Raw genomic sequence first — 144,179 nt, forward strand, 5'->3', positions numbered from 1 at the left:
TATCTTAAAGGAACAGTAACACCAAAACACCATTTGTGTTTTAAAGTAATGAAATAACATGTACTGTTGCCCGGCACTGGTAAAACTGATCTGTTTGCTTCAGAAACACTACTGCAGTTCATATAAACAATCTGCTGTGTAGCAATGGCAGAAATTGAAAAAAAGGCTATATGATACAGGTTAAATAGTGGATAACAGATAACACCATTATGTTCTACAGAGCTTATCTGCTATCTGCTGTCACAGTCGGCACCCTATATCCAGAACCAATGCTAAGCACCCTGTTCTCGGCTCTTGCTTCTGCCTTTAACAACCGCCTTTCACCTCGGAAGGAGCCCTCGGCTAATCGGATGCCGTCAGGTCTTATTAAGAGAGGTGCCAAGCTAAGGGTTCTGGACAAGCAATGGCGCACGAACGTAAAGCAAAGTCTTTTGGGCAGAAGGTCACAGTACAAGGCGTATGCAAAAGGTGTAGTCAAATCAGGCCGGGTCGGTGCAGACAGAGTACAAGCGGAGTCAGACAGGCAAGGGCCACACCAGGAAATCAATCAGGAGGGATACGGATATAGAAGAGTCGGTTACAGGCAGGGGTCAGGATACAGAAGTCAGAATCGTCAAAAACAGCCAGGGGTCACAACAGGTATCAGATAACAGAAGCTTTTCAGCACAGAAGCACCAGGAAACTCACAGAGAAAGATCCTATAATGGGCAAAGAATACAGGGCAAAGGTCCCTTTAAATATATTCAAATATATTTAAATATATTCACCCCTAAGACAGAGGACTTTGGCCGGCTGACAAAGCAGCACCATGCGGCGGGCCGCCCCACTGGACCACCAGGGTGAGTTTTCATTACATCTGCTGTGTAACTTGAACCTTTTCTCCTTTGAATGGCTGCCCCCATTGCTACACAGCAGCTTGTTTATATAAACAATAGTAGTGTTTCTGGACAAACACATCAGTTTTACTAGTGCAGGGCAACAGTGAATTATATTAGTATTACTTTAAAACTATTTAACTTTTTGATGTTCCTTTAACAATGGACTGAATCCCTTTCTCAAGAAGTGTCTTGCAGGGTTTGGTAACTGACATACACAACCAACAAATGACCAGTCAGTTCTTCAGCTTGTAACTTTGCTCTTGCTCATGTTTTAGGTAAACTTCGTGATTGTCTTTCTAACAGATTGTCAGGAAATGGCCTTTGAGGCACAGGTTTAGGGATTTGCTTGCAGTATGAAAGTTGCCCATTTTTTTATATCTTTGGCCAATAGAACGATCAACACCAGTTGCATATACTAAGCCTGAATAAACATTGGCCACATGGCCTTGGCAAGCCCTAGTAAGTGGATACAACTCAGAAGCCTCAGCAGATTATCAATATTAGATCAAATGGATAATAACATAAGAAGCAAAAAGGTTGCCATCTGCATTTGCGTAGGAAAGAGTATCCAATAAATCCCTTCAGGGATGCAAGAACCAAAGTATGTTTGACTTTATGTGCACTGCTTGATGCAAGAATAGCATTTAAATTATCAGCAGAACTAAATTGAAAAATGTAGATTTATGCAATTTGTGATAAATGATTCTGTAAAAATAGTTATATCGTACTTCTAATTTATGTATTTAATTTGTTAGATTTTTGGAGTGTTAAACTAAACACTGTTCTATTGACAACATTATAAAGTTCAAAGCCACATGCAAGATTGGTGATGCTTTTATATAATATTGGTTGAGCATTTGCAATACTTTTACAAGCATTTTCATCCAGCCATTCAATATGCTATGGGCACTGTTTTTTGATAAAGTAAAGTTTTGCAGCACAAAGTAAGATTAGAATTTGCAAAAGCACTGTACTTGTTACAGTATGTTTCATTTATTAGCACGAGTCTTCTTTTTTATCATTGCAAATTTCTTTTAAATACAGTTAAGGGGTCTTCCACTCTGCTTTTTGCAACATGAAAGAAAATATTCCAAAAACCTTTGATGGCACATTAGTGCAAAGTGCAATTTCCACTGCCCCCCCCCCATAATTTCAGCATCATTGCAATCTCATGGGGTCATGGCAAATTTACAGATTTGTAAAACATACATATTATACAACATTTTCAGTAGTTTAGGATTGATATTACCTGCAGTGTTTTAATTCAAGTGAATCATGAAGCTTCCATTTCATCAGAAAGCTTCCATTTTATCAGAAGATGGGGGCAATAGTATCACCTCTTTAAATGGTAGAGCACTATTAACATTATGAAGCCTAATTATGAGCCAAAAGCCCAAAAGTCAAAGCCCGCCTTTTTAGTGCCAAACCAATATCAGTGTAGCCACTATTAAAATCACTTTAAATACTATTTCAGATTGTCCTGTCACAATATGTTCATATCTATTTTACATTCTCAAAGAGAGTTTATTGATTGCATCCTAATGCCAAGTTTTACCTATGTTAAATTTAAATGTTAATATTTTTATTACCAATACACATGCTGATTTCCTTCAGGTGGTTTTCTATTTTGTATAAAGTATGTAAAATGTATCTTTAAGATACACTATGTTTGCATTATAGATATATATTAATGATGCCATGAATTGTATGCTGTACATAGTATAATACACTGAGTTAAAAATGTTATAATAAGTAATAGGAACCAAAATGTTTCTAATAAAAATATGCTTGTATCTATACCTGTCGGATTCTTTAGCTTGAAAGTTATTTTAATTTAGCTCTGAACCTTTGCACTTCCACACACAAAGAAATCGCAGTGAAATCTTATTTTAATTTCCTTTTCTGGGAATACATACGTATAGGATTGAGCATAAGAGTGCACAAAAGGCAATAAATGATGAAAACACTCCATTGTGATAACATCAGTCCCTAGCAGCAGATGAAAAAACAAGTCTAAAGCTCAAAGCATTTTAAACCTGATTGTTGTACCTGACAGGAATGCCTAAAATGAAGGAGTGCATATAAATGAAAAACTTTTATAATTTCCTATTGTTATATGTTAGACATTTTATTCACTTGTTACTTTCAGAACAAACTATCCTCACTCACAGTTGCTCTGCTTCAATTTTTGGAAGGTGCTATAAACCTGTCACAGTATCCCCTTCTTCCCTTCAATTATGATCCTTCTGGAAGTCGTAGCATGAGCTTCTTGTAGATTTTTCCTTTATGAAGTCACAACTGGAGACCCATGGTCAACATAGTCAGTGTCATAGATTGATCATGTATTAAAGTCCTCTATGAGATCAGTTAGCTTGTCTTACCTGTTAAGTAGCCTCTAGCTGCCCCATAGAGCCCAGTATTAAACACCAGCCTATCCAGTTTAGACCAATAGTTGAGTTTCCCTCCTAGTAGTCTTGTCCAGCTAGTTAAAATAGAACAGGGGTCACATTGGACTCTCTTACCCAGACTCTTACTCTTACTACAATTCTCTTGCTATTGTGTAAAAATAAAGACAGAGGACTCCAGGGGTTCTTGAAAACTGAACTAAAGTAAAGCACCATATGTTTATACTCACAGATCAAATGAAGAAGTATTTGTAAGATGCTGATGTCTGATTCATAGGTAGAGCAAGGTTCTGTGACTTCACTGTGGAGAGAGCCTAGTAGGTTTAAAGGTTCATATTTAGGGTCAATAAGCCTAGTGATCTGGATTCCCTACAACAAAAATGGACCAGGGAGTAGAATATGACCCCTAATTACTTTTCAGTACTGCAGTCCCTTCACTTTAGGCTGGTGTAACATCCTGCTTAGAGTTGAACCTGTGACCTGTAGGTTGCTGTGCAGGCTCTTATACTGCAGCTTTATATGAGCAGACAGCCAAGGTCTAAGTTCATTGGTACCCTTGTATTCCCTGGTAGGCATGGTGAACTAATCTGGCCACAAGTGATCATTATTAGCCATTGGTCTGGCTATATAACCATCTGCTTTGCACTGACCCGCTGCCTGTTATAGATCAAACATGCTCTGTTCCCTGTGATTGTTGTTCCGTTGACTCCTGCTACCTGAACCTGTTCACTGTAGGACTTCCTAGTTCTGATCCTGGCTAGTTCCTGACCTTGAGTTTGTAGCAAGATTCTTTTCCTGTTATTTGGTCCTGACCCAGCCTCTCTGACTACATCCAGCTCCTTCCTTACTGGCTTTCACCAAAATATATGTTTACTCCCCTTGCCTGCCCCTGTGGGAGTTTCTCGTGTGGTAAGTCCTGGAGGCAACCGATTAGCTGAGGGCCAGGGCCAAAGCCTAAGGTAGCTGTTATAGGCAGAAGAGCACCCTAAACAGGAATACAGTCACTTTCTTGGAGTTTGGGTTTGCCATGCATGACAGCTAGCAGAGCCTAGGGGAAAGCTATCTTGTGTTCCTAGAACATTCTATTATAAATGCTATTCCTGACTTGACCCAATCCCCCAATTTTCACTAGAAGGGATGTCCCTCTAGTGCAGAACTTTTTACTAGCCCTATTTTTTTCTAAGGCTCCCCAAATACATTCACCTGGGTCAGCAATGGAAGAGCAGAGAGGAAGTGCCACCCTTTTCCAATCACTATGTTACAGTGTGACTGGGAGTGTCTCCAAGATGTGCTAATAAGCTAACTTAGATACAATACAGACTTCTGCATATAAACTAATGATTAAAAAGTGCATGGGTTTAAAGCTATAGGGATCGGTAGCCCAATGGGCCTTGTACTTCCACTGTGCCAACATAACATCCGTTTGCACAAAGTGTTCTGCTGAAATTCTGTGTCAAATATGTAAACTACCACTGACACACAAAGCTCAGTGAACATTTAGCTGGCTTCTGTATTATATTGGATAATCTATTTCCCCTATTAACTACTCCTTGAAGCAACAACTAGGGAGATGGTTAACATAAGATAGAGGCAGATTTTTTTGCATTTTTACCATTTTTACTTGTTAAAAAAACTCAGAGCTCATTCTATACGCGTCTGTTTTTCCTAACACAGGCAGCAATCTATTCAAGGTGCAGTTGAACACATTGTGCAAAATGCAAAGGAAAGGATGATGTAGGCTTCTTTTTTTTTTTGCTCACTGCATTCAGCAATATACAGTAAATGACCCCTATACTGTACCTTGTAGCTCCCAGTATGTACTTTAGATTCTTGCAGTTCTGTTACATAACTGCATGCCCTTGGTACATGTGTTTTCAATTTAACTATCATTCACTTCTGAAGTTTTTTTCATCAAAAGAAAATCCCAGTCAAGATATTTTTCAAGAAATTTCACCATAAGCCATATACTGTTGTTTTATCAAACTCATAGCTTTGAAGATATGCTATCAGTTTTGATGATCCCTCGGTCATGAAAGAAAACACCTGCTGAGAACAATATCACCCTCGTCCCTTAATTGAAATAAAAAAGGAATAGAAAATTCCATTGTTTGTCAGCACTATAAACTTCTGATTCTGTAACTTTTTTCCTCAAAAATGTGCTTTACATTTAGTTATAATAATAATCATATCTTTGTTAAAAATATGTTGCCATTTGTTGTATTAATTAATACAGAACAGTGAAACTGACTAAGGATCTGATTTAACATTGTGGCTTTTCATTGCAATTGTAGGTGGTGGAGTAATCAGTTAGATTCAAGTTGTAAGGGGGTAGACAGGGTATTCAGTGTGATTGTGACTAAGAAATGTTGTGTGCAAATGTTGTGAAATAAAAATGTTGGGTCCATATACCTTTGTTTAATTTAAATACTGGGAATAGGTGTAATGTGCTAAATTAGTGGTAAGGTAATGTAAGCTTAAAGGGATCCTGGCATCGTAAAAAAATGTTTTTTTCAAAACACATCAGTTAATAGTGCTACTCCAGCAGAATTCTGCACTGAAATCCATTTCTCAAAAGAGCAAACAGATTTTTTTATATTCAATTTTGAAATCTGACATGGGGCTAGACATTTTGTCAATTTCCCAGCTGCCCCTGGTCATGTGACTTGTGCCTGCACTTTAGGAGAGAAATGCTTTCTGGCAGGCTGCTGTTTTTCCTCCTCAATGTAACTGAATGTGTCTCAGTGAGACATGGGTTTTTACTATTGAGTGTTGTTCTTAGATCTACCAGGCAGCTGTTATCTTGTGTTAGGGAGCTGTTATCTGGTTACCTTCCCATTGTTCTTTTGTTTGGCTGCTAAGGGGGAAAAGGGAGGGGGTTGATATCACTCCAACTTGCAGTACAACAATAAAGAGTGATTGAAGTTTATCAGAGCACAAGTCACATGACTTGGGGCAGATGGGAAACCAGGTCCGGACTGAGAATTAAAATAGGCCCTGGCATTTCAGGTACACAGAGGCCCAATCAGCAAACATAAAGGCCCAAACAGCCCACATAAAGGCCCAAACAGTCCCCACCAGCCCACTAAATGCTGACTTTCTATGGGACCTTATAGCAGCCCCTCTGGCATTTGCCAGAACCTGCAGATTGCCAGTCGGGGCCTGTGGGAAACTGACAATATGTCTAGCCCCATGTCAGATTTCAAAATTGAATATAAAAAAATCTGTTTGCTCTTTTAAGAAATGGATTTCAGTGCAGAATTCGGCTAAAGCAGCACTATTAACTGATTCATTTAGAAAAAATGTTTTTCCCCATGATAGTATCCCTTTAACTGTAATTCAGACTCCAGTCACTTAATGGTATAAAAAGGCAGGACACACCCATAGCGGGATTCTTCTGCTTCCTGACATCAGCTGGACAGATAGAGAAAGGTTCTCCTAGTGAGAAGTACAAGGTACAGTTAGACAAGGTAGTATGAGTAGCCTGGAAGCTGTGGCTAAGCCAGAGATAGGGTGGAAGTTACAGTGGCTACATCCTGAAGCAGGGATAAAGAAATTCAGTGTCGGACTGGCCCACTGGGATACCAGGAAAACTCCCGGTGGGCCAAGGTGTCAGGGGGCCCTTGTGCTGCTAAACATTTGGCCTATTTCATGGCCATTCCCTATTTCTATGAGAACAAAGAGGCTAAATAGATGAAAAAATAAATTATAGTATGTAAAGAATAGAGGCTAGGAGAATAGAGGTTGAGTGAGGAGAGGAAGAAAAACAGTACTAAGAGTGGGCGCCTGGTCTAAGATTAATTAGTGGGCCCCTAGTCAAAGGTTTTTGGGTGGGCCTCTGGTGTCCCAGTCCGACACTGAAGAAATTCCTACCCGGAGTAAGGCAGAGGGGTGTAAAGCATACGCCAGACTGCTAGGACTGGGAGGTGGCACATTTGGAAAATTCTTACACGGAGTAGGGCAGAGGGACAAAGAGCGTAGGCTGGACTACTAGGACCAGAATGTGGTGCATGGTTCTGGAAAGGAATGTGTGTCCATGGCAAATGGGGTTGTGTTTGCACTAGTGGAATGTTCTGCATGCCTGTCAGTGAATATGCCTGAACAGTGAGTCTGTGTGAAAACTGTGTGTTATAACTTGGATGAAAGCATGTCAGTGAATGTGCATAAACCTGTATGTGACAGCCTTGATGTGAGTGTTGTGGACCTGCAAGAACCGGTGACCACTTGAGGTGAAAAGATAACATTTATTTAATATGAGTTCCGTGGAGTCTGAACTCACAAAGAGTCAGAACCCTGAACAAAGAAATCAGAGACTTTTATAAACTTGGGAACATATGAGATACGAGTTTACAGCATAAAGGGTGTCATCATTGTGAGAGCATAGAGATAAATCTTCACAGCACAGAAAAACAAAGAACTGCCCAAATAACCAATGAAATGTTTCTTCCTCAAGGTCAAGGTGATAATGACTAAGCTATCTTGAGAACAGAATCCATCCAAGTCAGGGTGGCCCCCGGGGGAATCTGAATACACAAAATGTTATTCTTTCTCATGAGTATCTTGCTGCTGAAGAATAAAGCTATTTGTGCCTTTAAGGGTTTTCCACTCCGGTACTGAGCTTACATAGTCTTCAGTCCAACCCTTTGGATAATGAAGTGCTCTTTCCCTGAGAAACAGTAACTACCATTCATGATACAGGATAAAAGTACAATTCATTTGATTTACTTTTTTTTATAAAATGAAATTAGAGAAACAATGTGTGTGTGATGTGTTTTGCCTCTCATTTTTCAGTAAAATCCCTTTTTAGTTGATAATTATGGAGTTTATTATTCTTCTAAATGTAATGAAAGTACGTTTTTACTTCTTAGTATCATGAAAACGAAGTACGCCATATCGTTGATGTGGCATAAAGATGTCCAATTAATTATTGATCATTTCTATTTTTTCTCACAGTTGGAGGGTAAAGACATTTCATTTAGAGATGAGCAAAACAACTCAGCAAGTTTAAACATTTGTCAGTTTTAAGTGTTTCTGATCTTCTTAATTGTTTCATGAACTGAAAACTCCAGATTTATAACATGAGAGGTAAATGAATAAAGCTTCATATGATACAATAACTTCTGGATTTAACAGACATGGAATATTTGTCCTTGTACTGTACCTTTAACATCCAAACCCAGGGTCAGACTGGGCTGGAGGGACACCATGAAAAAATCTGGTCCCCCCCACTGACCCCAGACCTGATCTCCCCATGCTGGTCGCTTAATATATATTCTGAATAACATCAGACCCATAAACGAAATAGTTTACTCCAAATAAATTAGGGAACCCTCTAAATACATACTACAGGTATGAGATCTATAATCCAGAATGCTCGGAACCTGGTGTTTTCTAGATATGGGATTTTTCCCAAGCCAAGGAGTGATCCCCCGTAGGGTCAATAGGGACACGGCCCGATGGACTTGAGGCTGACTTGCAGAAATCTTTTCAGCATTGACCACAACATTTTTTGCCCTGCAGTGCAGCTCTAAAGCAACCTATGCACTCTGTAGGGGCTGAGTGAACCTCCTTGATCCCCTGTTTCCTTCTGGCAAGCTAGGAGGGGAGAGTACAAAAGAGAAGGTAAGAAAAGAGAGTGAGAGAGGGAAAGAAGAAAAAAGAAAAAGGAATAGAGGGACCTACCTACAGTAGCTTGGAGGGCAGAGGCACCCGAGGCTGAGGGATCCATACCCAAGACAAAGAGAACCTGAGCCAAGAAAAGAGCAGTGTAACCAATGACATTGTTTTGCTGTGAAGCAAAGCATAGTGTGGCAGACTATAGGCAACAAGAAACCCAATATTTACCCGCAGGGAAGGAGGAAAACCCAAACCCAAACCGTCAGGCAGAGCTCCCAGGGGAGTGTGTACAAACAGGGAGAAGGAGAGGCACGTGCAACCCCCCCCCCCCTGTGATTTCAAAGATCACGGTCCGGAACTGCTCCTAAAACCAAGTTGGCCTGCCGGACACAACGTATTGCGAGACTTGCAGATCTTGTTCCAACACCGGATCCTTCCAAAAAGCATGCAAGAAAAACTCTGTCACGTTAGACAATCAGGCGCCATCTTGGATAAGGGAATGTGAATCCTAAGAGTGTGAAAGGACAAATTAAATGGATTCCTGTAACACAGGCAACCTAGAATGGCCACATCCATGTCACGCCTCGTGAAAAACCAGCACAGGATAACCATGGCAGTAAAAAACTGGGGGTGTCATCTGCACAAACACTTGCCTAATCCCTAACTTTGCAAGATAGGGAGGAAAGTGAGGCACTCAGCCTGGTTTCACTTAGAGGGGCTATTCGCCAAACCAGGAATTGAGAAGCCAAGCTAAGTAAGACCCTGTTACAGTCTTGAACGTACGACATAAAGAAAAAAGACAAGACAAGCATATATATTCCCTTATTACATAGTAACATAGTAAGTAAGGTTGAAAAAAGACACACGTCTCTCAAGTTCAACCTTTTAGTTTTTTTTGTTTTTTTTTTATCTGCCTAACTGCTAGTTGATCCAGAGGAAGGCAAAAGCCCCATCTGAAGCCTCTCCAATTTGCCTCAGAGGGGGGAAAAAATCCTTCCTGACTCCAAACTGGAGTCCCTGGATCAACTTGTACTATGAGCTATCTCCCATAACCCTGTATTCCCTCACTTGATAAAAAAACTATCCAACCCCTTCTTAAAGTTATCTAATGTAAAAAACCCCTTCCGAATATTTAGGCGGAACCTCTTTTCTTCTAATCGGAATGGGTGACCTTGTGTCAGCTGGAAAGACCTACTGGTAAATAAAGGATTAGAGAGATTATTATATGATCCCCTTATATATTTATACATAGTTATCATATCTCCCCTTAAGCGCCTCTTCTCCAGCGTAAACATCCCGAATTTGGCCAGTCTTTCCTCATAGCTAAGATTTTTCCATACCTTTTACCAGCTTAGTTGCCCTTCTCTGTACCCTCTCTAATACAATAATGTCCTGTTTTAATGATGGAGACCAAAACTGTACGGCATATTCTAGATAGGGCCTTACAAGTGCTCTATACAGTGGTCAGACTTGAGACAGGCCTTACAAGTGCTTTATATAGTGGTCAGACTTGAGACAGCTGAACCTAAAAGGGACCTTTTTGCCTATCAAGATGGAGATTCCTGAGGAGTGCAAAGACTATAGGGCATGCTAAGCCCAGCCAACCCATGGTCTCCTTAGTGCACTTTGGAACCTGTGAGGTGGGTGTATTGTGTTTTGTTTAGGAAGTCCATTACCGATCTGCATTTGATGGGGCAGTTTAGCAACCTCACATTCCAACTTGTCAGGTAAATTGACATTCCAATATTAAGTAGTTAATGTTACATGCATTGTCATATATTGCCTTTCCTACTGCTTTGGTAGCCCTTTGAGTGTTAGTATGCCACTTAACCAGAAAAAAAACTTTTCTTGAGAATTTACCTTAACATGAAAATTGACAGGTTCTCAGTAGTTCCCCCACCCCTTTCTCCCCATCTCCAACTGGGGGTAGAATTCATTCCTGAAGTAAACTGTAACAGTCAGTGTGGATGTGGCACTTTGACCTGGCCCACTTTAGGACCGTGAACAGGTACTGTTAGAAAGGAGGACTTCCACTTCCTCTCACCATGGGTGGGCTGCAAACATGGCTTTAATAGCTTGGGCAGGGGCTAGCAGGGTTGAGAATGCTAGCCACATTTTTGTCACTAGAATGGGTGTAGGGTTTTTAGTCTCAAAGTAGTGTTGGGGTGATATACAGTTACTTGCCTGTCACTGGTGGCACAGCGGGTCTGCTGGGATTATTGTAGCGGTGGGATGTTATTTGCTTCTATCCAGGTGCTGGACTCCTGCTGAAGAAATGTGACATCCCATTGGCAATAGCACGCAGGCAAGCAGGGTAGAGCATTGCATAGACAAGTTTTGCAGTCCTCAGCCTTCTCTTTACCTCCAGGAATTAGCACGCTGCCTCTGGACTTCTGCCGAATAATGTACGTAGCTGGAGATGGACGTCGACTGGTACCGTGGGGCTTCCCTGGTTCACACCAGCGAAAGGATGGTGTCTCTGTCGCAGGCATTGAGCAGCCTGGCAATAAGAGGTCTAGTGGTGCTCCCGGAGGCGTGGGTCTTTTTGGAATCCAGTGGGCTCTCTCTACGGCAAATGCCTGGCAAATGTTAGCGTGACTGAACACTTCATTTAGCCATGTTTCCACAGATAGTTTGTCGCCTTCTGCTTTTTCTGGGAACCCCATGAACTGGAGGTTGTTGCGGCAGAGACAATTCTCCAGGTCATCTGTTTTTACAACATCATTGCTTGCATGTTGCTGGAGCTCCTGCAGTCGCCCGGGGAGGGGACCACAGATATCCTCCAGATCGCTTACCCTCCATTCGACCGCAGTTATACTTTCCCTTAGTTTCTGCAGGTCTTGTTTGATTATGGAGAGATCGAGTTTTATCTCATCTGTCTTTGTGCTGATTAGTGCAAGACATTGGTCTTTAGATGCCTGAATCTCTTGAAGGATGTCTTGTAAGGTAGTTCCGGGTCCTGCTGGCCATGAGGTGGGTGAGGGAGGAGCACTTGCCAGTGGAGTCAGCGACATTTTGCTTTCTTTGCTGGCAAACTGTTACAACTTGTAGCGCTACAGAAGCCCGTTTTTGTGCTTTGTTCTGCCCCACGAGTGCCATCTGAGGTAGTGATTGCCAGGGCAGGTCGACTATAGCTGCCTTTGTAGGTCAAAGATAGCCAAAGTTCAGTATAAATGCATCCCAGGGAGAGGAGCTCTTTAGTGTATGTCTGCTCACATGAAGCTTCAGGCCACGCCCCTGCAGATTGTTTTTCTGGTGAATTATTGCTAGTGACGGCCACTTCGCCTTTAGTAAATTTACCCTTATGAGTGCTGGCCTGGTACATTACCTACAGGGACCCTAGTTTGAGTGGCACAATGTACTCCTTATATTTCTTATCAGTAAATTCTTTAGACTTTCGACACTGTTTGAAAACCACACTGTTCAGTTTGTGTTTCAAACGCAAATGCAGATCAAACAGTTTATGTACAATTCCTTTATTGTCTGACATTGCATAAAACATTCATAATTGTGAACTTCCTAATTGTATATTGTCTAGTCCTATTAAAAAATTACATTAGAGACCGATATTAAATACATATATATCAAAAAAAAAAAACTGTCTTTGACAATACTTAGGGGGTCATTTACTAAAACACAATTTTTTTACTAGTTGAGCTTTTTGAGGCAAAAACTCAAATTACTCATTGGAGTAATTCAAAAGCACTTGAATGAAGGTTCATAATGCAGCAATTATATTATTAAGGATAGTAATTAACTGTGTTGTTTCTCTGCCCTACTTTAAAATAAGCAGTTATACACCAAGCAAATCTCTAAGCTTATAAAGGTAGCGGTTGCTGCACTGACCCTGAATGAATATGGGCTAATGAAAGAAAGCTGTTCATATGTTCAGAAGTCTCTCATAAGTTAAGGGGGCATATCATGTGAGTCTAGGACATTACTGTGTTACTTCCTTTTTTAGCTTCCTGTGTTCTTACCTTCAGTGATTTGTGTCCTGAATTTAGTGAATGTTATACTAACTGCCATAGTTGTACAAGTCACAGGAATGTTTAAGGACCAGGTTTAAAGGTGATATGTGGTGAAAAGGCCTCTGTGTTCTATACAGCAGAGATGTCCAATGAGTGCAGTACATCACACTAGTGCACACTCACACTTGGCATCATATATGGAAATCTATAAAACAGGATGCATTTTCCATGCAATAAATTATGAATATGCACAGGAATAAATTTTCACTAATAAGTATACTACATGAACCTATGTCCACTAAATGCTTGTTTTGTGAGAGGGGCTTATTACACATTTGCCCCAAAATATGGTAAGAGGACAGTTAAATGAATGAGGGCAAATCAACTTTCATGTATATGAATGATAAAGCAAAGTGCAAAGAACTTTCCTCACAGTGCTTTACAAGTTAACGCACCCTTAGAAATATACAGTAGCTCTTCATTTAATATACATGTGAATTATTCATGTAATCCATAATAAATTAGAATGACTTACATGGTAGCAAAATGTAAGTGATGCATCTGTGATTTTCTTTGATTTACTGTACTTTAAATTAATTGCAGAGGGATATGTGTCAGCAACATCTTGTACTCTTGTGATCACCTTTTTATACAGGAAATACAGAATATCACAATGCAGATTTCAAGGAAAACCAAACTGGACACACAGTCTACTATTTCCATTATAGCAGGCTTCTTTTAGATTCAATTTTAAAGATTTCTTTAAAAAAAATAGTTTTTCCCCTGATCATCAAGTGTAGAGTGTGCCAATGTCCCCCGAATCGAGAAACTTGCCTCAGACGGCAGTGCCCCACTAGTTATCAGGGGCAGCAAAAATTAAGCTCCTGGTTATTTTAAGAGCCAAATTTCTAGTCTTCAAACCAATCAGCTACCAGCGCAAACGAGTGCAATTTCACTTACTGCGCTGGCGTCACGGACCCCCATTGAACCCCTCGAACACAGATGCCATCTCGACCCCTTCCACCACAAAAAAGTAAGCACACGGGAGGGGGCAGAGGGGCCAGGATCACCCCTGAGTGCCCCAACAAAATGTTAGGAGACACTAGTGCATTAAAAACAAAATGGTCATAAAGAAAGGGGAGAGGGGAAAAAGTGAGAGAGAGACAGTGCAGGATCAGTTACAAAAGAGAATAAAGGACCACCAGGCTCACTCATAGATTGTTGCTACTGTAAAAAAGGGGGAGATGGCTGAATGGAGTCACATGTGCAAAGTAAGCTGACATATAGGTTACAAAAGACTACACACCTTAAGCATCCAAGTATATTGGCCGGTCACAGAATAATGGCACAGACCCCATTATCAGGGGGCCTGCAATTATACCCCTGGCACAAGTGGGCTGAAAAAGCCCTGGTACACAATCACAACCTGATAAGTACTGAAAGGTAATATCAACCCTGGCACAGACAGGCTAAAGTATGTAGGGAAAGTAAATATATTTAAAGACACCCCTGGCACAGGCAGATTAAACACCCTGGCACAATATATGGAGTGAAAAGGTGTGTCATAATGAACTGAACAAGGTTAAGATGTGTAGTTAAGCTACTTCATCAGACTGGGGTCTGAAAAAAATATAAGGAGAAAGGAATAATAAAGGGGAGGAATATAATGGAAAAGGGTAGAGAAGGAGCAGTGGATGCGGGAGTGGAAAACTTTGAAGGAAAGAATGGCTATACTAACAGTAAAATAGAATATTATAAGTCAGGCATGTGTTGAAAGCAGCTCCTAATAAGAAATGTAGCATTTCCAGAATACATGAGTCTGCGTAGAAATATTAACACATCAGACTCTACATGTAGAGTAGAGAAATAATATAAAAAAAACATTATAACAAAAAAGCAAGCTGCAGGCAAATATATCCATGAAAGAAGGCAATTATTAGTTCATAAAGTCCAATATTGTTTTATAATAAGCAACGTTAGTTATTAAGTTAATTGAGGCCAGAGGGGGCAAGAGTATTCAGTGTAAATATCCATGTACATTCCATCTGTAGGATACACTGGGCTCTATTGCCTCCCCTAGGGTGTAGGTGGGCATTGGTCAATAATCATACATCTCAGTGCAGGTGGTGAGTGTCCTTTATCAAGAAAATCTCTGGTGATGATTTTGTAGGATTTGTCCTTTTCAAATGCCTCTCTGAGCTGTGGTGGTTTGCCATACGATCCCTGAAGAAGGCTGAAGTACATGATGGTCTTGCCAATATAATATAGTCCATAGGGGCAAGTAGTAAAATATATAACATAGTCTGAAAGACATGTCAAGTGAACATGTAGCACAGTCAGGGCACCTAAAACACCCACAGCATCCATCACATGGAGGAGTTATTGGGTACAAGCTTGATGGAACCATGTTTTTATTTTTATTAAAAAAAAAGGAGTAAAATATAGATAATATAACATAAGATAAGACATATAGATGAGATCCGTGTCCCACATCTATACCCACACCCAAAAATCCTACTCGCAACCCACAGGGTACCTGTTTTATTTGCGGGTAACCTGAGGGTACCTGACTTGTTGCAGGACTCTAGGTGAAATGGCCAATACACTTAGGACACAATTTAGAAGATGGAACTCTGAGATTAAGGTTTTTAGTGGATAACCAGACCCTGCCTCCAACAGAGTATTGCAGGGAGTGTCACTGAAAGCTGCAACACCAGAGAGAAGAAAATTCAGAGAAAAGGAACAAGGGTGTTGACCATAAACATACAGGAAGAGGGATTTTCCTGTAAAGGAATGTGAAGCTGGGCCCAGGCCATTTGATGATAAAATGCTTTGATGAAGCAGGTGAATAAAAGTATGGCCACAGACTATTTGTAATTTACTAGTCCTCTAAATAGTTTGAGGAACTCTGCTGAGCCATACAGCTGATAGCTTAACGGAAGCCTATAAACTGACCAGCCAACTGGAAAAATAATGATAAGATCAGTAACTGTTGTTTTAAAAGGCTTTGTTGTCATTTTATGGAATATTTTCCTGTATCTGAAGGCAGCAAAAGAGTTAAGGTTTAGATGTGATGGGTGTGGGTGGGGCTTGCTTGTCTGGTACTTATTCTGATTAGGCATTTGTGCCTGTGCTATCATCATTTGGCCACAGTGTGATCAGACAATTGCCAGACATGCTTCAGGGCTTTTTTCTTATTACAGTATTGTAAGTAATTGTCCCCCTGAACTGAGGAGGAGAGCCAGAGGGCTAAAGAGGGGTGGCAGCAGAACAGCATGTGCAGCAGTTCAGGGTAACTGTGTTAACATGTGGGACATATGTTTTAGTAGAGTATTACAAGTGAACTTGTGAGTCTATTGGTCTGAACATATGCAAATGTCTATGCTGGTGTGAGGGTGTATAAACCTGCTCTATGGTGTGTGTGTGTGCATATGAAAGAGACAGTCTATGCAGGCCCGGATTTTAGCAGCAGGCCCCCCCCTAGGCCACACGGTCCTAGCAAGTGCAGGCACACCGGGGCACTATGGAGCTGTGCGTCCCCAGTGCTCCTCAGCAAGCGGCTGGGTGGTATGCCGCCCCTAATAACTTGCTGCCCAAGGCCCAGGCCATTGTTGCCTCACCACAGATCCAGGCCTGCGTCTATGTGGGTACATATTAATTTGTGACATTCAGCATTCCTTAAATCATCAGCATAAATTACATTTAAAACTGGGGTTTACAGACTTTAACTGGAGCCCAAATATACAGAAGAAAAGAGGACTTGTGCAAAGTGTGCTATTTTAGATTGGATCCTATTTTCAGTACATTTTGGAAGTATGGTATGATAAGGTAATATTCTGGGCTTAAATATCCCTGTAAATTGCCAAATCACGCAGTAATTAACCATTCAGACTGCTGAACCATTAGCTGTAGCTCATAAGTCAGCTTTATCCTCCCCAAATTAAACTTCTCCCCTATAAACTTCTCTGTTGCCATGAGGTGGACCTCACAAATTCCACCACGAGGCAAATGCACTAGTCTAATGGCACATACAGTATGTAGCTCTCCAGCTGTTTCCAAACTAAAAGTGCTAAAATCCTACTCCAAACCCCCTGGCAGGATTAAGGACAGTGCCAGCAGTGACATTACTACAGTTCTATTTTTACGGTGGATACAACAATACACAGTAAAGTACAACCACAGCAATAGTACTGTTCAAAGTATCATAGGGGACCCAAACAATTTTTTTTTCTACAGGCACAAATAGTACTTTGATTTACAATGTATTATTGTATATTATGCCTTATTACACCCTCCAAAGACATCCCTACCACTGATATGAATCTAATAGGCCTATAGCTTTCAGTCTGAGAATGGGGCAATCTTTCATCACGGTGTCAAACATCAGAGTGTCCTGGAAAACTAAAAAAAAGTTGATCCTTTGTTTACTTTCACATGTTCTAGTCCCTTTTAAATCTCCTCCTGAGTTAACCAGCCAACAATAAGTCTATGAAAAAGGAAGTTATTAGCTGGTTCCTTAGTTGTGTAAACAGATAAAAAAAATAGTTCAGAATTCCTATTTTTACCCTGCTATTATCAACCAATTTACCTCCCTCTTATAGTAAGGGTGCTTTCCTTTTGTGCTTCAATTTTTAATATTTCGTTAAAAAAATGTTTACTCCTAGTACCCTTAATGCTCTTTTCATACTCCACAGTAGCCTGTCAGATTTAGTTTTTTGCATTTTATTTGACTTCTTTGTAACTAATAAAAATTTCTGCTGTTCCAGCTATCCTAAATATCTTAAATGCTTTTTCTTACCAACCTCAGTATTAACCTTTCTATCAAACAATAATGGTTTGGATTTACTATGTATTGCCTTGCTTTTAAAGGGGATTATACTGAAATTTTAAATATATTCCATTTTCCCTTATGTGAAAAATGAAGAATAGAAAATGACAAAATGGCATTTTTTTAAATTCCTATTTATGTACATGGCTTTTATTATATTTCCCTTTAAGACCTCTTGATTTTTTTTTATGGGAGTCAACACAGCACACACAATAGAATAGTCGAATCTGTGGTCCCCTTCTTCTCTAGGAATCATAGGTTATTATCTTTGGCAGGTTTTCCACACAGCTAAAGACTGTGTTGGCAGCTTAATTTCTGCTCTGCAACCTTTGTGAGTATAGATTAGTTAGAATTAGTTAGTAAGCAATTCTAGAGGGAACACCTGCAACTTGCGTGTCATTAAAGGGGTTGTTCGCCTTTGAGTTAACTTTTATTATGTAGAGAGTGATATTCAGAGACAATTTGCAATTGGTTTTCATTTACTATTATTTGTGGTTATTTAGCTTTTTATTCAGCAGCTCTCCAGTTTGCATTTTCAGCAATCTGGTTGCTAGGGTCCAAATTACCCTAGCAACCAGGCACTGATTTGAATATAAAATTTGGAATATGAATAGGAGAGGACCTGAATAGTATGGCCAGTAATAAAAAGTAGCAATAACAATAAATCTGTAGCTTTACAGAGCCTTTTTATTTAGCTGGAACGAGTCGAACGAAAAAGGCAAATAATTACAAAAATATAAAAAAAATTATATTGAAGACCAATTGAAAAGTTGCTTAGAATACTAAAAGTTAACTTAAAGGTGAACCATACTTTCAAGTCTCCTGTACACCTGTTAGTGCTGTGCTCTAAGTCAAGAGCTGTCAACCAGACCCATGTCATGAGGGAGATAATGAACCAGGCCTTTTTGATTTCTTATTTCATGTTATCAATAGGAATTCAGGACATGACATGGGGTTGGTTGTCATCTCTGTAGGGCTGGTGTAAGGGGCAGGTTAGAGTTTTTTAAGGGTCTTGACAGATGAGTAGATTTGTCGGCCTTGGTAAATCTGTGAAACCATGGGCAACAAATCTCCCAAAAATGCCTTCCCATTGACTAACATTTGCGATAATGGCATCCTTTCACAATTAAGCTGGATTGCCATGAGTCATATGTTTTACTTGCAGCGTTCCAAATGTTAGGCAATGGGAAGGCATTTCCAGGAGATGTGTAGCTAGTGGTAGCACAGATTTCCCAAGGCCATCAAATCTCCATGTGTGCCTTTGCCTTAAGGTTGCAAAATACTCTCTTTAATTGCTGATACTTCTGATATAAAAATGTTATAAGTAAGATGTAAAAATAAGTTTTGCAGAACTACTGTACGAATTGCATTTACATATATTTTTTTGAGAGCCCTACACACTGTTTTTGTGTAACCTTCTTTTCTTAAGGATCTTTAATAGGAGACATTAGAGATTTTTATATAATGGTTTTTTTCAACGTGTCAAGGATGTTCTATTCTCTGCTTCCTGTACACACATCCTTAATATGTTGACTCACACTGATTTTTATTACTTATGAACTAAAGAGAAGATGGCTATGTTTTAGTCATTAATTAGTCCTTCACCTACAAAATTCAGCACTTTGAGGGAAAATTAAGTTTCCTGTCTGGAAATATAATTTATGGTTTCTTTACTTGTTTATAGTATCTATGCCTGGTATCCCATGCATGCTTTCCATGATCACTTTTACAAATTTAGGGATACTGTATTCTTTTTACTGCATTGTATTTGTACCTGCCAGTGCAATGAGAATGTCTCTCAGCAGATGAAAATATGGTACATTTAAAAAAAATTGTTGTTTTCCTTTATAAGAAGGAAAAGTAGTTGTTTCAAAGTCTCCATTAGCAGAACAGTACTATGGTCTTTGTGCTTCCCACATGAGGAGCACATTTATCAAGGGTTGAATTTCAAATTCATGTGAGTTTTTGTAAACTCCATTAAATTAGAATATACTCAAAATTTGACAGGGGGGCTATTTAAGAAAAAAATTGAATATCTTAAACTCAGACGAATTTTACTGACTCGAAAATTCGAATTGAATTTGACCAAACTCAATTCGAGTTTGTTATCTGCACTGACTTATACAGTAATTCGGCAGGTTTTAGGTGGCCAATAGTCAAATTCGAATTCTTAAAGGACCAGAGAATGATAAAGCTCAAAAATCAAATTCAAATTTTTTTTAAAAACTCGAATCGAGTTTGGATAATTCCTTAGTCGATTTTGACAGTTTTGACCCTAAAAAATTCTAAAATTAGAATTTTCAATTCGCCCCTAAGTAAGGAAACTTCTCATAACAAAATGGTCTAAAATTTTGTAACAGCTTATTGATTATGTCATTTTATGTACTGCTGTGATATGTTGCTTTTATTGTGTCTTTCGTTCTGTAATGTGGATTGTGTGAAACCAATAAAAAAATTTATTTTGAAAAAGAATGATTCGAAGGATTTTAATCCATAGATTGAACGATTTTTGTTCGACCAAAAAAAGATAGCCAAGCCTATGGGGACCTTCCCCATAGGCTAACATTGACTTCGGTAGGGGGTCGAAGTTTTTTTTTAAAGAGACAGTACTTCAACTATCGAATGGTCGAATAGTCGAATGATTTTTAGGTCGAAACGTTCGATTTGAAGTCAAAGTCGTAGTCAAAGGTCAAAATTCGATGGTCGAAGTAGCCAAAAAAAACATTTGAAATTTGAAGTTTTTTTTCCTCTATTTTCCTCTATTCCTTCACTCAAGCTAAGTAAATGGGCCCCTTAATTCATAGAAACACTTGGGGGTCCATTTACTAACAATCAGATTTAAAAAAAAAATTCCAGGGATCTCTAAAAATGTGTGGTTTTCTCTTTATTTTTCAAAAAAAAAATCTGCAGAAATCTGTGATTTATTAAGTATTAAAATTAAAAAACCTCTAACACAAAACTTTGGCAGGTAAAAGTTGTCAAGGTCCTAAAGAAGTCAGAGCTGCGCTGATCCTTTTGGCCCGCTTTAAATCAATTCAGACTTTTAGAGGTTTTCAGATTTTTTTTTTCCGCTAGGAATTGTCAGAAAAACTTGAATATTTTGATGTTTTCGAGGAATTTGTTCTTTATTTTTTTTTATTCAGATTTTTTAATAAAAAACATCATTTTAGAGTTTAGTCATTCCGACCCTTGATAAATAGGCCCCTTGATGTTTAAGATTTATCTTGCAGTCATCACCCCTAAGATTAATATAATACCAGCTTGCACTGGCAGTAAATAACATGTGAATGGCATTAGGTTGGCTTTTAGATATTTTTCACTTAAAATCTTTTGTGACAAGAAGTGAGGGAGGAATTACAATGGCATAAGGAATTGTCATTGTGAACAAGGAAAATCTTAATTATATATTATTAATATAAAAGGGGAAGGACATTTCAAATACCTGCAGCATATAAGTACATGTTTAAGAAAACGTAATGTACTTTAAACAATAAAAATGCAAAATAGTGAAAAGTATTTAGAACTTTTAGAAACAACCATACATGTTTCACATATTAATTCCTTAGGAAAGTGTGTCCGCAGTTAATATAAATCAGTATTTATATTAATATAAAGGTAAATATATTTATATAAATATATTTACATGAATAAAAGAAATTTGAAAAAATAATAAAGAATTGCCCATAGCATTTTATAAGACCGCATAGTTCTGATTTAGCAGTTCTCTTTCCGTCACTATGAATAATGCTAAATAAGGATTTTGATCAATAATATTTTTCTATAGATTTAATAGAAAAACAGCAAAGTTCAAATAACTATGAATTCCTAGGTTTCCTGCAAAATTCCTTATTATACCTTTGATAAAACAGTAATGGTATGAAAGGATTAACTACTTAATAACACAATAAAGACAAAGGGTAGCGTAATGCATATTTGGTGGCAAACACTAGCAATGGAAAAGAACATGGAATCTGCATTACTTAATTCAAAAGTGAACTCCTTGCTAAAGTTGATGAAAGTATAGGAAACAGAAGCCCTGACCAAACAAAGAAACAGGAAAATCACCAAAGGAAATCAGCTGCGTCACTGAGCTGAGAATTTCTAAACGACTTGCATCGACTGCTTTTGGAACAGAGCTTTAATCAACCGTCTCAAATGAAACAATTATATTTAATAGGTAAGTCATTTTGTGATGTGTGTGTGATACTTTGTCGTGGATAACCTCCATCAGTCTGTGTTTAAGTTTGTCACGTTTTACCATTCAGCATGTAACTTTTTGGAGATGAAGAATGTTAAAGGGGGGGGAAGTACAATACATGTTACATTGTTATCAATAGGTCTGGCCAAAGCAGAGTAAAGCATTTCACGTTAATGCATTTTTTTTCCCAAATATTTATCTCAAAATATACTTAGTCAAAGTAATTTAGTTTAAGACAAGTTCATTCGCATACTTTTTAATGCACTATAATGATACTGACAATGCATATAACAATAAACACTGATACAGGGATTGTTTCTTGGAAAAAAACTTACCGTCAATATATGTATTTTTTTTTTTTAGTGTGTATCTTATCATTGCTGGGCCAGGGATCTCAGCAATGCTCAATGCGCTGCCATGTAAATGCAAAATGTAAAACTGAGAATGGAGCCATAGGTTGCTACTGCTCTAATGGATACACAGGGGATGGCATCAATTTCTGTCAAGGTAAGTTTCAAAATTTTCATAAATAGAATGCATGTGTGCTTGTTTCTTCTTTACCCTAAAATATATATTTGTTGTAGTCTTTCGATTGGCTGCTGTCTATAATTACAGCACTGCTATGCCTAATACTGATTATGGTATAAAACATTGATTCATTGCTGGTTTTCCTTAATATGTAAGTTATTATTAGTATTCTGGCAAATCATGATGAAGCCAAATATTATATGCTCTTTTTTCGTTCTTCTTTTTTTTATATAAAATGGATAGGTAGATAAATACTGTAGATAAAAATATAACTAACCCATGCTGTGAGACCCTGAGTGACACTGTATTGTTACTAGTAAGTCAATGATTTTCTGAAGTAATAGCCTTTTCAAAAACAACTCAAATTACTTGCTGGCCAGCTACAAAATAAGCCAGTAGACATAGTTACTCAGCTGGTAGTTGTGAAAAGCTGGAGTGAGAACAAAGATAAAATATGAGATATTTCGAACACTGTAAAGGGAATAGTTGCCAAAGTTGTGAGCTGCTGAACCAGTACACAGAAGGAATCAGACATTTCAGACACATTCTGTACTTATCTAGGATGGAAGTCGCAGATATTTCCATGCTTTGTCTCATATTGGTTAGTATATTTTCCAGTTAAATCCACAACATTATCTCCATAGAAATATATGTTCTCCCTGTGTTAGCATGAGTTTCTTTAACCACTCCTAAAACATAAAGGTGGGTTAAATGGTTCCTGATTAAATAGACCCTAGAGAGTTTATGATTCTCTGTGATCGCCGGGGTAATATAAACTATAAGCACTTGCATGGGAGACTAAACATTCCCTGTAAATTGCTGTTATATTCTACAAATATATTAATAAATGCTAATAATATATGTATTGTACATTAACATCCAGTAAAGAAAAAGTGATGAGTGAATTTGTCCCAATAAATGCATGAATTTCCAGTGAATTCTGTGAAACGGCGAAAAGTTTGTGAATCCAGAATTTTGCTGAATGTGTCAATTTTGACACATGCTGTCTGTTTTGGCATGCCTGTTCTTGTGACTGTGTCCATAAATTAGCCCTATGGTTTTGTGTATTTTGCATATCTAAAAAAAAAAGAAAGCAGCCTGATTTAAAGTTACTGGCACAATAGTATAGGATGGGTCTATTAAAAATAGATAGAGGCAAGCAGAAATAGAAAAAGTAGACACAACAGAATAACAGAGCATAAATCAATGCCTAATGTATGCTTTAGTCTGTATAAAAAACAGTTAGTTAAACAACATTTTGAGGATAGTGTGCCTTTAATGGCAGATGGTAATGTAAAATTACAGAAACAATTTTCCAAATTACTAAGCTTTAGGAAAAGAGGTACAGTATTTGAGTCTGCCATCTGCACACTTATTGTATTCCCATTGCATTTTAGAATTCATTTTACAACGTACAATCCCATTGTAGCTTGCTTCTGGAAAAACCACTGAGATAATTATAGCCATTGAGAGAATAATGTAGAATAGTGGCATATAAAAAGAGAAATAGAAAAGATTTCACAATGCATGTTGACATTAGCAGAACTAGACATGTCAGAGTAGCCTAAAGTATGACATTAGTGACAAGACTGAGATGATGCAGCAATACAAATGATTAGGGGAGACTATTATAGAACAGACTCTTCCTGACTAAAAGGACAGTAGAAAGGTGAGAATAAAAGTCAACAAATAAACTTATTTTACAAGGGAAAGGAAAGTGTCACTTTTTCTGTTCTAGTTGTACAAGTTGTCTGGTGAAACACAATTGCCTTGAAAATAACAGACTAAATCTTACTGCGCCTCATGTACTTTTATAGCAACTACACAAATAATCGAAATTGAAATTCGTATATTATCAACAATGTTATAAATATGTAATTATGGATTAAGAGAAAAAGAGGCAAATAATAAATATGTTCTGCCGTTGGATATTTGATCATTATCTGAACCTAGGGGGTTTGTATATTACAGTTCCCCTAAGAAAATTCTAATGTGAAACAAATATTAATTTTATATATTGGTGATGCAGTGCAAGTCAGATGATCACAGGCTTCTGATGATTTCTGAGAATGATTGACTCCAGCCTAGGTATGAAGCATTAACCTTTCCAAATAGTGCTACTAATGCATTAACCTTACACCCACTGGCATTACAATATCAATTTTATTAAATGTCATCCTCCAGAATATATAATCATTTTGCTTAGATTATGTATTTATTTATGGTCCTAGGTAGGGTTTAGAATCCATTTAGGCTTCCCTAAACAGACAGGATAATGACATTGAGTAGCATGCACATACCATTGCTGCTCTTAATAATTATGTATTTCTTTACTGAAGATTTGAATATGATTATTAAATGGTGTATTTTGTGTATCTTTAATACTAAATATTTAATGAGATATGCTTCCATTATATAAAGGGTGTGGCAAAAAGAGATTTGGGTCTATGTTAGAAAAGGTGCAACGTCTGCTATAGGTCTAGTTCTTTATAGCATTCAGGTAGCATTTACTGGTCCCCTGTTCAAAAGTAAACTTTTTCATTTGGTACTTTCTTGCATTTTAAAAAATGCACAGCATTGTGTATAATAAAGTTGTACATACAAATAGACATACATATCTGCAGAATGCTATTCTCCTGGTAATCAAGATCTTTAACAATCATTCTATTCCATCTACTGCTGTTGCATTAATATTTAAGTGGAATTGATTGACCATTATGCATAATATTTTAAAATCACTAATTGGAAGTAGGCTGCCTGTGTACAAGGAAGAATAGGGTATAAACAGGGTAAAGAAGGATTTTGGTCTTGATGTCAACTGCTGATTGATTCATATTTAAGTTTGGCCGAAAGTGCATGTGTGTAATCTTGATATACAGAAAAGTCTTGGTAAATAAAAGCTAAAAGCAGGACAGACACTTGCTGGTCTAAGGAGTAATAGCAGTCTTCCACTAACATATATACCATAATTCGTACTAATAAAATATGTAGATTGAATTCTATGTTGTAGATATCTGGCTAGTGTAGTATAACTGTGTGATAGACCTTTATAACATTTTGTGTGAAATGATGGAACTAGAGATAAACAAAATTAAGCAAAATACATAGTGATGAGCAAATTTGTTCTCGGTGAAATTCCACATTGTGTCACCTGTGGATTTTGTAGCAAAACAAAAAAACACCAACAAAAAGTCACCAAGACAAAAATGTTGAAGAGAAAAGAAAATTGCTATAAAAAAAAGGCTGTTGAGTTTAATGCATTTGGACAAAAAAGTCGCCATATAAAAACAAAAAACACCTATTGACTTTAATGCATTTGGACAAAAAAGTCACAGACAAAAAAGTTGCCACAAGTAAAAACACCCATTGACTTTAATGCATTTGGAGTAAGAAAATTATTTGACACCCATTGACTTCAATGCGTTTTGCAAATTTTTTCGCAGTTTTGCACATTTTTTCACAATTTCACTAATTTTTCAGTGAAGCGAAATTGCACAGATTCGCTCATCACATATTTTCTGAGAATCAAAGCTTGTCAATTATTTTTGAAAGATGAAGTTATAAATACTGTCAACTCCAAAGTTAATAGAAGTTTTGGAAACAGAGGTAAAATTGCGTGAACCACACACGATGAAGCCAAATGTCCATTTCACAGTGAAGATATGCATGCAAGTAATAAAAAGTAAAGAAGCACTTTCATTATGTAAATACAGTATTCTATGTCAAATGACATAAACAGGGAACATAAAACAATCAAATAGCTGCATGTTTCAAGTGGAAATTAATAAGGATCATTCATGACTATGAAATTTACTAAGGGAAATTTAGGAAGCACTAGTGATGAGTAAATCAGTTTTGATTTGCTGAAAATTTCTCAAAACCGCTAGAGAATTCACAAAACACCAAAAATTCACAACATGCAGTCAAGACTTTCTCTGTGCAATATATATTTACAATATATATTAGAGGCTATGGCTGGGTTTTCACTTTGACTCTTCATGTAAAATTAATTGGGATTTTGTCACCATGCTTTTTTGCTGTGCAATTTTGTAGCAGCTTCTCTAAAATATTCACTGGTGGTGAGATGCAAATCCATACTAGGTGAAAAATTTCACTCATCACTAGTATAAAAAATAAATAATGAAGACCAACTGAAAAGTTACTGAGAACTGGCCAGACAAGTTTTTTTGGTTTTTTTTTGTGTGTTCTTTTTGGTTTCTGAGTTTAAGGTGTTAATATTATTGTTATGCATTTTATAACTTCTCTATCAAATCTGCAATTCTTTTTATGCAAGTGTTTCAAAGTGGGTTAGGGGGAAAGGGATTATAAAGGCTGTATGGTGCATGGTATACAAAAGTTGATGTTGGAATAAAAAAAGCAAACAAATTTGTTGTTGCTCTCACAAGTACTGTTTCATCAAAAGTGTATACACAAGGATGAGGCCAAGTACTGGGGAAGGATCATAGTACACACAATGGGGTGGAGGGTGGTAAGTAAGATTACAAATATATTACATTTATTATATATGATATAATATAATGATATCATACAAACATATTTGGGACCATTGAGAATGCTAAGGACTGAAAACTCAAGGCTCCTTAAGAGGGCCACTTTTAGTTCATGAACTGCAATTCAGACATCTTAGCAGATGACAGATCCTCTACAAGGAAGTAAAGAACACATACATTTACTAAAATACTGTAATTAATATAAACTCTCATGGTAGGGTTTATTTGTAGCGATCGGCGAATTCGCGGCAAATTTGCGTGATTCACAGCGAAACGGGCGCGAAAATTCGCTGGCGAAAAAAGGACGCCAGCGTCAAAAACACGCTGTTTCACAAATTTTTTCGCCGTTTTGTGAATTTCACGGGAAATTCGGAAATTTTGCGTCTTAACGGGGCAAATTCGCCCATCACTATTTATTTGCATTCTTTGAGTAAATCTAAAAATAACATTAGCAATACTATAAAGAAGGAATGCACATCATGTGTAATTGTAACAAACATCTAGCAAAAACAGGTGTGTCACAGATCAGAATATGTTCCATGTGTCCTTCTATGCTGTGGGGCTATATGTCCTTTTCTACATATATATCTCTCTTTAATGTTTCTCTATATGTAATTGTGCCTTGAGAGAAACCAAATTAAAAGGATAATCCACCTTGAAATAACTGTTGGTATTGTGCAAGTCAGTTTGCCAGTTTGCTGTCTAGTAAATGCTACCAGCTGATTCTTAAACAAATAGAAAACTTAAAATACCCCCTAAGGGGTTTATTTATCAAATTCCGAATTTATCTCATTATTTTCTGCTACAGACTTATTACGCTTATTTATTATTACATTTTCCCGAAAAATTGCTTTGCGGGAAAAAAAATCTGATTTTTGCAGATTTTTTCATCCGATTTTCATGAACTTCAAGATTTTTTTTGGAATCGTCACCCTGAAAAATTTGGGGTATTGCAAGAAACCCAGCGCACATCAAAAACTCATTGGACTTCTCCCATTGATGTATATGCAACCTCGACAGGTCTGAGATGCCGGATTCAGTCTTTTCCATCCTCAGGATTTAATAAATTCCGAAAAAAAAATTCATAAACCCCCCCCACAAATTTTTCGTTATTTTTGCATCCAGAGTTTAGTAAATAACCCCTTAATTGTGCAGCTACCTCAGTAGGTAGCACTTATAGGTTACCTCTGAAAACCAAAATGTTCATCTTCAGGGGATTCCATCTTCCTCTTTCCCTCTTTTACCTCTTAAAGGAACTATTAGTTAATGTACATAATATCTATTGCAGTACCAGTTCTTAATTTACCATAAAAGTATGCTTGTTTGACAGGATATGCCTCTAATGGAACCATGACATTATTATCCAGAATATATTGAATAATAGCATAACTCATCATTCTCTAAAATGTAATCCTCACTTCCAACATCATTCAAATGTATGTTGTAGTGGACATTGCGTTCTGGTATCTTACTTTATGCTTGTTCCATAATTTGTTGTTTGTTTTTTTTTTTTTGTTTCAGACTGTACACTCTGTAAGTTGTACATGCATGCAAAAATATATAAGGCAAACAACTGTACATTGCTAAAAACTTGTTAATGACCATTAGCAACCATACAGGAGCTAAAAAAGCTCAGTCTTTATATCGGAGGGGGGGGGTTCTACTACTTTCGCGTTTCTTATTCTTGACTTGTTCTTGCCTGTGTTGGGGTGCAATATATAGATGTATACACAAAATATCAAAACAATGTGCAAAATTACTTTTTCCCCCACAGGATTCTATACGATGATGGCATAATAAAATGTTGATCTAATGCTTGAATAATTCATAGCGGTAGTGCCTTAGATGCCTTGGTATGATATAATGTATGTATGCTGACATTTGATAGTTCTATTGCAAGAAAAGTATAATATATTGGCAGTAGAACATAAAATATTGAGTTCAAATATAATATTAATGTACCTTAATAACTAAACAGTAGGCAGCAGAGCAATGCTTTCAGAAAAGAAAACAGTGTCAGTTTCTATAGATATACAGTATAATTTACTAGCAATATGCACATGTGTGATTATATATGTTAGGTAAGAATTTTTAGAGAAAAAAAACATAGATTTTTTTGAGATTTATTAAGCCCCAAAGCAGCAAAAATCAGAATCCGAAAATACTCCAGCTAAAACTTGTCTCATTCCTGTAAACGTCAATGGCAGAGGAAGATGTTTTTTTGCCTTCAAGGTTTTCTGGGGTTTGACACTGGCTTTGTGGATGGGAGTTAGGTCGAGTTTGTTTCTGGTAAAATATGAGAAAATTGAGTTTTAGTAAATAACCCCTAAGTGGAGAAAAGATATATAATAATAAATATTGAAAATAGAATCATTGAATATTAGGTATAGTTGTTACAAAAATCTTGAGCAATAAGGGGTCTCTTTATTAAACCTCAAATTTTTCTGGTCGAGTTTTTAAAGGGGAAAAAAAACCTCAAATTTCTAGAGATGTATTATACCCCCGGATACAACATCCGAATCCAAAAATACGCCATCTCAAACCTGTCAAGGTCATGTAGAAGTCAATGGCAGATGTCCCTAAAGATGTTTCTTGACATTGTGATCCACACTGATTTTGTTTGATAATCTGATAAACTCGTGTTTTCACAGGGACAATTCAAAAAAGTCAATTCAAATTGATGCTCAATTTTGTCATAAAGTTTTTTTGCTCTGACTTTATAACTCCCAAAGTATTGAATATATTCCCTCATGTTATTAAAGGTATCAGATCTATTATCTGGAACGCTTCGAACCTCGTTTACAGATAAGTGTTTTCTTTCATAATTTGGATCTCCATGCCTTAAATTTGCTAGAAAGGCATTTAATTATTAAATAAGTTCAGTAGCATTGATTTGCCAACTACATGTATTCGTGCAACTTAGGGGGGTTATTTACTAAACTCCGAATGGAAAAATCATGAATTTCTTTTTTTTCTTTAAAAAAAAAAAATCACAATTTTTTTGGAATTTATTAAACCCAGAGGATTAAAAAAGTCTGAATCTGAAAATCCAGCATCTCAGACCTGTCAAGGTTGCAAATAAGTCAATGGGAGATGTCCCAATGATTTTTTGATGTATGCTGGATTTCGTGCAATACCCCGTAGTTTTCGGGTAAAAATTCTGAAAAAAACTTGAAAATCGGATGAAAAATAAAAAAAAAATCGTGAAAATCTGTTTTTTTTTCGTGAAAATCTGTTTTTTTTTCGTGAAAATCTGTTTTTTTTCGTGAAAATCAAATTTTCTAGAATATTTAATAATAAATAAGCATGAAAAACCGAGCAGATCGGAGTTTGTAGCAGAAAATATTGAGATAAATTCGGACTTTGATAAATAACCTCCTCAGTGTTCCATGTACTGTTTAAATATTACATAGAAAAAGGAAATACATTTAAGCAAATCATTCTACTTTAAAAAGAAGAATTATTTGCTTAAAATTTACTCTACGGGCGTTGATCTTCCTGCAATTTGGAGCTTTCTGGATAATGGTTTTCTGAATAAGGGATCCTATACCAGTAAATAGATTCATACACACTAACACACAAACCATTTGAAGCTCATGCCACATTTATTTTAGGGTGGGCTTATGTCTAGGACAATAAAAGATCTCTTCTATTTTGTTTCCTTGGACATTTTTATTAATAAGTGGCCACTTCCAGCAACTTCACCAACATCACTAATGCATATATGTGTATGACCTGTATGTACCCGCCATATTTAAATTGACATAAGCGTAAGTATGTTAATGAAGTTTTGCTAGGAAGAAAGTAACGCTGGTATGATCGATGTGTAGATTTCTAAATACATTTTAATGACTGTAAGGAAAATTTTATACAGCTCAGGGTGTTAATAAAAGCAAAAATTATCAAACTGCTCAGAATCTTTCTAAATTCCTCATTTTGATATTTGATGAATGTACTTCTTTTTAAAAAAAACTGCACTGCTCATTTCCAACATAGGTGCGAAAGTTTAGTTGCCCATAAAACTGTACAGCTATTAGTTTTGACCAGTAGAAAATGAGAGCAAAGATCAAACTGGTTGCCATGGGTGACAGCACAGGTGGTTTTTAGCTTCTGTCTTAGTAAATATGCCTTGTTTATATAATAAGATGTTATTTTGTATGTACATTATTTAATTTACTTGTATATGTAAAATCAGAAAAAAAATCCTATCAACAGAAAATGCAAATCCTTTTCAAACAGATGGCTATGAAAATATTGTAAAATTGCCTACAGCCCTGCAATTACATGCCACCGACAAGCACAGCATCAACAATAAAATCTTTCTTTCATTTGCCACAAATTCATATTTTTTACAATGTTAATGGATTTCAGTTTGTGTGAGACTAAGCATCCATTTAGTATCAATATTTATTGCTTTTCATGCTTATCACCATTGTCTTCCAATTTACAGTTTGAGCTGTTTTCTGCTTTGTTAAGTTGTTCTCGCTACAACATGTGAATAAGGGTTTTTTTCCCACAAAAAAAAGCAATATTGTCTGCAATCATCTGCTTTTCCTATTTTCCTTTTACTTATTATCTGAAAAGGTGATCAGTTGCATACATATATTTGATACAGATTCGGCTGATATTATTGTGAGGAGTCAAAGAGTACTTTTTATAGTTGGATTTTTAGAAAATGTTCATATATTTTAACAAATTATAACAAATTATAACAGGCTTTATGAAACCTTATATTGATCAATTAGGGCAGAGCCCTTTGGACCTTTAGGTATCACTGGTATTTTACCATCCAACCTATCTTTTCTTGGGGGTCAGAGCTCCAATCCGTTAAAGAAGAACTCTCCAATTTGTGTAACTGGCCTCCTTGAGGCTGAACCTACTTGAGACTGAACCCTAGACTGAAGACTGAAGTAGGGTGAGTTTGATGTCCAATGCCTAGTTATAGTATGACATACATACATTACAACCATAACATTGTGGCTGCCATTTCTATGATATTATGTATTATAACCTAATTATATTCTAAGGGTATGTAGGTTATGGTATGAGAAAAAAAAAAAAATTCTGGCCCCTGACCAATGAATCATCATACTTTATTTGCCATGAAGATTAAGATTAAAAAAGTGTCACTTTCACCCCTTTAACACTGTGGTCAGGAGCAATTCTGTGTCCCAAACCCTTATACCAGGCTTATGTGGGTAGACTTCTATCTATAGCATGTTGCATGGTTGAAAATATAGTTTTGGAACTTTTTGCCATTTTGCAAAGTTTTGGTGATGCAAAACGGGTCAGATTTGCCCATCACTAAGCACAGTATGTGCCTTTGCTGATATTTGTTAATATCCTTGTTCTTATCTACACAGAGAAAAGCTCATTAATGTTTCCATTTCCATAATATATATATATATATATATATATATATATATATATATATATAATTTTAGAGAAGTATTTATTTAAAGTTACTATATTGTAGCCCTTTAGCTGAAATGCATCTTTTTGTTTTATTCTTAAAATAAGATGTATTTTCCGCACCTTTTCGGAGAAACTTCTGTATACAGCTATGTTGACATTTTATCAATTAGGAGTTCAGGTCAGAAGGAAATGTCTGGGTGGAGAGAACACTATGTACTACTTTGACAACAGGACTCTCAGTGAGTCATTCTAAGTGGAGGGAGGTGAGATCCACTTGCAGCCCTGCTCTCTATTCAGATCTATGTTAATCTATGTCTTGTTATATCAGCATTAGCAGTTTTAAAGCACACTATTATGAAATTTTAAAAAAATGTTTTGTTCTAAGGGTAATACATACAGTATGGTTATGTAAAACAGAGTAGTGAGTGAGGCAAAGCAAAAATCAATCTACTGTACTTTTAACATACTTTCAGTACAGGTTGTTTTAGTTGCAGCAACATCTGGAAAAAACAGATGTGACATTTTAAAAAAAAATTGCAAAAATACACATAAACACATAAAATCTTTTTTACTGATTGTACCTTGCCTCTGGACTATTCTACCACATTGCATCAGGAATGCAACTACACCAATGCTTTTCTGAAAGTACTTTCATAGTCTTCCTCTGCAGCTACAAAACTATGCACTTGTGTCCCACCCATTTTTGTCTGTCTATCTCTTCTTCCTAATGGTCGTGAGCTCTTTGGGACAGGGGTCTCATCCCATGTTTATTACCTAGCATGTAAACATATTTGTATTTATTGTCTAATTTAGATTAACTACGCCCCCACTGCATATATTTGTGGTCCTTCATTAATAAAAAACATGTAGATGTAGATGCTTACATATCGTCCTTGATAATATCCTGCATTAATTCACCAGCATTATTACCCACTACAATTGTATGGGGAAACTACACTGGCATACTTATGCACAGTATTTATGACAACAAGTTTTTCACATACTAAGGCATATTTGAGATTTTAAGGGATTACGAGATGTTGCCACAAAAAATCCATCTAATGTATTAATGTAAACCATGGTGAAGTTAGACTAGGAGAAAAATCACACTGTGTATTCCCAATGACAACTGTGCGGTAGTCTACCAACTACTGGGTAAAGTGTGGTTGAGCAGTGAAGAACAGTAGGGTTTAGTGTGCCTTTAATTATAATGTACTGTAACACTGGTTGGTAAAAACAGTTTTTTTCCTTCAAAAACATTACTACAGTTAGAGGGGCAGCCAGTTTGTCATTGCACACAGTATGTTGCCAAGAATTAATTTATTTGTATCTGCTTAAAAAAAAATAATAAATAAATATATATATATATATATATATATATATATATATATATATATTTGCGAAAAAGAGCGACACTCACAGGTTGTTTTCAGTGTAGATAAGTTGTGCTTTATTCCACTCAACGTTTCGATCCCTCACCGGGATCTTCGTCAGGAGATTACAAACAAACAGCCAGACCCACTCCCAACCCAGAATTTAAACCCCCTGGCCGTTTATTGGCGCCAAAAACTCGTTGCTAGGCAACCACCAAGTGGTGTAGGAAAGTGTATGGATCCACTAGGATCAGTGTAGGAAGTGAGAACATCGTATAAAGTATAAGTAGTGCTGGCAAGTGTAGCCATGTGAAACAAAGTAAGCAGAGTTGAGAAAGAAAGAAAGTAGCGAGTCAAGGAAATGTCTCCGTGTCAGTGTAAAGCCATTCCTGTAGACCATAACCAACAGCCAATCACAGCGCGTCTAAGTATGAATTGTCCAATCAGGACACAGTGTAGAGGTGGGTGTGCGCCTCAGCGCACTAAGACTGCTGTACGCCGGTCTAAGCATTCGCAGGGGTTACCGGGGCAAACCGGATGACGCCAAACAGTGCTGGGCTGCGCTGGTCTGACAGGAGGAGCCGTGCAGGCATTGTGTCCAGCATATCAAGGCTCAGATGGACACGCTGGGAACGCCCAGCAGAATAAACAGTGCCGGCATACTTTAAAGCCCTAGGGAACACTGTGGCTGCAGCTTGCTTCACGCTGCTTTCTGCCCATAAGCGCGGTTATCCATAATCTGTATTAGACGACCAGGCCAGCTTATACTCGATTCCACACGGGTACTTTCATCATACCCCACATATCATCGTGTCATGGATCAATGTCGCTCTCTCCTAGGTACAGGCCCAATGGCTACTGACATGTGCGGAGCAAGGAGAAGGAGAAGAAGGAAAGGGATAAAATATAGGTTTAAAAGCAAGTAGCAGGAGCGAGGAAGAGGAGAACATAAATGCAGTTATGGTGGCATATAATGCTAAAGGGGCCATAATCAAAATCAATAGGGACCATGGTCCAGGTTTCGCTATTCCAGGGTATTCTGTGATACCTGTATAAAAGGAGGGAAAAAATATATATATGTATTGGCGACAGGACCAAATAAAGACATCTATGTCTAATATTGCAGTAAAGGGAAGGGATCTATGATACAGAGTCCAATAGGTCAAAGTTTATAAGAAACACCCCAAGGGGAGTGTTTCATTTAGACCACGAGGGGTGACTGTATCCAATCGCTGGATCCATCTTGCTTCTCTCCTGAGGAGGGCCAAGTCTCTGTTACCCCCTCGAGATAGTGGTGGTTGATGGTCTATCGCCATGCAGCGGAGGGTGGGCAAGCCATGTCCCATTTGTAGAAAGTGTCTTGCAACCGGTTGTTTGGCTGAATTCTCTTTGATGGCCTTACTAATTGCTGATCTATGGTTGGCGATCCTATCGCGTAGACCCCTCTACGCGATAGGATCGCCAACCATAGATCAGCTTTACCTACATAATAAAGGCCACAGGGGCAGGTCACGATGTATACCACAAATGATGTGGTACACGACAGTCTGTGTTGGATCTTAAATCGCTTGCTTACCTGTGTGTGGATGAGGGAAGTCCTTCCCTATAAGTAGAGACCTGCAAGTTGTGCAGTCTGGGCACCGGTAGCAGCCCAGTTTCTGTTGTTGGTTTAGCCAATTAGGGGTTATCTTAGATTTATCAATGAAGTCTGTTTTTACCAACAGATCCTTGAGATTATGGTTTTTCCCATGGCCGAAGGTGGGTGGTGGGGCTTCAAATAGGGACAGGCCATTGTCCATGGCAACAATGGGCCAATTCTTTTGAATATTGTTCCTTAGATGTTTAGAGACATGCGAATATTTGGAGGTAAAGATCATCCGTGCTGAGATGGACTTGTCTTTGGTTTTTCTAGTGATCAGATCAGTCTGTGTGAATTGTATGGCTCTCTGGAGTTGTTGGGTCAGAAGTTCCTTCTTATATCCTCTTTCCAAAAATCTGTCAAAGGTTTCCATTAGTTGTTGTTGTGATTTCTCAGGGTCACTGTTGTTACGGATTGTCCGTAGAAATTGTGAGTATGGAATTGCCCGGATAGTGGAAGGTGGATGGTCACTTGCTGCGTGCAGGATAGTGTTTCTATCTGTCGGTTTCCTATACAGGCTTGTTCCCAGCCCATCTTCTGTCTTATAGATCAACAAATCAAGGAACTCTATGCTCTTTGTATCATATTTCAAAGTGAATCTAATTGGAGTGTCCATAGAGTTAAGCATGTTAAAAAATCCAGTCAGAGACGCAGCATCCCCATCCCATATCATCAGCAGATCATCGATGTATCGTAAATAGGCAACCAGCTTGTCTGCAGCTCCCCTCATTATGTAATTCTGTTCATAACGTAACATGAAAAGGTTTGCATAGGACGGTGCCAGGGCACTGCCCATCGCTGTGCCCGATATCTGAAGGTAGAATGAGTTCTCGAATCTGAAGTAATTCTTAGTCAAGGCCAACTCCAGAAGGTCAATAAGAAATTCAGTCGGGACAGACTTGTCGGAACGTGTTTCCAATGCTTCTCTACAGGCTATTATCCCTTGTTCGTGAGGTATCACGGTGTAAAGGCTGCTGACGTCCATAGTAGCTAATAGGCTATGTTCTGGGAGTTTGCCGAGCCCGTTGAGGATCTGGATGACATGGGTGGCATCACATGGGTGGCATCACGAGTATAGGAGGGCATGCCAGTAACAAGCGGTTGCAGAAAGGAGTCCACAAAGGTAGCTATAGGTTGAAATAATGAACCTACTGCTGATATAATTGGTCTCCCTGGGGGTGCAGATTGGGACTTATGAATCTTGGGGAGCGTGTAAATGATGGGCACTCTTGGATATTCAGAGGTCAAGTACTGAAAGGTCGCCTGATCCAACCAGCCTGCCGAAAGGGCGTTTAGGAGTATAGTGTCCAATTCCCTCTTAAATCTGGATGTAGGGTCACCAGGGAGTGCTTGATAGGTGGATGTCACTGAGAGTTGGCCAAGTAGTTCTTGTTAATAGTACTCATAGCTGAGGAGCACTATACCCCCTCCTTTGTCCGCTGGCTCAGGCGACCTTTCAGTACTTGACCTCTGAATATCCAAGAGTGCCCATCATTTACACGCTCCCCAAGATTCATAAGTCCCAATCTGCACCCCCAGGGAGACCAATTATATCAGCAGTAGGTTCATTATTTCAACCTATAGCTACCTTTGTGGACTCCTTTCTGCAACCGCTTGTTACTGGCATGCCCTCCTATACTCGTGATGCCACCCATGTCATCCAGATCCTCAACGGGCTCGGCAAACTCCCAGAACATAGCCTATTAGCTACTATGGACGTCAGCAGCCTTTACACCGTGATACCTCACGAACAAGGGATAATAGCCTGTAGAGAAGCATTGGAAACACGTTCCGACAAGTCTGTCCCGACTGAATTTCTTATTGACCTTCTGGAGTTGGCCTTGACTAAGAATTACTTCAGATTCGAGAACTCATTCTACCTTCAGATATCGGGCACAGCGATGGGCAGTGCCCTGGCACTGTCCTATGCAAACCTTTTCATGTTACGTTATGAACAGAATTACATAATGAGGGGAGCTGCAGACAAGCTGGTTGCCTATTTACGATACATCGATGATCTGCTGATGATATGGGATGGGGATGCTGCGTCTCTGACTGGATTTTTTAACATGCTTAACTCTATGGACACTCCAATTAGATTCACTTTGAAATATGATACAAAGAGCATAGAGTTCCTTGATTTGTTGATCTATAAGACAGAAGATGGGCTGGGAACAAGCCTGTATAGGAAACCGACAGATAGAAACACTATCCTGCACGCAGCAAGTGACCATCCACCTTCCACCATCCGGGCAATTCCATACTCACAATTTCTACGGACAATCCGTAACAACAGTGACCCTGAGAAATCACAACAACAACTAATGGAAACCTTTGACAGATTTTTGGAAAGAGGATATAAGAAGGAACTTCTGACCCAACAACTCCAGAGAGCCATACAATTCACACAGACTGATCTGATCACTAGAAAAACCAAAGACAAGTCCATCTCAGCACGGATGATCTTTACCTCCAAATATTCGCATGTCTCTAAACATCTAAGGAACAATATTCAAAAGAATTGGCCCATTGTTGCCATGGACAATGGCCTGTCCCTATTTGAAGCCCCACCACCCACCTTCGGCCATGGGAAAAACCATAATCTCAAGGATCTGTTGGTAAAAACAGACTTCATTGATAAATCTAAGATAACCCCTAATTGGCTAAACCAACAACAGAAACTGGGCTGCTACCGGTGCCCAGACTGCACAACTTGCAGGTCTCTACTTATAGGGAAGGACTTCCCTCATCCACACACAGGTAAGCGATTTAAGATCCAACACAGACTGTCGTGTACCACATCATTTGTGGTATACATCGTGACCTGCCCCTGTGGCCTTTATTATGTAGGTAAAGCTACCACCCCTCTACGCGATAGGATCGCCAACCATAGATCAGCAATTAGTAAGGCCATCAAAGAGAATTCAGCCAACAACCGGTTGCAAGACACTTTCTACAAATGGGACATGGCTTGCCCACCCTCCGCTGCATGGCGATAGACCATCAACCACCACTGTCTCGAGGGGGTAACAGAGACTTGGCCCTCCTCAGGAGAGAAGCAAGATGGATCCAGCGATTGGATACAGTCACCCCTCGTGGTCTAAATGAAACACTCCCCTTGGGGTATTTCTTATAAACTTTGACCTATTGGACTCTGTATCATAGATCCCTTCCCTTTACTGCAATATTAGACATAGATGTCTTTATTTGGTCCTGTCGCCAATACATATATATATTTTTTCCCTCCTTTTATACAGGTATCACAGAATACCCTGGAATAGCGAAACCTGGACCATGGTCCCTATTGATTTTGATTATGGCCCCTTTAGCATTATATGCCACCATAACTGCATTTATGTTCTCCTCTTCCTCGCTCCTGCTACTTGCTTTTAAACCTATATTTTATCCCTTTCCTTCTTCTCCTTCTCCTTGCTCCGCACATGTCAGTAGCCATTGGGCCTGTACCTAGGAGAGAGCGACATTGATCCATGACACGATGATATGTGGGGTATGATGAAAGTACCCGTGTGGAATCGAGTATAATCTGGCCTGGTTGTCTAATACAGATTATGGATAACCGCGCTTATGGGCAGAAAGCAGCGTGAAGCAAGCTGCAGCCACAGTGTTCCCTAGGGCTTTAAAGTATGCCGGCACTGTTTATTCTGCTGGGCGTTCCCAGCGTGTCCATCTGAGCCTTGATATGCTGGACACAATGCCTGCACGGCTCCTCCTGTCAGACCAGCGCAGCCCAGCACTGTTTGGCGTCATCCGGTTGCCCCGGTAACCCCTGCGAATGCTTAGACCGGCGTACAGCAGTCTTAGTGCGCTGAGGCGCACACCCACCTCTACACTGTGTCCTGATTGGACAATTCATACTTAGACGCGCTGTGATTGGCTGTTGGTTATGGTCTACAGGAATGGCTTTACACTGACACGGAGACATTTCCTTGACTCGCTACTTTCTTTCTTTCTCAACTCTGCTTACTTTGTTTCACATGGCTACACTTGCCAGCACTACTTATACTTTATACGATGTTCTCACTTCCTACACTGATCCTAGTGGATCCATACACTTTCCTACACCACTTGGTGGTTGCCTAGCAACGAGTTTTTGGCGCCAATAAACGGCCAGGGGGTTTAAATTCTGGGTTGGGAGTGGGTCTGGCTGTTTGTTTGTAATCTCCTGACGAAGATCCCGGTGAGGGATCGAAACGTTGAGTGGAATAAAGCACAACTTATCTACACTGAAAACAACCTGTGAGTGTCGCTCTTTTTCGCAAATATTTACCCACTTTGGCTGGCACCCAGGACTTTACTGTGTTAACGGAGTGCACCTTTGGATTTCGTATATATATATATATATATATATATATATTTTTTTTTTTACTTGTGCACTACCAGTTACTTAATAGGGTTATCAGAATGAAGTGTTTTATCAAACACTATTAACCAGACTACTGCTGCTATTGTATATACAAAAAGAAACCACATCACTAGTGATGGTCGAATCTGTCCCGTTTCGCTTCGTTGAAAAATTCACAAAGCTGTGAAAACTCCACGAAGCTGTGAAAATTAATGAAGCGGTGAAACATTTGCACAACGCATTGAAGTCAGTGGGCGTCAAAATTTTTATTTTATTTCCATTTATAAACGTCAATGGGCATCCATTTAGTGCATCAATTTTGTCCAAATGCATTAAAGTCACTGGGCTTTTTCTTGCGTCTGATTGTTTGCCGGCAAATATTTGCAACAGTTGTGCAAATTTATTCACAGGCGGTGAAACACAGAAATTTGCCGCAAATCTATGCCTAACGAATTTATTCGTCCATCACTACACATCACATGAGGACAAATAATTATGGTGCAATGAATAGCAGAAATATTGGGTGAGGTAGGTTGTCTTGCTTAGCCATATTTTTCCCCTTTTCTCTTATCTTAATTTAGGTAAATCTGCCTTTTCTGCCTTATACTTTCCTTGAATATGCAGATCATTACTCCATTTGTTACAGTTGTAGTTTGCAGGAGCATTCTGATTTCTGATAGCACAGTATAACTTCCATTCATTTTACATGGTATACATATCCTCGTTTAGTCTAATAATCCTCTTGAGAAAGCCACGTTTTGTGGCGAAAAGGCTGTTGAGATACAGCGCGGCTGAGGTCCCGACCTCCACTGTTATCTGTGGGACCCTGGAATGCACCTGCGCAAATACATGCATTGATTGCATTGGATTGGAGGGAAGGAGTCTGGAGCCAGATCGGTTAGCCTGCTACGGTCGGTAAAATTCACTGTGTTTGGGGCTGGAATTGGTGATACCCGGGGCCCCCTTTGGGTTATTACGTCCAATAGGTCACCAACTTTTATTGTGGCCAGAGTGACTATTCGGCTGTGAAGGGGGTCTTGAAACTGTAACCCGCATTTGGATTATACATTTTACTACACGCCAATGCAGCGTCATTCTGACTCACAGACTGCAGTCTAATACAACAGCCCCATACCGACTTGGCTACACAGCTAGAGCTGATTAGCCCACACCTCATCGGAGTGTTATGGATTAATAATAATTATTCCAGCAAACTCTTCCCAAATTTGCAACAACTGACACAATACTATCCAGCATTGGACCTTGTTCCAGGTGCACCCATTTCATTGATTGCAAACAATTAAGCCACCCAGGATGGCTTTTATCAGCTACCTATTTTGAGTTTCTCAGTTCCACTTTACAAACTTTTAATTTATCATTGTATGTTTGTCAGTGGAGAGGGATCCCTAAGTCCTTATGCAGCGCTGTTTCCTTAGTTTTAAATGTTTTTAACCAGTTCATGGCATGGTGGTAAACAAATAAATATTGCCTTTTATTTTTACTCTCAGAATATTTTGTAAATCCATATCCAAATTAATATTGTAATGGTGAATTGGTCATTTGGAGTTGAAGTCCCATTTTTCTAATATTTATATTTACTAGTCTAATAATCCATTATATTAAACATATATGGGTATATAACATCATGGTACAGTTAATTTTTTTTACAAATGTAGATAAAATAAGGTGACTAACCCTTGGAAGTTCTATCACATTATAAAGAAGCATCTGACTTTTTATTTTCCAAAACGACAGGCATTGTTAGCACAATTCCCAGGTGAATGAGTTGCTACAAGGCAAACATAAGAAAATACCTTTGCTGGTACAGAAACATCAGCCAGGTATTTGATGTCAGGTGCAGCAGACTATACTAGAACTGACAGCAAGCTGTTCCTGCAAACCTACATAAAGTACTTTACATTTATTTCTGAATATTGTCTCACTCTGTTATACAGTCTTAGATAAAGAACCCTTTCCATTCCTGTGGCATTCTTTTCATTTGAACCAATTATATTTGTTAATCATCAGCATGCTGAAACATTCATATTTTACAACACGTTATATGTGGAAGGCTTTTTCAACATTTGTTTAAATAAATTAAAATTAATGTTACTAATTTTGCTTCTTAAACCACAGTACAACATTCAATGTGTTTGACAAATGATATCGTTGATTAGTGCCATGGGATTTTGAAGCTAGTGATGTAGTGATGTATTTTGCTCAGACAGTACATTTGTGACTAAACTTTAGTGTGATTTGAGACCTTGGTTAAAAAGTGTTAACATTTCTGAAATATATAAAACTGGTATACCCCCTGTTTTGCCATGAGTTTATTCAGTTGGGCTATATGAAAAATGTTACATTATCACTATTGTAACCCTATATTGCCTAAAACAGGCCTTGCCCAGCTAGTTAAGATAGAACACATATTACATTGGACACTCTCTCACACAGGAGGGGCTATACTAAGTGGAAGAGTAAAGTGAGGGTGCTGTACAACCACTCCTCTATTTCTGTTGTGTAAGAATAAAAATATAGGACTCCAGGAGTTGTTGCAAACAAAGTAGAACAAAGATATGTGACATTACAGTGAGAAGGAGTAGGTTTAAGGTTCACCTTCTAGGGTTTCTAGCCAATGTGGTTCCCCAACAGCAGAAATGGATTAAGGAGTAGAATATAACCTGAATCCCTCTTTAGTACTGTGGTCCCTTCACTGGCTAGAAGAGCCTAGGGGAGAGTTACTTCCAGCCATCCATCCTTATTGGAGTACAATGCTCTTTATAGCTATTCCTGACTATCTCACATTCCTAGAACATGCAATAATATTAGCTAGTCCTAAACCTCATTCCCTATACCCTGACTTTCACAAGAGTTGTCCCTCTAGGGCAAGGATATCCAACCTTTTTTTTTTACCCATGAGCCACATTCGAATGAAAAAAAGTTGGAGAGCAAAACAAGCATACAAAAAGTTCCTGAGGGTGCCAGTTATAGGTTGTGATTGACTACTAATACCCCCTATGTGGACTGGCAGCCTACAGGCTACAGACTTTATCTTGCAGTACACCTGGTTTTTATGCAACTAAAAATTGTCTCCAATCCAAAGTACCTGCTTTGAGGCCACTGGGAGCCACATCCAAGGGGTTGGTGAGCAACATGTTGGTCTCTAGCCACTGGTTGGGGATCACTGATCTAGGGCAGCACAGCTTTACAGGGCTTTGTTGATCTCAGACTCCCTGAACACATCCACCTGATTCAACAGATGAAGGCCAAAGAGAAAGTGCCACCCCTTTCTAAGCACTATAGCAAAGTGGGATAGGAAGTGGTCATGAACTCTAATAACCAATAATATGAATATGCTAATTAGGGAAATAAGATACATAGGCTTCTGCCGGTATTTAAAGCCATAGGGGTGATTAACTCTTTTGGTCCCTGCACTAACACTATCTGAACTTAAAAATATATCTTATTTAAGTATAAACATACATGGATCCTCAGACTGAGAGCAAACCATGATGGTCTGCCTCTGACTTGTATGGATCATTCTCCCCATCCCCCTTAGGTTGGCAAAGTAATTCAACCATTATTTCACTTTGTTCCAAATTGAAGTGTGGGATTCTGCTTTGCATAGATTCTGCACACTGTCAACCACGTCTCCTCCAATTTATCAGCCAGTTCAGCATGTGAGGTGTGAGAAGGAAGATCACTAAAGTAGAATATTTAGAAATATATAATTGTAAATAAACATTTTAAGATATGATATTAAAGAAGATACTTTGATTGAACTATTGCCTCAATGCTCACCTATGCTACTGCTGGAGATACATTTGGTAGTATTGGTTAATACCAACATTTGGTATTATTGGTTATGACCAACTATGAATATGATGAATACAAGGGTAAACATTTGAGCAGACTCATTTTATTAATGCATTTAAACCTACGTTTATTGTATATTTGAAATCAGCTCATATGTGAAACCTCTGAAAGGGAATTTGTGTCTGGCCCTGAGATCTAACATTTTTTTCATCCATTTATAGAATGCAAAATATAGTGTCTGAAAATGGTATCTGAGAATGAAACAAGGAAATGGTTTTCTTAAATGTATGTTTTTTTTCCACTCAGTTTACTGATTCAATTTAAAGATTGTGATTTTAAAACGGAATTTACAGTTTGTGTGTAAGCCCTGATAAGAAATAGAATTTGTGCACATTAATTGATATATCAGGTAGAAGATCTAACTGAGTTTAAATCTCAACAAACCTATGTAAGACTGTGTTTTGATTTGTCCATGAATCACTGCTATAAACAGTTGTTGGGTGGAAATGACTATTTTCCAAAGGCACAGGAAGTCTGAATAATCTTTTCTGCTTATGTAATGACTGAATGTGTTCTAGCCTAGCAATTAAAACCCCATTACTACTTTCAAGGTTTCAAAAAGCGATATTCTTGTTCATTCATTGGCAGAGCTTCCCTGCTAGAGAATGACCCTGTTTAAAGAAAGATTAATTTTAATGTTGATAATAACAATTATTAACAAATTCTATTCTATTTTTATATACAGGTAGATATAGACATAAGTGTAGAAAAATTGGACAGAGTAATCAATTTCATCCTCTTAACAAAGCACCTTTTTAAATTGTGTTGTCACATTAAATAGACTTATTGGTTGAAATTGCTGGACATTTTAGACCTAAGTAGAAATAAGGAGCACACTTAGTCATTATAAAAGTGTATTTTACAGGGACACAATTACAGATACAAATAACTTGCCTGAAAAAAACCTAAATAGCTGAGCAAAAATATGGAGCCATTTTTATGCTTTAGTTTTTATTTTGGTTTTCTGCTTTCATGTGGCGCTAAGTCAGACTAAATGAAAAGAGTCACTGGTCTGAAATGCCATTTTTTTAATTTCACAACTGTACAGCTTAGTGATTTTGCTTACATAAGCAAAAATGGTAGTGATAAGAAAACAAACAATATCACCAAATATTCTAGGCTCTAAAGCAATCATAGACAAATCATATCAGGTCATAAATGTTTATTAGGCTGTCAGACCAAATTATATTGGACTGGTATAGCAGGAAGTGAAGAGGATCTTTGACTCTTTATTTTCTCAACCTGATGCACTATATGGTAGCAGATAAGGTGCATTCGTCGACAAGATTTTAAAACAGGCCTGATCCCCAAACCCATATCTATAGTACATGGATATTACTAGGGATCATTGGGCCACCACAATTGTACTAAAATGAATCTTGTTGTGTACAATTTATCAGTGTTTGGATGGCCAGCTCTATTTTTAAAATGTAATTTCACATGCAGAAGTTCAAAGTAATAATCAAGAAGAAAATAAAAATAATAAAATATGAGTCAGATCTTCATTAGCAACCTATTCTTTCGTTTCTGACCCCTGCTGATCTCTAGTGACTTTTTAGGTTAACATTAGACAAATGTTCTAGGACATGTAGTCAAAGAATAATTAGTACGCTGGCAGCCAAGTTCATTGTCTTTTTCATCTTCTGCACTGTGACAAATTTCCAACATTGAATTTCTGCCTCCCAATAGGAAACAAAGGATATCCTAGTCAACAGCATGCATTATAGCTCATTTAAATTGTATGGAAAAGTTGCAGTAATTATTTTTTGTTCCAAGTATGCATAAAACAAACAATATTAAAGGAACAGTAATACCAAAGAATTAAAGTGTATAAAACGAATTAAAATATAATGTACTGTTGGCTTGTTTGCTTCAAAAAGACTAATATAGTTTATATAAAAACAAGCTGCTGCAGCCCTGGGGCAGCAATTCAAGCTGGAAAAAAGGGGGTAGTTTGGTGGCACATGGTAATATTTGGGAGAGATTAGTCACCCAGCGACAATTCTCTTCTTCAGACGACTAATTTCCCCAAATGCCTTCCCGCCAGCAAGAATTCAAATTGCGGTTGGGATGGCATATGTAGCACTTAACAAGCAAATTTCAAGCAACTTTGGAAAACTTAAGCGTTACGTATGCCCACCGGCAAGAATGTGAATCGCCGGTGGGAAGGCATCTCAGGGAGATTAGTCGCCCGAAGAAGAGAAGATTTGTCGCTGGGCAACTAGTCTTCCCCGAATCTTACCGTGTGCCGCCAGCCTAAAAGGTTACATTGCAGATAGCAACATATACAACACCATTGTGTTAAACAGGGCTTATCTGTTATGTGCTGAAAACCTGTGCCTTTTCTACTTTTTTCTAGCTTGAATGGCTGCCCCCATGGCTATACAGCAGCTTATTTATATAAACTATAGTCTTTCTGAAGCAAACACACAACTCTTACCAGTGCATGTTACCAATATATTATATGTTAATTACTTTAAAATGCTTTCATTTTTTGGTGTAACTGTTTATACAAATAAAGCATCCATTTCAATGAAGATTGTTTTTTTCTGTATCAAGTCTGTCTTTTATTGTTATTTGATTAATGTATACATAATCTCCTGGTGCATATGTGACAAGGTACAGCAACAATCCTGTCTAAAAATAACGCAAGCTCTAACTCCTTTGTCCAAATACTTTTTTCATATCACTGCTGTGTCTGTTTTTCTAGATACTAGTGTGGCTTTTCTCTGACATTGCTTGTTCTTTTGTATATACGGAGGGAAATACATTATTTAGAACATTTTGCCTGCTCCCTTTTTAGACAACATAGCATTGTTTTTACTTGACAAACACACCCATACCATATGTATAATTCTTTGGTGCTCAGTACCACACCTGTTATTCCCACTGAAATGAATAGTGGGTTGTGTAAGCTGTGTGATCAAGATTAGACAAACAAACTTGGTGTAAATGAATCACTTTCCAGCTTTTGTGACTTTTCTGGCTGAGACTTGAAATGGTCAGGTGAAATCAGGCTTTCATTTATTGTCAGTTACATTGCACCAGCCAGTTTATAGAAACATAAAATAACCTTTGCTGGATGAGTAAAATTGTTAGGAAAAAATATAAAGAAATCATGTTGAAATCATGAAACAATATATGGCTAAAAAAAAACATTATATCTATAAATCCTTCTCAAACTGTTTCATAAATGCTTTTACTTCTCATATCCATTTGGCATTGTATGCATTTAAATGCAGTACTCTAAACAGCTCTGTATCATTTGCACATGTTGATAATTTGCTTTTAGTGTCCAAAGTCAGGTCATATAAAAATAGTCCATTGCCAAATCATTTAATAATAGTATTTCTGTTTTCCTTTGAATGCAAACAAGAAGTGACCTTGCCTACAATATACAGAAAGAAATCACTGGTGCTCTGTCTAACCCACACTGCAGTGACCAGCTGCTAGAAGCACCATAGTGCCGGCACTCATTATAACCTGCATTTTGAAGTTGACCAGCCCCTAGAAATGATAAAAAGACACTATTGGACTTATCTAAAGTTGAATTTTTGAGGTTTTAGAGTTTTTGTTTACTTTAAATAAACTCACAATTTAAAAAAACCTTGAATGTTTGCATATTTATTAAAAACCCCAAAAATTGTACTTTGCCCAATGTAAAGGTTCTTTCTGGTTCCTGGGTGCTTTCTGATATTGATTATTGTTCTGATATTCTGTGTTTGACCCCTGCCTGTCCCTGACTCTACCATCTTGCTGCCTGGTTTGACCTCTTCCTGTTTTGACCACTCTTCTGATTCCGATTAGTACTGCGTTGTTTCTATTTGTATAAGACCCTGGCCTGTGACCCCGACCTTGATCCTGCTACCCGCCTTTGTACCACGTTTAGGGATGTAGCGAACTGTTCGCCGGCGAACTAGTTCGCGCGAACTTCGACTGTTCGCGTCCGCCGCAAGTTCGCGAACGTCGCGCGACGTTCGCCAATAGGCGTTCGCGTCAAAATCGTTCGACCATTCGATCGCTAAAATCGAACGATTTTCGTTCGATTCGAACGAAAATCGTTCGATCGAACGATTAAAATCCTTCGATCGTTCGAATCGAACGATTTTCGGATGTTCGAAGTTCGCGAACAGTTCGCGAACTGTTCGCATTTTTTGCCGGTGTTCGCGAACGGCGTTCGCGAACACATACTCGGCGGTTCGCTACATCCCTAACCACGTTGTCTGTCTGGTTTGACCCAGTCTGTTTCTTGACTTTGCTAACTGCTCCTCTGTCCTATCCGTACATGTTTGGCACCATGCTCGTCCAGAACTCTCTCCCTTGTTCTCCCGCAATAAGACCTGGCGGCATCTAAGTAACGGAGTAGGGATGGGAAAATTTAACCCATTTTACCAAAGATTTACCACCAACAAAAATCAGCCAAAATGCATTAAAGTCTATGAATATGATAACTTTTCCCTCTGAGCTGAAAGTTATTTAATACATAGCTAAGAAACATGTTTGCAAATGAATTGCTAATTCTGCATACAGCATAGGGATTTAATGTGCAGGCAACTGTAAAAAGGAACAGAGGTTTTCAGGGGTCAAGCATATTACTGGGCTCAAAGTCCCTGGTAAGGTAATATAATAGAATGTTTATTTTATTCTCTGCTTAGCAGGTGATGTGCACATTCACAACTGCATACAGCTGTGAGGCTTGGGCTACACAAGTGACTAGGTTACCCAGTCTGTCTGATGCAGATATCTCTCGAAAGGGTTAGGAGAAGGGCAACAGATGCATCTCCCTACAATATAGAGCACATATCAATATCAAAAGCTATCAATAAAAAACAAAAAGAGACCACTCCAGTTCTCTGCTGCTCCCCCCAACCAGGTGGTCAGTCCTCAGTGTCCCTTACTGTAACATATGACAAACCAGATGAATGGACTGCACTTCTGGACAAGGCTTTATTGGCAGGTAGCTGTGAATTGCCTAACGCGTTTTGGGAGTGTAGCCTAAGATTAAGGGACACACTCCAGAAACGCATTAGACAATTCATAGCTACCTGCCAATAAAGCCATGTCCAGAAGTGCCGTCCATTTGTCTGGTTGATCAATATAAGAAGCTCTATGGCTTATCTGGATGATGTACATCACTGGCTGGTGGATATCACAGTACAGTATTCAAATGAGACTATCATATCTAGTTTGAAAAAAGTGTGTTATGTTTTCATGCAGGTTTGTTTATGATGCATGGTTTTTATGCAGGTATGGCATCTATCAGAAATGCTTGGTTTCTAGATAACTTAAGGGTCTTTCCATAGTTTGGATCACCAAACGTTAAATCCACTAAAAACACATGAACATTAAATAAACTCAATAGAATTATTTGAATTATAGAATTAATTTATGCTAGTTATTATAAAGGCACTGTTTTATTATTACAGAAAAAAAGGCAATAAAAAACAAATTATTTGCTTAAAACTGGTTATATGAGAAATGTCCTGTCAAAGCTTTACAGATAACTGGGTTCCAGATAATGCATGCAATATCTCTTTATAAAATTACAGATTGCAGTTCCACACTGAACTATTTCTGTAAACCTATCCCTATCAATGACGTAGATTCCACGCTGTCTGCTAGGAAGGCAACAGCCTGCCGACAATGTAGAATGTTTATGGTTTATGTAAATGCTACAGGAAGAATGCGTTGCCTTGTGAAAACACTGGGGGAGAAAAGTTAATACCGGTAGATGTCCAGTACATTGGAAACTATTTTGCTATCATAATTTTATTTTGAATCCTAGTTTTCAATTGTTTGAATTTTTTATTTAATTTCCCAGATCAGAAAAATGTTAGTGTTTAGAAAGTATTTAAAATAAACATACATACTTGTGTTTCTTAAAATGCAGATACATGTGCCATACTATAAATTCTTGTAATCCTTCTTTAGCATGATGAAGTTAACAGGACGAAAGACTACTACAAATTTCCTGTAAATAGCCAGTGAATTATTCACGTCTTCCTCCAATTGTGCCAGTATTTTTTTAAGGATAGCTGGCTGAATGCAGACTCAGATGTCATAACATTTTAGTTTTAAGCATCTGCAAGGACATACTTTTCTTTAAAATGAGTTTAGAAAGAGATATAAAGAATCAGCACAGTACTAATATGTAGAATGCATGTTTACTTGCTTTAATTTAACCAATAAATATATATTGTATTTAAAAATGTGTCATACGTTTTCATTTTGCTGCACCTATGCACAGAAAGTACATGTACTAGAAATCTGCTTAACTAAACTAAATCACTCATAAAATTGTATATCTCTAATTTGATCACGATTTTTTTCAAGCTACAGTGATACAAAACAGTTGCTGCAAAGCAGGTGCAGCTGTTTACAAATGAACCATTGTGGGTTTAAATTTTTATAAAAAAAACATTTAAGAGTACTTGGCCTGCAAGATCTGGACCTTCATTATAGTTGGCAGGGGGAGCAGGTCCCATGGCAGTTCAGTGTTTGTCTGTGGGGTATCAGGTTTCGTGTGCTCAGTCTGTTTTGGTTTCCTCACTTGCTGGAGGAAGTGCAAGAGCTGTCAATCTACCGGGGGACCATGCATGGCACATGCACGGCAACCCCAAAAAATTTCCAAAACCAGAAAGAGTCATTGTGGTTGATGGGACACCCCTGGAAGTGACGTCATATGCACAAATTGATCTGTAAAATGCTTAAAATTTGGGAGAAAGGGGTAAGATTATGGGGGACCAGGGAGAGAGGGCCATAAATGAGTAACTCACAAAAAAATGGGGGGGGGTGTTTTGACAGCTCTGAAAGTGTCTGCTTTAGGGCCTGGTACAGAGGTAAGATTCAGTAGGAGAAGTGCCAGGATAGATTTTGCTGAGTAATACGGCAGCAATTGAAAGGCAGGATCAGGATGGTTAGTAGATCAGTCAAAAGCTCCAAAGTATATTCTAGTAAGGGTTTTTACCCTGTGGTATCAATGTTGTTGGTTTAGGGACTCATGGGCAATGCTGTATTTTGGTAAGCATCAGACCTCAGCACACCCACCTACAAGCCCAAAGCACATGCATAGTAAGTGACATAGTGCACATAGTAACATCATATGCTCATATGCTGCATGCTCATTAGGTCACTTTCTACTACACATGCATGCCAAGGCCCTGAAGGTACTCCCCATCCCTCTCTGATGCTGGGTTTAGTAGGTACTGTAAGTATTCAGCGGCAGCAGGGCATGAAAATATTGTTTTTTTCTCTGCTGATGGTTTGGTTTAACAAAGAAAACTCCACAGATGCATTAGCTTAAAGGCTTAGAGGTTTTGAATGGCGTGTATCTTCCCAGTTCCAAAATGTGAAATCAAATTGCCCCAAAAAACAAGATGTGGGTAATGAAATGGAACAACTCTATGTACCATTGCTGTAGAAGGCTTATCTGGTCATACTATTATAATGTCAATCTATTTGACAGTAGATACATAGTTTAATAAGATTAAGGCTAATGTCCTATGAGTTTCTAACTCCCCATTTCAATTGAATATTGTTATGATATGTTTAATGGCCCTCAATTGTAACCACTGGTAGAGTAGTGACTGGAATTAAGATGGGTTATTTTTCTTCATGCTAGATGGACATTTGTATTAACTTACATATTGTGGGGAAGTGAGTATTTTCTCAGATTGGTATTGATAGAGTTAAAGCAGACAGGAGACCGAGACGAGGGTAGCAGTTTATAAGATTTTCTCTGCTCTTTATTATGCACAAAGCAGGTTTCAAACAAAACAGTATAATAAATAAAAGTCCATTCTGCAGAGATATCGATTTAACAGAAAAAGGACTCTCAGTCCAGTGGGGTTAAAATTAGGGTTTCCTCCACCCCAAAATAAGGCACAATACCTTAGATCCTTAGTTCTTTCCCAGCAGAAGCTCTACAGAGTCGCTTTGGCTCTCACCACTTAGTACACAGGCTCAGAAACAAGAGTTCCCCACCCAGCATGAACAAGAGGCAAATTATACTTAGCCTGGAGCTCCACACTATGTATAAATGGGTAATCTAGGAGGAAAGTTTAACCCAGTCACTACTTTCCTCAGAGGGTGTCTTACATTAGGCTTCCAAATGTTGTAGCATGGCCTTAATGAGCTAATAGTAGCTGAACTAGCTCTTTTTTAACAGAGCTCTGCCTAAATGCCACTGTTCAAGCAAGTATAAGAATTAAGATACAATAAGAATAAACATTTATAACAAACCTCCCAACTGTCTGGTTTGGAGTGGGATAACCCGATTTTGACAGCTCAACCCGCAGTCCAGATTGTTAATAAAATGTCCCGACTTTCTCTTAGACCTCTGAACAGCCCGAAAAAGATAAAACGTTTCTAAAACTTAATTGGCAGGTGCACTTAGTTACTTTAGTAACAATTTAAGATAAGCAAAAAAGCAATTGCAACAATTTAAAATAAACTTGCAGTTTAAAGAGCAATTCACTTTTATTAGCAAACTGTAAAAAACACAGATTAAGGCCACAAATAAAGGGCCTGAATCCCTTTTGCAATGTAAAAGATACTGGGATTTTTTTAGCACAATGCATCCATCTAGTGGGATCCAGGAATGCCCCTACATGTGGCCCCACTAGGAACAATAAATCACAAAAGTTTCAGCAACAAATATAATGTTACATAACTGGAAGAAAAGGCAAGATAAAATCAGCATTTCTCTGCTGTCTCAAGTCCAGACCATCTCCTCCAGGTCGAGCTACACAAGATTCATTGGGGTCCCGGGATCCCCGAGTTCACCAAGGTCCTCGCCCCCCCCCCTTAGGTCCTAGACTTTATGCTCCCAGCAGCATCCAACCCCTCCTTGGAGGGGAAGGCAAAAGAGAGAGAGCACATGGTCCCTCTGCTTTATAAAGAATTATGCAACACTCACATCTCCTGGCCAAATCTAGAACTGCCAGGGCACACTTCACTAGGGGAAAATGAATCCTTTCCCCTACCACAGGGCTGTCCAACTGTGTCTGCTTACCATGTGTAAACTTTTAAAGGTATCAGACCTTAACCGAGCCCTGCATTGCTTAATCAAATTCAAACTGTAATCCCTGTATTGTTCACATATGTAATCTCCCCTGCATTGTTCACACATGTCATTTCCCCTGCATTGTTCACACTTGTGACACCTCTATTGTACACAACCCTAAAACCCTGTACTGTTCACACCAGAGACCCAGACTGAAACTGTCTACATTGTTTACTTGTTCACACCTTATTCAAAATGCTAATAGGGTCCTTGTATGTAGTACATTTTATAGTGGTCCTGCTCAGTGTAAACTGTCTGCTGCTCTGTTCTGCCTTCCCCATGCTCCCTGTGTTTGCCATACTATGACTGCCCCATTCTCCTTTGTGTGCCAATCTTTGCCTGCCCTATGCTCCCTGTGTGTGCCATACTCTTCCTGTGGGACATAAGACTGGTATTTGTTTTGGGGGTTTGTTAGCATTTGAAAATTATTGTTAGGGGCCCCTAAGGTGTTTAATCATGTGATGGGAGTGCTGTGTTATCCACAGGGTAGGAGGCATATGGATTTAAGGGTAGGTCTTAAAGGAACAGTTCAATGTAAAATAAAAACTGAGTAAATATAGGATAGGTTGTGCAAAATAAAAACGTTTCTAATATATTTAGTTAGCCACAAATGTAATCTATAAAGGCTGGAGTAAACGGATATCTAACAAAATAGAACAGAACACTACTGCTTTTCAGCTCTCTTAACTCTGAGTCAGTCAGCGACTTGAAGGGAGCCACATGGGACATAACTGTTCAGTGAGTTTAAAATCCTATGCATGCAGCACAGATTCAAAAGCAACAGTTATGACCCATGTGGCCCCCTCTTCAAATCACTGATTGGTTACTGCTTGGTAACCAGTGGAAACTAAGAGAGCTGCAAAGCAGGAGGTAGTGTTCTGGATATTATATTATCAGTCACTCCAGCCTTTATACATTACATTTTTGACAAACACATTTTTTATTTTGTACAGCCAATTTACCCAGTTTTTATTTTTACACTGAACAATTCCTTTCATATGACTTAGCTTTTTTTCACATATGAGTGATAAATTATATCCCTGCAGTGAGCATCAATCATTTGGTGTTTTGGTGTGCTACCACCATTTAGTACATGATCTTGTGGTAACATGGGTGTGGTTTAAACTGGGTGTGGTTTAAAAACAGGGAGTGGTCAACACTGGCTTCCATTATCGGCCCTCCACCATGTACGCCAGAAATATTCTGACCCTCTGCACCACAGAAGTTGGACAGCACAGCCCTACCATATTTAAATAGTCTCAAGTCTTAACTCACAAAGCAGGTATTTCCAACCTGTAGGGGATTTACAGAACTTAGGGGAAGTTAACCCTATGGACCCCTACATTCTTACACTGCATGGCTTATTAAAGGAATACTTCACTTATAAACAAACTTTCAGTATGCCATATAATGGCCTATTCTTATTATTTCATTCAACTGCATATATCTCAAAAAATATATATTATGGACATGAGTTTTGTTTCCATGTTAGCTTCACTTTACTTCAACTTTCGAAAATTCTTTTATAGGTTATTTTTTCAGTATTATAATGTTGATAAAGACTTACAGTAAAATAAGATGGTGTGTTAACATTCATACTTGCTGTTCATTTGATGTTAATCCTGTTGTTGACATTATTAGTAGGCCCATTACACTTCTGTAAGCAGAGTCTAATGAAGTGCTGTGCCTGTTAAACTCTGAAGACAAGAATTAGTGGGGTATTTTTTCATAGCTTAATCACAAGTAGAAATTACTAAATTAAATTATAATGTAAAACCAAACATTTTATTATCATGGCGTTATCTTCCAGTTCTCAGTGTTTCAGTAATTTTGCTCTGGGTCTATTGTTTTAAACATAGACATGAATGCATTTAGAGAACTTTACTGCTTTTAGCACTAACACTCTTGTCTGTTCTTTAAATATTTTGTGTTTTTATGTTGAGCCAGTGCACCCATACAAATATACAGTAGATATGGTTGCATGCATTGGAATGTTTACATTACTATTCATTTAACTCTTTTGAAAAGAGCCTCTGAGAAGTACATTTCGGAACTGAAATTGCAGTTGCTTAATTTGAATCTAAAGACTAATATGATAATTACCTTCTGCTTTGCTGAAGAGATTATGGCATTCTAAAGCAACAATTATCAAAATGGTGTTTTGATGAAAAGAAAAACCTACATTATAACAGCAGTGTTAATTAAAACTGTTTATTATACAGAATGAATTAAAATGTATGGACATTTAATTTATTTATTACCATTAGAATGTTTTGCACATATGGCATCTGTCAAATGTAACATATGGTCATTGTTACTTTGTTTTATTTCTTGTGAATATTAGAATTTAAAAGTTATTGGTGCACATGAGTAAAACACATATGCTACAATTAGAGATAAAAATGTGCATGTGAGCATAGGTATATTTTCCTATTTTCATGTGATTACAATTAAATATTTCATATGTTTATATAGGTTTTCTCTTTCCATCTATTACATAAATAAATATCTATATATACATACAACAGTTTTTAATAGTTTTTTTTTTATTCTAACACCAATAAGTATTTAACCCTTTATCTGGTGGTAATGTGGGATCTATAACTCCAACACAAACATGCCAGCACATAGGGAGGTCTATATATCAACATTTACATTTAGGAATTATTTGATTAAATATCAATTATTCAAGTTTTGGAAAACCAGGCCTTATAGTTTTATGTTTACAAGTAACAAATTGTGGGTAGATGAAGTACTGTCAGCAAAGAGACAAGTAAAGCCCTTTATAATTATATATTGTTTATTCAAGTTAAATTTATGTTAATGATTAATCCTACAAATACTTTAAAACATCGAAATTACAGGGGATCATCAAATTGATATAAAATGGGTTTGTCTTTGCAAAATTCCAAATTTAGGAAAATAGTCAAATTGTGGTTCAACTACAGTTTAGATGTTGATGTAAATTTAGAATCAAAATTAGAAAGTGTAGATTGTGTTTTCTTATTGCCTCACTCTCTTATACTCTCTTTCTTTCATTGTATATATATATATATATATATATATATATATATATATATATATATATATATATATATATATATATATATATATATATATATATATATATATATATATATATATATATAGACAGCTGGATGCCCGGCACAGCTCATATGTGGTTAATAGTGCCTGGGTGCATATGGCCCGAAGGAATAAATGCAAGAATGAAAAAGGCTTGCACTCACAGGTCTTAAGAAGCAAATATGGGTGTTTATTCAGCAAAAAACTACAAACGTTTCGGCTAGCACTCTAGCCTTTATCAAAGCTTTGAAACACTTTGATAAAGGTGAGAGTGCTAACTGAAACATTAGTGTTTTTTTGCTGAATAAACACCCATATTTTCTTCTTAAGACATGTGAGTGCAAGCCTTTTTCGTTCTTGCTTTTTTTCCTTCAGGCCATATGCACTTTTGAGAAAGGCCTCGGAGAGGCCGAAACGTTAGTCCTTTAGTCAATAAACATTTTTATTTATTTTTTAAGACCTGAGAGTGCGGACCTTTTTTGGATATATATATATATAGTTCAGTTTAGGAATGAATCATTCCAAGACCAGCACTTCCCTTTGTGAAAATTCTCCAAATTTTATTTAGATACACATATCAGTGTCCAATGTTTCGGTCCTTGTTAGGACCTTTATCAAGGACCTTAATAAAGGTCCTAACAAAGACTGAAACGTTGGACACTGATATGTGTATCTTAATAAAATTTGGAGAATTTTCACAGGGGGAAAGGGAAGTGCTGGCCCTGGGATGATTCATTCCTGGGATGATTCATTCCTAAACTGAACTGTGTGCTTGAGAAATTGACCATGCACCCCGAAGGCTATCTGAACAGAGTGTTGATGCTTAACAAAGATTTGGATATATATATATATATATATATATATATATATATATATATATATATATATATATATATATATATATATCCAAATATATAAATATATATATATATATATCCAAATATATAAATATATATATATACATACATACAGCGCTATATAAATAAATGATGATGATATATATATATATATGTATATATAAATATATATATATATATATATATATATATATAGATATATATATATATATATATAGATATAGATATATATATATATATATATATAAAACCATAGGAATGGTGCACTCCATAGACAAAATTAATACCTGGGTTTTAGTGAAAAAACAAAAAAATGTATTACTATTAAGCCTCAATGTTTCTATCCCCCATAGGGATCTTCCTTGTTTGTTTTTGAACCTGACGAAGATCCCTGTGGGGGATCGAAACGCTGAGGCTTAATAATAACATTTTTTTTGTTTTTCACTAAAACCCTGTGAGTGCTGCAATCCTTGTTCACTATATATATATATATATATATATATATATATATATATATATATATATATATATATATATATATATATATATATATATATATATATATATATATATATATATATATATATATATATATATATATATATATATATACACACACATACATACAATAATATTCAATTTATTTTCATTTTATAGATGACAATGAATGTCAAAATGCAACAAACATATGTGGTGAAAATGCTAACTGCACAAATACAGATGGTGGCTACTACTGCACGTGTGTCCCTGGTTTTAATTCAAGTGGAGCTGAAAGATTTGTGACTAATGATGGAACATACTGCATTGGTAAGTGAAAATGTATTTTTCATAAGCCGAATACACTTTTGTCTTTCCTAATCTATAGTTCATCTAATCAAATATTAATTTTAATTAATAACATTATTAATATTATCAAATCCAATTTTATGTTTGAACTAGGGGAAAAATATATGTGGAGGGAGCTATTAATCACAGTCTGCCAGCAGCAGCATTGTTGCTAAATATGGCACAATGCTGTTTCATTACATTGAATTTCTGCATGAGTTCCATTTATTTCTTTGACAAATCTGTTTTTTTGAATCAGTATTACATGTCTTACACATGGGAAACCTTAACAAATGCCACATTTTGTATATAACTAGGATTATTAACATACTGCATTTATATGTTTGAGGTATGATCTAAAATATTTTGTTCTGTCGCTGAAGAATAGTTAGTTGAATAACATATCCAGTGCTGTCAATATGGCTATGCACAGCAAAGCTATTTTATCAGACTTAAAAAACAAATCACATTTAATGCTGCAAAATAATTAAACACACAGTAGCAGACATACCATGGATCTCAACATAATAATCAGCCCTGATATTAAAACAAATAATGTTTGCAATGTTTCACACTGTTGAGATCTGGCCTCTTGTACTGTAGCGTCTAATAAATCATAAATGGAAGAATCAAACTCTCACCCAGGGATTTAGAGCACTCTAAGCAATTATCAAGTATCAGGCAAGTTTTTAAGCATTTATCTAAAGAAAGAACAAAAAACAAAAAAAAAAACCAAGGAGAATCTGTAATGAGAATTAAAACTGAAATAAAACTATCCAGAAACCAAGGTAGTCATGAACCTCATCATGTGAAGTTACGGGGAGGGTTGATCTTTAGGACATTAGGATGTAATCTGTGATGAACCCAGCTTAGTGCAGGAGACTAGAGGGTCAATGACTGTGCCGATATTCAGCTAACCATCCTTTGGCCCACAAATGTGTTATTTGCATAAAGGTTGTGTATATATATATATATATATATATATATATATATATATATATATATATATATATATATATATATATATATATATATATATATATATATATAAATATATCAAAGGAGCGAGGTGCACACCAGGAACCTTTGAAGGGTTAAAAAATCTTTTCTTTATTTATTACATCTTATAAAACAGGTCCTGTTTTTATAAGATGTAATAAATAAAGAAAAGATTTTTTAACCCTTCAAAGGTTCCTGGTGTTCACCTCGCTCCTTTGATATTTTTGTATACTATTAATAAGAGTAGCACCTGGGTCATTTTCTATCGTGAGGTGTGCTGAACCCATTTGGACTAAGTTTATATATATATATATATATATATATATATATATATATATATATATATATATATATATATATATATATATATATATATATATATATATATATATATATATATATATATACACTTTGTGGCTGGTGCACACGGCGAAAGATCCAATGCCCGTGTGCTGGTTCAAAACAATCACATAGATTACTAGAAAAAAAAAAAAACGCATCAACCAGGATTTAGTATGAAAAATCAGATATCAAAATTTATTATCAACGTTTCGGCTCCATAGCTGGAGCCGTCTTCTTTCCTGAAGACGGCTCAAGCTATGGAGCCGAAACGTTGATAATACATTTTGATATCTGATTATATATATATATATATATATATATATATATATATATATATATATAGAGAGAAATACTTGCCGTCACTGCACTCACCACTCATTTGCGTCAAGGCTGGGTGCTAACCAAAAAATTATAAAGTCCAGTAGATGAAAGCACTCACAGCTCCATTGTAAAGTTAAAGTTTAAAAGGTTTCTTTATTGAACCCACATCTGATCTGATGTGGGTTCAATAAAGAAACCTTTTAAACTTTAACTTTACAATGGAGCTGTGAGTGCTTTTATCTACTGTGACCACATTCTGCCTCACACTGGTATAGTGCTGGAAGGGAGTGGCAGCTTCCTCTTTGCTTTCCACCTAAGAACAGGGTGGATGTGTGTTCTGCGCCTGGGCATGGGTCCAGTAAAGTTGGGGTACAGGGCCCCGTGAATGAGGCATTAGATAGTGGCAGGTGTAGCTCCTGTAATAGTACACTCTAGGAGTGTAAGTCAGTTAGGGCTGAGCTAAAAAGAGCAGTTCTGAGCTCCAACATAGGAGTGGCAGTTTGGATGTATCTCTCCCAGGCCATATTGCTTGTAGTATAGGGATCCCAGTGGAGAGGGAATCAGGATAGAGGATTTCCCCTGAGGTGATCCAGACCACTACTGGAATATGTTGCAGAGGTGAAGTGAGATTCCTGCCAAGTGTCAGCCGCTGTTACGCTCTGTATGTGATGTGCCTGTACCACTTGTCTGTGAACAACTGTGATGTGAGTAATCCCTTTGGATGTTCAATAAATTGTTTTCAAGAACCCTCTGTCTTATTTCTCTGCATAGCAGCATGCAAGGTGTAGTTGCACAACACCATTTCCTTCCTCTTCCACACAGCAAAGGCCCACTCTGGGTGAGAGAGTCCAGTGTAACCAGTGTTCTACTGGTACTAGTCCGGGAAGGCTGTTATTGAGCCCAAAAAACGTATATATTTTCAACTGCAATACGAATATTGCATGTATATCATCTTCAAAGCATTTCACAACTGCTATAGTATGTGATGAAGTGTAATATTCAGCAAAGTATGCCACCTTTATCTCCTGACATATCTGACATCTATATTCCCAAACTCCAGAAACAAAATCCCAAGAAAGATGAAGCTTAGAGGTGAAAGTATGGAAACGTAGAACAGAACACCTAATTGGAGCCCAATATAATTATGTGTCTTCTAAGAATGGCCTGTATGAAAGAAAGATTTCAAGCCAATCGATTAATAAGAACATAGTAATATATATCCTTGAGAAAGGTCCCCAGGTGGGACCGAAACGTCGGATAATAATGCTGTGTTACCAATAAAACACTTTATTTACTTCTACAATGAGTGTGCTGATCCATTACTACTGTGTATATATATATATATATATATATATGTAGAGGTTATCGGCACTCACCATTCATATGATCAACTGCTGGGTGCTAACCAAATACTTAAAATTGTATATTTATATGCATTATATTAATTGTTTAAGAATATACAGAAACCATACACCTAATAACACTTGGCAGGTATGATTTAGACATTGCAGGTTTTGTCTTTGTTGACACTGGTCCTATCAGGCAGAAATTGCTCAGAACCACTCTCTTCAGATTTCCAATCTCCAGCACCAGTGTCTGAAACAGACTGATCATCATCATCATCATCGAACAACGCTAATAAAAAGTAGCCGCAATAGTTCTCCCTGAGCAAATGACAATGTGGCAAAGAGAATGCTGTCATAGGGCAGTATTGTTGTGATCTGCTTAAGAGAGGTCTTAAATACCGGTACATTTTCTCAAGAACACTCCAGTCTGGGTGTTGCATATTATTTAAAAAGTATTTACTGAACAATGGAATTCATACTTTGTGGAGGCCTGTAATATCAACAAAGACTTTATGAAAGAGCTGGCTTATAAATGAGTATAAATTTACTGAAAGTCCAATTGCAAGGCCTGAAAGCTAAGAGAATAAAAATTCAGGCGTTAGAAATGTTGCCTCTAGAACTTAGCACTATGGCTGAGCATTATACATTCCCAGATTTTTATTTTGTTGCTGTTGATTTCATTTTTGTCTATGATATATAAAATGTACACATTTTAACACTAGGCTAAAGAAAAAAATACCTGATTTTATTATTATATTACTTTAAAGCTTTGAAGCTTTTTGTGGGATCTCATGCTAGAGACCCTAGTTTGATTCCCTGTGGCAACTTCTTGTGACCCTGGACAAGTCACATAATCTCCTGGTGTCCCGACTACTATAGTGTGACTATAACGGTTACCTTGCTTGCTGTAAAATCGCTTTGAGTCCCAAGGGAGAAATAAGCTATATAAAGTAATTCCATTTTCATCTGGACAGTGCAAACTTTTTCCTGGCATATTCTTCTTGTGACACAGGAGCCAATCCAGAGCAGTATATATGGAATAATGTAATATTTACTGATAACTGCTGAGTGTTGTTTGTATATGCTGCCAATTGGTGAGTGTAACATGTCATTAAAAAAGTTTTATATTTTATAAAGATTATAATCAACGCGTAAATATTTGTAGAGAGAGGGGTTTGACATTGCAAATGACCCTGCATATTACGTTTCATGACATTCTGAGTGAATGTTGAGCTGGTTTATTTATAAACCCATTGTTAACAATGGACAGGATCTGTCTGAAGACTGGAAAAACCCCACCACAGTGGTCCTTATGTTATATGTATATTACTACATTATACATTTTATTATTAATCATAAAGAAAACCAAGCTCACAATAGAGCAAAGGTGCCAACTCAGTTGGTACCAGGGTAGAGAGGGATTTCATATTTGTGATCCCCATTCCATCTTTAAGGGAATATAATTAAAATCAAAAACATTGTTTAAAATGGCATTTTCGCGAATGTTTAGCGCTGCTCGCAATGTAAAATCATTTGCTGGCAATATTACATCGCTCATTATCACTATAAACAAAGATTCATTATCACTATAAACAAAGATTAGCATTAAGATGTTTTGCAATTGTGAAATTTTATTACATACACTGTGCATGTTTGCAAACTTTGCAAGGAAGTTGTTGAGGTCTTAAATCGGTCAAAACAATGAAAATCGGGGTGGCTAATGTTTGCAATGGTCTTTGTGAGAGGTTTTGTGCTAACAAAACATATTGCATTCCCCCATTTATGCATAGAGAACACAGAGGCCCCTCAGGATATTAGCACTTACCCCACTGTGCACTGGGTATGGGAAAATGGGCCAAAAGTATATTTTCTACTACTCAATAAATTATTATAAATTTGCACAGTGGATGCTAAAAAAACAGCATTGAATTGCCCACACCACCCAAATGGACAGTAAGAATAAACTGCATCAATATTCGAAAATTGCATTTTTTTTCCATCTTTCATAAAAATCATGGCATAAAAATATGATCGCAAATATATTTGAGTTAAGAATTTTCAAACTCTAATTCGAATGAAAAACTCTGCCACCTAAAACTTGTCGAGACTCTATAGAAGTCATTGGGTGTTTATTAAAAGGACTCAAGCAAGTTGATGTTCAAGATTTTGTTTGTTTTTTTTAGTTTTTCAATCAGTTGTTATTTTACAAGCTCACTGAAAGCAAAGCATGTAACCTACTATATCTTGGTCACAGGCACCAGTTCCCATACCCGCTCAAAGAGCGGTCCTCCAGGCTTACGCATTTCATGTTCTTACAACTCTAAGGGGCAGATTTACTTGGGTCGAATATCGAGGGTTAATTAACCCTCGATATTCGACTGCCGAATTTAAATCCTTCGACTTCGAATATCGAAGTCGAAGGATATATCGCTATTCCTACGATCGAACGATCGAAGGAATAATCGTTCGATCGAACGATTAAATCCTTTGAATCGAACGATTAAATCCTTTGAATCGAACGATTCGAAGGATTTTAATCCATCGATTGAAGGATATTCCTTAGATCAGAAAATTGTTAGGAAGCCTATGGGGACCTTCCCCATAGGCTAACATTGGCCTCGGTAGGTTTTAGCTGGAGAACTAGGGGGTCGAATAAATTTTTAAAGAGACAGTACTTCGACTATCGAATGGTCGAATAGTCGAACGATTTTTAGTTCGAATAGTTCGTTTCGAAGTCGTAGTAGTAGTCAAAGGTAAAAGTAGCCAATTCGATGGTCGAGGTAGCCATATTCGACCATTCGAAATTCGAAGTATTTTTCCTTCTATTCCTTCACTCGAGCTAAGTAAATGGGCCTCCATAGGCCTATGATTTAGGGGCAAATTCACCAAGGGTCGAATATCGAGGGTTAATTAACCCTCGATATTCAACTGGGAATTAAAATCCTTCGACTTTGAATATCGAAGTCGAAGGATTTTAGCGCAAATAGTTCGATCGAACGATCGAAGGAATACTCGTTCGATCGAACTATTAAATCCTTCGAATCGAACGATTCGAAGGATTTTAATCCATCTATCGAAGGATTATCCTTCGATCAGAAAAAACTTGGAAAGCCTATGGGGAAGGAGGTCCCATAGGCTAACATGGACTTCGGTAGCTTTTAGGTGGCGAACTAGGGGGTCGAAGTTTTTTCTTAAAGAGACAGTACTTCGACTATCGAATGGTCGAATAGTCGAAAATTTTTTAGTTTGAATCCTTCGATTCGAAGTCGTAGTCGAAAGTCGAAGTAGCCCAAAAAACACTTCGAAATTCGAAGTTTTTTCACTTCGAATCCTTCACTCGAAGTTAATGAATTGGCCCCTAAGTGTTGAGAGAACACAAAACACATAAGGCTGTAACTTAAGTTTGTACTATAATAAACATCTACTTATGAAATGCATATATAACTTATGTTTGTACTTAAATAAACATCTACTGTTTACATATAATTGCCTGGAGGACCGCTCTTTGAGTGCCTGCTCTACAAACAATACGGTGATATCTGCTCCCCAAAGCTGAAGGCTCAGGGCAGAGCACCTGGGCCTTCTCATATACATGGTTTGTTTCTGAAAAACGTTTTTTTGCTATTTCTTTGGAATGGGGTTTGTCTGAGAAGAAAATAAAATGTACATTTATATTTATTTCTGGAAGTTTAGATAATGTTTACACACACTTTTTCTACATAAACCAAACTGAATGAGCTAATGTAAAAAATGGGAATATTGTCTCTTCTAAATAAATACGCTAGCAATTGAGGGGTGGAATGTGGTCAGATTTTTTTTTTTTAAATCAAGATTTATTTAATTTGAAGAAATAGAACTTAAATCATCCTTTTAAAATGGATAAAACACACAAGGATGCATAAAGAGTTATTACCTATTTCAGCAAATACTGAAATGCTGCATATAAGCAATTTATGGTAGGTACAGGCGCTTCATAAGTAGAAGTTAAAGACTTTGAGAACATTAATTTAAGTTGTATTTAGATTATTGTGACCCAAGTTTGTAAATTATTTATTATATTTTCATATCTTTTTCTTGATGTTCTCATAAAACATTTCTGATTTTGTTTACTCTCTAGAATACCAGTTTTATTTGTATTCTATTGAAGATATGCACACCATCTGTATGAACAATATCTTGTTCAGAATTTCTGTGCTTTATCATTAATAATCAAGATAATATTCTGTATATTTATGTATTATGTATCATTCTGTTTTCCATTATATGGATTAATTTCCGCTCCTCCTACATTCTTCATCCAATATTACATTTTTAATATATGTACTCAGGAAAACATGTGAGAAAAGCAATTTAACATGGTAAAGAAAAATGCAGTGTCCCTGTATGTGCAATAAATAACCTGTTCTCACTGCCAATACATACTGATGTTGTTTTCAGCAAATATTATTTAGGTTTGTCAGCAAAGCTCATTACAGTCAATGTGTCATTCTCATTTTGCTTGTTGATATAATCCCTTAACATGATTAAAAGAAAAAGAAGAGCTACTCTTATTTACAGTTCAGACAAATGCCATGTAGTGTCAGAAATTCCATAAATCTGTGTATGTGCAACTGGCTGTAGTAATATGTTTATGTCAGCATGGTACAAAATGAATTCTAAAATTAAAATGCAAACTTCATGCTTCATATATTAAAGAGGCAGTTCAAATCCTCAAAACTTATATACAGTACCATAAATAAGACTTTTTTCAGTTGCTTTACATTTTAAATTGTTTTTTCACATTTACATTTTATAGGAATGGGATCCATTATCGGAAGCATGTTATTGAGATACTGTAGCTCTGAATTATGGAATGGCTGTCCCCATAGACTCCATTTTATTCAAATAATGCATTTTTTTAAAATAATAAAACAGTACCTTGTACTTGATCCAAACTAATATATAATAATTTTTCAGTTTGCTGCCCAGTTTCCCAACTTAGACAAATCACTCTGCAAACTGACAGCATCCTGCATGGAACCTATAGTTCTGCACAATTTAGTATCATCTGCAAAAATAGAAACAGTACTTTTAATGCCCACCTCCAGGTCATTAATAAACAAGTTGAAAAGCAAGGGACCTAGTACAGAGCCCTGTGGTACTCCACTAACAACTCTGGTCCAATTAGAAAATGTTTCATTTTCCACCACTCTTTGTAGTCAGGTACAAATACTATGTTCCAGGCCAACATTTCTTAATTTAACCAGTAAACTTCTGTGTGGCACTGTATCAAATGCTTTAGAAAAGTCAGAGTAAATCACATCCCCTGCCATCCCAGAATTGAGGTCCCTCCTTACCTTCTCATAAAAAGAAATTAAATTAATTAAGTCTGGCAAATCTAGCAAGATCTAGTATGCATAAAACCATGCTGGCACCAACTCATAGTATTGTGATTTGCTATGAAGTCCATTATGTTATCCTTTATTAACCCTTCAAAAAGCTTTCCTACCACTGACATCAGACTAACTGGCCTATAGTTTTGAGGCTGAGAACAGGATCCCTTTTTGAATAGAGGCACCACATTAGCAATTTGCCTGTCTCTTGGCAACATGCCAGATCTCAATGAATCCTGAAAAATTAAGTAAAGAGGTATGGCAATCACCGAACAACGCTCGCTAAGTACCCTGGGATGAATACCATCTGGCCCTGTAACTTTATTTATCTTAACATGTTATAGTCTCTTTTGAATTTCCTCATGTGTGAAACATGCATCATTAGTTGTATTACTAGAATTGGGACTATTAATAAGTGTTCTGTTCCCACATGAAGGCGAATGAAGGTATAACTAACAATAGCTGTGTGACTTCCTACCTTCGTATCCAAGCAGTGGGGCAGACCGGACCGGCAGACGCTCAGGTTGGATGGATTCAAACGTAGACACAGGGATGAAATCAGCCTGGGTTTATTTGATCCAGAATACAGCAATAAACGGTGATACAATACTGTTCTGTAGTAGTGGTATCAATACTGTCCTGTAAATGACTTTCCTGAGGCTAACTGCTGGTCAAAAACTGATGCCTTCACAAGCCCAAAATGTCTGAATGTCCAGTCACACAGTAATGAGGCAAAGAAAATGGCTGCCGGAAGTGAGAAGGACTGAGCTGCAGAAAACCACGCCCCTGAGAGGAAAAACTTTACTAACAAGAACAGAGGTGTGCAGCATGCAAATTTTGTCCAGCAGAAAGCAGCAGTACAACAATGCACAGAAAATAACATAGATAAGAAGGATTGATAATAATGTAAGCAATTAACTATGAGGAGAACAGCACACTCCCCGTCTGAAATTTACTTTGGGAATTTCACTATGACGAATGTCCATGAAATATAACACAAACCTGCAATAAAAACATGTTAGAATGCAATAAACATAACAATATAGTTGGCTTTCTTGGCTTGTAATAGAGAAGATGTCTATAGTTCAACTTCAGTCCTGTTCATCCTGCAGGAACGTTCTCAATTGGTAATATCAAAATGAGTTCGTTAATTGGCCTTGCGAACGTTTTAAGCTCGCCCTTCCTGAAGATCTTCAACTCCACTTTTCGGACTTTGCCATCCTTGCTAGGGAAAACCTTTGTAATTAGTCCCATAGGCCAAGCAATCCTTTCGGTTTGTTGCTCCTTCATCAATACAAGGTCTCCTTCTTTCAAGTTTGGTTTTTGGTGTTGCCATTTTCTTCTTCCTTGAAGAATATTGAGATACTCCTTTCGCCATCTGTTCCAGAAGTAATCCGCCAGGTATTGTACACGTTTCCAGTGTTTTTGGTAGATATTTGCGTGAGTAAATTCTTCACTAGGCATTAGTATATTCTCGGTTTTTTGGGTAAGTAGAGTAGCTGGAGTCAGTATGGCTGGTGTTTCAGGATCCATAGACACTGGCACAAGGGGTCTTGAATTGATAATAGCCGAAACTTCGGCAAGAAGGGTGACGAGTCTCATGTGTGAGTCTTGAAGAGTTTACATCCATCAACATAGAATTTAAGATGTTGCGTGAGATCCCGATCATTCTCTCCCAGGAACCCCCCATATGGGAACTATGAGGAGGATTGAAGATCCAGGTGCAACCTTTCTCCGCCAACTGATCTTGAATGGGCTTAGTGTCGATGTTCAGTTCTCTACAGGCTCCAATGAAGTTACTTCCTTGGTCTGACCTCAACTGTTTCACTGGTCCTCTGATTGCGAAGAACCGTCTTAAGGCATTAATGAGACTGGATGTGTCCATGGATTCTATCACCTCTATGTGAACGGCTCGCACACTCATGCAAGTAAATAGCACAGCCCAACGTTTACTGTTTGCGTGACCGCCACGGGTTCTGCGTGCGGACACCATCCATGGCCCAAAGACGTCCAGGCCAGTATAGGTAAAGGGCGGTTCTGAACATAGTCTATCTGCAGGCAAATCAGCCATTTGTTGGTGTAGCAGTTTCCCTCTTGCTTTGCGACAGTGCACACAGTCATGCAGTATTCGGGCTACAAGTTTTTTCATACCTATAATCCAAAGACCTGCGGACCTTAACTTGCCTTCGGTGATTTGTCTGCCCTGGTGTTCAGCCTTTTTGTGGTAGTGTCGGATCAGCAACACGGTGATATGATGTTTGCTGGGAATAATTAGAGGATTTTGTTCTGCAACTCCTAGGTGGGCTTGATTCAAGCAACCACCAACTCTGAGCAGGCCAAAACTGTCTATAAATGGATTTAGGTTGGCAAGAGGACTTTTTATAGGAATCTGCTGTCTGTTGTACAAGCACTTCCATTCTACATTAAATTCTCCCTGCTGGACATGACGTATTATGAGAGACTCGCTATGAGAAATGTCCTCAGCAGAGAAGGGTTTATGGCAGACATGCCAACCATGACAATCTTTATCTTCCTGGGTATTGTGATAACATCTAGCGATGTGCACTAACCTTGCAATAGTTCTGATGAGTCTCATCCAACTGGAGAAACGTTCAAAGCGATGACAATGGAGGCTGGAGGCTTGCCTTGCTTCAGTGACTAATGCACTAACTTCAGCGCGGATTTCTGGATCGTTATCCGGATCCTGGATGCTGAAATCTTCCTGTACACGTTCATCCGCCTCTCCTAGCAGAAACTCTGGACCTGTAAGCCAAGAAGAGTTAGTAAAAGAACCTATAGACATAGGCCTAGTGGCATGATCTGCTGGATTGAGTTCGGATGGTACATAGTGCCATTGTTCAGGTTTGGAGGACCTCCTGATTCTCTCTATGCGGTTACTGACATACACATAAAATCGTTTTTTCTGATTGTAGATGTAACCTAAAACGACCTTACTGTCAGTGTAATACTGGACTTCATCTATGTCGCCATCCAATTCTTGTTGTATGAAATCCGCAATTTCCACTGCTAACACGGTCCCACAGAGTTCAAGTCTGGGAATAGTATGATCAGGCTTGGGGGCTAACTTAGCCTTACCAAAGACAAATCCAACGTGATTTTGATTGTTGGGGTCTGTCACCTTCAGATAGACCACCGCTGCTATGGCCTCAGTGGAGGCATCCGAGAACACATGGAGTTCCTTCTTTACGCTAGAGGTAAGTGAGGTTTTAATATAGCATCTTGGGATGCGGATCTCATCTAAAGCACACAAAGATTGCTTCCAGGCTTCCCATTTTTGCTCTTTATCAGAAGGAAGAGGGGTGTCCCAATCCTTGATGGTTTCAGAAAGCTGTCTCAGTAGGGATTTACCCTGTATAGTGATGGGTGCTACAAATCCCAGTGGATCGAATAGGCTGTTCACCACGGATAGGACACCGCGTTTTGTGAATGGCTTGTCTGCACAACTTATTTGAAAACCGAAGGAGTCGGCTGAGAGATCCCATCTGAGGCCCAAGCTCCTTTGCACAGGTGGACTATCCTGTCCCAGGTTAATATCCTTGAATCCAGGTGCATGATCGCCCGACTCGAAGGCCCTCATCACGGCCAGGCTGTTTGAAGCTATTTTGTACAGTCTAAGTTTAGCTTGGTACAACATGCCTTGGGTCCTTTTCAGCAGATCGATAGCCGCTTCCTCAGTTGGTAGTGATTTGAGTCCATCATCTACATAAAAGTCTTTTTCCACAAAGTCTCTGGCATCTGTGCCATACTCCGATTCTCCTTCTAACGCAGTTCTCCGAAGGCCGTACATCGCTACGGCAGGTGATGGGCTATTTCCAAATACGTGTACCCTCATTCGGTACTCCACCGTCTCTGCGTTGGTGTCATTGTTCTTATACCACAGAAACCTGAGGAAATCCCGGTGGTCCTCTCTGACTACAAAACAGTGGAACATCTGTTCGATATCAGCAGTGATGGCGATAAGCTCTTTCCTGAACCTCATCAGCACTCCGACCAGGTTATTTGTCAGATTGGGACCTGTAAGAAGGACATCGTTAAGGGATACACCTTGGTGTTTGGCACTTGAATCGAAAACAACCCTAATTTGATTAGGTTTCCGTGGATGATACACTCCAAATGAAGGCAAGTACCAGGACTCGTTGTTCTTTCCTATGGATGGAGCTGGTTCTGCGTGGTTATTACGGAATATTTTATCCATGAAGGCAACGATGTGTTCTCTCATTTCAGGCTTACTGTTCATGGTACGCTGAAGAGAGTTAAATCTGGATAGCGCTTGCTCTCGATTGTTCGGGAGTCTTACCCTGGTGGCTCGGAAGGGTAATGGAGAGACCCAGTGATTGGTTTTGTCTTTAAAGGACTCACTGTCCATTATCTTGACAAACTCTCTGTCCTCTACTGACAATGCTACTTTATCGTCATCTTTGGTTGTGTGAAAGACCGATCTCCCCAAGTTGTCAGCAAAGAGGGGAGAAATGATGTCGGGTGGTTGTATGAGGTCTGGAGACTTCTCTTTCACTTCATAGTGATGAGGACACGGCTTAATGCAAGTTGTGCGTCCATCTCCACGCACGTACGTTTTGAAAGAGTTAATTCTTGGTTGATCCAAGCATACATTTCCTATGACTACCCATCCCAAGTCCAGTCTCTGGGCATATGGCGCGTAGTCGGGACCATTACATTGTTGGCGCACCTTGTGCACTCTTAGATTGTCTCTGCCGAGCAGGAGTAGAATCTCTGCGTTGTTGTCCATAGGTGGGATAACGTTGGCAAGGTGCCTTAGGTGTGGCTGGTGAAATGCAGCTTCTGGGGTAGGGATCTCATCCCTATGGTTAGGTATTTGATCGCATTCGATCAGTGTTGGTAGGGGTATTTCTGTATTCCCATTCATGGGAGAAGCAATGAATCCTTGTGCCCTCCTTCCGCTAGTCTCTATGCGGCCCGAGCAGGTGTTTAAGATGTAGGGTTCTGATGGTCCCTCTATTCCAAAGGCATCGAAGAATTTAGGTCCTGCTAGGGACCGGTTGCTTTGGTCGTCAATGATAGCATACATTTTTACTGCCTTTTCTGGTAGTCCCTCTGGATAGACCTTGATTAGGCATATTCGGGCACAACATTTCTCACTCTGGCTGTCGCCACATACTTCCAAACATGAGCAGGAAACAGCGGTGGCTGTGTTAGCGTGATTCTGAGGCTCCCCGCCATGACTTGGAGCAGGACTGGTGGTGAAGACAGCTGGTGAGTCTCTGGTGAACGGAATTGGGTGCATAGCTGAGGCATGTCTTTCACTATGACACTCCTCACACTTGATGATGGATTTACAGTCCTTAGCCATGTGCTCCAATGAAGCGCAGCATCTGAAACATACCCCAAGCTCGCTGAGAACTTTCTTCCGCTCCTGCATGGTTTTAGATCTAAACCCTCTGCATTTGTTCAGTGAGTGTGGTTTTTTATGAATGGGACATTCACGATTGAAGCACTTGTCTACTGATGAGGTATTGTACTGTTTACCCGTGGGTGCTGCAGGTGATGGTAGGTTAGTCTTTCTGACACTCACACTGCTCTTAAAGTCTCTGTTTTTATGCAAGACACTTTCATACCTTGAAGATGGTGTCGCTGAAGCTGCAGTGTTGAACTCCAGGAAGTCGAGGCTGGGGTCATTCCTCATCTGGGACTGTTCATCGATGAATCTGCAGAAATGAATAAATGGGGGAAAGGTGACGTTATGCACTCTTTTGTACCTTGAGACTGATGCCGCCCACTTTTCTTGCAGACTGTAGGGTAACTTCACGACAATTGGGTTCACTCCATGGGCTGTATCCAGGTAGCACAGGCCGGTCAAGCGAGGGTCTCTTTTGGCAAGCTCTAATTCCATGAGCAGATCACTCAAATCCTGAAGCTTATGGACATCCTTGAGATTGATTTTTGGGACGTTCTGCAGTCTCTTGAATAGGGCTTTCTCTATTGCTTCTGCACTGCCGAATGTACGTTCGAGTCTCTGCCAGGCGGCAGCGAGACCTGCTTCTGCTTGTCCCACATAGACAGTTCTGAGGCTCTTAATACGACTTGTGGAGCCTGGGCCCAGCCATTTGATCAAGAGGTTGAGCTCCTGCTCTGCGGTCAGGTTGAGGTTGGCAATGGCGGCTTCGAAAGTTGCTTTCCAGGCTCTGTAGCTCTCTGCACGGTCATCAAATTTTGAGAGACTTGTGTTAATTAGCTCTCTGCTCACCATAAACCTGGCAAACTCGGACATATCCGATTTCTCACTGCTTGTTGCCATGACAACTTGTGATGCCCCCGGGGCATGTGGGCTGCGTGGCGTGAAAGGGTGAGATGCTTCTGGGTAGAATGATGTTGCTGCAGGGTTGAGCTGTGGTCTAGCCTCTGTAGATTGTGATGACTGCTGCTTGAGCTGTGGCGGTAGGCCAGGAAATGCCGGGTAGCCTTTTTGCTGTAACACCTGTCCTTGGTAGGGCACATCTGGGTGAACGTCATCAGGTTGCTCAGGTGCTGTGGGTGGCACTGGCACTGTAGGTAGAGTTGACTTGAGGGTTTCAATGTTGTCGGCTTGGACAGTACTGCAAACTGGGGGTGGTGCAGGTAACTGCTTCAGTACATAGTCACTGGTGCGATCAGCTGGATCATCTATCTCCTGTGGTGGCAAGCAGACTGTGTCAAGGCCTTGGCTCAATGCTTGCTCAAGTAGTCTTACTTTAGCTAATGCAATTTCCTCTTCCATCTCTGATTCAAGAATCTTTATTTGAGCCTCTGCTTCTGCCCTCTTAGCCTCTGCGTCTGCTGCGGCCCTCTTAGCCTCCGCCTCTGCTTCTGCTATCTTGGCCTCTGCGTCTGCTCTTTTTGTCTCTGCTTCTGCCCTTTTTGTCTCTGCTTCTGCCCTTGCGAGAGCTTCTTTTTCAGTGAAGGAGCGTCTCACCTTGGATTGCTCTGCATTTATGCGGGCCTCTAGTAGTCGGTCGCTTAGGGCTGAGCTTCTTGAGCACGATGATCTGTATGACCGAGAGGAATGTTTAGATGAATTTGATCTGTGGGATCTAGTTTCTTGCAGATGGGAGATACGGAGTTCCGCTTTATCTTTAGCACGCAGCACCATGGCGTCTCTTTGTCCGTCTATTAATTCTGCCTTGCTCAGTTCTGATGGGGCTTCATCATTATTAACATCTTTTAGAAAGGTTATATACCTTGTGGACAGTCTCTTATATCTTTCATGAGCTGTATTCAGCCGCCCTATAGCAACTTGTAAGCTTGTGGCATCACCCGAGGATTTAAGTCCTGACATGATGGAGGAGACCCGTTCCCATAGCTCTTCCAGGCTATCGCATAGCTCATCTTTCCTTGTTTGATAGTTTTCTCTGACTTTTATTGTCGGTTTGAGAGAGCGTCTTGGTCGCACGACTTGGTCTGCTGGAAGTGTGGAATCTGCTTCCTGTTCTTCATAATGATCAGTATCAGGTTGCATTATCGTTGTTTCATTACTGGGGAACTGTGGGAGGTCTTTTTCGGCCATTTTGATTTAAGGTGCGCTGTCTCTTTAAGAGAATAAACTTTTGAATTGGGGGCTGAAAATAGCAGTGCGGCTCTGCTGAGGCACCCTGACAAGGTTCCTCAAGTGTTTTTGGTGAATTGCGGGGTTTGGTAAGGTGCGGACCCCGCGTGCATTAACAGTTCTTATACTATGCGAGCAAAGGTTAATACAGGATGTAGAAAATGGCTTGATGGGTTGTGGAGGACTTTCAGGTGAGAGTATAGATACTGCAGACACGTGGTGCTTGCCTTTTGGCTTCTGTGACGTGCACTGTATCTGGGCAGATTTGCTGCAGGTGGGCCTGTTGCCAGGGCTGTGAGGTAATCTGTGGCCAGGGTATGGGCATTAAGGCAGTTTTTGACTGTTCTGTTCCCACATGAAGGCGAATGAAGGTATAACTAACAATAGCTGTGTGACTTCCTACCTTCGTATCCAAGCAGTGGGGCAGACCGGACCGGCAGACGCTCAGGTTGGATGGATTCAAACGTAGACACAGGGATGAAATCAGCCTGGGTTTATTTGATCCAGAATACAGCAATAAACGGTGATACAATACTGTTCTGTAGTAGTGGTATCAATACTGTCCTGTAAATGACTTTCCTGAGGCTAACTGCTGGTCAAAAACTGATGCCTTCACAAGCCCAAAATGTCTGAATGTCCAGTCACACAGTAATGAGGCAAAGAAAATGGCTGCCGGAAGTGAGAAGGACTGAGCTGCAGAAAACCACGCCCCTGAGAGGAAAAACTTTACTAACAAGAACAGAGGTGTGCAGCATGCAAATTTTGTCCAGCAGAAAGCAGCAGTACAACAATGCACAGAAAATAACATAGATAAGAAGGATTGATAATAATGTAAGCAATTAACTATGAGGAGAACAGCACAATAAGGAAACCTTTATTAGCTGGTTCCTCATTTGTGTAGACGGACGAAAAATATGAGTTCAGAATCTGAGCTTTTTTTTGTTCTCATCAACCAGCTGTCCCCCTCTGATATTAAAGGTCCCACCCCTTCCTACTTCCTATTTTTTTACTATTAAAATATTTAAAAAATAATTTTGAATTATTTTTACTGCTTGCTGCAATATCCTTTTCTATATCAATTTTAGCTTGCCTGATAGCTTTTTTTGCATGATTTATTGACCTCCTTGTACCTTATAAATGTTTCGGCTGTCCCAGCTAACTTGAAATCCTTAAAAGCACATCTTTTCTTACCCACCTCAACACAAACAATTGAACCAAAAAGGTTTTGCTTTGCAACGATGTTCCTTGCTTACAAGTGGAATATACTGACATGTATATTTATTAAGCAGTATTTTAAATACTTCCTATTTTTTTTTCTTTGTTTAACCCTGTGAAAATCATTTCCCACTTAATATGTTGTTAAGATGCCCTTATACTTTCAGTATAAGTGTTCACATCTGAAATTTAGTGTTTTAGTTACTTCCATATAGAATTGCCTCTGCAACAGAATCTCAAAGAAGACCATGTTATGATCACTATTCCCTAAATGCTCACCCACACAAATGCTAGAGATGAGTTCAGTATTATTAGTTATTACAAGATCCAATTGAGATTTATTCCTAGTAGCTGAGAAGTTAGCATAGTTGGGTGTAAATAGCTTCTTGTGTAATTGGATTTTAGATTTTGTGTAACAGGCCCCAGAATGTTTCTGTCAGAACCAGCCAGGATTCAAACTCTAAGGTGTGTGTTCCTGGGACTGTGCACTTACCAGTTGAGAAACTGGAGGATCTTATGGCTGCTCCTGACCAGTCCTCCTACTCATGTATTCATTATATTCATTATCTTTTTTCTGTCACGTGTCCCCGCCCACCTTATTAGTCCCATGTGTTCTTCATCCTGTAATCAAGACCCTTTATAATCCTGTCCCTGACCATTGCTCTTTGCTTGATCATTGTGCTTCATAGCCCAGATCTTGCTGTTCTGTTCTTGAGATTCCTGTTCCTGCGATTCCTGTTTCTGAGACCCTCCCTCATTCCTTGATTCCCAGCTTTGTTCCTGCGCTCCTGGCGCCTCCTAACCTGTCTCATTGGATTTCTTGGCCTGTTTTTGGACTGACAATTGGAATGGTCACTGGGCTCAGTTTATGCCTGCTGATTCCTTCTGTCTCTGGATATTATATTTCTTTATATTTTCATTTATTTATTTTGAAAAGATTTTATTTGATTTTCATGTTAAACAAGTTATAACAGTATGACAGCAAATATTATGCAGATGAAAAAAGACATGTTGTAATCGATACAATGGCATAGTATTCTTTATATTTTCATTATTCACCTGTTTAGTTACTTTGTCTCATTAAATCTTGTGTTTACTTCACCATGACTTTAAGGGGGTTATTAATCAAAATCCAAAAATAACTCATTATCTTCTGAAAGCTACTCCTACAAAATCCGCACAGATTTTTCCCCCTTATTTATCAATGCATGCAGGGCAGCCATCAGGGGGGCACAGGGGGTACTACTGTACCGGGCCCAGGCCGTAAGGGGGGCCCGGCTGTGTTACAGTTTTAAATTAGCCGGGCCCCCCTTAACGGCGCCGAAGGTCACCAGGTTATGTGCAGTTGAAGATCCGAAGCCACGCCGAAGACCTGCTGCTGCTGCTGCTTCTCAATTGTCACTCACTAAACTCTGTGCGGCAAGGCAAGTACACTCTTTTGTTCTTCCGGTGCTGCTGCTGACACGGAGGCTGAGGCTGAGGCTGATGTGGGTGTGGGCGTGGATGAGAAAGAGGGAGGGAGGGGGAAAGGAGCAGAAGCTTTTAACCCTGCAACTCCAGACTGAACAGTGGAGAAGAGTCAGATATTGTAACATTGGCACTGGGAACCTCTCTGTCCAGCCTGTATTTGTGTAATCATCTTAGCATCAGCCTAGTGTTGCTGCCATTCTATCCTAGTATGTCTGTTGTACCTTATTATTTGGCAGATCTTTCTAGTGCTCATGTTGCTTGCTTATTCTAGAAGTTAAAAAAAAGTTTACAATTACAATTTTTTAATAGAACCATAAGCAGCATTACTAAAGAAATAAAAAGCCCAGCTTAAAGGTCAATTAAAGGAGTTGTCCACATTTAAATTAACTGTTAGTATGCTGTAGAGAGTGATATTCTGAGACAAGTTGTAATTGGTTTTTATTTTTTATTATTTGTGGTTTTTGACTTATTTAGCTTTTTATTCAGCAGTTCTCCAGTTTGCCATTTCTGTAATCTGGTTGCTAGGGTCTAAATTCCCCTAGCAACCATGCACTCATTTAAAAAAGAGACTGGAATATAAATAAGGGAGGACCTGACTAGAAAGATGAGTAGTAACAAGTAGCAATAACAATAAACTTGTAGCCTTACAAATCATTTGTTTTTAAATGGGGTCAGTGACCCAGTTGAAAAGTTGCTTAGAATTGGCCATTCTATAACATACTGAAATATAACCTAAAGGAGAACCACCCCTTTAGGGTAAGAAAGGGGGAAATATGTATTTGCTGCCCTAGATATTAAGAATGACAGAATTACTGGCACTCTGATGTAATACTATACCTATACTCATCTCATGAGCTATGGGGGTTCTGACCAAAGGTTGGACCTTCCAGGGGGGGCCCTTTCCAAAAGATGGACCTTAAAGAGATACTGACACCGGAAATTAAACCTTCTTTTACATCAATCATAATATTGTCTTTGCCGAAGACCCAAAGCAGCGCATAAGAGCTGAAGCCACGAAAATACCCGATGCTACGAAAGGAAACTGAAGAAGAACCTAGGATAAGTTACACTGAACACCAATGTTTTATTTTATTGAACCCCTGGCCAACAATGTTTTTTTTTTAAATTTTAATAGGGGCCCTGACCACCAATGTTTTTTTAAAAACTTGTGAGTGAGGGGTTTACTGTTTTTAGCGCTGGTGTCTGTGTGGACTTTTTACTGTGGTGTGGGCAGGATCTGGGATGGGTGGGGCCACGGGGCCCAGAAAATTTTGCTGTACGGGGCCCCGTGATTTCTGATGGCGGCCATGAATGCAGTTGTCCAAAAAAGTGTGAAAACGCAAAAAAGTGTGAAAAAACTTGAATTGTACAATTTTTTCTTATTTGACGCCCAAAAACTCAGATTTTTTGTGACTTCTCTTTTTAAAGGGATTCTGTTTATGATGTCATTTTTATTTCTAAATAACACTGTTTACACTGCAAATAATTCACTCTACAATATAAAATTTAATTCCTGAACCAGCAAGTGTTTTTTTTTTTGTTGTAATATTGGTGTGTAGGCAGCCATCTCAGGTCATTCTTCTTGGTCATGTGCTTTCACATGAGGGAGGTGGTGGTATCACTCCAGCTTGCAGTACAGCAATAAGGAGTGACTGAAGTTTATCAGAGCACAAGTCACATGACTGGGGGCAGTTGGAAAACTGACATTATGTCTAGCACCATGTCCGATTTCAAAATTAAATATAAAAATGATGTATGCTCTTTTGAGAAACAGACTTCAGTGTAGAATTCTGCTGAAGCAGCAGCATTAACTGATGCATTTTGAACAAAAAAAAATTCCCATCACAGTATCCCTTTAAGTACCAACCCTAATATCATTAAACCTCCTATAGGGGGCTCTTTGAATGGCCCACCATTCTGTCCTTTGTTTCACTGAGCTGAAACCTTCCTCTTGGTGACCATTTTGTGTTCTTCTGTTACTTTAACTTGAAACTTAAATTCTTTCATATCAACTTTTTCTTTCCGTGGCAGTCTCACAGTGGTATGATGTTGGAATTGCTCTTGTCTTTGCAGCTTGACTTGCATTGTCCTGAGGCCAGTCTGGTTCTCTCTCCTAGAGAAAATATTCTGGGGCCCTGTGACCCCTGTGTTACCTAACCTGTATGTGCCTACTTTGTGATCTGCTCCCAGGCCTGGTATACTTGTCCCTGCTGTAGAAATGACTGTCTGCTCCCAATAATAATGGGGTCTGGGCTGCGGCAAATGGAATTCCTGTGGTAATCAAATGCAAACTTGTGGTGGGAGGGCAGCTGCAAGTTGGGGAACTGTTGGGAGGGTGAACTGGAAACCTGCAGGATTAGATTGTGACTTACTCTGGTGTATTGACGACAGCACATCCTCGTATTTACTGAGAGGATCTTATTCACAGTTAAATTATACAGTAGCTAAGATTTGAAGTCAAGACCTCTGACTCCTGCTTGCTTTTCACTAAGCACTGGGCCAGGATGGCAGCAGTTCAAATGTAGCTCTAAAAGACAAAAACAAAAAGATTATGTGGCTCCTCCTGAACCTCACTTTATAAGCTCTAATTTTCTCCCCTCTCATACCTGCCTTGAGCCAAGGGGAGGGGATTGAAAACAACCAACTAGAGAGACACCCACCCCTTCCCACTGGCAGTCAGCAACACCGAGCTACCACCTATATCCTATAGTTAATGTTGCCCAAGAGGACACAACTGTATAAAACAATTTTAAAGGAAATTGATTCATGTACTGCAGCACAGTTGTGTACTATAAAACTCATGCAAATTTAAATTAATGTTTGTTAGTGTTATTGGTCTTTTAAATATGTTCACATACATGACAAAAGTCTGTCTTTGCTGTCTTGAGTATAAATTAAGCAGTGTATAATTCTAATTAGAGATTTAATGTCCACGGCAAAGGAAATGTCTGCTTTTCATGTTACAAGGCGCAATAGGGTTAGCAACTGCATTCTGAGATATCTAAAAATGTTTCATTATGTTCTTTATCCATTTGAAACTGTATTTAAAGTAGAAAGAAATCTATAATTTTTCTCTCCCAACCTTTGCTTTATTGGCAGGATGCGAAACATAAAATGGTTGGTGTAAGTAATGTGCCCATTTTATCTGAGAAAATTGTAATTTTGTCTTTTGCTGGAAGGCATTTACTAACAAGGGAAAAAAGTTGGAATTTTATTAATACTTATTAAACTCTTGTTGTGTATAATATTTTCAGATGAAGATGAATGTAATGAAAAAAATTGTGGATACAATGCTAAGTGCAAGAACACTGCTGGAGGATATGATTGTTTCTGCAAGGAAGGTTATCAACCATCCTCAGGAAGATTGCTGTTTAAAGCAGATGATGGTACTTATTGCCAGGGTAAGTGATACACATATTATCCTTTTTTAAAGTAAGTGAATTGGTATTAAAAAAAAAACACAAAAATGCAATCCCATATACTTATTTTTTTAATTATGCTCTGAGATGCATTCGTATGACTCTAGGAAAGACATTTATCCATATAAAAACTGACTGACCTAGCTGGTGGCAGTGCAGAGCAAAACTGTCTGTGCATGCTTGTATATTGTAGCCCTCCAGTGTTTTGGAACTACATTTCCCATTATTCTTCTGGGTGGTCAGAGAATTCTGTAAAGTATTGCTCAGTATTTTGAACAGCTTTTGTGCAAATTTACTGATACCATATTGGATTATTACACAGTTGCAGTCTCTTTCCAAAAAAGACTCTGATGGCCACAGTTGAAATTGGGGGTCATTTACTACTTGCATCACAGGTTTTCAAAGTGCAAAACTTTGGAAATTTGCAAATCTGGCCTGCTATTTGCACTTGTACACTGCTTTGCACATAGATTAATTGCTGTGGGTCTCTGTGCTCCTAAACAGAGTATTTGGAAGTGCTGTATTCATGAGTTACAGACCCCTAACAGCCCCCTTAGTTGAATATCATTAGTTGGGGGCCCTAAACTTAGCATCTACCACAGGGCAATATTCTAAAGCCAGAATTTAACAAGAGATCGCTACTATACTGTGCCGCCAACATGAGAGACTTGAGGGACCTGATATTGCCAAATCCAAGTGCCTGGCCAAAACAGAGTATTTGGAAGTGCTGTATTCATGAGTCACAGACCCCTAACAGCCCCCTTAGTTGAATATCATTAGTTGGGGGCCCTAAACTTAGCATCTACCACAGGGCAATATTCTAAAGCCAGAATTTAACAAGAGATCGCTACTATACTGTGCCGCCAACATGAGAGACTTGAGGGACCTGATATTGCCAAATCCAAGTGCCTGGCCAAAACAGAGTATTTGGAAGTGCTGTATTCATGAGTCACAGACCCCTAACAGCCCCCTTAGTTGAATATCATTAGTTGGGGGCCCTAAACTTAGCATCTACCACAGGGCAATATTCTAAAGCCAGAATTTAACAAGAGATCGCTACTATACTGTGCCGCCAACATGAGAGACTTGAGGGACCTGATATTGCCAAATCCAAGTGCCTGGCCAAACCAAACGCATATAATTTTCATCAAATATACAAGGTAATTGCCAATATTTTCTACAGTTGTTTTTAACCCTTACTTACCATAGTTTGCATAATCAGATTAGGGTTTGTATTAGGTTCAGGATTCATGAAAGATTCAGGATTTTCCAAAGTGGATTTAGTGCATCCCTAAAAATAATGTCCTCTAGGCAACAAATTAAATAATATAGATGTTCTACATCTAATGAAACTAGTGGAAGATTTTAAGAAACCTAATTCGTAGTTTTAAATGTTCATTTTGTACTATATTCCCAGATCAGTCCAAGAATCACATACACAATATTACAGTATCTTAGTAAGGAAAAAGCTCAATTTACTATAACAATGATATACTTTTTAGTGCATTCGGTTTAGGATCAGTTCCTGAGGTGGGGGGACAGAACAAATGCCCTGCCCCATATCCCCATAGCTCTTGTGATTTTGTGGGTATATAGAGCCTTTATCTAATGCAAAATCATAATTACATATTTAATGAGTTAATATACAGGTATGGGATCCGTTATTCAGAAACCCTTTATCCAGAAATCTCTGAATTACGGAAAGGCTCTCCCCCATAGACTCCATTTTATCCAAATAATTAAAATTTTTACAAATTATTTCCTTTTTCTCTGTAATAATAAAACAGTACCGTGTGCTTGATCGAAACTAAGAAATAATTAATCCTTATAGGTTGCAAAACCAGTTTATTGGGTTTATTTAATGTTTATATGATTTTCTAGTAGAATTAAGGTATGAATACTATGGAAAGATCTGTTACCCGGAAAACCTCAGGTCCCAAGCATTCTGGATAACAGGTCCAATACCTGTAATAAAAAAGTCAACCAATCATGCCAAACAGCTAACTGGTAAATGCTACTTACTAATCCATTATTACATAATACATAAAACTGCCAGCATGTTAATAGATCAAAATACAAACAAATAGTTGTGTGGGAGTTTTTTTAATTGAATGAGATATTGTAGAAATTACTGTGAGTGGATATATTGAATGTATTCGACTGCATGTCCAGTTTGTACTGTACTGTAGTGCTAATTGAACCAAATAATCGCAGTTCAACACAGTGGCTTATATTAATGTCAAACATTTGTGTATAAGATTTTTCACATGAAGCAGACCATAATTAAATATCTTGTAGATATAAAGCATATGGTACACCACCCATAAAGGTATGCCAGGTGTATCAATTGTTCATGGTTTCAATGTAAGTTTGCAAGCATATCACCTTTATTTTAAGTATCAAATCAACAATATTGTTTTACAGTCAACTGGAGGCTTAGATTTCTAAGTCCAGTGTTTTTTGCCATTTAGCAAGGTAATGTCATAATGTACAAAAATAAAAAGACACATGACCACATAGAGGTATGTGCTTCCAAGCATGTTAGTCCAAATATTAGAATCCAAGTGCTAATTCGGACTTAAAGGCATCAGTTTTAAATCAAACCAGTGCAGTTGCTTATAGTAGCTGATTAGCAAATACCTTTCAATAGTGATCGGTGAATAAATTTGCCAGGCACAAATTCATGGTGAATTACCACATTTCGCTGAGAGTGAATGAATTCACGAAACTGATAAAAAAATCCACCGGCGAAAAATCCGCCTTGTAAGAAAAAAAAAATTGACGCGCATCAATATTTTTTTGACAAGGCGGATAAAATTTGTCGCTCGTCAAAATTATTCAGACACCCATTCAGCATTTGAAGAAAAAAGTCGCGTGTATAAAAGTTGTCTTCAATGCGTTTCGAGAAATTCATCACTACCTTTGAACAGTTTACTGCAAATTATAAAAATGAAATCAACATTGTGATCGGTTGCTGTAAGTAACTCCACTGGAACAATTTATCACTTTTGTTTGTAAATCAGTCCCATTGTTTGTAGTTAATGTGCAAGTTCATCATAGCATTTACTTTACATTTAGATATAGACATTGATATTTTAAGTAAAATGCAAATGGTTTTCTTTTTCTATTTTGCAAGCATTACAGTATTTTAAAATATTTTTTGCAGAAAACTACAAGCTCAAATGCCATTTGGATGACACCTGCATATCTTCTAGTATTAATAAAACCATTAGCCAAGTAAGTATATTTTTAGTGGTTAAACCTACCAATACAGAAATGAACAAATCTATTAGACAAACCTGGGTTCATCCATTTATTTCATAAAATAGTAAGCATATTAAATCTGTTTATATTATTTTATTTTACCTTTGGTCAGATTATGCCCAAAGTGGAATCCCAGAAAGGTCCACATGGAAAATTTAAGATTTCCAGTAACCGCAGCAGTCAAAACTATGACTCTGCAAGGGTACAATTTTAGAGTTATTGTTACCTTTTATTCCACATCTTTCTATTCAGGCCCTCTCCTATTTATATTTCAGTTTTACGTTCAAATTATTGTGTGGTTGTAGGGTAAATTAGACCCTAGCAACCAGGCAGCTGCTAAAACTCCAAACTAGAATGCTAAAAAGCTAATAATTCAAAAACCACAAAAAGTCACAAAGAAAAACATTTTGTACAAATAAGAATAAAAAATTGCATTTCGAAATGTAATATTCTCACAGTTATTGCATTGTGATTTTTAATTGTACGCTTTGAAAGGAATTGTTCAGTGTAAAAATACGCCAGCGACGGCTTTGCTACCTTTGCCACACTTTGCCAGGCGCAACTTCGCACAGACAATGCTAATTCACTAAGTTGCGAAGTTTCGTCACCGGCGACGAGCGTTTGCGAAATTGCGCTAGTGTTAGATAATTTGCATACGGCGGGAAGTTAAATTTCAATGGACGTATATGTTGCAGCAAATACATTACACTACACAAGCCTAGGGAACCTTACTAAAAGAAAATAGAGTTGTTATATTGCCCTACACATGAGCCCACAGTATAGTTTATGTGCCATATGTAAGGAAATGTAGGGGGGAAAATGTACAATCTTTTTCAGCCTATCACCCTGTAAAAAGGAAAAGACGCCAGCATTTTTTGGGACTTAGAAAAAATTTCAACTTTTTTTGGACCTAGTTCTATCTACTCTATTGCACGTCTGGTCTGAGGTGGCGAAGGCGTCTGGCGATAGAGGTAACGTTCAGTAAAAACAAAAACTTAGTGAATTTGCGTAGTAACGCTTTTTCGCCAGAGCAAATATATGCCTGGCATTAGAGTGCGAAGTTGCGCCAGAGTCTATCTCTCTTTCGCCAGCGTTAGCCACTTCGCGCTTTAGTAATTTTCCCCTTGGTTTCCAAGATTACATTTTTGGTTAACAATATTAGAAACATTTTTTATTTTGCACAGCATATCTATTTACCCAGGTTTTTTTTACACTGAACTGCTCCTTTAAGAAGTTTTTTTTCAGTAAGAGGTTTTATTACATATACTGCACACTAGTATAAACTATAACATTTGCAATCTTTCTATCAATGTTGGAAATAGTCTTGAAACAGTTTGTGGGTTCGCAAAAGCTATATTAAATTCACACAAAGGATAATTTGATCAGGCAACGACATACATTTTCACATTGCAACTTTTATTACATTCCCCAAGTCTTAGAATATCTTAATTTATATAATGCTATAAATTAATTTAACGGTGAACCAAAGACTCTTCAACAGTAGAAACGTTTTTATTTATTTTTAATGCAAATGGAAATATGACGTGTATAATTAATATAAGTATGAGTTTCTATTCCAATACATACATTAGAATTATTATATTTCTCTAATTTAGGTAAACACAATTAAGGAACCTATTGCTATTCTAAAAGAAATTCAGAGAAATACTGCAAGAGAGCTTCTTCCCATTGATGTGATTTCATATGTTGAAGTGCTGGCTGCATCCTCGCCTTTACTAAGTACTGTAAATAACAGTGTACTGAACAAGGAGAATACAACCATCATAGTAAGTCATCATGGCTGCAAATGGGTTGTTTATGTGAAATAAAAATATAACATTATTTTTTTATCTTTTGCAGACATTTGTTAAAACAGTGAACAATTTTGTTGAAAAGGATAAAATTAAAGTTTGGAATAATCTCAAAGATGATATTAGAATAAAAAGCATAACAAAACTTATGCATACAACAGAGCAGGCAGCCCTGGACATGTCACAGAACTTTAAAAGGACAACACAGCTCAGTATCAATGCAAGTGATATGGGTAAGACAACTAGAGCTGATTGAAATATCTGATGTTTTTTTTCTGTCTTATAAAAAATTAAAAAAATGTAAATGAATTCATTTAAAGAGTGGCCTGCAAGATGGCACCATGGGAACAGAAATGTCCTAAATATGTATACATTTATTTTGATGAGTGCTGTTCCTATGTTTTGCTTTTATGTTTGGCTATGTGAATGTGGTCAATCTGCCCCAGCTAAATTGAGCCTATGAGCATTACCCACCTGTATTACTTTTCTTTGTACTATAATGTAATTTAATGAACAAAAAAAGTTTGAACACATGCATTAGACAAAACTGTGGACAAATGTGGACTCAGTCATCAAAAATGAATGATGATGATGATAATGATGCTAGAATAAATGTAAGTTCAGTGTTGCTGGAGGCATACTTAAAATGTTTAAAATGCTGTGGTGGCTCTTTTGGAATGCACATTATGTTTGGTTGTACTAATGATCTTGAAATGTCTTAAAAGAGTAAAATATCTCTGAGAAATGTCTCAACCCACTTCTAAAATGACCTGCTCTCGCCAACCTTGAAGATGTGTGATTGCATTGTACCAGTTCCTAAAAAGGTCATTCTGAAGATACTTTTGATATAGAAAAAGAACAAGGGTTAATAGGGTTTTATACGCAAAACACATGAATTAAAATGCTTATTTAAATTAACTGCGCCTATTTATAATAACAGTTTGAATTCTATTTTCAGTGCTGCATGTAATGTATTATTTCTGTGTTGATGTTCACAGCTCTCAGACTGTTTACCTTTGACTCTAACCACATGAAACATACCCACCCACATGTATTTATTGAAGGTGACAGCATAAAGATTTCTCCAAAGAAAAAGGAATCATCTCTCTCAAATGGTAAATAACAGTGTTTCCTGTTTATTTTCATCATTAAAGGTCACCGCAAAATGCTGGAGTTTTTCAAAAGGAAAACACATTTTCACGATGTAAAATGTATTGTCCAATGACATGATCTATTGTTAAAAAGTGAACTTTGATTTTGACTTTTTTTTATAAACAAATTTTTTGTGATAAATATAGTGAGTTAATTATTAAAGGTTGAGTTTATGTTTTTTTCTACCTCAAATGTTTGCTTATTTCTGAAAAAATCGGAATGTAAATAACTCGAATGAATGCAATCGGGGGAAACTTGAATACCTCAAATTTATCAGTGGTGCACACCAGTATAAAACACCCGAAAATCCTGAAGGCAAAAGGCATCTTCATATGGTTAAAAGGACCTCCGCCATTGACTTTTACATGAATTCAACATAATTTATCTGGAGTATTTTCAGATTCGGGCTTTTAGCCAATTCGAGGCATAATAAATCTTGCAAAATGTTAATAATGTTAAAAATATTTTTTCCCTGAAAAATGTTAGTTTTTTTAGTTTTTTAGTGAGACTACCCTCGAAAAACACAAATTTATTGAGAAAGCACAACTCAACCTTTAATAAATAATCTACTTAATGTTTGGAGTATATTTTAAGGCAATGTGACAATTGTTTAAGTCATTATACGTGAATTAAAACACAGTTTACAACCGTCATTAAAGACTGCATGCAGACAAGAAATTGATTTTGAACACAAATTACTTGTGTTTGAAACAAAGCATTTTAGCTAGCAACCCTGTGCACAAATATACATGTTATTATATAAACAGTCCAAAATGCCAACATGAATTGTAACATTAATGAAAGCACTTTATAAGTATACTTCAGGGGCAGTATCTCCCTTGTTCAACATGAGTTCAATGAATGGGGTTTATGTTAAACTTTCTCCCTATTGTTTAAATTAAGAAATGTAATTTACTTTGATAGGTTCTTTTATGATGCAGCAAGTGGTGCTAATTGCACTTTTTAGATTCAAATAGTTTTTTTCCCATAATGCATTGTTCTTCCAAGAATTTTATCATCATTGTGGACATTTGTCAAGTTGCATGCAATGCAACTGTGCATGATTCAATACATGCTACTTTAATTAAGCAAGTTAATTACCTTGTCCCATTCCATAAAATTATTTACAAGTTGTAGACAATATTTGCATAGTGGTGATGCCATCATTTTCTGCATGACCCACACCTAATCAGGCATAGCCACACCATTATAACAAACCCTGGTAACAAAATCACAATCTTGCCCCGTTACAACCTGCTCTTTGCTTGTTGGCATCCTTGGAGCCCCCTCTTTTCAAGAACAATTGTTAACACTCATTTGAACAACTTTGGTTGCAATATTGGCAGTTCTGAGATTCCTCCAATTAAGCATATGTTGCCCTCCACTGTCCGATCATCGTGGTATTGTAATGAGCTCTGGAGGGACTGCCCAAGGATTCGTTTTCATAAAAAGTCTTCTGCATGGTTCGCACCCTTCCATGATGGCACTGCCATCTGTCCATTGATGGAGCAGCATGCCAATATTCAGCAAAGTGTTCTGACACCCTTAACAGTCACCCTGCCCTGGTATGGGGAATGTTGTATGTAAGGCTTTTGTTGGTGAAGCCTTCTGCATACTTAGATCACACAGCAGGCAGAGATGTACAATAAAGTACATTTAGAGAGAGCTGATAAAGTAATGTTTTGCATATTTACTTTCATTTTTGCGTAGAGTTCAAAAACATAACTTTCTTTCTAATTTATACTTCTATCAATGGATCCATATGTGGAAACTGATACACTAAAACTTGAATCCTCTCTCTGGAGCTGTTTCAATGTTCTGAAACCTTGACTGCAGGGATTTTACATCATTAACATTATAACAATTGTTGTATGCTAATTCTTATTACTTTTCTCATTTCCTCTCCCAGGAACAGTAATTATTATATTTTTGCGGTATGAGAACATAGGTGTTTTACTTGGGTTGAATGACAATGCTGGTATTAAGGAACATGATTCTGTGGATCAAAGGGCATTGGTAAATTCCCCTGTTATAGCTGCAGCTATCAACTCAAATCCCCCAACACTGTATCAACTTGAGAAGATAACATTCATTCTTAAACATAGAGAGGTATGTGTATTTGTGATATGTATTTTTCTTTTTAGAAGCATTTCCTGAAAATGAATGTTGTGATGTAGACAGTAAAATGTATGTTACCATAAACACATGTTTTATCTAGGCTATTATGTTGGCATAATTACTCTGAACAAATGAAAATAGCTGATTAAGTTTAAAGGACAACTACTTTCAGCAAGGTAAGCTGTTTTGCAAGGTGATTCTAAAAAGTGAATTAATTATCTTTACTTTCCTATGCTTAATGATAGTGTGATTCTTTAAGTATACATTTTTAAATTTCCATCTTGTGCAATCTGCCATTTAAATGTTTGCATCAGAAGGTAGATGAAATTGGGTCAGCCAGCTTATAAGTGCCACTTAGGAAAGACACAACTAAATAAGGTGAAATAGAAAGTAGTCACTTATTTCTTACTGTATATTTATTTTCAGTATCTCCTTGGGATAACATTTCTCAGTGCAATTACCTGCAGTTAGAACTATATCTCTATTAAATGGCAAACGGCTAAATTATGATCGAAGTGTACTACTGTCAGGTCTCTGTGCCACCTATATTACAGGCATTCAGTTTTAGAGCCAAATACCTTTTTAATGGAGATTTCTGCATGACTGATGTCCTATGAATCCCACCTATAACCATCTATGCCTAATTGAAAGTTTGCATTGTAAACATTGTTTAATGGTAACCTACTGTAGGACAGTCTTTCAATTCTCCTTTTTAATCCAAATTACATTTTGTGTTACCATGTCAAAGTTTCACACCACATTGTGTTACCATATTAAGGTCCCACACCACTAAGGGCAACAAAGGCTATCTGTATACATCTTCTTGACAAGGGGACTCCTCAATTGACCCTTTGATTTGTGCCATCCCAATGAACACCATTGTTAAATACTGAAATAATGAAACACCAGAAGGCATGTATGTGGTAAATGGCAACAGCATTTATTCACATTTAAATTCAAATAAATAGGACCTTGCCGGCCTAACCCAAGGCAATATCCAAAGCCAGAATTCCATAAGAGATAGGTATTATGCTCTGTTGTTCCTCACTAAAGACTTTACTTTCCCTTCTATAGTTACCATTTGAGAATAACACTATCTATGTCATTATATACACCAATGAGTATGAAGCTGCCTCTAACTATAACTTTTGTGCAATACCCCAAAGTTTTGGGAGTTTTCGGGTGAAAATTCCAAAAAATTTTGAAAATTGGATGAAAAAAATCGTGAAGCAAATTTTCAGGAAAATGTAGTAATAAATAAGTGTAAAAAACCGAGCAGATTTGATCGGAGTTTATAGCAGAAAATATTGAGATAAGTTCTAACTTTGATAAATAATCCACTTGTGATAAGTGCAACTTTTTGTGTGTCCGCTATGCGATTTTTTGCACTAAACACTTACTGCATTTACCAATATATCTTTCCATTACCTATGTTTTCGCTACCTAACAGCCCACTGAAAGTAGCGGGAACAATTACAAGCCATTCTTAGTCAAAATCCATCCTTAGTGTGTAATCCCTTTGTCTATATGATGTTTGTGAGATGTCTTACTACTAAACACTCATACCGGCCCTGATTTCAAAGGGATGGAAGATGAATCTTTCAAAAGGTGTAATTATGTACAGTAGCTGTTTTACACAAAAGCTTTTTCTACTAGAATGCAATTGTAGACAATAGATACCAAAAGAGCAATGTTAAGGGGCAGATTAATCAAGGGTCGAATTGAATATAGGAATTTCAAATTAGAGTTTTCATGTTTTTTTATGGCCAAAACTGTCAAATTCGACTAGGGAATTGTTAAAATTAGATTTCAGTTTTTTTTTTAACAATTCAAATTTGACTTTCGAGATTTATCATACACTGGCTCTTTAAGTACTCATATTCAACAATTCGCCACCTAAAACCTTGCAAATTGCTGTTTTAGTCAATGAGAGATGTCCTGGGATCAGTTTTGAGTTGTTTGCAGCCTTCCTGACATTTGAGTTTTTTTCAGAGAAAAAAATTGAATCAAGTTTTTAAAAATCAAATCAAATTCGAGTTTAGGAAATTAGAATTTTGTAATAAATTTCAATTGGTCAAATTTCCAGTTCATGGGAGTTTTTTTTTTTTTTAAACGAACTATATTTGAAACATTTTTTATTTTGCACAGCCTAGCTATCTACCCAGTTTTTAGTTTTATACTGGACAATTCCTTTAAGTAACAACAACTACAAGGTGTTTGGATGGATCTTCTATATCCACTCCACCAGGTACCCCAGAATTGGCCAAAGGGAAATTTTCTCCTGTATATGATTTTCATGCGGAGAACTGAACAGGCTGATAAGGTTCTTCTCCAGTTTTTTTGGCCTGATGGGCTTCTTCCAACATTTTTTGTTTGACTATACTTTTGCAGTCGTTAAACCTTTTTCTTATGATTCCATTCCAGCAGGCTGATTTTTGTGAATAGGATGTACAGACCTTATCAGTTCCAAACAGATCATCACATCTTTCAATGATAGCTTTGATTAGTGCAAAATTTTCTTCAGAGCTAAACTTATGGCTTTGTTCCCCATTGTCTTCATCCACTGGATTGACATTTGTGAGGTCTGAATGGATGTCGTCTTCTGAACTTGGTGGACTGACTTGGCTTGAAGAACTCCTGGTTCTTCTACCAGAACTATGTGAGCCAAGTCTGGAGGTGGTACGTGACCTAATTTCGCTTAGTTCTTTAGCCACATTACCATGTGGGGTTGTCTCATAAGGGCCACCATGGACTGTGTAAGGGTCCATTAAACATTCTAAAGAAAATTTTTCATCTAAGGGGGGAAAAAATATGTTTAGGCCTTTCAAAAACACTTAAAGACACAGGGGAAAATTTACTAAAGGGCGAAGTGGCTAACGCTGGCGAAAATTCGCCAGCGTGTCGTCATTTCGGCACTTTGCCAATTTACTAACGGTTGCTGGCATAATTTTTGCCAACTTCGCAATCTATCGCCAGGTGAATTTTCGCTCTGGTGAAAGAGTGTTACTACGCAAATTCACTAAATTTTTGATGTTACTGACCGTTACCTCTATCACCACCTCAGACCAGGCGAAGTGCAATAGAGTATATAGGAATTCCTCAAAAAAAAAGTTGAACATTTTTTTAAGTCCCAAAAACACTGGCGTTTCTTCCTTTTTACAGGGTGATAGGCTGAAAAAGACCAAAAATGTTTAGGGTACATTTGATAACATATGGCACTTAAACAAAACTGTGGGCACATGTGTAGGGCAATATAACATCTATATAATTTTATTAAGGTTCCCTGGCCTTGTGTAGTGTAATGTATTTGCTGCAGCATATACGGCCATTGTACTTTAACTGCACGCCATATGCAAATTAGCCAATGCTAGCGTAACTTCAAACTGCTGATCGTATTTTCGGTAGCGCAACTCCGCCAGCGTTTGGTACCCTGTGCGCAACTTTGGATCTTTGTGAATTAACGTTGTCCAGACGAATTTACGCCTGACGAAGTGTTGCGATGTGCGCGAAGCCAGCACTGGCGAGTTTTCTCCTGTTAGTGAATTTGCCCCACAGTGACATTAACATCAAATAATGACACTAGACAGAGAAAAGCCAATGTAATTGAAGCTTTCAAAACAACATTGCATGGTGATAATGTTTCATATTTTGTTAACTGTCCATATCTTTGTGTTGTATCATTACTACTGCTGATTCTCCTTACAACACCTTTGTAGTTATTACAGTACATGACCCTAGCAAGCAGCATCCAAAAAAGTAGTTCAGGCGGCACTCCGGATAAATATAAAGAGGTTTATTGTATCATGGGTAACAATATCGCCTTACGCGTTTCGGGAAAGCATTCCCTTAATCATCATGCCTATGATTAAGGGAATGCTTTTCTGAAACGCGTAAGGTGATATTCTTACCCATAATACAATAAACCTCTTTATATTTATCCAGAGTGCCGCCTGAACTATTTTTTTGGATCTATGACAGTTGGAACGCTGGTGGCTGAGCACATGGCGCTCATAGAGCTAATTGGAGAGATTGATGCGGTGGAGTGAGTCTTGAGCGGTCACCATTTCATTGACTAAGTCCAAAAGGGCTTGAGAAAGGGCCCTGTGTGGCCAGAAAAGTTGCCATGTTTTGAAGTCTGCAATGAGCCAATAAAAGTCACTTTTTGCATTACTAAAACGAATTTGTGTGCTACAGCTATTTTGGACTTTGTTGTAACTGTGCTGGCTCTTCGCAGTGGCCTTATATGCTGTTTAGCATCAGACACCTAAAAAGGTCTATGGAGTAAAAGGTGAGCGCTCTAACTTTTGTGTGGAATTACCATTTCATTGACTGTCCTAGCAAGCAGCAGACTAAAATAGTATTAGAAATGCACCCAAACATAAACTATATATAAACCTAAAAAATACAACCTGGCACCATAAAAATGTGTGATGGTACGATCAATTAGCATTAGTGTAAACATTACATTACGTTTAAATAATTATTACATAATTTTCATTAAGCAGGGTGATTTAACCCTTTAAATGGACATACTGTATATAGACTTCAAATAGATGAAAAAATTAGACATGGCTAGCAAATGGTTAAATAAATAAGTATATGTCTGTTTTTCGATTGTTGCAGATGATGGATGTTAGAAATATATTTGTTAAGATGTGAGTTATTTTGGCACTCAAACATTAAGAAGGAGGTAGCATTTCGCAAGATAAGTTGCAGCATGATTTGTGAAAAAAGATAATCATTTCCGCACAAAATGGGAGTCAAAAAAATAAACTCGTGATAATGCAGCACTGCTGAATTTAACATTTCTCACATTCACTAAATTCCATATTGCATTGAATTGAATTATGTACAATATCACATTATTAGGTAAATACATCTTTTCTTTATCACACATTTAAAGCATTGAATTGAATCAAGGGATGGTGGATAAGATGTTTCTTCCTGCTCAAAAAATCAGCATAAGCATAAAATAACATCACAACCCTCTCTTTCTCTGCCTCCTGACTCAGCTTTCCCCTGCCTTAACTCATTGCTTCTCAGCCAATTACAGCTATATCTGATTCTGCCAATCTCTAAACATAAACCAGTGTAATCTGGCTGCTGGCAGGGCTGGATTTGTATTGTGGGCGCCCCTAGGCCGCGCTTCCTAGCACCTGCCCGCGGCGCGACCGCGGCCCGCAAGTCCACTGGTGCTCCTTAGCAAGCAGTCGGACAGCATGCCACCCCTAAAATTTTGCCGCCCTAGGCCAGGACCTTTTTGGCCTCACCACAAATCCCGGCCTGGTTGCTGGACATTCAGATCCCTTGTCATGCAGCCCTGCTCAGGGCTTTCCTTTCTGTTACATTGACATGGCAAAAGTAAGACTGGGTGATTGTTAGTTTTTGCTGCAAACCCAGGAAATACACATCCTGAAGCTTCCTAACATATCTACCTTCCAAAGGCCATTAATAATTTCTTAGCACCCTTTACTAGCATGATGCTGTGGTTTTTGTGTTACTGCATCTTTGTAAGTTTGTAAATGTTATGATTCTAAAGAAGACGTTGACATTACAATTTAACATGAACAATCTAACATGTACAATTTAAAATGTTATTTTATATATAACCCTAATTTGGTTACCGTCTCTTGAAATAGCAATTAACCATTGGCAATCCAGGGCACCGAGTTCCATTTGCATATGAAAAGTACTGGGAACTGGGATTTACAGCGCAGTGCCTCCACCTAGGGAACACTGAGGAGCACACCTCAGGGGATTTCCACTAGGCAAAATAAAACACACACAGTTTGCAATAAAACAAATACAAACTTTATGTAAACTGTAAATGCAAATCACACAAATTTTACTTTGGGAAACTGTGTGGACTGTGTCAACCCCTGGCACAGTCTCTCAATGCCACAGTCCCACATCGGGTGGAAAAGTACAAAATCACTCTGGTCAGTCCCTTCCCCAAAAACTCTTACTGTATGTCCCCAGGTAGAGCTACCTGCCCCAAGGTACCTTTCCCTTTCAAAGTAGTAGCCGCTCCCATGTGGCAGGTACATGAGCAAGACCTGTCCTCACTCTAGGGAAAAACACAGTAGCCAGAATATCCACAGGCAGGAGATAGAAACCGTCTCTCCCTAATGCTCAAATACTTTCTCCAGCAGAGCAAAACACAGCCTTTTCTTTTCCCTCTTCCTGGAAACTCCTTTTAAGCAGCCTTGTCACTCTCCACAGATCTGATTCTCTGTAGCTGCTGCAACAGGGATTCCCCTTCTAAGCTCTGTGGGAAACCCTATACATTTGTCTCCAAAGTCAGGCACTCCCTTTCTCCCAAGGATGCACTGGGGCACCCAGCCAATCAGGTGGCTCTTCAGCCTGTAACTGAGCTGGATGATGTCACAGACATAAAAATAGGGGAAGGATTTGTCTGCAGATATATATTTTCTCATTCGGTGCTTTTCAAATATATGACTAGATAAAATGCTTATATGATCCAAACAGATATAAAAGCAATGCAAAATGACAGCATCTTTCCACATTCTTAGTGGTTCTATATTTCAAATTCCTACTTTGACAAGTGCAAATCATATAAAATTTCTATTTATTCATACACATGGTTTTAACCTTCTTCTCTGCAGAGACACAAAGATCCTGTTTATGAATGCATTTAGTTCTATTTCACCCTTTTTTATTATAGGACTTTTTTCTTCTAAACAACTGCTTATATTCTCTTTCAACATGTAGTTTTAAAAAAACATCAAGTCAACTGACAGATCAAAAATATTCAGTTTGATCCTCATTTATAATTTATTTTTTTTTATCTATGAATACCATTCTGTAAATTTATGAATACTATATAGTAGCAGAGCTGTACAATAAAATTCACCAGGCAGATATGGGTGAAATAAATTGGTTGCAAATATGTTTATTGGTGCCAGATAAACTAATCTGACTGCCTTAAAGGATATTTTCCATATGGGCAAATCTAACAGATTCTCTCATCTGGATCCCTGGGCCAAATATGTTGATTGATGGGGTAACTACCATTTTTGGTCAGGCCAGCTTAATGTACCGGTAACATGACAAAGTTAAAATATTGTTTTCTTTTTAAGGTTTGTGTCCATAGTTTGAGTATGTTTTAAATTGAATCCAAAGCTCTTACTTCCTGTGTAAACAGATACCTTAAAGCTTCAGAGGCCAATAAGAAAAGGTCCACAGCAACCCCCTTACGCACTTCTCACACCCACCTGATTGATACTGTACATGTCTAATTTTTTAGGCAGATATGGGTTGGGCAGGCCTATTGGTGGGCCCTATATATGGGCTTAAATAGATGCCCATATAGCTATACAGCAGCTTAGTATGTAAGTTATAATTGTGTTTCTGAGCAAACTGCCCTTTTCCCAGTGCAGGGCAACAGTATATTATATTATTATATTTAAATGCTAATGAAAACTTTTATTGGTGTTACTTTTCCTTTAAGTATTTCAAGCTCTTTATCAGCACATTCCTCTGTGATGCAGTGGGTGGCAGGCTTGATGTGAGATTAATTTCACAGTGATTATTAGATCACTAATGTGCAATCAACATACTGTTTTCAGGTGTTTTTCTACCTACACATTTTCACAGGAGTATGCATTTCATAGTAATAATTGTCCAGGTGATTACAATTTAGAGTAAGAAGGGGACTATTGCAAGCATTTTGCTGCCTGCTGAGTACAAAAATTGCCAGTTCCTGTAAGAATTTTGTACCCAATTTTTTGTTCATTGGATTCATAAACAAATAAAGGGTTGATAAACTTTATTTTAAAGTTATATCTTTCTCATTTATACTATACTGTAAATAAGTAGAAAAATATTATTTATATATTCATAGTATTAACCAACATACTGTAGGATTGGATGGGTCTGCTTCTTATTTTACTATAAGCTTGAGCTGTTTGTATTATATAAAGTATTAATGACATACAAATAAAAAATATGATACAATTGAGAAATAGAAAAAAATAGCTTAGAGGGGGAGGGGGAATAAAATACGTGGTCAGTTATAGTGATGGGCAAAGTTCTCCCGTTTCGCCGAAAAATTTGAGAATTTCCCTCTAAATTAATGAAATGGTGAAAAATTTGCAAAACGCTAATTTTGAAACCTGCGTGAAAATATTTTTGATGCCAGCGACAATTCCGACGCCGGCGAAAATTCCGCCGCTGGCGACAATTCTGACACCCATTAAAGTCAATGGGCGCCTAGAATTGTCGCCGACGACGGAACTTTCGCCAGCGTCAAATATATTTTGATACCAGCAAATTTTTGCCAGTGAATTTTTGCAGCAAATTCGCAAATTTATTCGCCGGTGGTGAAACGTGGAAATTTTTTTGTATACATTGATTGCATTTGTGTTTGCAGGTAATAAGCATTTAAACACATCATTCTATTACTTGCTAGTAAGTTGTAACAGTCTGATCTAATCAGGCATGTGAGTTACTTATAGCTACACAAGGAACTACTTCTCTTGCTTCATTTATCTCCTAACAATGAAATGGTTGCCCAGCTCTTATACCAGCTCTTCCTCGGATATAGCTTTATGCACCCCCTAGTACTCATCAGGGGGGCTCATCAACAGTGGGGACTTTTGTACCTGGGCAGTTGTCCATGAAATAAAACTTTTGCTTTCATTTTTCTCCCTACCTTGATCTGTGTTGGTAAATGTCCCGCTAGCTTGTAGAACGTTATATCTAATTGAAATATTCTGTAGTGCGTGTGATAGTTTTGTAGTTCAGTGGGTTCAGGGCTTAAGGTCTAGCAGCCTACTAAATAAATGACAATTATCCTAACAAAGATTTACATTTCCTAATGGTTGCATATTTAAGGGCTTCAATATTTTTTATTTATTTTTTATTAAACAATAGCTGTATAAAGCATACATAAATATATTGCTGCTATTTAAGGTTAAATGCAAATATGGAACAGTTTATAGTTAATGTTAGCGTATTGAGATGTATTTTTTCACCGGACTGTTGCTATGGAAACATGATTCAGAATCAGAAGATTCACTCTAATAGTGATGTTTCAGTAACCCTGGAGACCTTCTGCAAATGTTTATTACCAGTTTCTGGAGCTTCAGAGTTTGATATTATGAACAAAGTGGGTGAACTAGGGTCAGCCTAGTTTTGATTTTTTTGGTAGTGATTTGTGCTCATCATGCCAATTTTGGTCCATCAGAAATAAATTCTATACGGTTACTGCTGTTTAAAAAAAAAGTAAAAAAAAAAAAAAAACAATTGGAGAATTTTTTGCCCAAACCAATTTTAGCAAGCTTTTTCTATAAATTAGGTCCAATCTGCAATTCCAGAGTTGGTTGGTCTTTTTTAATAGAAATAATGAGATAAATTAGGACTTTGATAAATAACCCCAGTATAAGATCCAAATTACTGAAAGATCCATTATTCAGATAATTCCCAGTCCTGAGCATTCTGGATAACAGGTCCCATACCTGTACTATAACAATGGCAGCTGTGCCAAATAGTTCAGATTGTAAATTAAAAGTGAACAAAGCTGATAAGTCGGTTTGAGGTCTTTGGATCTAAGCCCTTCTGTTGCTTTGTCTCTTAGTCATTGCCCTTTTGCCTTGACCCCATTGCCTTTAGATAATCATTTTAAATGGCATGATGGAGTGTTTATAATACATGCAACAACATGTTTTTTTTGTGATCAAAGGGGTCATCTACTGTCCTCCACTGATAGACCTTATGAAGTATTCCTCTGGTGAAAAGACAAAAGTTGTAGATGCTTCACTTGCTATGTTATCTGCAGCCAGTGGTAAAAATAAATTAAAATTAAAACAAATATAAATAACAATGCCATAAATAAATATATAATTTAAAAGTTGTAGGTGAATTATTTTTGTATGTTTGTGTGTATTGTACATCACTGAAGAATAATAATAAGATAATTCTTTTAAATCTTTTAACATCTGTACAATTAAAGAAATGTATAAAATAATAAATGTTTCTGATTCACTGACTTGTTGTCTGCATGAAAATCCCAAAAGGTCATGGACCATGAAGCAGCTGCAGTCTGATTTAGAAAAGAAATGCAGTGCAAATGAGGAAATGGTGCATACTTTTCATTAAGCATTATTTTATGCAAAGAGTATTCTCATCACCTAATCAACATTTTACACTAAGAGAAATGTGAAATATATAAATATATCAAATATGAATTAATACATTTAGCTTACATTTTGTACTGATTAGCACAGCTAACACTGAAATGAAATTAGAACTTTTATGAAGGGAATGCATTACCATTAAGACAACTGATTATAATATGATAATGGGTGTTTTTTCCCATTATGTACTTCCCATAGAACATAATTAAATGGCAAGGAAATGTATATCTTTCAGAATATAGAAATGTATATGTTCATGGCATACAGAAAGCTTTGACCTTGTGATATTCCAGGCAAGACAGAAGTTCTGTTCTGTCTGCTGTGTGAGGTATGAGATGTATTTATGCATGTATAACTTTATTTATAAAGCACTCCAAGGGTACACACAAGAAGGACAATTATTATAATAAATACAATAAATAAGTATAAATACATGTGGTATGAGACACAATAGGAAGGTGGTCCCTACCACATAGAACTTAAAGTCAAAGTGGGTGGAAAACATACAGGCACAAATTGGAGGGTAAATTTGCATAAGTTATGGTATTAGCCTTTAAGTGAGTGACTAGACTAATGTTCTAATGCTCCAAAAAGAGTTTTCTCTTAAAGAGATGGAGAATAGTGTTCCTTTTGGAGGAATTCAGGGAAGGAATCAGAGTTAAGGAACAGCTAGATAGGAACACTTCTGGTTTAAAAATGGACATTTGCTCTAAAAGAACAGTAACAATCCCTTTATTAGCTTTGCCCGATTCATCCATGGTAGTAATGAGTCAATCTGTCCCTTTTCACTTTGCCAAAAAATCTACAGAAACTGCGAAAAAGTTTGTAAACAGCCAAGAATTCACGAAACTATTTTTTCATTTCAAAATTGTGTAAACAGTTTTAAAACATGTGTTTAAAAATGTGAAAACACTAGTCTATTTGTGTGTTAAAAACCAACCAACATGGCACTTCCACTTATACAGGTAAGCATAAAAACTTTGTACAGATCAAATAGGCCTTTTTAAACCAGCCTTTTATCAACAGGAGATCCAGGTTAAAGTAAAAGATATTTTTTACTTATTTATTGCAACTTTTACCATATGGGCAGTACAGTATCAGCCTGCCACAGATCATACATTTTATGATCTGTATCATGGATAATTACATATTAATTATTAATAAAAAGGAACATATATGAAGTCAAACTTTACCCCTGGTAACCCTTACGTAACTGTTAAATAAAGTACTTATTTTACTTTAAAAATCTGTACCAAGTCAGTATCACTATGATTCTAAAAGGGTTTTCATATCATTGAGAGTTGTGAAGTTGTGTAATTCTCTCCTTGTCATGTTTGTACTGGCATATACATAGAAACATTTCCAAAACAACATATATGTTGGATGCCAATTTATGTATTGGGAAAATACAAGGCCGCCATTTTGAATCAAGGACTCTTCTCAAGGACTCTCTGTGCTTAATAATGTCCTTGATGAGTACTGGAAAACAAAAATGCACTGCATATTGTGGATGTGGACTGACCAGTGGTTTGTAAAAGGGAATAGTTACCCTATCCTATCCTATGCTTCATTCAAAGCTGGATAATATCTCCCTCACCCTTGCTACTGCTGACAGGCAGGGCTTGCAAGAAAAGCAACATGGTGGCACATTAGGTTAGACAACTATCTGCAAGGACTTTGTATGTTATATATATATACATGAAGATTAACTGGATCCTGCAAAAAATTCAGAATCTGCGTAATTGTGATTAGGTCCTAAAGAGAGTAAGTTCCACTGGGGTATGCACTGATGATAACGAAGTATAATATCTTTCAAGCATAACATGTCAGTACTATATGAAGGATAATACATATCTAAAACTACTCATCTATTTTTCTTTATGAAAGATTTGCTCGTAACAGCCCTCAGTTCCATTAAGGGTATTCCAAGTGTATAACCTGACAACAACATTGAATTTCATCTGACACTTGGCGACTCCGATTATTATTGTTCTCTGTTTATATGATATATAGTCCACAGCAGTTTCCATAAATAAACATAAATCATAAGTATGTCAAAATACAATACTTTTGTATTCATTCTTTTATTGAAACAAAAATTAAACTCTCCGACGCTTATGTAGTTCTTTGCATGTTTTATCTTTTTTACTGTTAAGTTAAATTACTTTTAAAGCAGAGCATCTATGTCCTGTTCATAAAACAGAATAAAATATATTTTAAACATTGAACTTCCAGATATTTTCAGATGTTGGTGCCACTAAATGTGCCTTTTGGAGTTACAAACAAGAAACTATGAATGGGGAATGGTCCACTGATGGATGTGAGGTGTTGGCTTCCAACTTGACGCACACATCTTGCAGGTGTAACCATCTTACACATTTTGCTATTCTGATGTCTTCCTCAAGCCACAACCAAGTGAGTATTTTATGGTATATGTTATTTTTATCAGATTTATTTTTTCATTTACAATTGTAATGCTATGAGGCAAATTTACTAAAGGGCGAAGTGACAAAAATTCGCCAGTGTGATGTCATTTCTAAACTTTGCTGATTTACTAACGGGCGCAGGTGAAAATTCGCTAGTGAAAGAGACATACACTAGTGCTCATTAGCACTCTATCGCAAGGCGAATTTTCCCTCTGGCGAATGGACGTAAGTCCGCTAATTCACTAAGATATGCATTTCATGAACATTACCCGTTCCACCAGACTTGCCTTCGTCAGCTCAGACCAAGCGAAGTGCAATGAAGTGTATATATAGGGCTTCCTCAATTTTTTGTTGAAAAAGTCCCAAAAAATGCTGGCATCTTTTCCCTTTTTTACGCCTGGCGTTGCGATGGCTGCAAAGCCGTCACTGGCAAATGAAATTTAAAACTTGAATTGTTTTTTCTTTAACAATACCTTAACTTAAAATGATTTGTAGAAATGTACTATATGTTTATTTTGCATTGTTATAATGGTTTGCTTAGCCAGATAAGAATTTCTGAAATAATTAGTGATTTTGCATAAGAATGACCCCTTTTACAAAATGCAGCCAAGAACTCAAGATGCTTTAAAATATTTCTTGAATATATATATAATTTATGGAGGTGTGTTATATTGTCAAGACAACAGTTAGCAGAAGCTAAGGAATGTTAACATGTTCGATAAAAATTTGTTTTAAGAAGTGAGTGGTTATATTTCGTTCAATTATGTTAATATTGCTTGAATAAGACACTTAATTTTTATAAATGTATTTTTCAATGATAATTATAAAAAACTATTTAAACTAAACATTTGTGTTTTGTGTGTGTATACGTGTTTTTTTTGCTATCCAAACTGCCAGTTAGATCTTTTTTTTGCTGCCTGAGGGGAGGTGGAGACAGAATGGGTGAGTTGTTTGTTGAATGACAAAAATCCCAGCTGCCAGCTCCATCAATTTCTACTCTTATCACAAGTTCAATGAACAGCTCAGCCTCTCCTCCTGTAGGCACCTTCCCTCAGGCATCATTTAGTGCTATCAGCTAGTGGAAAGTTAACCCCCCCCCCAATAACAGAATTCTGTTTGCAGGTTATGACTAGGAACATTCTCATCTGTCTAGCAATGTTTGCAGTTGTGGCTCAGGGTGCTGTCACTTTGGCCGATTGTGGGATCAAGTCCTCAATGCCAAAACTTAAAGTGCTGGAATTTGGTTATTATAACTTTATAATGCTTCAGAATGTTTAAATAAACCAATTAATATTAAAGTTTTTATTTGCATTCCCCACAATATGTTAATATCTGTAGTTCCCCTTTAATGGATGCAGTTCTAGTTTATTTCTAGTCACTGCATAAAACTGATGACAAAGTACAGTTAGGGACTGAAGTTAAATAAGCACTTTCACTGTTATTAACAGGCATCAAAACTGTAGTGGAGCTTCACAATTTTTTTTCACAAATATGCTTTCTTATGTGTTTCTTTGGGATATAATAATATATCACTGTGCTTCCTTAATTGTTTCTACTGTCACAAAACCTACCATGCTGTTTGTCTATAGTAAATTTCAGATTGCTCATAAAAGATAGCTGAGTAAAGCCTGGTAAAGTAAGAGAAATCTGTTAGCAACTCCCAGCATGAGTAAATTGTTTGCAGGAAGAAGAGAATGTTAGAACTCACCAATAAATAGTTAAATATCTAAAATACTCTGTGAAACAGTTTTGTTTCATTTGATATATATATAGCACTGACACATTTCCGGTGCAAAATTACAAAGATTATGGTTTTTTTTTTTTTACTAAACTCTGAATTTATCGCATATTTTATTTAAAAAAAAACATGCTCTAATTGACTTTATTTATTATTAAAAAAACTCAAATGAATCGGTTTTGGAAAAAAAACAGATGAAATCAAGAGAAACCCTGAATTGTCCTTTTTCTTCAGACTTTTTCCCAAATTGTTCAATTTTTTTCGGGCTGAAAACCCCAATTTTTCAGATTTTCTGGCTAAACTCAGCAAAAACAACAAAATCTTCAAATTGAGATTGGTGCCTGTCCCATTGAATTATACAGGACCTCGGTGGGTCTGAGATGGCTGGTTTTTGGAGGGGTATAATAAATCTAAAAAAAAATTGAGGTTTTTTTTTCCAGGAAAAATTCCAGTTTTTGCCCCAAAAAGCCCAGCCAAATATCATCCACATCAGTCCCTGCCCAAAGTGGAGCTTACTAAGATGTCTCTACACATTTACACACAGTAGGACCAATTTTATCATGGGGAGAACATACAAACTCCTTTCGATATTGCCTTGGCTGGAATCAAAATAGGGTTACCAGTGCCACCTGTCCAGTTTTCGGAACGGTTATACGGGTGAAAACTATCTGTCTGCATTTCCAAGTTAGGATTCCTAAATCAGCAGACATGCTTAAGAAATCATAATACAGGACCTTTAAAATAACTTTTACAGAAATGTTCTTGCAGAAAAGATTGAGAAATGTGTCTTTTCAGAGAAACTTCAGAGAAACTCCAGATACTATATATTTTAAACCATTAGGGGTTTATGCAATAAAAGACAGTGAGTCTGCCCAGGTGCAGTAACCCATAGCAACCAATCAGCAGAAAGCATTAACTGGTTACCTGTTTAAAAGTAAACATCTTGGTTGCTATGGTATTGTTTCTGGGCAAACTTAGTGCCTTTTATTACATATGGGGGTTATTATCTAAAATCACTTTGGCTCATCCAATAATGCAAGGAAAAGGGGCAAAAAGCATGCTTTTCCCACAAGTCCACTGTATTAGCAAGTGCTTGTTAAATAGTGTTTACGGACACTTGGGCAATGCTAATTTTGGCACCAATGTGTATTGCACTTGGAAAGGAATTAGGGGCCTATTTATTATGCTGTGTAAAAAGAGTGAAGTACTACCAGTGATGTTGCCCAGAGCAACCAATCAGCAATTTCAGCAGTTAGAAAACAAAAGCAAAAATCTGAGTATACAATATATTGTCACACTTGCCTTTGTGAACAACATCTAAGTGTCTTTAATTTTGTGTGTGCACTTGTTTTTCACACACGTGTAAAAAGTTCAACTAAATCCGTTTCTGTCCTATTGTCAGCACAGAACAGTAATGTTTGAATATCTGATGTCTATTTGTATGACAGTTTAAAAATATCATGTTCTCCATCTATAAATGTTCTGTTTCAACCCACTGTACCTAGTGACAGTTCCCTTAGATCTGGGCTGGGATCTTTACAGGACACAACTCACTGTTATGAGCAGATCTCCACAGACAGTTAAACTCAACTGGACTGCCACAAATATGTAGATCTTGCTGAAATTTATTCCAAAACTGATGAAAATCTCCCATATATAGATCAGTCCAGTAGGTCAGAGAATATTTTCTTGGTTGGTTAGGCAGTTGGATAGCACATAAAATGGCTGATAACTGTACACAGGAAAACTGTTGAATAGGGGGTTACTGTATGTAGAATTTGTAATTGAACTATATTTTCCCAGTGTAATGAATGGTTTGCCATGAGCATTGTTTGCAATAAATGTATCCACAAACTTAGGTTTGTCTGTACAGCTTAACTGACAGTCCTGCCTTTTATTTATTTCCATTTATAGCCGACATAAATAAAACTGTAGCAATTTCTTGATTCAGTGTAAACTGCTTAAAATAAATCCTCTTATTTAAAATATATATGAGTATTGTGAGATTTGTGTGCCTGTAGGACACAAATACAAAATTCATTTAGAGTAAATTAAGCTCTTCCAGAAATATTTTTTGAACCAAAAAAACATTTACCAAAAAAAAAAAAAGATGTAACACATGAAAGGGTCTGCGCCAATCTGACTAAATCTCCCAGCAACACAAAGCTTCTCCCCCCTTAAGTTAAAGGCATACTGTCATGGGAAAAATTTTGGGAAATTGACAAAATGTCTAGCCTCATGTCAGATTTCAAAATTGAATATAAAAAAATATGTTTGCTCTTTTGAGAAATTGATTTCAGTGCAGAATTCTGCTGGAGCAGCACTATTAACTGATTCATTTTGAAAAAAAATATTTTTCCCATGACAGTATCCCTTTAAATAAGAAACCAACCACATTAATACAACTAATGATGCATGGTTCACACAAGAAGAAATTCAAAAGAGACTTGAACAGGTTAAGATTAACAAAGGTCCAGGGCCAGATGGTATTCATCCCAGGGTAATTAGCGAGCTTAGCTCTGTGATTGCCAAACCTCTTTACTTAATTTTTCAGGATTCATTGAGATCTGGTATTGTGCCAAGAGACTGGCGAATTGCTAATGTGGTGCCTCTATTCAAAAAAGGATCCCGTTCTCAGCCTCAAAACTATAGGCCAGTTAGTCTGACGTCAGTATTAGGAAAGCTTTTCGAAGGGTTAATAAAGGATAAGATACTGGACTTCATAGCAAATCATAATACTATGAGTTAGTGCCAGCATGGTTTTATGCGTAATAGATCTTGCCAGACTAACTTAATTTCTTTTTACGAGAATGTAAGTAGAGACCTCGATTCTGGGATGGCAGTGGATGTGATTTACTTAGACTTTGCTAAAGCATTTGATACAGTGCCACACAAAAGGTTACTGGTTAAATTAAGGAATGTTGGCCTGGAACATAGTATTTGTACCTGGATAGCGAACTGGCTAAAAGATAGACTACAAAGAGTGGTGGTAAATGGAACATTTTCTAATTGGACCAGTGTTGTTAGTGGAGTACCGCAGGGCTCTGTACTAGGTCCCTTGCTTTTCAACTTGTTTATTAATGACCTGGAGGTGGGCATTGAAAGTACTGTTTCTATTTTTGCAGATGATACTAAATTGTGCAGAACTATAGGTTCCATGCAGGATGCTGCCACTTTGCAAAGTGATCTGTCTAAACTGGAAAACTGGGCAGCAAACTGGAAAATGAGGTTCAATGTTGATAAATGCAAGGTTATGCACTTTGGCAAAAATAATATAAATGCAAGTTATACACTAAATGGCAATGTGTTGGGAGTTTCCTTAAATGAAAAGGATCTAGGGGTCTTTGTAGATAACACGTTGTCTAATTCTGGGCAGTGTCATTCTGTGGCTACTAAAGCAAATAAAGTTCTGTCTTGCATAAAAAAGGGCATTAACTCAAGGGATGAAAACATAATTATGCCTCTTTATAGGTCCCTGGTAAGGCCTCATCTGGAGTATGCAGTTCAGTTTTGGACTCCAGTCCTTAAGAGGGATATAAATGAGCTGGAGAGAGTGCAGAGACGTGCAACTAAATTGGTTAGAGGGACGGAAGACTTAAATTATGAGGGTAGACTGTCAAGGTTGGGGTTGTTTTCTCTGGAAAAAAGGCGCTTGCGAGGGGACATGATTACACTTTACAAGTACATTAGAGGACATTATAGACAAATGGCAGGGGACCTTTTTACCCATAAAGTGGATCACCGTACCAGAGGCCACCCCTTTAGACTAGAAGAAAGAACTTTCATTTGAAGCAACGTAGGGGGTTCTTCACAGTCAGGACAGTGAGGTTGTGGAATGCACTGCCGGGTGATGTTGTGATGGCTGATTCAGTTAATGCCTTTAAGAATGGCTTGGATGATTTTTTGGACAGACATAATATTAAAGGCTATTGTGATACTAAACTCTATAGTTAATATAGGTATGGGTATATAGAATTTTAATTAAAAGTAGGGATGGGTGTGTGTATGGATGCTGGGTTTTCATTTGGAGGGGTTGAACTTGATGGACTTTGTCTTTTTTCAACCCAATTTAACTATGTAACTATGTAACTATGTAACTATGTAACATGTGATATCTTGGGTGAAAAGGCTGTAGCTTATTTATTAAATCACATACATAATGAAAAACAAACATCGAAACCATTGAGTGTAGGGCAATATACAATCATATTTATGATTTATTAAAAAATGTAACTATTAACTTTCTTAACATCTGTTAGCTGCTGAAGGCTGCAAAGAATTGTACCCAAGAGCGAGGGGCCTGTCTGACATCCTTCCTAGGAGCGGCTTCCTCCGTAAAAAATGTCCCTTCCATCACTTTGGCCCCAGGCCTAACTCTTGTTATGCCCTACAATTATTATCACTATCACAGGTTCCGACCCCAGGGGAGTCCCTCCTGCTGCAACATTATGCTAACACTTCCCCCTTGCCCAGCTACCCCATTTTTCTGGGGAGGGAAGACAGGAGCTGTTCAAGGTAAAAGAGAATGCTCACTTCAATTCCTGCCTCTTTAATGCCTCATGTCTCCACCCATTCCAATACTAGCATGGGAACTACAACCCCCATAATCCCTAACCTCCTCTTCCGGTTCCCTCATTCCAAGTCCTGTCATGGCCCTGTCATTCCTAGTTCCTGTCTCATTCCTCCTGGCATTCTATTTTACAGGCATGCACAAATTAATCCATATAAGGTAAATACAAGCATATTTTAAGCAAATATGGAATGATAACACTGCACACAAAGTTGCTGCCATCTAAGCTTGTCTCAGTGATCAGTAGAATGGATTCTGGCATTGTTTTTTTTTTAACTTGTGTGTTTGCCGTATATTTTGCCTTACTGCGGACATCGGTAAAGGCTACACCAATAATAACTACTTGTTTTTTGCCGGTCCTATTTAATTATGAAATATTTAATACTATTATTCATTTAGACTGAGTCTTGTGGTGAAAGTAGTTTGTTTTCCCTCTGTGTAAGGAGTTTTATTTTCTATGAATAGATAAATCTCTTTATAAAATGTCTGTCAGTTCAGAACTGTTTGTATATCTGTATATATCCCTCACCTTTACTTGGAAAATCCACCAATATTTTGCCTTCTGTGTTTGTTTTTCACACTTAAAACCGAATTGAATTTTTAATTAATTTTACCATAGACAGTGTGTTGGATATTTCCTGTTATTTGGTTATTATTGTTGTGGAAAACAGAGGGGCAAAAAAAATCGTAGTTCACTTAATATATCATTAGCAAATTTCTGCCAATGTTATTTTCAGAACATTTAATTTGCAAAAGTACTTTGACAAAGATTTGTATTATTTTATCAGTACATGCACAATTAAATTAAGTGCATAACGTTTTATTAAATATCTGAATAAAATTAGGTTTAAATTAAATTAAGTACATTTTATAGCAGTTTTTATAGCCTTGCCAGTTTGTATTGCCTATACCAATGTATAAAAATTTCTTGATTTAATTTTACAAATTGTATTGTAATTTTTTTTCATTTCAGGTGGCCTCTCACCATAGTGTATTATCGAGAATTACTCAGTTTGGGATAATCATTTCACTGATCTGTCTCTCCCTGTGCATTTTTACATTTCTGTTCTTCAGTGAAATTCAAAGCACAAGGACAACTATCCACAAGAACCTTTGCTGTGCATTATTTTTGGCTGAACTTCTATTTATTATTGGAATAAACATGACCAAGAATAAGGTATGTAAAAAACTTCCATAACTCACTAGTCACTATGCTTTATATGAATCTTTAAAGCCACAACAGTATGAACAGAGCACGTTTACCTGTTTGGTATTTCCAATATTCTGGCAACATTTTTTTTTGCCTAACCTCTGTACTTGGCTATTGAACAATTTTAGCTTCTCTTTGCAAAGGGTAGTAATAGCCCTCTATTTGTCCACTTTTTCGAACGAAAGGAAAGCACTCACTTGCTGATAGATATTTATTATTCACACTGCTTAACACGACATGTTTCGGGCTACTACGACAGAGTAAAATATTAACTGATTTATCATTACCAATAATATGCAAATTGATAAAAATAATTCCATTCTATAGTATGATAATTCTGTAGTTAGTACTACTAAGAGCTTGTATGTTCTCCCCATGGGGCAAATTCACTAAGGCGCGAAGCGCCGAACGCTAAAGTTAATTCGCTAGCGTTTGGCATTTTCGCTACTGCGCAAATTCACTAACGAACGCTGGCGTAGTTTCGCTAGTGTTACTTCGCAACCTTACGCCAGGCGAATCTTCGCTAGCGACGAAACTACGCAAATTCACTAACTTGCGCAGTGTAGCGAACGCTACCTTTTACGCTAGACTTCCTTCGCCACCTCAGACCTGGCGAAGCGCAATAGAGTAGATAGGGATTGTTTCAAAAAAAGTCAAAATTTTTTCCAAGTCCCAAAAAACGCTGGCGTGTTTTCTACATGATGGCTGATAGGCTGAAAAAGATTGAAAATTTTTTGCGGCTCCCCTTCCTCCCCCCTACTTTTCCTGACTCATGGCAACTTACCTAGACAGTGGGCACATGTGTAGGGCAAAATAAAATTTTTATTTGCAGATTTGAAGGTTTTCTAGGCATTTGTAGTGCAGATACGTGTTCCTCCATTGAAATTTGAATTTTGCGCCGTATGCAAATTAGCCTTCGCTAGCGCAACTTCGCTTTATATAGCGAAACAACGCTAGCGCAACTCCGCAACCTTACGCTACCCCTGTGCGCAACTTCGGATTTTAGTGAATTTGCGAAGCGCTGGCGAAACTATGCCTGGCGAAGTGCGGCGAAGTTGCGCCTGGCGCAACTTCGCATCTTAGTGAATTTGCCCCTGTTTGTATGGGTTTCCTCACATCCCAAAAACATAGCAGGCAGGTTTATTGGTTGCTAAAATTGACCATAATGTGTGTGTGAATTGTTTTAATTTTAATAAGAAATACATTTGGAATATTTTGTAGGGGGTATGAATACCTGTATGATTTGCAAAATTTAGTAATAATATTTCACTGTGCCACTGTACTAGCAGAATAACAGCTACTAGACACATTGCATAAAATAAAGGTTTGTATTACTAGATCACTAACATCAAACAAATATAGAAATCTTATTTTTATCTTGATATGATTCTGTCACAAATCTGTCTGTCAAAATACATCAGTTAATAGTGCAGCTCCAGCTGATCTCTCCACTCAAATGAATTTTCAAAAGAGCAAATACATGTTTTTATATGTAATTTTGAAATCTGACATGGGGCTAGACATGTTGTTAGTTTCCCAGGTGCCCTCAGTCATGTGACTTGTGCTCTGATAAACTTTAGTCACTCTTTACTGCTGCAATGCATGCTGGTCCCCCCCAGCAGCCTGTCAACAGAACAATGTGGCCATGTGGGGTCAGTATGTACCGAAAACTTTTTAATGTGATTACTAATAAATGACTTTTTTCTACTATAAAGAAGCCTTGGGATATATATCTTTTTGATATAACTTATGCAACAGAACAATGAACAAGAAAAATGTAATTATTTAAATAAAACAAAGTCTATAGGAGTTGGCCTTGTAATTTTGAGCTTTCGGGATAATGGATTTCCGGATAACGGATCCTATGCCTGTCTAAAAGTCAGCAATGTCAAAGAGTATAAAAATATAGGCTATTAACACTCCAAGATGCCCCAAAGGACAAACTAGGCATTCTGGGAATCCTCTAGCATTGCTTATTCTTCTCTAGTAAATATCATGATGTTTTATGCAATGCATATCTTTGACATTGAAAAATATAAATCTGTACCAAAGCAACAGTGTATTCAGGGTAGTAGTTTAAACGACAGCACATTCAGTTATCAAAATTAATTTTGCATTGGACCAGTATCAAATACTATTGAAGAGTCTAATTTTTTGTCTTTTATGAAATATAAATATTCTTTATTCATACCATGTAATAGTTGATGATTAAAAGGCCCTTAATACCTAATTGCATTAATTATCTTATTTTGCTTTCAGTTTCTCAGAGGGAAAGATATTACATAACTGGTAGTTTGTTATGCCTTTTAACTTTATCTTTAACTTTAGAGTGTTCGGTTCTTTTATACTAAAGGAAAATGAGGCTATTCCTTCTTCCGGCAATTATCTGTACTGAAACATCATTTATTACAATGTCTATTAATGTTCTCTTTGAGTAGAGTAATTAAACTTTGAATGCACCCAAACACAGTCTGGGTTTAAATGTTAGCTAAAATGTATGTCTTTCTCAGACAGCTTAATAGAAATGTACATTATCCTAAGCTATGCAATGTTGACAGATAAAATGCAGGTCAACTTTATGCTGTGCTGCATTGACTTGTTTATTATAGAAATCTATGGATTATTTATTATCATCTCTATTCTTATACAATGCTGATGGTCTTGAGAAGTACCATACACAGCATTTCTTAGACAGTTTGTCCATACTTCATATACTGTTGCTTTTATTCTCATGTTAGATCTTGGAGGCACGGTGTGATCTGCAGAAGGTCACAGAGTGCTGGAATATTCTAAGAATGTAAACAGGCATTGCTGCTTATAATCATTTGTCCTTAGAGGTAGAGATAAATGCTGCAGAAATAATTAAACTAACTTTTAATTTGCTGTTAAAATTATATTGTTACGCAATATTCAATTGGTCTTTTTTATATCTTGCATTTTTATTGCATTTATTTAAAAAAAAATTTTGTCCTGTAGCTCAACACTTTTAGAATTTAAAGGGAAAATATTATATATATATGTATATATATATATATATATATATATATATATATATATATATATATATATACCCAAATCCAAGGTGCACACCGTTGACTAGGTTATTGCCCGGGTGCCAGCATAAAGGATATATAGAACCTAGAGCAGGATGCGCCACTCACAAGGACTCGATGCAAAAACAAAAAATCTTTATTGGACTAAAAGATCCAATAAAGATTATTTGTTTTTGCATAAAGCCCCTGTGACTGCCGCATCCTGCTTTATGATAAATATATATATATATATATATAAATGAATCAGACTGCAGATTCCCTTTTACACGTAATACAGTATATGTGGAGCAAATAAGCCATAACAGGAAAAACATTTTATTAAACTAACGGTCAAATCTTCTGCATATATCTTTACCTCTTTGTTTTGTAGCCTTTGCAATAAAAGGGGAAGAAGAACTACCAGTGTCCATAGTTGCACTGAGTACAGTCAATTTAATATTATCAATGTTATGATGATGATAATGATATGATATGATGATAATGATGAAGTAAAAAATTGTTAAATGAGTCAGTGCAGAATTCTACATGCAGAATTTGGGTGACCTAGGTGTAGAAATCGGCCTGCCGAAACTTACCCAATGCTGGAAGCAATGTGCAAAGTGCAAAATGGTCAAATGCACACTGCAAATTTGCACACTGTGTCCTGCATTGTAAATGACCCCTATTTGCCAATAGCCCTAAAATATTGGTTAGGTGTTAGGGAGAACATAAATAGGAAAAATGTCCACTGGTAAAGAAAGGTCAGATTCAACAAACTGCTGCTCAAAATGGTCAGTTAACCTGTCAGAGCAAAACAAAGCTGGCATTTCATAATAAGAGATCCTTTTATGGTAAAAAAAAAAACAAACGTATCCCTTTTCAGTCAAAAAAAGTGTTCCAAGAATAACTTATTAGGGTGGAAAAATTCTAGGTTCTAATAACTTCTATAGGTAGAATCTAAACCTGGATCACAAGATTTATTATCATTATTATTATTATTTATTTTTGTTGCTATTTTGGGAACATTCGTCTTAATAATGTATTAACTGTATTGAAGCATGCATAAGATCTCTGGATGGATTTATTTTACCATAAGATACATTGTTTAGGGAATATGGTATGAAAATATTACAATGCAGCAGACTTTATGACCTGTGCTTGGTGACTTACCGTTCTTGTTATTTTTCAGCTTTTCTGTGCAGTAGTTGCTGGATTGCTGCACTACTTTTTCCTCGCTGCCTTTGCCTGGATGTGCATTGAGGGAATTCATCTCTATCTCATTGTAGTCGGAGTTATTTACAATAGAGGATTTCTGCACAAGAATTTTTATATCTTTGGATATTGTAGCCCAGCTGTAGTTGTTGGAATTTCTGCAATATTAGGATATAAATATTATGGGACTGATAAAGTGTAAGTTATTATTTTATATGGTTAAAAGCAGCCACTTAACCAGTTTATTATATTTTCTCAAGAATATAAATGATTTGTATGGGAATATTTTATTTATCTTTAGATGTTGGCTGAGTACAGAAAATAATTTTATATGGAGTTTTATTGGACCTGCCTGTCTCATCATTCTTGTAAGTACAAATTTCACTTCTAAGTATATAAACTATAAAACATATTTTCCAAATGTTTATAGCCTTTGTCTTTGTACGAACTGCAGAATGGGTTGTAAGACTCAGTTATAGCAAACATATATGTAGAATAATATAAAAGTTTTCTATTTTATTGTTAAAAAAGGTGAGATTTTTTGTTACATTACATAAATAAAGTTTGGCATGTTTTCTCTACTTTGGAAAAGCTCAGCAGGAGGTTGAAGAAGAAAAATATGTCAGCAGCCTGATAATCGGATATTTCAAGCAATGCTATATCGTCTGTTATTGGCGATCAGGCATCTTTGAAGATTACACTGTCATCTTCACGTTTCACACATTCTTGTGTAACCTGTCATCATCACAGTTTATTTTTAACCCAAATTGTAGCATCAGACAAAAATGCACCATTTCACCCGAGCAAACATTCATAGAATAAATGCCTTGGCACATTTGGGGAAAAGCTTTTGTGTAAAACAGCGTGAAGTCTGCTAAGTTGTTGCACTTGGCTGCAATATTCCCAGTAAACTTTTCGGACCTAAAAGAAATCACTATAAACTTGACTGGCCCAATAGTCATACAAAGGGTGACCTTAATTATTATATCTGAACAAAATTCAGATCAACTCAAGCCCAGTCTTTGCTTGCATTTTAATCAGTCAGCAGTCAGTTTATGTGTGTATGTATAGTGAATAAAGTACCCCCTCTTGTAAAATATAAGGATATTATAAGTTACCGAGGAGTTTCATGACCGTATAAAAGTACGAGGCCGAAGGCCGAGTGCTTTTATACAGGTCATGGAACTCCAATGTAACTTCTAATATCCTCATATTTTGTAACTGGGGGTACTTTATTTATTATAATACACAAGTTTCAGTGAGTCATGTGACAGAAATGACATCAGAACTCACCGTTTATAACTGATGACATCACTACTCACCGTTTATAAGGATATAATTTACAGGATATTCATGGCTTTTGTGTATTATATATATATATATATATATATACAGTCTCGGACTGGCCCGGCGGGACACCGGGAAAAAACCCGGTGGGCCCAAAACCTCAGGGGCCCCCGCTGGGCCAGTCCCATTCTTCCAATATTGGGATTGACTAAGAAAAAAATTTTTTTCCGCGCCGCACCGAGTGGCGCCGGCTGCGCATGCGCGGCGAGCGGCTCGGTGTGTCACAGTAGGGGAGCGGGTGGTGGAGGGGGGCCCTGGGACAGCAGTCCCGGTAGGCCACCCTGTATATATATTCCATATACTAAGTCTGAAACAATACTGGAGAAATAATAAACACTTGCTTTTGGCTTGCTTTTTGGAAATCTAGAAATGTAAAGGACACTTTTAACAGTTCATGTTCACATTTAGGAGCAGATTTATCAAAGGTCGAGGTGAATTTCGAATGAAAACATTTTTAATTTCAAGCTATTTTTTGTGTACTTCGACTAGGGAATAGTACAAATTTGATTTGAATTTGAAAAAAATTAGAATATCACAATTTGCCATCGAAAACCTGCAAATTGCTGTTTTAGCCTTCTAGAACCTATTTGGAGTCAATTGGTGGACTTTGAAAATTCGATCAAATTCGCTATTCCTTTGATTCGTACGATTCGAATTTGGCTGAATATGGACCTAATCGACCAAAAAAAACTTTGACTTAATTTCGGTTGGTCTTTTTGAATTCAAATTTCGAAGTTTTTTCAATTTGAAATTCGACCCTTGATAAATATGCCCCTTAAAGTGATATGAAATTTTTAGTGAATGATATGTGATTTAGCAAGTGCTGTTATTGATCAGACGAGGGGATTCTGCTTTCTTTTACTTTTTTTTCTCACACCCAGGTGTGAAGAAGTTAAATCACTGTGGAATACAGCAGGATATTAGGATTTGCCTTAAAACACAGTATTTAGTTTGATCTGCACAGAGCTTTATTGGAAAGAAATATCTGAGGGTTATTGGGGGTTTCATGTACCTTTTGTTTGGTTTGTTGTTTCCTTGCATGGAACAAAACATTAAATATTGGATTTTGTTGATGAAATTTCAAGCAGCCATTGTTTTTTTTCTGTTTCAATTAACCTACCTGGCATATTATACATATTATACAGCTTCTTGGGCTGTAATGTTTTATTTCCTCGGATTTATCCAGCCTACCTCACTGTAATCATACTGATGTGTTAAATTAAAAATATTGCAACACTGAGATAATTTAAATGTCAATACATGATATATATAAAATCTATGTGGCAAATTCACTAAGATGCAAAGTTGCGCCAGGCGCAACTTCGCCGCACTTCGCCAGGTATAGTTTCGCCAGGGCTCCGCAAATTCACTAAAATCCGAAGTTGCGCACAGGGGTAGCGTAAGGTTGCGGAGTTGCGCTAGCGTTGATTCGCTATATAAAGCGAAGTTACGCTAGCGAAGGCTAATTTGCCCTACACATGTGCCCACTGTCTAGGTAAGTTGCCATGAGTCAGGAAATGTAGGGGGGAGGAAGGGGAGCCCCAAAAAATTTTCGATCTTTTTCAGCCTATCACCCATCATGTAGAAAACACGCCAGCGTTTTTTGGGACTTAGAAAAAAAATTGACTTTATTTTAAACAATCCCTATCTACTCTATTGCGCTTCGCCAGGTCTGAGGTGGCGAAGGAAGTCTAGCGTAAAAGGTAGCGTTCAGTACACTGCGCAAGTTAGTGAATTTGCGTAGTTTCGTCGCTAGCGAAAATTCGCCTGGCGTAAGGTTGCGAAGTAACACTAGCGAAACTACGCCAGCGTTTGTTAGTGAATTTGCGCAGTAGCGAAAATGCCAAACGCTAGCGAATTAACGCTAGCGTTCGGCGCTTCGCGGCTTAGTGAATTTGCCCCAATGGGAGGTATGTATTAACAGGCACTATGTTTGTACAGGTGCAGTGACCCATAGGAACCAATCAGCTGGCAACACGTTTAAAAGCAAACATCTTATTGGTTGCTTTGGGTTAATGCTACTGAACAAGCTTAGTGTCTTTTATTTTTATCATACTTAGCCCTCAGAGCATTCACTTAATACTTACTATGTAATGCTTACTATTTAATGTGATTCTGCTATGAACTGGGTCAGGTTTACTTCCAAAGCAGGTCTGCATTATTTTCTTAAGTTCCCCTAAACCCTCCCTGAGTCGAGTGTTACAAGAGAGCACTATTACACCAAACAGGCTTATATCAGCAGTGCAAGGAGATCTGATTGGCTTACAGATATTGTCATGTTTTTAAAGGCTCAATGCTTTCCAAACATTGCTTGTGACATATGTGCAAAATAAACAACACGTGGGTGAATGTGATAAAGGTCAATAGCGAATTAAATTAACCCTAGATCTGTTTCAAGTTTTTTTTTTGTAAAATAATTTTTCCATTTGTTTATTTTACATACACTGCAAATAGGTGCAACTATAAAATATGAAATCTTATGCCTTATGTTGGTGAGTCAGTAGATATGTGAAATATTAAATATGATAATTGAGGCATTCTGCATAATAGATCACATACATGAACCTTTTTTTGGAAGACTTTAGGACTGTTTTTATTCCTTTGCCGATGGTACATGTGAAGAATACCTCTTACCTAGAGGATTACATTTTCCACTGGATGTTGAATAGAATACATCTCTCACCAGTAGAATGTGTGGTTGGAATCAACACCTTTTTCAAGAGGGGTTTCAAAGGCAACTCTTTCAGGCTTAGTTTGTGCAATGCTTATGAATAAAAAACAGCGTTTGGAACAAAAAAGTTTGGTATGCCGGAAAATAATATGCTTGGCAGGATGATATTCTGATTACATTTTTAGTATATAGATTTCTGCAGATGGAAATGTGCTGATTTTGTAGCTGAATTCTTAGAAAAAATACTGCATGAAACTAAGCGGTGTGTGTATATACAGTGTACACTGCTAAAACAAAAAAAGTCTAAACTGATTTTATATTTTTTTTAGGTCAATCTGATGGCATTTGGAGTGATAATATACAAAGTGTTCCGGCATACTACAATGTTAAAACCTGAAGTTACATGTTATGAAAACATAAGGTTGGCTTAGCACTTTAATACATACCAAACATATCTATGGTGCCGGCATGAACATACTATATTATCAACACTAAAAAAATTTATGTTTCACCTCTTTGATCTTCATAACATGTGTTGCTATATGGCATTACATGGCATAAAGATCAAGATTTGGATCAAGCAAGAAAGGGGGTTAAAAAGACTTAATGGCTGTAAAACCAATAGAGGACAAATAAAACATGACCTTATCAGTACTGATTTATAAATGTCCTTTTTAATGATTGTTGACCTTTTATTCATCAATCATTGCTATATTGTGATATGATGGCAAACACAGCAAACACAAGAGATATCTATATATTAATATTGAGCATTACTTCCAAGTTTCTTTTCAGATTTGTCTTGGGCCAAAGTTTAAGCAGATTTCACCATCTATATCCGACCCACTCAAGTGGTATAACTATCCATACAACTATCCATACAATGGCCCTCTCTAAAAATACCACAATTTTTAAATCTTTGAGAAATTTTGGCTAGGTTGGGTGTATGTTGAGAAGGGGCAGGTTAGGGTTGAGTGTTACTCACAAATATACATGTGAAAAAAACACTAAAAAGTTACTTGAAGATGTCCTCTAAAAAGTCTTTACATTCTCTCATTCTCTAAGATGAATGTGTTGCTCTGGCAAAGGGCAACATAATCATGCATCCCACTGTGCCAACATATTCCTCAGAACTTTACAGAGATATCATCCCCTGCTCTAGTGGAGCTTACAGTCTAGGTCCCTATCAAGCTATGGTTGATTTGCCCAGAAGCCAAGTAACCTTTCTGTATGATTTTAAGTGTGGAGGAAACAGAAGACATAAAAAGTACATCTTCGACATGTAGTTGTAGACTGTGCAAAAGAAAACAACTTTAATTATTAAGAGAGGATGCTTTTAAACCTGGGTTAGCATTTACAAATTGTACTTTTATTCTTTCCTTGAACTACAATGAGATAAGGTATAGAAGTTCTGTTTCTAATACTCATTAGCATTAGTATTTTATGGCTTTGGGGTAATGTAATGTACCCCAACCGCTCATTCTGGACCCCCTCCACAATCTGATTATTGGCTGAAGATTTATATTGATCTGACTTGGCCAAACACATGGGTGCCTAACTTTGGTAAAGATGCACTTGTGTGGTTCTTTGACAAAAGAACAAATTCTTACCAAGTAAAGATTTAAGGGGTTATTTACTAAAATCCGAATTTAAAAAGTCAGATTTTCTGGCTAAACCCAGTGCATGACACGATAACTTCAAATTGAGATAGGTGTCTTTCCCATTGAATTATACAGGACCTCAACAGGTCTGAGATGGCTGATTTTTTAATTTTGGCTTCTTGCCGCATCAGGATATAACTAATATGAAATAAAAAATAGTTTTTGGAAAAATAAAACTTTTAGGTTGTGTATTAAAATTTGTAGCATGATTATTTTACATTTCACGATGATGCATCTAAAGCGTTGGCTCTGAACCTCACTTAGACACATTACTAATCATTTTAGATAAAGATGAAATATACAGGTATCCATTATCCTGAAACGTATTTTTCCGAAAGCTACAAATTACAGGAAGGCCATCTCCATTTTAATCAAATAATTCTAATTTTAATAAATGATTTCCTTTTTCTCTCTGTAGTAATAAAACAATATCTTGTACTTGAACCCAAATGAGATATAATAAACCCTTATTGGTGGTAAACCAATCCTATTATGTTTAATTAATGTAATTAAAGTAATGATTTTTCAGTAGACAAAGTATGGTGATCCAAATTACAAAAAGACCCCTTATCTGGAAAACCCCAGGTCCCAAGCATTTTGGATTACAGGTACCACACCTGTATTTAAATCTTTTGGCCAGTACATGAGACATTATGTGGGTTATTTATCAAAGTCCGAATTTATTTCCACACAGGTTTTTTTCATCTTATTTATTAATATACTTTCCCGAAAATTTTGTTTGCAGGAAAAAATGGTGAAAAATATGAATTTTATGAATTTTTTGGAATTTCCAAAAAATATAACTATCAAAAAATCTATGGGACTTTTCCCATTGCAACCTCAGCAGGTCTGAGATGCTGGATTTTCGGGTTAGAACTTTTACCATCCTCGGGGTATAAAAGTTTTTGGCATTCAGAGTATAGTAAATAACCCTCTAAGTGTTGTAAATTAGGCTGAAATTAATAAAAATTACCTTGTAACTGATACTTTATATATCACCAGGTCATAAAAAAATCAAAGTTTAGTTTTATCTTTTCATACACTGAATTTATTAACTACTAGAAACTACAAAGATAATTTTTTAAGCTCTCAAACACTTCTCATTATTATAGACAGATGTTTGCAACTGGGAATAACTCATTATGTCTTTAAAATCAAGTTATATAGCAATGCTAGTCCCAAGGGAATTACAGTTTCAAGCACATTTCTTTTCATGTATTAATAGATAAGCATAAAATCTCTGACACTAAAGCAGTAGCATTGCCTCAAGAGCAAAAAAAATCACTTATTTTCATCTCTTTTTTATGTCTTTGTTTTTTGCATAAATATACCTTATTTTACAATTTTTGTTTAATTATAATATCACAGGTCATGTGCAAGAGGAGCTCTAGCTCTTTTATTTCTTCTTGGTGCTACTTGGATGTTTGGAGTTCTTCATGTTGTTAACGGTTCAGTGGTCACTGCATATCTTTTCACCATCTCCAATGCATTTCAAGGGATGTTTATCTTCATATTTCTCTGTGTCTTATCCAAAAAAGTAAGTGCTGAAAACATATGAAATATTATACACTTTCATTTTAGATTTACAGGAAATTTACAGAGATTTAGCAATGTTTTTTTTTATATTGTGTTATTATTATATGTAAATACAGTTTGACTGAGCAGGAAAAGTTGCAACTTCAGCTAGTTGTTGTTAATAATTCAAGGAGAGTAACTGTATGTCCTGTTAGCATATAGATTCAAGTTCAAAAGGATCGATATGCCTGGCCCAAAATATGTCTACTGCAGCCTGCCACCCCCCAATAAATGCTGGCTGCTTTGTCAGTGTTAAAGGTTTGCTCTGCTATGAATATTTATATATGTCATCAGCCTACAGCTAGTTAAACATTTACCGGATCTCAGTCTGTGGAAAAACGCAGGCTAAGAACCCATTCCTCCGCTGCTCCTCCACTATTCAATGTGCCTGCACCCAGATACATTACTTCAACTCGAATTACATTAACTCAAATGCAGACAGACATCTGGCACTACCCTAACACATTTCACCAAACATCAGGGAGATGTTTAGGAAGGTGGTTGCTATGTACATTCAAATTAGCTAACCAAAACTTCTCTATCTGCACTGAAAAAAAAAATTGCACATGGTATCATGGAAAAATTAAAATGATGGGTTCTTAGGTAAGATTTTGAAACATAGTTTATATTCCTATATACCCATCATTTCAGTAAAGGATAGGGATAAGCAGACATTCTTGGCCTTTCTTCTGGCCTGAATTTATCATACATCTTGTATGTTTGTAAATGTTATTTCACTGTGTGCAAATATGCTGAGCATAATTTTGTCTTTTTTAGATACAAGAAGAATATTACAGGTTGTTCAAAAATGTTCCATGCTGTTTCACTTGTCTAAGATAAGTGCGCGGACAATCCTTGAAATTTGGAGCAAAAAAACAGTGAAAGATTCTATTTACTGAAGAAAAATCAGCATTGTCGAAGTCCTAAAAAATAATGTTAGGTATTGAAGTAAACTGGTCTTCCATTGTGAAATGAATTAATATATTATTTTCTAAATGTTATTTTCTGTTATTTTCTAAATGACACCATCACATTCTAAAGTTGTTGTTGTTGATCTACAGTACTTAATAATCGGATTGTCACCAATTGGCTGTTTAAGTTTACAGAAACATGCTTAAGTAAGCACTACTCATACAAACAAAATAGGTCTATATGTATTTATAAAAACATGGAAGTAAAGTAGAACAATTTAGATGTCTAGAATGGCACATTGAAAAGTTGCAGTGGTACCTTGAGTTTAAATTTTATTTTCTATTCCCAGACACCTATAAAACATATTCTTGTTTATTAATGAAATGTCTAAAATGATTTGTCAAGCATACAAAGTACTATTGTGTAACATTTCGAAATATTTTTATACACTGACAAAAATTAAGATATTTTTAATTACACTCATGATAGTATTGTATCTGGTGTTTGTCTTTGAGTGACTGCATTAGTAGACTGCAAAAAAGAAAGAAAGTAAAAAACTCTTTGGATAGACATACTAAGCATTTGCAAATTATATTTGGTTATATTGTTTCATGCTTAAACTCCACATTTATAAATGGGACTGGAATATATTTAATTCATAATATAAAATACTGCTCTCCCCTTTGATCTCTACTGAATCTTGCAAGAAAACAAACAAGAAATATTAGAACTTCAGGCAATGATGTGTGATCCAAGATGATTTGTTTACAATTTACACATTATTCAGCTAAGACTATTTATAACATATTTTAAATGCACATTTGAGGCAACTTAAGTTAATTAACATAGTAAATGATAATAAAAATATCAGGTTTTTCTGGTTGATTTTTTTAGAGATGCAGCACATGAAACATTTTGTTAAATCCAGGAAAAACTTTTAGAAAGAGATGAATTTAGCTTGAATTTAGATCTACAAGATTTCTCTAAAATGTATTGTTTCTATATCTTTCCTGGAATTGAATAATATGCTTTAGCTATTTATCATATGAGACAAAAACAGTATGTGTGCTGCACTCCAGAAATGAGCATTAAAAAAAACTTAGGGAAGTAATGGTTGGGTAACAGAAACACTGTGTTTTGGATGAATCCCTTCACTGTGACCTTTTGAGGCAGATACCTGAAAATCAACTAATCTGATAATTAGTAAAAATATGCTTTTGTTACTTTATGTTACTTTGGACACGTGGAGAAAGTTCATGTACTTTTGAGCATAGTATAACTCTGAGAGGACTAGGAGAATCATAAACATACATACAATTTTACATTGTACAAAATAAGCCATATTAAGCAATCTTCTAGTGGTATTGTTTTTAATTGAAAAAGTTGAAAAGTAGGCTATTACGTTGAAACTGTTTTTTTTACATTTTCAGATATAGTAATTACAAAAAAGTGCATTTTACATGCTATTGTCAAGGCAAGAAAAGAATGCTATTTAATAGTTGCTAGACTATTACAGGATACAAAAAAAGCTAGATTTAGCACAAATTACTATAACTTATATTTTATATAGTGTTTGCCCAATAGGGTTTTTTACTTTCATGCTTTAAGACTCAGCAGAATAAGTAATAATACCAAACACATTTGTCTCTTCTGTGTAAAACATGTATAAAATATATTGCATAAAAATAAAATTAAGCTATACATTTTTCCCCTTATGTGTGATTTGAATGTCCATTCCTGATCACTGTACTTTACACCATTATTTAACACCGCCTCAGACGTTGTAACCCAAGTCAATGCAAACAATTCAGAAGGCAAGAATCACTTGAAATATTTTTTTTAATACAATTACATACTGTGAAGCCTGTGTGTCATGTTGGACTGCTACTGTACCTTCAAGTGATGTTTTATACTATGTGGTACAATATGTGCTAGGCTGTGAAAGCATACTCCCCAAGGGCTTAAAAAAGGTGTAGTTTACAACATCAACAAAAGTGGAAAGCACATTTTGCACACAGTGACGCAGTCCCATTAAACTTGCCAGCAGAATTTGCATTTCACTCAGTGAGCATTACTCCAGACAGACAGTAAAATTTAAATATACAGTAAAATAAAAGTAGACAGTATAATTCAAGTAGATTTATAAGTACTACAAACAGAGGTAGCCTTACACTTTTTGTGATAGCCCTAGCCTATGACTCAGCCTAAAGGACATGTGAAGCTTACATTTTCCTACCATGTACATACGTTTGGGCATATCTCCCCCACCCACATGGCAATCTTTGTACTGCATATATCCCCCTCCATTTGCCAGCACCATTACATTTCCCTAAAACAAATACCAGCAGTGCCATTTTCCCCTCTGACACATCATCAGTGTATTTATATCTGCAAACAGCACACATGCAATGTAAAGTCCATGCATTTAAAGAATGTAGGCTTACACATGCAAAATTACTATAATGAAAAGTCCTGCTTGGATGGAGCACTGTAATGGTTACTCTGAGCTCAGGAGAGGGGGTTAGGATTTCAAAATAGGAGCAGACAACTAGAGCTATGGGAACCACCAGTGCCATGGGAACCACCAGAGCTATCTCTGCATTGGCTAGTAGGCTGGCAGGTGTGTTTTTTAATCTGAGTTGAGAAGAACTGAGCATGCTCATGAGCCAACAGCCAAAGGAAATTCCAGAGGGAGGGGGCTGAGTGGGTTAGAGGAGCAGAATGAATCTTAAGGGGATGCTGCAGCCTTACTATTAACCTTTGAACAACCAGAGTGGCAGGTATTTAGAGATTTCAAAGAGGCTCTTCAGTGATTACATTTTTGCATGGGGGGTTTACACGTCCTTTAATGACTTTGACATAGCTTAAATATGCTGCAATATATGGAAAATCAATCCCTGTTTTGTTTAAAAGTAAGGCATTTTTAGTAGCTTAAAGCACAAAATGTCTCAATGCCCTTAATATATTGGTAATAGGTTGAGTGCAGAGGACTCTTGTATTTGTCTATATGAATTTTGTGGTCACAGCCTCATTGCACTCCCGCTTAATGGTTTAAAAATTAGTGGTGACCACAACTTTCCCTTGTTTGCAGTGTGAACTGCCTAGAGGCACCTTGGCAATTGCACACCTGGACCCACTATTGCCCCACTCCTGCTGGTTGCCTAGGGGTGGAGGAACAAAGGTGGATTGAAGGAATTCCTCCAATCCCCCTACCCAAAATTCCTGCAAAACATAGCATCTATGATCTGTGGCACTTAGAGCATTGTATCCACAGAATGTATATTTTAAGATATGTGGCATTTTATATCCCCCACTAATCAAGATGATTAATTTGGCATTACCAATAATGATGAGTGGCTCTGCCTTGTTTCGCTGAAAAATTTGCCAAACGGTGAGAAATTTATGAAATGCATTAAAGTTTATGGGCAACTTTTTGTCACGATTTGTGACTTTATTGGAGTCTATTTGTGACTTTTTTTGTAGCAGTTACAGTCTTTGACACTGACTTTTTGTAGCAAAATATGTTGGCATTAAAGCAATGAAAAAAGTTTTTTTTCTAACTCCAAATGCTTTGTAAATGGGTGTTTTTTATCACTCCAAATGTATTGAAGTCAATGGGCATTTTTCTTTTGAAATGCATATTTCAATGTGAATTCATGCATGGAGAAAAAAAAATTGCTCATCACAAATAGAATACATTGGATGTAAGCAAGAAGCAACACGTATATGTATACTTTTAGTAACAATAGATTTCTTGTATACCCTAGGACTTTACAATGAGCCTCCTGCGGAACCCCTTAAATGAGTGTAACCTTATCTGGTTGTGCATCTAATGGCACATGCTGTGTTTTACCATCCCCGGGAAATAGCTCTACCCAGGGACGTAACAAGAATGTGCAGCCCCCTCCCCACCAGCTGCTCCTGCTGGCAAAGCTGTGCCTGTCCGCAACCATCCTTTCTCGCACAGATGCAAGTTTGACAATTAAAATAGGCGGGGGGGAAGATTTGAACGCTATAGAGGGAGCTGACCCCATGGTCTGGGCCCCCCTGCCACAGGTTCTACCCCGTTGCCAACAAAATATCCAAAAATGCCTTTACATAACAGATGAGTGATATCCTGTGTCTATGTAATCTAAATCATATTGCTGCATCATAAAGCAATTCAGCTGACATTGTGATTTCAACAACCTGCTATTCAAAGGTATTTTCAAGCATTTCGTAGCCTGCAGGGAGTTCAATTTGTAAGGACATGTACCATTGCCCTAAAGTGGAAAGACAAGGCAATATTATTTTTGGTGGAGCTGTTTTCATAATGTCCACCAAATGCATATATATATATATATATATATATATATATATATATATATATATATATATATATATATATATATATATATATATATATATATATTTAAAAATGTTGCATTTCAGCTAATTTGAGGGTTTCTGAATTTCTGTATTGTTTTATATACATGTAGCTGAAACTGTTTTATTAAAATTTGACTTTTATTTAGTGTTACATTGCACACAGTGATTTTTTTAATGAACTGTTTTGAAAAATCTGAAATAGCAATACATTTGAACAGAATTTATTGTTTTAGAAATAAATGATTATTATGTTATATGATGGAAATGTATTAATGACATAACAACATACATTAGCATATGTATATTCTTCCATAATCCATTTAAAGAAAAAAATGACCTTTTCTTAATTAAATTTTGGGTATGTTCAGATAATTATAGATCAGTATTATTTATTAATTCTAAATTATTTTATTCTGAATTGTTTTATTCATTCTAGCATTTCAAATCCATATAATGTTGACAAAAATGTAACTGATCTGTTGTACATTCAGCTACAAAGCAGCAGACCAATACAATATGTGCTTGTACAGCAAACCAGACTCTGCAATTGTGTGTTTTTGTATTGTTGCATTTTTTAATATAGGTTGGTTTTAATAAAATTATTATCACTAGGTCATTATTCTTTTGTTGAGCAACCAATACATTTGCTGAAATAGAACATAACCAGCTAAACAAAAACTTTGTAACACTATTTCGATGCTATATAACTTCAGAAAATGTCTGAGTAAGAGAAATGCTAACATATTCCTAGATAAATAATTTTCTAAATCTTCTTAATAAGGAAATATGCATGTGCTAAAATTTTTATGACTTTTTAAAACTCTTTTATAGGCTAGTTTTCAAAGATTTTAATTGTAACACATTATTCATTTAAAAAAACATGATCGTACAAAAAACTCAGCAGGGTACTGGTTAATGAATACCATTATTCTGATATCCTTATAGAACAAAAATACATGAATTATAAATTCATCATACTGATGGAAAAAAGGGCATATTTTCTGTCTTGTGTAAATAGTTAACAAAACATTTTAAAGGACTTGCTGCACTTTATAGAAGCTCTTAATAGCCCTGCTTGAGGTCAGCTAAACATTGGATGTTACAGGCAGTTAGAGGAAAGCGGAAGACAGATTCCCTGGAATGTTTGCCTGCTGAGAGGAAACAGCCCTGCTGTTTCAGCAAACACTGGTACAAAATTACAACAGCTCTTTCCACTTTATCAATTCTTCAATTTTCTTCTGAAAGGCAATTTGCTTGTGTGACTATTAATTCTTTCAATTAGGTACTGGTTATCATGAGAATTACAGCATAAGTGTATGTTTTGTTAGCTTTTGCATGAAGAGATTGTAATGTTTAGGAAAAATACAGATTAATAAATCATGTTTAATTCTACCTTTCAGCTACACCAGTAACTTTCATTTAAACTTAGCAGAGAACACTTTATAATAACTTTTGATTTTTGGCTGCTAAGCAAATTAAATGAATAGACAATTTTCATTTAACAAGTTTGTTCCAAAATAAGGCATAACAGATCCAACTGTATCATGAGAATTATTTTTAGAATAGTAGAATTAGTATAGAATGCAAGAAATTGAATTTAGTAAACTATAAAATTATTATGCTGACTGATCTATTTTTGCCATTGTGTTGTTCAAAGTTAAGCAGCAAAATATTTATTTTTATGGTTATATACATTATACAGCACAATATACTGTGTTATATATATATATATATATATATATATATATATATATATATATATATATATATATATATATATATATATATATATATATATATATATATATATGCTCCTAGCAGAGAAGTCCAGACCAAGGAGGAAGCTTAGGGGTTAAAGACAAAGTTTGCATTATCCAAAGAGGTCAAGGGCGTTAGCGTAGTCAAGTTCAGGCAAATGATCAATAGGCAGGCAGATGAGTAGCAGTATCAAAGGTCAGGTGGGTCAGAAGGTTCAGGAATCAGTCAGTAGTAAATTTAGAAGCACCTAGGAAACACAAAGGACATCCTATCATCAGGCATGGAACCCGTGACCTGGAAGGGCTTTTATTTTTACATTTTGCGACGTTCCTCATTGCGCATATCGTCACTTGTCCGGCACGGAGCGATGAAGTCAGTGCGGGGCACTGGGTGCTGTCATCATGGATGGGGAGCTGAGCGCTCCTGACAATATTTGACTAAATTGCAGAAATAAATAGCTAATTGACATATAAGGCTCAATGTTGATAAATGCAAGCTTATGCACTTTAGCAAAAATAATAGAAATGCTAGTAAATGGAAGTGTGTTAGGGTTTCCAAAATAATTAAGAAAGTGGGGAGTTTGTGGACAACAGACTGTGCAACTCAAAGTAATTTCAGTCAGTGGCTACTAAAGCAGTACTCGATTCCAGGGACAAAACATAATTGCATTTTTATATATCCCTGGTATGGCCTCATCTTGAGAATGGAGTGCTGTTTAGGGCCACAGACCTTAAGAAGTATATTTATTAGGTGGAGAGAGCCAGAGACATGCAACCAAACTGCAAAAGGAAACCAAAATGGAAATTGGAACCAGGGTTGTAATGGAGCTATGGGGGCCCACCGGGACTGCCACATGAAGGACCCTCCAGGCAGTCAATGGGGCCCCCTACCGGCTTCCCTCTGCGTGCCTCAGTGAGCGCTGGTTCGGGAATGCCTGAGCAAACGCTGCATCTGCACGGAGGAGCAGCAGCGTAATTTATTTTTAAGGAAGAGTCCAATTGGGGAAGCATGGCTGAGCCAGCAGGGGCCCTCGGAGGGCCAGGGCCCACCAGATTTTTTCCCGGTGTTCCACCAGCCCAGTCCAACACTGATTGGAGCAATTAAACTATGAGGCAAGTTGGGGTTGTCTTCTCTGGAGAAGGACATGATTACTCTATCAGAACTCTAAAGAACAAGAGACCAACCCTTAAGGGTCAGTCCACACGAGCCGCCCCAGCGACAAATCGCCTCTTTTTCGGGGTGACTAATCTCCCCAAATCTGCTTGTGTGGACTGACCCTTAGACTTGAGGAACTGATTTTCCACATGAAGAATGCAAATGGTTCTTTACAGTGATGGAATTAAAGATTTGCCATTCCCTGCCTGGTGATGTTGTGATGGCAGACTGAATAAATACCTTTATATGTAAATGTAAAGGATACTTTGAGAATATGTACACATAAAAATATGTGTGTACGTAAGTGTAGTAAAATAAATTTTTCTAAAAAAGAAAAAGAATTGGTAAAATAATTATTCTAGTCTATTCTTGTATTGTATTAAAAAGAGCATCTGCCACTTTAGGTAAATTTATGATCCCACTGGCAGAAGGTGTACATATTACAGAGACATAAATGGAATTTTCACCCACTGGAGGAAACAGAATTGTTTCTGATACAGTCGGTAACTCCTAAGCATAACATAATAAAATAAATTTTTTAGACACCAAAGGTTTTGATGTTTCCCCACAAATATATAGTATTCAGTGTATTCTATGATAATAGGTTTAGAAAGGAAAGGATTCATTTCGACATTACTTTAATACAAGAACCTGAATGTTTAATATAGCACCATCTACCATCATGGTTGAAAACAATTTGAGAATTCCAAAAAAAAACTGTTATACCAATCCCTTGTGAACGATAATAATAATAGTACCTCCACATTTGAAAGGAAATTATAAACAAAGGAAAATTGAATACTTCTAAATATGCAAAAAGTTAAGGGGATACCTGTATAACCAAAAGCAATGATAGTTTACACTGTGCTATATTTAGTGGGAAATGGGGTCTTTTACCTTTGTAGAGGAACTGCTCCTTTTTTTTCTTTTATTTACTGTATATGAATTTGGTTGGAAGATTCATATGCCATGCTAGTTTATTTCTCCTGTTCTCTGTAGAAATATAGAAATATATAGAAATAAAAATAAATAAATCATGTACAAAGAAAATTTTAATTTATACATTTTCATAGAGCAAAATATTCAAAATATTTTAAGTTTCAAATTCAATTAATTTATATAAATAAAAGCCCTGTTGGGTGCCTTTATTTCATCTCTTTACAACAGAAATGCAATTTTCTAGTTTTGAGGATGTCAAGGTTTACATTTTTCAGGGTTTGTATATAATATTCTACCTCACTGAGAGATTTTAAACTGTATCAGTTGAAGAGTTGTATTGTATTAGGTTTGAAATGAAACATTTCTTGTGAAAGTTTGACTGTAAAATATATATATATACAGGTATGGGACCTGTTATCCAGAATGCTTGCTACCTGGAGTTTTCCAGAGATCGTTCTGTAATTTGTATCTTCATACCTTCAGCCTACTAGAAACTCATGTGAATATTAAATAAACCCAATATTCTGGTTTTGCTTCCAAGAAGGATTAATGATATCTTAGTTTGGATGAAGAACATGTCACTGCTTACAGAAAAAAGAAAAAAATGTTTTCAAAAATGTGTTTATTTTGATAAAATTAAGTCTATGGGAGACAGCCTTTCCATAATTCTGAGCTTTCTGGATAACCAGTTTCTGGATAACAGATCCCATACATGTACATTCAAGGCCAGAAAGTGGTAGTGCCCTTATGGCAAAAGAGAAGATGCCACTTTATAAAACACATTTCTATCAAGTTAGGAACATCATGAGATTAGGGATAAAGAAAACAGCTTAATAACTGGAAAGAATATGGTGCTAAGAAGAGAGAGAGAAGCTGTAGGCAGGCAGGGGCTAGGAGTTCCAGAGGAAACAGTATTGTGAAGGCTTGTGACCATGTACAGACTGAAGTGGGGTAGTGCTACTGTACATGCCAGCCCAAACACATGTGCTCTATAATAGCAATGCAACAGTTTGCAATCATAAGAATCTTTAAAAAGATGAAGGTATACAATAACAAAGAAATGTTATAGTAAATGCATCTTCTTAAAGGTTAAAATCTGAAATAACACATAGAAAGTGGTATCATGCATGTATTCTATTAGCTTCATAGCTTTATATATACAGTACATTGATCCACTGATACTTATTAATGATCATCAGCAACAGGTGGAACATAAATCAACTAAAGATAAATATAAAGGTTGTAAACTTCATTCTCTTAGCTGCCATATTGTGTAAATGGTGGATTCACAAGACCCCAAGAACCCTATGAGGGTTCCTATCTGATAAAGCATGTGAATATCATAAATATTAGAGTTAAAGTGGACCTGTCACCCAGACACAAAAATCTGTATAATAAAAGTCCTTTTCAAATTAAACATAAAATCCAATTTCTATTTTTTATTAAAGCATTCATCCTGGGCATAGGGGCGGGGCAGACAATTACTTTCACATTCCATTCAGCACCTAGAAATCGCTGCTCTCCCCACATTCCCCCTGTTCTCTTCACCGTTTAATTGTGTAGCCAGTGCATGAGGATGGACATCGGCTCCCCCATTCTCACAAGCACAAACAAGATTCTGAGATGATACAAGGCTTGCCTTAATAACAGTGTCCACAAAATGGCTCCTGCCTGCTATAATTATGAGTTCCCAGACTATAGGAAACAAGATTCAAATAATTTATAAAGTGTAATTAAATTTCATTTTGCTTGACTGATGTGATAAAATAGGATTATGAATATTGTTTTTGGGTGATGGGTCCCCTTTAAGTTGGGTTTGAAAAAAACGACCAATGTCCATCAACTTAATCCCCTCTAGTTACATTTTAATGTGTCTTTTTTTAAGTGCTTTCATGCTAACATCATTGTTGCACATCAATATTTTCCACAAATGTTGCAAGACACTAGTCTTTTTCTGTAACTGGATACTACCAATGAAATTGAGGCCACACAAATGATGAAGCATTTACATCACTAATTTATATTTTCATGCATGGGACTCCTGTATGATATACCTGAATTTGGTGCTGGATCGCATAAACAAATCTCCATTTATAATACAGCTGCATAGGGTATTTGACAAGATTGGGAACATAACCAGGGAGTAAAGTTCCAAAAATGTACGTATCTCGTTGGGAGCCACCTTCAAATCTGCTTACACCAGCTGGCTACCAAAAGTACACCTCGTAAACATCAACAGGTGAATCTCAGACTCAATACTGGAATATGCTGATCTAAGATAACTCAACACAGATGCCAACAGAATTGTTCTTACCACTTAACTGGATATCAATTAGAAAACAAGAAATTAAATGTATAAAGGCACACAATGTGCCTTATACAGTTCATCGATTATATCTCAAAAAAGCTCCAATGTGTGAGGAGTGAAACGAAATGCATGTATGTACAAGAGAGAAAATTCTCTGTGATTCAAGGAAAGAATCCCTTTACACATTTGGATCTCAACAGTATTCAGTTTCTATTGGCGTGGCAGAAGATGGTGCCCTGAAGCTCTGCTGCGCAGCTGCTCTGGATTTTAGGGTCAGACTTTTTTAAGGGTTTTTTTTTATCAATGCAGAGTGTAGGGAGCAAGAGGGGAGGGGAGCAATGCCAGGCAGTTAAGGGGGACTTTTTTGGAACAAAGCTTAGTTCTCCTTTAAAAGGTGAGCAGTTCAGAAATGTCCTTAAAGTTATTGCTTTATAGATACAGTTTTACACTATTGGGTACTTTTTATTGTTTTTAAGGCTCGCCGGTAGTGATTAGTGAACTTTTTCACCAGGCATGGATTTCAGGGCAAAATTCCACATTTCACCATATGCTAATTTTTTCACAAAACTGCAGCAAAAATTTGCTGCCACAAAAAAGTCACCAAGACAAAAAAAGTTGCCACACGAAAAAATACCCCTTGACTTTAATGCATTTTGAGTGAGAAATAACTTGGGAAAAAACACCCATTGACTTTAATTCATTTGGGCAAAAAGTTTCCGAGACAAAAAAGTTTCAGACACAAAAAAGTCACTGCACGAAAAGATGCCCATTGACTTTAATGATTTTGGAGTGAGAAAAAAAAAGTTGCGCATATAAAAAATTGTCAAGCGTAAAAAATATATTTTGTCACCTTGAATGTGTATGGTGAATTTTTGCCATTTAGTGAATTTTTTGACAAAGTAAAACGGGACAGATGCGCTCATCACTACTCACCGGAGATTTAGAATGAGCACAAGGATAAAGGTTGCCTTTAGTCTCTTTAAAGACTCTTAAAGAGTCAGAAAGATTTGTAAGGACTGTAAGATTTAATGAGACCAAGAATTGGGGTTTCCCCCTTAATTAATGAGGGCAAGGATGTGAGCAATGCATGATGAAAACCCTCTGCTACTCTTGGATACTTCAAAGGTAGCAGGCCCCTCTGTGATCATATATAAGGGGGGAGTAGGGAATTATTTTTCATGATAATTCTATTCAGGCTCTATTACAATGCAGAAAGTGATACACAGCAAACACTTCACACCCAGGAAACCAGGGGCGATCCTGGCCCCTCCGCCGCCTGAGGCAGCAGCAGTTGCTGCTGCCCCCCCTCCCCCGGAAATTCGCTCTTAAAGTACCAGGAGCAGCATTTTTGCTGCCCCTGGTACCTAGTGGGGCGCTGCCGTCTGAGGCGACAGCCTCAACTCGCCTCATTGGTGAAGCACCCCTGAATAAAACCACTCTACTACAACAGTGTTCTACTTGTTTGGATTATCCTATCCAGGCATCTATACATATCTGAAGTCCACCATGATTCTTTTCTACAAAAAAAGAAGAGACCCACCCCAGTTTTTAAGATGAAACAGGGTAATGGTTAATTCTTATATATATAACCCACCCTAGCTCATTTAGATGTTAATTGAAAAGCTGGAGTTCAAACTGTATGAGCACTAATTGATGAAACCCTTATAGACTTTAGTGTTGCCACTATAATCTGATTGGGAAGGAATCCAGTGTTTCCTTGGTGGAATGGAGGTATATGGTACAGAAGCCATTGTTATGTAGCTGGTGTAGTAACTGGCTGTAAACGTTCCAAGAACTGTCCAGAATGACTGTATTGCAACTCAAGGACTTCCATTGGCAGGATCTTCCCTGGTTCTGATGGTGATTTCTTTTAGTTGTCCATGGCCCATTAACACAAGAAAAGTAGGAACTATAAGGAGATTTGGCATTGGGAAATAGGATGAATAGGTCAAAGTCCAATAACAAGGTACAAGGTATTCCATAGATAAACAGGTTTATAGTCAAGATTCACGCAAAGATCAGAGCTGACATACATTAGTTTGGTCAGAAAAAGGCAAGAAGTCATCTACAGGTATTTATAAATTTGCAAAAATAAAATTAGCAGTAATGTGCAAATCTGTCCGAAAATTTGCGAAACACATTGAAGCCAACAGGCTTTTTGCTGTGTCAACTTTTTCCATGCAAAATATATTGAAGTAATTAGGTGCTTTTTTCTATGCAACTTTTTTTTGTGCACAATACATTGAAGTCCATAGGTGTTTTTATTGCCAACTTCCTGCACAAAATACACGGGAACAATGGGTGTTTTTTGCAGCTAAATTTTGCTGTGGTTTCATGAAAATATTTGCTGATGGCAAAATCAGAGTACACACAAAAGCTTATGAAACTATGATCTACATGTTACACTAAGCATGTTACACAGAACTTTCTGTTTCTAAGGTGGGTGCTCAATGTTGGATTGGAGAAACGTTTTTTCACACTGACTTATCATGAGTTTCCTACAGTACATTTCTCACCTTGGGCACCTGCTAAAGGTTTATTTGCTTGAACATCACAACAGACTTTAAGATGGTTCACAGTATATATACTTCTCAGTATTAAATAGTTACTTCCTTTCTTTTAGGGGAACATGCATGGTATTAGTTACAGCTTCCCATAGCCAGAGTACAAGGTCCTCACAGTGATGAGATCTCTATCTCTTCAAATTTACACCAAAGATAATAACCCAACTGCTCTGCTAACTACCTTCAGTCTGACATTCACTTCTGTAAAGACCTATGACTAGTGATGGGCGAATTTGCGCCGTTTCGCTTCGCCGAAAAATTCACGAATTTCGCGAAATGTCGAAAAATTTTCGAAATGGCGCCGGCGTCTCGTTTTTGACCCCGGCGACCGTTTTTGCCACAAATTTTCGCGGGCGTTTCGCAAATTTATTCGCTGGCGGCGAATCGCACAAATTCGAGGCAAAGTCGCCGCAAATTCGTGCCTGGCAAATAAATTCGCCCATCACTACCTACGACAGAAATATAGCTTCAACTAACTAGTCCTACCTGCTGGAGATTCTCCTCTTACTGGGGTTTCCTCCCCCATGATCATTAGATCTTTCACTGCTTCAGCAAGAGGGAGAATCATGAGGTCTCTCATCTTTTAAAGACTAAGGAACAACCTGACATCCTTGGCTAGTGAGAAAATCCTAGTGCCCCAAGGCAGCCTTTACCTGGAAATGGAAGTTTCCCAACCCATGTGTCTATGAACAAAGCTAGCATAACCCTCCAGGAGATTTTTTTGAAGTAAGTGGATGACAAAACCTATACCATTTGAAAATATATAGACTTTTGTCATAGAAAATTGTGTAGGGATATGCATTTTTAAACCCTTGGATGTAATATCTGATCTTTCTCTCCCTTTTTGTTCAAATATGCTTGCATAGATTAAGTTCATAATTTTAGGCATCAAACTGCATACCAGATAAGAGAAAAAATAAAACTTTGTTAACAATGTTTTATATGCTGAATGGTTGTCTTTAATATCATGCTTGAAGATACTTAAAATATGACATTTCAGTAGAAAGTTAAACAATTCTCTATTTGTAAATGTCTTCAGGATTCATTGCTTTTTTTTCATCATATTATTCAATGCCCTCTAAACGTTAAGCAAATTGTATATGGCAATTTAATATTATACCCAACTATATAATACATTTGTAAATTGTATTACATCCTTCCTATAAGAGTATACTAAATCTTTCTTTTAAAACTTCAAAATGAAATACAAAATGAAAATTGCATTAGACAATATTAACAAAATAATTATAAAGTTTATTGAAGAACCAGGTTCTTGGATTATCTTTTGCATCCTATCTGCTGCTTCCTCAAAACAGATCTTCACCACTGACTAGTGATAAGTGAATCTTTCCTGTTTCACTGAAAAAAATCGTGAAACTGAAACAGTGAAACACATTGAGGTCAATAAGCGTAAATTTTTTTTATGGGCAACAATTTTTTACACGCGGGACAATTTGTTCTCACTCCAAATGCATTAAAATTAATGGGTGTTTTTTCTTGTGGCGTCTTCTTTGTCTCAGTGACTCTTTTGTTCAAATGCATTAATGTCAATGGGCTTTTTTTGTCTCAGTGACAATTTTGTCAAAGCAAAATTTTTCACTGTGAATTGATGCCGCAGTTTAAAAAAAGTGTGTCATTTCGTCGTGAATCCATGCCTGGTGAAAGAATTTCCTCATCACTACCACTGTCAAAAGGAACATATTCCAACAGATAATCTAAAAAAGAAGGGGAAACCTGGTAGTTTAATAAAACAAGAGGAGAGTGTCAACATTTAAAATGCAATTGTAATCAGTAACCCTTTTTACAAGGAAATGTAAAGGCACCCAATGTGTTCAACATACCCTAATTATAGAGCTGTTACTCCTATAACCTCTTCTAGTGGTCTGTGAAGTTTTATTTTAGGCTGTGGGTAGGGATGGACGAATTTTTTCACCTTGTTTCGCCGAAAAAATGACGCCCATAGACTTGTATGGTGTTGTGCGTCAAAATAAAAAGATGTGCGTCAAAACAAGACTTTAATAGGCATCAGCGACATTTTGCCGCCGGCAAATTTTTGGTGAAACTAAACGGGACAAATTTGCCCATCCCTAGCTGTGGGGAAAACTTCTCTGGGGCAGGATGTAAAATAGAAACCCTGGTCACTCCAGGAAGGCCAGAGTTGTCAAGTATAGTTATTCTTTTACAGTCCCCACTAGAAGAAGTTGGCTGAACAACATACATACCAGTGGGTGATGGATAGTAAAATGCTAAAAAAAAGGAATTTCTGTATTTCTGTACATTAAAAAAAACAAGGACATACTTTCAGATATTTTTTTAATAAACATTAAATATCATTGGCAATCAGAATGTAGAACCAGAAGATATGCTGAAACTATGCTGTGTGTTTTTGCCAGGATACTGCCTCTTCAAACAAACATACTGTGTATATTGAGCGGCATACTGTACATGTTAAGCTATTTTGATAGGTGTTATCAGTCTAAGACAGTCTTTCTTTATGTACAATTTGTTAGTAAAATCTGCATCTCCGTTTTTTCTTAGTCTTGTTACATATTTTATTGTAGATCTTGTTGTGGGAATCAGTGTATATTTGGGGACCTATTTATGAAGCCTGAATTTTTTTCTGCTCTAGTTTTATTATTTTATTATACCTCAAAGCTGCTAAAAATCTGAATTCGAAAATACTCTAAAACCTGTCAAGGTCATGTAGAAGTCAATGGCACATGTCCCTTTTACAATTGGATGATGTTTCTTGACATTGTGATCTGTGCTGGTTTTCATACTATAATCTGTAAAAGTCTGGGTTTTGGAAGACAACTCAAAAAAATTGTACGATAAAAAGAATTCGAAAAAGTTGTACATTTTGAATTGTCGCACAATTTTGTCAGGACTTTTCCTACACAGTTTCATAGTACTACTGAACAACCATGAAGAACTCTTTGGTGTCTCGGAAAATTTAGCCCAACCTAAATAACCAAGTCTTTTGACACAAACACACTTAGATTGCACTCAGTGGGCTTAATATAATTATCAGATAAAAGAATGAAACGCTTTTATGTAGTTTAATAGTAGCTTAAAATAGATGAAAGCACTGCAGAGAATTTTATGAGACAATGTTATGTTCAATGCATTAAACACAATTCACATCTAAGAATAAAAGGACGTAATTGTATTGTAAAATTCACTTTCTGTAGTTAATAATAAGCAAATGTTCTTTGATACAATATAATGTTAATATATTACAATTAATAAAATATTTAAGGACATGAAATAGACATGTACATACAATAAGTGGCAGTCTCTACAGACAGAGATTATGTTATTGCAAACTATCTAATGCTTTGAGCTGTCTTCCAAAAAATTACAATACAGTGAAGGTTGTCAAGCAAACTGATCTGGATTATAATATTTTGTCAGTCCCCTCAAAAAAGGGCTTTTTGGGCCTCTCATTTCCTATTATGTATTGCAGGTGTGAAAGCTTATATAAATGTGTACACTGCCTAAATTAGGGGCAGCAAAAACCCAATCATTAACTAATCATTTACTAATTGTTAGTAAATCAGGAAATTATTTTTACCAGTTCAGAAAGTTATTGTGCTAAAGTCAATGTAATGTAATGCTTGACTGGTTGGCTGGTGCTTTAACTAACTCTGGAGAGTGATGGAAAGACAAGTTCCTGAAGTCCATCATCCACCTTCCATTTGGTTGTACCTTTTTCTTATTACGCAGACTAATAGAGTCAATATCAACATGAGGAACATCTTTAAAGGAACCTACCCCAATAGCAGAGTCAGTAGAGCGCATGCCTCACAGTCTGGGAGGTTAAAAAGATCATGGGTTAGTTTCCCACCTCTGCTGAAAACTCAGTGCCAAAGCAGCACTGTTTGTGCTTTAACTAACTCTGGAGAGTGATGGAAAGACAAGTGCTGGAAGTACATCATCCGCCTTCCATTTGGCTGTACTTTTTTCTTACAGGGGTTGTCCTTCAAAGCTACCCAGGTATCTACTTCAGGCCATGGGTTCCCCATCTAACATTTTGCCCTTACCTTTGCATCAACTTGGGTCTTTTTTCCACCATACAGAACTCTTTTTGGGGTTTGACTAGCCATGGTTGTCTTTCAAAGCTATGCAGGTATCTACTTCAGGCCAGGGGTTCCCCATCTAGCATTTTGCCCTTACCTTTTGCATCAACTTGGGTATTTTTTTTCCCCATACAGAACCCTTTTTGGGGTTTGCTTAGCATCAGCCTGAAATTGACCTTGGCAAATTGCTTAATGAGGATCTTTTTTAGAAGGCCTTAATCAGAAATATGTTAGCTTTCAGTGCTGCTGCTGAACACCCAACTAAACAACTCAATTTAACTGCAGTTGAGTTCATTCTGCTCTGCTTTAATACATATTTCAAATTGTTAAACACTTTCTGGCTTTCAGCAAAATTTTCCTGACTGGAAGGAAAGTGTTAATAACTCACAAAGATATGAAACTGACAGGAATCTGTTGTTCATACAGTATACTTACATTTTTGGGATTCACATTTAAGTATAATAGCAAATTTGTAGGGTTCACATATGAGCATGTTCTTTCCATTGACCACTCAAGTGGTGAATAAATCTTTAACAGTATAATAATAATAATCATGATTATTCAAAACTAGCATTTCAGAACAAGTATAAAAGCAAATACATTAAGGTAGCTGAACAAGCAAATTGCTTCACCATTTGGCCACTCAATTGGTGGACCAAATCAGCCAACAATGTCATTACTTGTGTGTGAACCTTGCAGATATCCATCAGAAATATGGTCATTCTGGTCATAAAAGACCATGGTTCCCAGAAGTTGAAATCAGCTCTTTTATGGGTACCCTTAAATATAGTAATGTTAGTTATTATTAGTTATGTAACTGACTTGAAAGAACGTATTCCTTTTTGCTTAATTATAAGCAACTTTTCAAATGGCCTTCATTTTATTACTCGTCTTCTTTTCAGGTCCTTTCCTGTTTATATCTCAGTCTCATATTCAAATAAATCTGAATAACAAGCTAAATAACTAAAAAAAATCACAGATAAAAAATTAAAACCAATTGCAAATTTTCTCAGAACATCACTCATCACATAGTAAAAGTTAAATGTAAAAACCCCTTTAATTATATTTGTGAAGCCTCACCAAATCTTCAAACATTCCCTAAAGACCAATTTGTTTAGAGAAGCCTATCTAATGATCGGCAATTGATCAGACATCATCATACCATAAAGAATGACCAGTTGTTTTCTAAATGTTTTGCATACTGAAAATGCCGCCTTGTTAATTATCTTAATTATGTGTCATAATTTGCTATTGCATATAAGACTCAATTACAGCTGTCTTTTTTTGTTGTCTTTTTAATTCTCCCTATAAGCCCTGGTTCTCATATCAGGTATATACAGTATGTGTATGTGTAAGCCAAAATATTCACGATTTTCCCTTTATCATAACACATAATCACAATGCTGATATAGTGGCCCATACCAAAGATTTGCATTTAAATAAAAAACTTCCCTTTATTGAACATCATCAACCAGTATTTATAAAGTAAAAACAATTTATTAAATTAGACTTTGTTATCCTTTCAGAACTGCAGAGAACATAGTTTTGCTGCAAATATCTAGGTACTTGATCATTTGTAATACCCAGTTCTGTCTCTGGTGAATTGTAGTGCATGGAAGAAAAATAGTTTGAAAACCAGGCATAATAAAGATTTCCTTTTTGTACATATGGCGACGTAACACAAATTATATTGTTCATTTGATTTTCATATGACTCTGTTCAGTGAATTGTATTTAAATTGAGTGAATCATCGGGTCACATGTTTCAGCACCAAATGGAATTACAAATAATGTGTCTATGACAAAGAATAAAATTAATCTTAACTCTTATAGGACACTGGGAAATGCATTTATGACAGTTTGTATGTCTGTACTTATAACATATAATTTAACTTCCATTTCCAAGCACAAAATTGAATGATGTGGAACTAGCAATCCATTATTTTCTGTACTGAGTACCCACTGACATGTCCAAACAGCCTTTGTTAGAAAAAAAGTTAAATTATTATTTAGGTGACCTTTATCGAAAAATGTATTGTTTTACTGCTACTCAAGATTATCTGTAGACCATTTTTCTCAACACAAGTGCCAGGCAATAAAGCAGTTACACATATTTATTTTTAAAGGTATGCTGCAGTTATTACAAAAAAATATATTTTTACTACTTCACAATTTGTATAAAATGAATAGAAAGAAATGAAAAAAGTGGCAATCAAGTATTATATTTAGAGCAAGAAATTTCAAGGATAATTTAGATATAAGCCATAAACAGTGCATTAAAATGTGTGTAATTTGCTCCAGAATAATAAGATATTTAACAGAATATAAAATGGGTGAAGTATTGCTGATCCTTAAAGCATTTGTAGCTGGTTCCTTCTTTGGACCTATATTATTAAATGAGAGCCTTTTGGGAGTATGTCCTCATACATTATGGTTTCTTTAGGTTAGAGGTCCTCAATGATTTTTGTGACCTCTGCATTTTCTATAGTTACGTTACTCACCTAATTACTGACCTTCTTGTAACTTTTTCAAGGGTTTACTATAAGTAAGAAATTTCATACATAATGTATATTTAGTCCAGTCACTGAAAAACTCAAATATAACCTGTTACCAGGAATTATTAATTGATTTCAATAAAGTACCCTGTATTACATTGTGCTCCCCCCCCGCACTCTTTTTGAGAGCTGCAAGTATGTAAATAAATAAACAAGGCAAGACAAGGTGTACAAAAACAATAACATTTTAAACAAAAATTGCTATTTATCAATGCCAAAATACATATTGTCATGCAGTGTCTTAAAGAAATGCTTTGCAGGCATTGTGCATTCATTTGCATATTTCATTTATCATGTTGTATTAAACGTTGCCTTTTGCAAGACTCCGTTTTTAGGACAGAAGATTAGTTAATATTTCACATCTGGTTTTATGAAATAAAAAATATAGTTACATAAAAAAATAGTTGCAAGGCAACAAAGAAAAATAATGTCTATGAACAGTTCTTGTAAGCCTATATCTTGTTATGTACAGTTATATTCAGCAGAAGATTTCTGGCCCAGTGAATTACAGTGCATCCTAGTGTAACAAATATGTTTACTGGTACCAAAAGTAAAACTTATGAGGCATATGAATGAGTCTCCTACTGGATAGTGACAAGGGCATTTTATATAAGCTGCAGAGTTTGTTCCTAAATGGCCCAAGAGAACATTGTAATTAACATTGTAGTGTTTTATCGCAGGAGAGATTGCTCTGGTGTCAGGCATAGTAGGGCCAGTGAAACGTTTTCTCTTGTGTTAATATTTTGGAAAAACACAGAGCTGGCTATGCAGGGTAAACACAGGGGGGCTCATTTATAAACTTTTCACAGGGCAGATTGGTTCGCACAGTGAATATATTTGCCCTGCACATGGTTACATTTATAAAGCTGAATAAGAGAATTGTGAATTTTCTTTTCACACTGCGAATGTCTAAAAGAGCTTTTTAAATATGGCAAAAATCGCAAATTGTAAATATTATGTGCATTTGAATTACACCACAACTGGTGACGTAGAAAATATTCACAAAACAGATTTGGAAATTGTGAATTTAAGTTACTGTCAACGATATTTTTGTGCACAACAACCTCGCAAAGTGAGGGCACTCACGCAAACACCTGTCTCATTCGCGAGCCATTTGCGAAAATGTATTCACTAAAAAAGCGGAAAAGACGGGCAGAGCAGTGCAATATATGTGTTCAGGAAAAAGCATGGGCAATACAACCATTTGTGAATAAATACAACTGTATGTGGTGCGCATACTTATAAATGACCCCCAGGGTCTTCCTATGAAAGTATAAAAAATGCAGTAACTGCAGTCTGTGGCTTGTTTTAGCTTAATTATTGAAAAATAATCAAAAAAGGACACAATAGAAAATATTCAATAACATAAAAACAGGAAATATGAAGGCAAAGCTGTACATTTTAGGACCTGCAATTATCTCCATGAGTATACAAAAGTTTATGAATATGTAGTGATTTAGCTGTGGTCATCTACCTAGAGACTTATTTATCAAAATCAATTTTTTGTTTTTTTTAAATTTGAATAAACTCAAAAGTTTACCAAATTCGACTGTGTGCTTACATATGATAAAGCTCATATATAAAAAAAAACTTGATAAAAGTATGAAAAAACTTGATGGCAGCTAATTAGTATGCTAATCATTGTTTTCGAATGTTGACAAAAAATTACATTTTGCCCAGGACAACTCCCACTGACTGCTACATTAATCCACCAGCTTTTCAATGATACATATTTACAATCAAGTTGGTTTTGCACTAAATAAAATACAATTTGAGATTTTAAAACTCAAATTCAAATTTGTGACCTATCTATAAAGTGTAGCACAACAGAGCTCATGGGCGCCATCTTCATTATATTTGAATCCTTTTCTACCCTTCAGTAACTTGTGGAGCTTTCTGGTGCATGCACAGTAGGAGTACCAGATTGGTGCATACATGAAAAAGTTCACTGTTGACAGTCCATTAACAAAGGAATCCAAAGTTAACAAAAATGGCAACCATGAGCTCCACTGTGCCACTCTGTATAGATAGGTTGGTGTGACATTCAGGGACAATTTTTAAATAATGGACTATGCAGGGAGGAGGGAGCGGGGAAGGGGGATGAATGGAGTATAGTAGATGGAGATTTTCTCTATGGGGACTTAGTTCTCCTTTAAAAATAATTTTTGAAGACCCCCGACTAAAGTGCAAAAGTACCAAGAAACTTGAGGCAAATTTATCAAAATGTGAAATTGTAGCTCACCCCATAAAAATTCACCAACTTTCTATTCATTCCTTCATTCATAGTACCTACATGCTCAGCAGTTAAGCGTTTCCTTTCTGCACTAGTGGCATTTGCTGCCGCTCAATGAGTCCTTTGTGCCCCAACCTCCTAGGCAATGAGCCAAGGGGGCTGCCACGTGGGTCCTGCGATGCGATTGTCACAGGACCTGTCGTTGTACATCCTCCATCGTATGGATGCTGCATTGCTCATGCACTTCCTGCAGACTCTTGCAGCTCTTCGATCTGGACCCCCCAGGACTGCTGAGGACCCCCCTATTCACCTAGCAATGGAAAGTGCCCTTTTATTAACACATTTACACGCACATATATGCATTTACATATACACAGTACACATTTTACTAGTTTTATTATTATTCGTTTTTTTTTTTTTTTTGCTTTCCTGTGTTTTTATTTTGGTTTCACATATGTGCACACTCACATACACACACACTCATACACTTTTTAGGAGCTGTACACACATGCATACACAAACACACTTAGGGGCCGATTCACTAAGCTCGAGTGAAGGATTCGAATGAAAAATACTTCGAATTTCGAAGTATTTTTTGGGTACTTCGACCATCGAATGGGCTACTTCGACCTTCGACTTCGATTCGAACAATTCGAACGAAAAATCGTTCGACTATTCGACCATTCGATAGTCGAAGTACTTTCCATTTAAAAAAAACTTCGACCCCCTACTTCGGCAGATAAAACCTACCGAAGTCAATGTTAGCCTATGGGGAAGGTCCCCATAGGCTTGCTAAACTTTTTTTGATCGAAGGATTTTCCTTCGATCGTTGGATTAAAATCCTTCGAATCGTTCGATTCGAAGGATTTAATCGTTCGATCGAACGAAAAATCCTTCGATCGATCGAACGAACGTTTAGCGCTAAATCCTTCGACTTCGATATTCGAAGTCGAAGGATTTCAATTCGAGGGTCGAATTTCGAAGTATTTTTTACTTCGAAATTCGACCCTTAGTGAATCTGCCCCTTATAGTTTTTTGTTTTACATTTTTTTTTTGGTTCTTCATTTTATCAGTTTCCCTCTAGTAATTCCCCTAAAAACTGTTGATTTCACAGTGTGGCTATTGGATCATGCATTCTGACCGCTAACCACACTGTTGGATCTGTTATTTTGTTATCTCATTTATTTACCTAATTGTATTTTATTTTTGTGATTGTATTATGGTTTTATGCTTGTAGTGTTGTTCCTCACATTTTTCTTTAGAGCCTTTCCACTTTGATCATTTGGAGTAGAAACACATTTTAGCAAATCTGATTTTGTTAGATTGTTTACTTTTCAAAAATATATGGTTTTAGGGGGGGTCTTTGTACTGTTACGTGGTCTTGGGGCACATAATACATAGTTGGGGGCTTTGTTCACAGAAGGCAAATTGGCAGCAGCGAAAATTCATGTGCACTACTTTCATTTGGGTCAGTATATACCACCTTCTTTGGTATATCTATACATATTGAGCATTAAACTGTTCAGTAGACCCTTGGAATCAATATTTAGGGTGTTTTACAATTGTATGTAAGAAATTGGGTGACATAAATGTGGCCAAAAGCAATATTTTTAGGCGATTTTCATAAAAACTACTATATTTAGCATAGGTTTGCAGTATGGTAGTTTGGAGTAGAAAGACATAATTACCTATTTTGGATGCATCAGAATGTGTACTTTAAAAAAATATATGATTTTTAGGGGTCATCATAACTTTTTTTTGAGTTTTATCCCCCATAGAACTGGCAATGTTTATAATTTATTGTAAATGTAAACCATTAAATATGTATGTACCAGGTAGATTTTGGGGTCTTTACATGCCATGTACTTTGATAAATT

General features: G+C 37.1%; 1 protein-coding gene across 1 annotated transcript; it reads left to right on the plus strand.

The window, feature by feature from the left end:
- The first annotated feature begins 21,808 nt into the window (after positions 1 to 21,808).
- Positions 21,809 to 121,050, plus strand: adgrl4.L (adhesion G protein-coupled receptor L4 L homeolog). The gene is given in 16 exon segments (NM_001090191.1): positions 21,809 to 21,869; positions 22,254 to 22,397; positions 57,258 to 57,407; positions 79,324 to 79,470; positions 82,655 to 82,725; positions 84,369 to 84,539; positions 84,613 to 84,796; positions 85,562 to 85,678; positions 87,625 to 87,824; positions 100,226 to 100,405; positions 107,698 to 107,901; positions 112,156 to 112,376; positions 112,480 to 112,546; positions 116,526 to 116,617; positions 119,226 to 119,394; positions 120,210 to 121,050. Coding segments are annotated over 16 exon segments (2,202 nt in total). The 5' UTR covers positions 21,809 to 21,847; the 3' UTR covers positions 120,273 to 121,050.
- Positions 121,051 to 144,179: the final 23,129 nt, after the last annotated feature.

Source organism: Xenopus laevis, chromosome 4L (genome assembly GCF_017654675.1).
Source record: "Xenopus laevis strain J_2021 chromosome 4L, Xenopus_laevis_v10.1, whole genome shotgun sequence".
NCBI lineage: Eukaryota > Metazoa > Chordata > Amphibia > Anura > Pipidae > Xenopus > Xenopus laevis.